The sequence below is a fragment of the Theobroma cacao genome, chromosome 8, assembly GCF_053813885.1.
Source record: "Theobroma cacao isolate CCN51 chromosome 8, ASM5381388v1, whole genome shotgun sequence".
Taxonomy (NCBI): domain Eukaryota; kingdom Viridiplantae; phylum Streptophyta; class Magnoliopsida; order Malvales; family Malvaceae; genus Theobroma; species Theobroma cacao.
In genome coordinates, this window is record NC_142646.1 from 3,447,309 (window position 1) to 3,555,177 (window position 107,869).

Sequence of the window (107,869 nt, forward strand, 5' to 3'; positions counted from 1 at the left end):
TATTTTATTATATAAAATATATAATTAATATTTTTAATTAATTTACAATTCGACATACATGATCTATATGTAAACAAAGAATGAAAAATCCAACCAACAAATTAACTAAATATAAGTTATAAGGAAAAAAATAAAACTAGACTAAATTTTATACCCATAAAGTGAGTTTATCGTCCTTAACATAGAAAATGTTTTGCGATGAAAGTAGTAATACGTAGATAATGTTGAAAATGATCACGTGGTGTCCTTAACAGATGTCATAGCTTTGTGATTTCGTCCTTCAAATCCCAATCGATGACTATAATGGATCCACCAGAAAGTGACGGCCCAATTTCTTAGCTCAACAAGGACCTTATGTAAAAATTGCAAAATATAAGAATCCAAAGAGAAAATACGGGGTCGTATTATTGAGAGATATAAAAGGGCAGCGTCATACATAAGATGAAGGTCGGTAAAGTCGTTTTGGAATATGGTGAAACAAGCACATTTAGCCCAAAACGGGGCAAATCTTGAAATTACTAAAAGTCCTGATATTAGTCTTCCTTTAACCTTCTCCTTTGCTTCCTTTTTTTTTTTTTTTTATTCCATTCGCTCTTTTTTTTTTCCTATTTTCTCTCTCTCATTTTTCTTTTTCATTTCTCACTAGCTCCATCGAAAGAAGCTGAAGAAAACCATTAGAACCCAGATCTTGTATCGTAAACCCTAGAAGAACGTCAGGCGTTTGATCTGATCAGGTATTTTTATCTTCCATAATCGGCGACTGCTTTATTTCTCTCGTCTTTAATCTCGTTTGCTTAAATGATCGAAAATCATCGGTGAGTTTATCTTCATCTTTTTCCTTTTCAAGATAGTTAATCTCTAATATCGTGTTCTTGAATGTTCGCCATTTTAAAGAATGTCCGTATGGCTTCCATTGGGTCATTTTTTTTATTTGATCTTCTTCGTGAAAATGTAATTACTAGGGTTGGTTTTAGTTAGTTAAATTGAATTAAGCTCTTGCTTTTTGTCGGCGTAGCGTTTTTCTGTTAAAGAAGAGGAAATTAGAACTGACGTGATAAAATGTGTTTAAAAAGAATAAATAAAAACGAAAGTTCTGGTGCGAATTATTTGTTTAAACTGAATTTATTACTGCTTAGTGTACTATACTGAAGCATTTGACCCTGGTTTAATGTGAACAGCTTGGTTGATCTTGGCGAAAAAGTGATGGTCTGGAATGGCCATCTGTTTCTTGATTGTTGGCTTATGAAACTGTAATTATTGTATAAATCTTAGTGGTAAGCATGAACATTGTGAAGGGTGTAGCCGACCTTATTCGTCGGACATCTAGTGGCCAAACTGGAGATTCACCAGGGGCACAAGGGGAGAGGTTGTCTCTTCCTACTCCAAGGATCTGCTTCAGGTACTGATGCTGGCTGGCTGTTATTGTTTTACAAATCTCCGGTTATAATATGGGTGTTCTAATGGAGTTTATAAGTCTGTAAAATTTGGAAATTTGAGCACTTTGGTTTAAACTTATTGTTGAAGAATTTCAGTAGTTGCTTATTTTGACAAGAGTCTAGCTGTTCCTAATTTGTGTTTGGAGATGTATATTTATCTGTTGGATGCACTTGATTTACCTTAAGTTGTTGGTCCTGAACCTTCATTTTGTTCAAGCTGAATCATTATTAGTTATTTTAGTTCTACATTCTTTTTGGTATTTTCTTCCAGTGAAGTAGATGATGAGGCAGTTTTGAGTACTCTGTGGGAGAGATATGAGAACACTGTTGATAAGGTATGCGCTGCCTGAAAAGTTCTCTAAATTCTTTTAAGTTATTATAGTTTCAGCATACCGTTAATAGAATTTTTTTCTCATTCATATCAATTCATGTATGGTGTGTTTTTCTTTTCCTAGATTTGATCCAAGAAAAAGAAACTGGTAACAACTTGGAAGGAGGTGATAATGACATATAATCTAGACTATAATTGGACTACCTTTTAAAGGAAGTGTGTTCATTCTGCTTAAGAAGTTAAAAGGTTTTGAGAAGAAACCTTTCTTGAATCTTTGAGCATTTTAGTTTGTTCACAATTGTGTAGTATTCTTGTAGCATGCTTAACTAGTCTCAAGGTATTCAATTTAAAACTTTAAAGGCTTTTAGATGCCACTGAACAATTAATTTCGGTAGGTTTTATACATATTTTCTCACTTTAGGCTATCTTTCATTAGTTTTGAGCAATTATTTTATCAATTTATTTCTTTTTTCTCCTGCTATTCAGCTCTTTCTAATTAAGCTTAGCTTTCTTAAAGTATTCTCCTATTCTAGAGTCTGTTTAGTCTTAGTTATAGATAGATACTTGCTGGCCAAAGCTTGGATTGGGGGTAGGGTAGGACATGGTCACAAAGCTGACCATTAACATTCCGTTAAATCACCTGACTTTGAAAATCAGAGTTTAGGCATCTATTTCAGTTTGAGATCTAGTCTGTGTTCAATGTAGTCCTGGCCTGTTGTTTGCATGGTATTTGTCATTAGATTGTAGCCTGCTGTGAGAATTTATGACTATAACTTTTTTGTTTTCCTATATTAATGGATGTTTTCCCCAATTTGCATGATTTTAGGTGGAAAAGAAAAAGTTGTTTCAGGTTTTCCTCAAGCAGTTTCTGACAGTATTCAAGAACTGGGAGCCTGTTAATGGTGGCCAGTTGCCAGAGGCTGCTTCAACAACTGTTCAAGCTGCAGAGTATTCAACAAGTGTTAATGATGTAGTTGTTGGCTGCTCTGCTGGGCATCCTGCTGAAGTCATTTTGACTTTGACTGAAGAGATCATGCAATTAACCACATTGGTCTCTGAGTGTAAGTTGATTTATATCCTCTGAGCAAGTTGCTTTCATCTGGGCAGACTATTTTGTTGATAGGTAGGTCTTATTTTTATGACGATATATTGGAAAAGAATGAGAAAAATTTGAAGACTATAAAATAAAGGGAAAACTAGAACTCCTGTGATTTGAAACCTTTGTCCTATATGCAAATGATAAAGATTTAATTAACTGATTACATTGAAAAAAAGTAAAATTTCAATTTGTAACTTAAACACTCGTTCGAACTAGTTCAATTGAAGTTTATTTATTTTTTCAATGTGATAATCGATTACAATATCATTCTTGGCAACTTTATTGGAATCCCTTGTAATTGCTAAAGTTCCTTTTTATGGTAGTATGTTGTAGGCTCATCTGGTAGTGGAAGTTAAAGTACTTCTCTTATAGTGATGAATAAATGGCAATTTCTATTAATTTAGGTTGTTTCTGGAATCGAGTTCGGATTCGCCTAATTGAAGAGCTTTTTGTTTGATTTCCAAGTCGTCCTATTATGTGTAATTTCAATAATTCTGATATGCTTTGCAGACTGTTATACTTTTGCTGAACTAATAATTTCATACTTATTCAAAGCAAGTCACATTATTATCATTATGTCCTTTAAGCATTTAGTGAATTATTTTGCAATATTAAATTAGCCACAGGGTATCTTTTCTACAATATAGGGCATTATTTCTGGAGATTATTATAGCTAGATATGGTATTATGCTGTCACTTAATTCTTCCCATTTTTTAAGAGTTTCTCTTCTTAAATATAGATTGATTGAATATTTAGTGTAAATATTTCTAAATTGTCATTGCATATGCTTTATTTTCTCCAGTAAATAATGGTGTGGGACGCACAGCAACCGACATTCCAGCAGCTTCCATAATCTTGATTATCACTTCTGAAGGATTACCTGTTTTGGATGCTTTAAAAATTGTTACTCGTTCGATGCATAATTGCAGAGTTTTTGGCTACTATGGTGGGATTCAGAAACTTACAGCATTAATGAAAGGTATGTTATATTGTTAATGGCCTCTATATTGTTATTTGAGATGCTTGCAGTTTTTGGTTGTGGTTGATTGATACCGAAATTTAGGGTTGCTTGTGGTTAGAAGTGTGTGCTTCCTATAGTATCCAAATTTGTGGTGATGTAGCTATTTGTAAAAATTGTTTTGAATCTTCAATGCAATTAGGTAAGGTTTCTTTTTCAATTAGGCATTACATTAAATCGGGATTCTTGAATATGATTAGTTGTGTGTTGATTTTTCCCATTAATTCTGATATAAAATTGTGATTTCGTCCATAGTTCTGATCTAGATTTATTGGAAGTCTGTGAATTTTATGGCTGAATTTCCAGTTCAATTTTTCATTTTTATTTTTTTTATTCCAGGGGCAGTTATCCAACTCAAAACAATGACTGGGGCACTTTCTGCTGATGAAAATTTTTCTAATTTGATGGCAGAGAAAACAGGGTTCTTGCAGCGAGTACTTGTATATGTGGTTTCAATCATATGTAGCTTTATTGATTTAAATTCAAATGTATATGAGAAAGCTCAATTGTACAGTAATACCAAAGATTTTTCTGTACTTGGTGCTTCATCTTCAATTGAATTTTCTAATAGTTTAAAGGGTCCTCTTTCTGAAACAAGGCTACATTGGCATCAAAAGGGAGTTGTCTCAGTAATGGAAGCTGGTGGCCTTAATTGGTTAGTAGGTAAGGTAGGCAATTTTGTTTGTCATCATACATAACTTGGTAATATATGAGAACCATTTGCTGCAATATTCTTCTGTTTTTTTTTTTTTTCATTTGATAAGTGAAGAGCTACAGAAAAGAATAGATACCAAGGGGCTGCAATATGGTTATTAATGATTATGCTGAATAGTGAAAAATTCTAACCTTATAAGTGGTCACTGAATTGGTTCACTTCTTTAATATGTGTCATTATACTTTGGATTGAGTCTCCTTATATCTTCCAGATTGATTTCTTTTGTGTGCTTTTTGATTTAATATGACTGCCTCGCCTCTCTTCTCTCTCTCACATTAGCTGTTATCTTGCTAGTGTTGTTTATTTCCCTCTGCTTTAAATCATTTTGTGCAGTAACTTGCTTATGATTAATTAGACACTCATTTTTTTGATTTGTTTGGTTGTAATCTTAATGTTTTTGTTAATCATTGGGACCTTTTGCAACATTTGGGGAGTATAAGACTTACTTTGGTTGGCATGTTTGACTATATTGTTGTCATTTCAATATATATATATTATTTGTAATTGAACATTTACCTAGGGACAGTGACTTGTGTACTTATATTTTACCTCTTCCTGACCTTGACTCCATCCCTATACCTCAAGCACTCCACTGTCTTAAACGGATGGCAGCATTTGCACACCCTGGGGGCTTGAAAGTACATCTAGGATTTGGTTACCACCAGACGTCATGAATGTAAACTTAACAGTATTTTCAGTTGCAATGTTTCTTAAATTGAAACTAACACAATATATTTGTGAATTTGTGTTTTTTTGCATTTGATTTTCTGTTCACGGAAGCTGTTTGTTTTTCAGAGTTGTTGCGTGTCATCAGAAGGTTGAGTATGAAAGAACAGTGGACAGATATGTCACTTCAGTGCTTGACATTAAGAACTCTTTGTTTTGCATTATCTGATAATCCACGTGGTCAAAATCATTTCAAAAGCATTGGGGGGCTTGAAGTTCTATTGGATGGACTTGCACTTCCATCAATTAATATGCTACTCTTAAAGAGTGCCTCACATGTTGATGGACAAAGGTACTTTTACTAACTTGTTTTGGATGTTCACTTATGTCTTGATATTTTATTGAGCATGCTAGTTCTCTACATTTGATTCTATTTGGTTTGGTTGTTGAAGAGAAAGAACTGGAACAATGCCCTTCTATACATTTGATCACCTTCTTTTAAGTTTTCATCAGCTTTATTTCCACCCCACCCTGTTTTTTGGGTCATTTGACTACATGACTAAGTTAAGTATATCATGTGATAATTTTTCTGGTTCAATTTCTTTCCTTTCCTGCCCCCCTCCCCTCCAAAGTTTAAAACTTGAATTTTAGTTAAATTCGTAACGAGTTTCATGGATAGATGCTATGTGCAGTTGTGTTCATATTGTATTGTATGATTGGTTTAGTTTCTAGAAGATTTTTACTCTCTGTTTAGCATCCAGCATATACATCTGTACACTTGCTAAATCCTGTAGATAGAGCCAAAGTAATGGCTAAGATATCCTGTCCCTAGCCATTGTTTGTTGATTATTGTCTTTGACTATATGATGGCTTTTTTTTCAAGTTGTTCAAGAACTTCTATGAAGAGAAAGAAAGAGCTCGGATTGGCTTAGTTGGCTTGTTTTATTAGTGCCTCCTTTGAGAAGCTCTCTACATCAGATATATGATCCCACACTACCCAAATGGGTTTAGGGTTGCTAAACATGGCTTGTATCTGGTGATAGTTAGTTGGGTAGGCTATCTGAAAATCTGCTAGGCTTATCTTTGAATCTTTTAGCTTTTTCTGGGAAGCTAATGCTCAGTGATCTTACAACATTTTCCTATTAGTTCTTTCCATTCTGAAGCCTTCGAATTTAATTTGTGTGTGTGAAGAACATTAATTGTCTATGCATCTTTTGAGAGGAACATTTATTCCTTCTTTATTTTTCTCTTTCTTGATCTTATGATCTGGTGGTTAACTTTTATGCAGAGAGCAGAGTACCTTGCTGAAAATTTTCCAGCTCCATGTCCTTTCTTTGGAAGTTCTTAGGGAGGCTGTGTATCCTATATGTCACTTCTCTTGTATACTGAATCTTGTGTATAGGTTCACTTTTTGCAATTTAATGATTTAATTGTTTTCTTTGGAAAATGAAATTTATGCCTTGTATGCTAAATGGAATTATATCACTCTCCTGTAGATAAAACTCAATCTGACACTAAGTCCGTTCCTGCCAGGATGCTGTACCGGTTAATGTTAGAGCTTAAGTTGCCAATCTGTCATCTGCCTTTGACACTGAGGACACTTTAGTGAGGATACTGTCTTAAATTTCAAACTGGTTTTGTTTAGTATAGTGATTGCCAACTCACCCTTTTCTTTTCTCCATTCCTCCTGTGTGTAATAAAGTGGATTTTATTTATCCAATGAAATCAGTGACAGTAGGGGTTTCTTTCTGAATTTATTGGCCCAAATATAATAATTTATATCATCAGGTATGTGTGAATACATATGAATGACCTTAACAAGTAATCAGCTTTGGCAATGTGAATAACCTACAGTTTCTATGTGAAAATGGAAGAGTTCATAAATTCGCAAATAGCTTTTGTTCACCTGCTTTCATGCTTCAAGAGTACAAGCAGCAGATGAAGAATTCAGTTCCACAGGATGGCAGTCAAACATCCATTGACAATAATGCTAAAAGTGGTTTGGCAGAGCCTTCTGCTCCTTTATCTGAGAAGGCTTCTTATCATCAACTTTGGAATGATTGTGTTGTCGAGTTGAGCAGAGTACTAAGCTCATTCCTTCTTGCTCCAGAAGATGTGAAATTTCTTCATGGCCAAGCAACCTCTGGTCGGATTCCCATGCCAATTTCTTCAGTTTATACCGAACTTTCAATTAAATGGGTCATGAGGGTTCTTCTTACAGTTTTCCCATGCATAAAGGCTTGTTCAAATCAAAATGAATTGCCAAACCATTTATGGTAAGGTTACTCTCTCCCTTCCTATTTCTATTGTAGTTATGGTGCCATTTAAGCAGACTCCTGCAAGCTATGATTCTGTTTTCCTTTAGCACATTGTTTTCTCCCCTCATTTTTAACCTTCCCCACCACTTTCCCCTGTTATTTTTCTTGTAGGGTGTTCATCAGTACCTTGCAGCATTGTGTTCTTAATGCTTTCAGGAAGGTTCTTGTTTCATCACCAGCATTGCTTGAAGTGTTTCGTAAAGAGGGAATTTGGGACCTTATCTTCTCTGAGAACTTTTTCTATTTTGGACAAGCTTCAGAAGAATTTTCTGAAGAGTTTAGTCCATACCATGAGGAGTCTCCAGAAAAGCTTGAAAAATGTTCTGCTTCTGGTAACAATTCCGTTCAACTAAAATTTAGTGGGGTTGAAATTATTCCAATAGAAGTGATTTCACTTGTGGAATTAGCAGCAACTTCTAATGGGAGTGTCCATAACTTGGTATGTTCTTGTTACATCCAAGATATTCTTTGTAAAACAGTTTAGTCGTCATTGTGCTTCATGCACGAATAAATAATTTCTTACCTAGTTAGCCTTGTGATAATAAATTGCTTTGAAAGGGGGGGATACCTAGATTTGAGGTTGAAATTGACAAAGGTGACTAGCAAGGGCAAGTCAGAGGTGTTGTGGGCTTTATTAGAAGTCAGGCACTGTGATGAAAATCTGTCTCTGAAAATATTCAGTACTACACTTGAACTATTCATCCAATGCTTGTGTAATCATATTTTAATGTGGAATTCATGTGGGTCCAATGTATACGCTAAAATGCTGAAATTGCAATGGTGGACATAGCCAGTACAACAATAGTGGTGGAAATTTGTTGACTTAAGAATTTCTCTATATCTGATTTTAGTGTTTTTAGCCATTTTGCATGCGTATGCTGTTAATTTCTTTTACCTATAATATCCAAGCACCATGCTGATTGAAAGATTTTAGTTTTGTGTTTCTTGTATTTCACATATTGGTAATTGCTTATTATAGAATTAATTCGGCAAAGTTTGGTGGTATGGAAAATACAATCCATAAGTTGTTGGAGAATATATAGCGTAGGCATTTAACATTCTTAATTATATGTTTTGGCATTATTATAAACATTTAAGTTGATGCCTTTCATATGGTTATGTATTTTGGTAGAGACATATGATAGTTTGTGATGTTTTTGTCTGGGTGCATGTTTAATATTTTTCCTTATATGTGCTTGTAAGTGTTATGCCTATGAATGTTCCAATTTGTTCTATGTTCCTAAAAGGATTTATTCTTGATTTGATTGTAATGGCTTGTATTTTTGTGCTTAGGAGTTTGCTTACATTTCACTTTCTCCCTTTGTTGTCACAGCCTGAATTGTCTGCTTTATTGGAAGCCCTTGAACAATCTGCTTGTAATCCTGAGATTGCTAGTGTTCTTGCAAAAAGTCTGCTTCGGATATTACAGCTTTCAGCCGAAAAAACTATTGCTTCCTTTAAGGCACTCAATGCAGTTTCCAGGGTTCTTAAAGTTGCTTGCATTCTAGCCCAAGAATCTAGAAGGTCAGGAAATTTGAGCCCTGTGATTGAGAATAATTCTTTGGAAGGGTTTCGACCTCATGGTTATCAGAGATTTGATTCAAGTGAGACATCCCAAAGTTGGATCAAATGCATGGAAACATGCATGGATCTCTTTATGGAATTTTTCTTGGTAGCAGATGATGCTAGAAGTTTGGTTTTGCATGATTCTACCTGCATTGATTGTTTGTTTGAATTGTTTTGGGAAGAAGGTTTGAGAAATCATGTCCTTAGATACATTTTTGACCTCATGAAGGTATGGCACTGTTATAAAGCTTTTTCTGGTCTTTTTTTACTAACTTGTTAAGCAATAAACCCATTCTTTTTCCATATTTTTAGATTGTATCACTATCTGAAGAAGATCGAAAAGCGATATTGTACTTGTGTTCAAAATATTTAGAAACCTTCACTCTTATAAAGGAGCGTGAAAAAAGCTTTGCTGAACTGTCTATTAATCTATTGGTTGGAATGATAGATTTGCTCCAGAGTGATCCAGTGGTATGTTCCCTGTACTGTTCAACTTCGCCATGCCTTTCTCTAAAGCTGTCTTTGGGAACTTGGCTATTGAGTTTTATATTAATGTCTTACACATCATGTTTCTTCAGCATTACCAGGCTTTATTTCGAGATGGAGAATGCTTTTTGCATGTTGTCTCTTTATTAAATGGCAATCTTGATGAGGCAAATGGAGAGAGGTTGGTTTTGATTGTTTTACAAACTCTTACCTGTCTGCTTGCAAGCAATGATGCCTCAAAGGTAATTTGCATTCCTTCTTTCATTTGTTTCCTTGTTTGTTAAGTCTTTCTGGAATGGTTGAATGCTTGATATATGTTTATCCTGTTGAGTGCAAACAAGTGGTCTTTCTTAGTGAAGGATTTGCTCCAGTACTAGTTTCTCTCTTTATTGCAGTTTTTAATGTGGCTGCCATCTGTTTGTCTACATCCTTATATGTGAGAACACTGAAAACCTTTCTAACTGGTCTGACTTTGCCTAAAATGTAGTTTTAAGTGTCATGCGTGTTTATTAAAGGAATGCAAAGTCCAATTTGTTTTACTGGGATCTTTTTGTCTTGTGTAATATTTCTGTGCAACCCTATGTGAAAGGCTGCTGCACTTAATGTGGAAAGTAAGTATGGATTGATGCATTTGGAATTCATGGCCTTTAGTAGTCTGCATAGCAGGGAATTTCTTGTTTGTACTTGAGATTAGAGTTGGCAAATGGGCTGGTTTGGGTTGGGGTCTTCTCGGGTTCAGAAAGTTCTGGGCTTTGGTCGTTTTGGGATCGGATTAGGTTCAGGCCATTTTAGATTTTATGCAAGATGTAGCCATTTCAAATGAGGTTCGGGTCATTTTCAGTTCCGATTATCATGGTTTTTGGCCATTTTTGGTTTGGGTCTTTGACTTGATGGTCAATTCGGGTTTAGGCAGGTTTGAGTTTGGGCTTTTTTGGTACATTTTCTTGTTTGGGTTGGTTTTGCCACCTCTACTTTAGATGATAAAGGGCTAGACAGTAAGCTCTAGAACTAGAACTAATATTTGTAGAATGTCAAAAGGAAAACACTTGGGACATCTAGAGCTGGCATTGAGTTTTAGTTCTGTATGTTTAAGATTTTTAGGTGTTTATTGGTTGCTCCTGTCATGCTTTTAAAGCACACCTGTCTAATTAGGCTGACATTATCCTTTTGCATTACAATATGAAGAATTATAATGGGGTCTTGGCAATTATTCGTTCATTGTTCTCATGTATTGTACCATTTTGTATTCATTAATTAATTTTACAGGTAGCATTTAGAGCTCTTGTTGGCAAGGGTTATCAGACATTGCAAAGTTTGCTGTTAGACTTCTGCCAATGGCATCCAAGTGAAGCACTTTTAAATGCACTTCTTGATATGCTTGTTGATGGAAAGTTTGAAATAAAAGGGAGCCCTCATATAAAGGTGATTTAATCTCCTGAAGTTTCTCTATGACCCACTGTCACACCCTTGCTGTCTGGTTACTTTAAATGATTTTATGATCTTTCGTCATTTTCCTCATTGCACTTAGTTTTGAAAAAATTGTTGTCTTTGGATTGGTGCCGCTGTCTGTCTTCTCATATATGCTTTTTTCTTTTTCTGTTTTGATTCAGAATGAAGATGTTATCATACTGTATTTGAGTGTTCTACAGAAGGTTAGTAATTCATTTTTCTTGGTTTGCTCTACTCTGTTTGATAGTACTAAATTTCCTCAGAATCTGTTTTAGCTGATTTGTACCGTACGAAATAGAAGTCATTTGAATTTGATGTCATTATTTGCTATTTTGTGATTGGCCAGAGCAGTGAGTCTTTGCGGCATTATGGTCTCAGTGTGTTTCAGCAGCTGCTTAGGGATTCCCTTTCCAATCGAGCTTCATGTGTTGCGGCAGGGATGCTTAATTTCCTTCTTGATTGGTTCGTCGAAGAAGATGATGACAGTGTCATTTTGAAAATTGCACAACTGATTCAGGTTATTGGTGGCCATAGCATATCTGGGAAGGATATTCGCAAGATCTTTGCTCTCCTCCGAAGTGAGAAAGTGGGGACTCAACAGCAGTACTGCTCATTATTATTGACCACTGTTTTGTCAATGCTAAATGAGAAGGGGCCAACTGCCTTCTTTGATCTCAACGGGAATGATTCTGTAAGTCTTTTTGGTGTCTTTGGGAGCATTTCTGAAGATAATTTCTTCTAGCTTAAAGACAGATTTTAATCTAATATCCTTCCACAAACATTGGAGCATGTTTCTTTTAATTATTGTGACTTATGACTATGATTTGTACCTGATATTCATATATCTATGTATTTTTTTGTAGGGAATCATAATTAAGACACCTGTGCAATGGCCTCTCAACAAGGGTTTTTCTTTTTCATGTTGGCTTAGGGTTGAGAACTTCCCGGGCGATGGAACAATGGGCCTTTTCAAATTTCTCACAGAAAATGGAAGAGGGTGCTTAGCAGCAGTAGCAAAAGACAAACTTATTTATGAGGTGAATATATGATGTGTTTGTCTCTAGGAAGTTTCTTCCAAAGCTTAATTCATATTCCAACTGAAAATGCATTGTGTGCGTATTTCCTAGTAAATAGAAAAGAATTCCCATGCCCGCTTACAGACACACACAAAGATAGTCGGCTTGCTTTCATTTTATGTCTTGGGCATTACTGCCAATTTCTTGCAATTATTGATATATTTCTCATGTCCTTCACAGTCTATCAATCTGAAACGACAGTATATCCGGATGCATGTTAATCTAGTCAGGAAGAAATGGCATTTTCTTTGTATTACTCATACCATTGGAAGAGCATTTTCTGGGGGTAGCCTATTGAGATGTTATCTTGATGGTGATCTTGTGTCTTCTGAAAGATGCAGGTATCATGCCACCTTTAATTATTCTCAGTTTGAGTTTTACTTTTTATCATTAAAAGCTTTTCATGTTTTGAGAGGAATATTTTTTCCAGCACTGATAAGTTTCCTCCTGACCCTCATTTTTTCATGCCTCAGATATGCAAAGGTCAATGAATTATTGACTAGTTGCTCCATTGGTACAAAGATCATCTTGTCTCAAAATGAAGAAGATGATACCCTGGGCTCCATCCAGGCTTCGTTTCCCTTTCTTGGTCAGATTGGTCCAGTTTATTTGTTTTGTGATGCCATTTCTTCTGAGCAAGTCAAGGCTGTACATTCTCTTGGACCAAGCTATATGTATTCTTTCCTTGATAAAGAAGCCCCTGCATTTGGGGATAACCCATTGCCTAGTGGAATTCTTGATGCAAAAGACGGTCTTGCATCCAAAATTGTATTTGGACTCAATGCACAGGTTCTTTTCCCCCCCCTTTCAGGGACACACACATACACATGCAGACAATTACACGCATGCATGTCTAAAAGGCAATTCTGTTTCTGTGTCTTGCTGAACCCTAGATGTTGATTCCTTTTTCAGGCAAGTGATGGCAAGAAATTGTTTAATGTCTCACCTGTTCTGGATCATGCATTGGATAAGAGTTTATTTGAAGCAACTATTATGGTTGGTACACAGTTATGCTCTAGACGCTTGCTCCAAGAGATAATTTACTGTGTTGGAGGTGTATCTGTGTTCTTCCCTCTTATCACTCAGTCTGATAGATATGAAAATGATGAAAGTGGAGTTTTGGAAAGTACACTGCTCCTGCCTGTTGCAAAAGAGCGTCTGACCGCTGAAGTTATTGAGCTTATTGCTTCTGTTTTAGATGATAATTTAGCAAATCTGCAACAAATGCATCTTCTTTCTGGATTTTCAATCCTGGGATTTTTATTGCAGTCACTTCAACCTCAGCATCTCAATAATGAAACACTCTCTGCATTGAAGCATTTGTTTCATGTTGTATCTTCCTGTGGTATGATTATGAAGCATATCAAGTTCTATTTATGTAGTAATTATTCATATTCATATACTCACTTGATTTTCTTTTTAATGTAGTTATTTTCGTGCACATTTATGAATATATCTCATTCATATTGATGTTTCTGTTTCTTCTTTAGGATTGGCAGAGCTGCTCATGGAAGAAGCCATGTCTGCCATTTTTCTTAATCCCCTTATCTGGCTGTACACAGTTTACAATGTGCAGCGTGAGCTGTACATGTTTCTCATTGAACAATTTGATAATGATCTGAGGTTGCTTAAAAGTTTGTGTCGGCTCCCACGTGTTATTGACATTATACGGCAGTGTTACTGGGATAATGTGAAATCTCGGTTTGCTATTGGCGGCAAGCCTCTTTTACATCCTCTTACTAAGCAAGTTATTGGAGAAAGACCTGGTAGAGACGAAATACATAAAATTCGTCTTCTTTTATTAAGTCTTGGTGAAATGAGCCTCAGGTATGTATTCACAAGTAAATAAGGGCATCTGATGTTGCCTAATGTACAGTATTTGATCTGCTGTTTCATTTTGATAGATATATATAGCACATTATTATTTTTTGTTGTTTTTCAGTTTTCTTAACAAAACTTTTGCATGTATGCAGGCAAAATATAGCACCAGCTGATGTAAAAGCTCTTATAGCCTTTTTTGAAACAAGCCAAGATATGACATGCATTGAGGATGTTTTACATATGGTTATACGTGCTGTTACTCAAAAATCATTGCTTGTTTCCTTCCTTGAACAAGTAAATCTGATAGGTGGCCGCCACATTTTTGTCAATCTGCTACAGAGGTATGCCTTCTGCATTAAGAGTTTAATGCACAAACTTTTTACAGACAATGGTACCTTCTCTGTTTCATTAAAGAATGGCTTCCAGCATTTTTTTTCCAAATCTGTTTTTTTGTTGTGTATTTCTTTAAATTACATTAATCTTCATATAATGTATTGCCTTTAACATTGTACTTTCACACTAAGTGTGAGTTTTATATCGACAGGTTTGACATGTTATGAATTATTTGCAGTTAAGAATGAAATTAAACCCTACTGTGTTTTTTAATCAAAAACATTAATGAACTGTTGCTATAATTTTATATATACTGACACTAGGATTAAAGGGATGGAGAAGTAAAGGTTGCTTTGCCAAGATTGGAGTCATTTAGCAACATGCTCTGCCAGTTTGTTGTTACTTGGATTTAGTATTGACATTTTACAGTGTAGTTGCCTTTTTCATTTGCCACATCGGCCATGGTTATGTTTTCCCCTTTTTATATATTTTAGTTTCTCTAATTTCTATCATTTGGTATATTTGTTACTGGACAGCATTGAAAAGATATTGAACAAACTAGTATTTTGAAAAGCAATGGAGGTGCATGTTTTCATCAATCAATTTAAATGGTGCTTGAATCGCTCCTTTGGTAGATTAAGGGCTTAGAAAACTAAGGCTTACTATAACACATAAATTTAGGACAAAAAGTGTTGCTGATGAAGAGTCTTCATCTGTATTGAACATGAATTGGGTACTGGATTTAAAATACAACCTAGGATTATCCTACTTTGGTATAAACAATGTGTCATGCCTTTAGCTTTTGTGGCCTATTGGCAACTCCCTCTCTGAGGGGAAGGGTCAAGATTTAAATTATAAGAGTGGTGGTTTTGGAGATTTGTGTGTGGGTTGGGGGGGGTGTTTGGGTGGAGCTGTGGTTTTCACTGGTTTTGTATTTCACTTTTACTAGTGATATGATTTTTCCCTGAAGTCAAATATTGCCATTGAATCCTTGGAAATAATCTTTGTCAAGAGACCATACTATTTTTCTCAAGCATCTGTGGACCGTTTTCCTCTTAATTTTGATTTTAAAACTGCATCTTTTTTTGTTCTTTTTTCTTTTTATTTTGCCACTGTGGTCTGACACAATATTGTCAACTAGAATTTTGTTAGAAAATTTTTTTAACCATTTTTTATTATTCCAAGTGTTGATTTAGAATAATATGCAGTTGCAGAAAATGTTCAAGTTTCTGAACCAAGTGCAAGCTTAAGTATTTTTTGCTTCAGTAGTTAGCTTATAGTTTTTTTATAAATTAATGCATTTAACTTCCTGTGAATGACTTTAATTACTTTGATTGGAATCTGCAAAAGTGATCTATTTAAGAGAGAAAGTTGTAATAGTCATCCTTCAATTTATTTTGTGTAGGGAATATGAGCCCATCAGATTGCTTGGCTTACAGTTTCTAGGAAGACTTTTGGTTGGTTTGCCATCAGAGAAAAAGGGGCCAAGATTTTTCAATCTTGCTGTTGGAAGATCAAAATCTCTTTCAGAAAACAGCAAGAAAATCAGCTCAAGGATGCAACCACTCTTCTCAGCTATATCTGACAGGTTGTTTAAATTTCCGCAGACGGATAATTTGTGCGCCACCTTGTTTGATGTTCTTCTAGGTGGTGCTAGCCCCAGACAGGTGATCAACCAAATCATGGATTGTTTTTGCTCATTTTTCTGTTAGTTTAGTATGTTTTAGCTGTTGTTTCTGTTACTCTTTTGATTGCCTGTGGTAGTGGTAATTCTCTGATATTTTTCCACCTGTATTGTTTCTTGAAAATGTTTGTTTACAGGTGTTACAGAAAAACAGCCTGGTTGACAAGCAGAGGGGCAGAGGAAATAATTCTCACTTTTTCCTTCCTCAGATCTTGGTTCTGATTTTCAGATTCCTATCTAGCTGCAAAGATGCATCTGCAAGAATGAAAATAATTAGTGATCTACTTCACCTTCTTGATTCAAATCCTCTGAATATAGAAGCTTTAATGGTACTGCATTCAGTTAATTATTGATATCATATTTATGCTGTGTATGCTTTTAAAAATGCTATCCAATTATCTAATTATTCAAAATTTTCAATTAGGAATATGGTTGGAATGCTTGGTTAACAGCTTCTGTGAAACTTGATGTGGTAAAAGACTATAGGCCTGATTCAAGATATCAAGGTGACTATGAAACAAATGAGCAAAATCTTGTGAGGAGGGTTTTTTGTATTGTTCTCTGTCACTATATACAATTTATAAAAGGTGGCTGGCAACAGTTAGAGGAGACAGTGAATTTTCTACTTCTGCAGTGTGGGCAAGTATGTCAAATTCCTTACCATGTTGCAAAAGTATCTATATATTTTAATTTGAGTTCTTTATGATGTTTTTTAGCCCATTAATGGATAATTACTTTAATTTCTTTTTCTTGATAGGGTGGCATATCATGTCAATACCTGCTTTGTGACATATATGACAACTTAATTCAAAGGCTGGTAGATTTATCTGCCGAGGAGAATATTTTTAGTTCACAGCCTTGTCGGGACAATACATTATACTTTCTGCGACTGGTTGATGAGATGCTTGTCTCTGAATTTGGCAACAAACTTCCGGTACCAACTTACTTGAGAATCTGACTGGATTATGTTTATTCTTGGTTTATCTGCAATTCTGTTATGGAAAAGTTTTTCATTGTATATTTCACTGCCTCAAAATCCCTAACATCCCCACCTTAAAGATGTGGAGGAAGAATATGTTAGGCTACGGCAAAGAGAAGGCACAGGTGGTTCTAAAGCTTTGTCATTAGATTCTCGCTATACATGTTTTGAAAGAACAAGTCAAATTCACTTGATTATCTTGCTCTTATTCTCTAGGCAATACTTCCAATTATAGGATAATCAAGAATGAATATGAGATAATGAAAAGGTCTCGTTTATCTCTTGCAATATCATGCAAGTACATTGTTATTTATGTTTCTGCTCTCATTGAACTTATAAAAATCACATGCCAATCAGAGGATTTGAAGTTTTTAGGCTGTTCCTGTGAACCTGAAGTAGTGGGTCTAGTTGGCAAAAACTAATTGAGAAAGTACATCTTTCATTCAGATTTGTTATTTGTTGGTTTTAGTAAAAATTGCAATAAGTTCTTTCATAAATTGATTGAACATGTATTTATTAGCATGTTTGAAATTTGTGCATTCAAATATTTGGAAATTTAGGAATACTTATAATAAAAAAAAACACTTTAGAATATACAAGTATGTTTTATGATTTGGCTTGTCGTTTTCTACTTATGTAGTTTTCTAGCCCCACTTAAGAATGATGTTAAATTCATGCAGTTTCCAGCAAATAGCTCCGAGTCGACTCTGTATTCTTTAGAGGTAGAAAGCCAGAAAGATTATACCACTGTGTTGCATGAGGTCTTGCAAGGAGAATTTGATGACAAAGTATCTGGGTACTATCTCTAAAACTGATATGTTCCTTATTATCTGTTTGTGGCTTAGTTGAGATGAATTTATGTGGGTTATTAAGATTTAATGATTTCTTCCATCTATGGTCAAATACTAAATCTATTTGTGCGGTCACTACATAGCGATTTGCTTTTATATTTGTATGTCATTGGCTGGTTTTTCATCTTTTAACTTATCATTTAAGCCGCTAAATCACTAGAAAAGTTAGAGATAATTGGCTATTCTACCCTTTTTTATTCTTTTCCCTTCTCTTCTTTTCATATATTCTCCTCGGAATGGGTTTTTTTTTTTCTTTTTATTTTCCTTCTCCTGCCAAAAGCAAGTAAAAGTAGATACTAGTTAGCAATCCGGCTCTTGTCTAGCTTTTGTGGTTCAGGGTGATAAACCTTTTCCATATTAATAAAAAAGTAGACATGAGTATCAATTTTCTGGTGATAAAGTTTACCTGCGTTTTCTGCACAATGATGTTATATGTGATCATTGCAACAGTATATATAAGCTTTTCACCATCACAAAACCTTTCACATTTTGCACCCTTACTCTAATCATCAAATTTACCTTTGCTATAGAATTTTCAATCCAGAGGAGTATCAATTGATATGATTAGGAGAATTAGAAGCAAGTGTTGGCTTTTATTCAATTTCAAGCAAGTATAGAATTCTCTTGTGATGATGTAGGGTGCCATCGGTTGGCATTCTGTTCTTTTGTGCAAATGGTATCTACAATATCTTTAAACAGAATTAGAAATATCAAGTTGGACCGAATTTCATAAAGTTGAATATTCATATTTAAGTGCAAAGTTTCATGACTTCATATGTACTCATTTCGGAAAATTAGTTGCTGCTAACCATTGATGTTGCACCATCAAAAATGGTGTTTTTATCATTGCACTATCATTTTTACTGTGAGCCTCATAATTGAATACAACATCATGTGGACATCTATGAAGACAGTGTTCTGCCACCATATAAGATGTCCAGTAGATAGAAACTTCATCTTTCTGTTTGATTCTTTTCTTTCTCAGAAATCCAAGGGCTTCCAGGCAGCCAATATCAAGTGAAGATGGCATAACTGATGATAAGTGGTGGAATTTATTTGACAATTTATGGATTGTTATTAGTGAGATGAATGGAAAGGGTCCAAGCAAGATGATGCCTAGAATTTCAGCTTCTGTTGGGCCTTCTTTTGGCCAAAGAGCACGTGGCTTGGTAGAATCTCTTAACATTCCTGCTGCAGAAATGGCTGCCGTTGTTGTATCTGGAGGCATTGGCAATGCATTGAGTGGAAAACCAAACAAAAATGTAGATAAAGCCATGGCTTTAAGGGGGGAAAGGTGCCCAAGAATTGTATTTCGACTTTTAATCCTATACCTCTGCAGATCTTCCCTTGAAAGAGCGTCGCGCTGTGTCCAACAATTCATCTCACTTTTGCCTTCCCTTTTGGCCACTGATGATGAGCAAAGCAAGAATAGACTGCAGCTTTTCATCTGGTATTATTTCTTTATCCAATGCCCAAGCTTCCAGATTTTGTGTGACATGTAATTAGTTATCCTGAGTTCTAATGGAGGATATTAATTAATAATTTTCATTGCCTTATACTAGTTCCATGAAGATTGACAATGAAATAACATGGTGATCAGGTCTTTGCTTGCTGTAAGATCCCAGTATGGAATGTTAGATGATGGTGCTCGTTTTCATGTAATAGCACACGTGATTTGCGAAACTGTAAATTCTGGAAAGTCAATGCTTGCTACTAGCATGGTTGGTAGGGATGACTCATTTGATTCAAGCAGCCACTTGAAAGAAACAGGCTCCATTCACAATCTAATTCAGAAGGATCAAGTGCTTTCTGCGGTATGTTCTGAACTTCAAATTCAGCATCTTTTGCCATTATCAACTTTTGTTGTTTTGCTGTTTTAATCAAATGAAACTTTCTTCCTATATTTATTTTCTCTACTTATATTTCAATGTTGGGCAGTCTCCTTGAGTTAGGAAGTTCCATGGATGTTTTGCTATATTCCAAGAGTGAGACCTGTTATTTTTGTTTTCCAATTTTGTGTTGTTTATATAGACTTTGCACGGCAACCATGGTTCCAAGTGATATTCTGATTTTTCAATTAGTATGATAGTCTATTAAGTCTCTCTTCGATGGAAGAAAGAAAATGAGATGATGTTTGTTGCTCTAATGTTTCTTTTTGTGAACTTTTTGGTTTTCTGACTTGAGAAAATTTCTTTCGAGATATCTCCAAGGCTGAACATGAAGTTTGAAGATATCATATGTGCATTTCATGTTTTATTAATGCTGTTATTGCCTAAAGGCAAGCAATATAATACTAACACTGAATGTTTTGGCATGTTTTATGAGATTTGTGTTAACTGACTTGACATACTCTTTTGTGCTCCTCTTCTCTTCCAAGTTAGGCACCATTCAATTCTGTAGTTTCTTGTTTCAGGTTTCTGATGAGTCTAAGTATGTAAAGATGTTAAAATCCGACCGTAGCAGACAGTTGCAGGAGCTTCATGCTAAGATGGATGAAAATTCCTCTTTAGAAATTAATAACCAGAAGGCATTTGAAGATGAGATACAAAGTAGCTTACACACTATTCTTGCTTCAGATGAGAGCAGAAGGGCCGCATTCCTGCTTGCCCATGAGGAGGAGCAGCAAATTGTTGCTGTATGTTAAAATTTCTTCTATTGTGGAACATGTTCTTTCTTTTGGTTGTTCTTAGCTTCTTTAATAGCTCACTTTCTTTGTTTCTGACCTCATTCTTCCATTATTTAAATAATGCTGAATCTTGTGCTCATATATATGTAAATAATACATTTTGCTTTGACAGGAAAAATGGATGCACATGTTTCGTACTTTGATCGATGAAAGGGGTCCATGGTCTGCTAATCCATTTCCGAATGGTGCTGTGACACATTGGAAACTTGACAAGACAGAAGATACATGGCGGCGTAGACCAAAATTAAGACGGAATTATCATTTTGATGAAAAGCTGTGTCATCCTCCTTCCACTTCCTCTGGAAATGAGGCTACACTTCCCAATAATGAGAGCAAATCTAGTTTTGTGGGGCACATTCCTGAGCAAATGAAGCAGTTTCTGCTCAAAGGTGTACGCAGGATAACAGACGAGGGGAGCTCAGAACCTGGTGAGAGTGGTGCTGAACCAAGTGGGCTGGTGGTTATCCCTGAGGATTCTTCAGATGGTCAAAGCTTGGAAGTAGTTAAAAGCAGCAATGATCAGATCAACATTGTACAAGACAGAAAGGAGTTATGTTCACCTTCTCCAGAAACGGAAACTAGTGAGGTACGTCTCATCTGTGGGATTAAGAACAGTCAAACTATGTTTCTTCTCATTGAAACATCTGGAGTTACTTCATTGTTAATTTGAGGTTTGATATTGCAGGTTCTTATGTCACTTCCATGTGTGCTTGTGACACCAAAAAGAAAATTGGCAGGTCAATTGGCAGTTATGAAAGATGTCTTGCATTTCTTTGGTGAATTTTTGGTTGAAGGTACTGTAGGGTCTTCAGTTTTCAAGAACTTAAATGCATCAAGCCAGTCTGAGTCAGCACAGGCTGATCAAAAGCCGAAGTCTTTTAAGTGGGCCATTCATCTTGATATAAATTCTGAGAAAGGGACTTCTCCTGAAAATATAGAGGCAGAAATTTTGCATAAAAAACAATTCAAAAATGTTAAGCGCCATCGGAGATGGAATATTAGCAAGGTAGGGAACCATCAGTTTTTTTATTTGAGCTGTATTGCTTATATCTCTTACACCAATCTGCTTTCTTCTTGTTTATTTTTGTTAGCAAGGTAGGGAACCATCAGTTTTTTTATTTGAGCTGTATTGCTTATATCTCTTACACCAATCTGCTTTCTTCTTGTTTATTTTTGCTGGCCATAGATTAAAGCTGTCCACTGGACTCGGTATTTGCTTAGATACACTGCAGTTGAGATTTTCTTCGGTGATTCAGTTGCTCCCATATTTATGAATTTTGCATCACAGAAGGATGCAAAGGAGATTGGAACCCTGATAGTTTCTACCAGAAATGAGCTGTTGTTTCCAAGAGGAAGTAGTAGGGACAAGAGTGGCACTATTTCATTTGTTGATAGACGTGTCGCACTGGAAATGGCAGAAACTGCTAGGGAGAGCTGGAGGAGAAGGGATATAACAAACTTTGAGTATCTGATGATTCTCAACACACTTGCAGGAAGATCTTATAATGATTTGACTCAGTATCCTGTCTTTCCTTGGATTTTGGCTGATTACTCATCGGAGGTTCTTGATTTTAACAAGTCATCAACTTTTCGGGATCTCTCCAAGCCTGTAGGAGCACTGGACTCGAAACGGTTTGAGGTCAGTTTATTTGTCTTTGTTTAATGAATTGCATACTTAATGCTGATTCCTCTACATCATCTTTTTCTTTTCTTTCCAAATATCTCAATATTATGCCTCATAATTCAGGTGTTTGAAGACAGGTATCGTAACTTTTGTGATCCCGATATACCCAGGTAATCTTCAATCCTAGTTTTAGGACATTTAGGGGTTCTGTTCTATAGAGTTTGCTTTAGTTAATTGTCTAATGGTGCCGCTGTGCTCCTACTTCCTATTGCAGTTTCTACTATGGGTCTCATTACTCAAGCATGGGGATTGTGCTATATTACCTCCTTCGATTAGAACCTTTCACGTCTCTTCACCGTAATTTACAGGTACCTTTTTCATGGCATCATGAATTTAGGTATCATATGATGCGTGGAATTTAAATGCTATCCACCTTGTCTGATAATGATATATGATATATGTGGTGATCTGACTGTTTTTTTGGTGCAATGAAGTTCAGCTGATAACCTGCTAATACAGTTTTTAAAGCACGAATTTTGGTGTGATCTTTGCAAAATGCGATTTTTTGAACTGGTACCAAGTAGCAAAAATATACTTTTATTTACTCTTCTATATGGAGGAAAGTTAAATACATCTGAAATTATCATTACTTGAAAAGTTTCCATTGCAGGTGAAACTTCATAATCTTGGGTTTTGCAAGAAATTCTATATGGTTATTGTTTTTATTGATAAATGTTATGAGTAGCATTTAGTTTTTCAAGGGCATGATGAATACTGGAGTTTTGTGTGAACTAGAGCTATTTATGAATTCTTTTATGAATGATTCTTTCAACAAAAGACAAAGGATTTAAAAATCACTGCAGTAGTCATACAAAGTCTGATAATTGTGTCTGGTCATAGGTATGAATGCATTAAATGTGGATGCAATCTAGACTTGAATTATATTCCTTTTTCATTCAATATTTTAGTCTAGAAGCTCCACTAAGGTGCCATTTTTCATCAGGGTGGTAAATTTGATCATGCGGATCGTCTTTTTCAAAGCATTGAAGGCACATATCGGAATTGCCTTTCTAATACAAGCGATGTGAAGGAGTTGATCCCTGAGTTTTATTACATGCCTGAGTTTCTTATAAATTCAAACTCTTATCATCTAGGGGTGAAGCAAGATGGTGAACCCATAAGTGATGTTTCTCTCCCTCCCTGGGCTAAGGTATGTGAATTCCCCCCAAGAATGTCGTGTTTCAGACATTATCTGGGGACAATTTGATTTCTCAATAGGTTGTTTCTGCTTCAAGAATGTTTTGGAGTTTATGGTTGTCCTCATATAGTGTGTATGATGATGGGAACCTCCTTAAGAAGCTACTGGATCAATCTGAGAAATTTCTGGTAGTCAGAAAGATAATTTATTAGTTTAAGAGGAATAAATATGATTTTTCTCTCCCTAGCAGTTTCTGTGGTTTAATATATTTCACATGCTTGTTTGTATAATAGTTTTTATCCTATCAAATTTGTTACACCCTCCATTCAAATCTGATTCTAACTGTGTAGATACATAATTTGTATTGTTCATACGGGGTCTGGTACGAGAAATTAAGGAAAAGTAACATTTATCAAGGTTCTAATGCAATTCTAGAAACTCAGTAATGAAGTGTGTTTCTATTTTTTGAGGGTCAAATAAAGGTATGGATGAGATGGTATATTTGATTTACTATTGTTGAAACCGCCCTCTCCTTCCAAAAAAAAAAAAAGATATATGAGATTACATATTAGGTACAATGTCACTGAATTGTGTTTGTGGTATTATACTTTTGCAAGAGTGAAAGCAGCAGGTAAGTGTATATACAGCACAAGCATCTCTTTTTCCCATTTGATGCTAACAATTTATTTTATTATTTTTCTAGATATTGTAATGGAGATGTGTAGCCTAACAATGACTATGAGTAACATGGGATAGTGGTGAAATCGTCAGATGAGAGGTGTTTTACAAAGACTAACAAAGATGCAGCTCATTTACTAACTGGACAGATAAAGATTGTTGGAAAATGAAGGGGAAAAAAAAGGCTTGTATTGTTTTAGATAGAATAGTGCAGAAGCAAATGAATGAAAATCCTTGGGGAAGATAGAATTTTTTTGGACTGCAACATAGTTTATAGTTTATTCTGTGACCCTACAGGGTTGAATGTCTATCACAACATGGTGTGCCAAAGAAGGGAAGGATTTTGGTGCAAAAAATATGCCTCATGTTATCCCAGTTCCATGAGGGGTAAACTTTCTAGGAGTTAAGCTCCTTAATCTGGATGGGACTTTGTGTGAACAAGACTTGCACTTTTAAGACTTCTTTCTTATCCACTTTTCCCCTTGAGTCCTTGACTTGCTAGCTAAAGTACCCTTGTCAATTTTAGTTGATATTGTATTTTACTTAAACATTTAGTTTAACCCTAAATAACACTTGTTTTTTTTTTTTGTAGGGTTCACCTGAATTGTTCATAAGTAAAAACAGAGAGGCCCTTGAAAGTGAGTATGTTAGCTCAAATCTGCATCACTGGATTGATTTGGTATTTGGTTACAAGCAGCGTGGGAAACCAGCAGTGGAGGTATTCTCTGGAAAGAACATCTTTCTACAACCAAATCTTGATTTTCTTTTTTATTTGTTTTTCCTTCAAACTGATCTCAGTTAAAATAAACTCGGTTGCAGGCTGCAAATATCTTCTATTATTTAACTTATGAAGGTGCTGTTGATCTGGACACTATGGATGATGAGCTGCAGAGATCTGCAATTGAAGATCAAATTGCAAATTTTGGCCAGACGCCAATCCAGATTTTCCGAAAAAGACACCCAAGAAGAGGGCCTCCAATCCCAATTGCTCATCCATTGTATTTTGCACCCGCTTCTATTAATTTGACATCTGTTGTTTCTTGTATGAGCTATCCCCCATCAGCTGTGTTGTATGTTGGATTACTGGACTTGAACATTGTCATCGTGAACCAGGGGCTTACTTTGTCTGTTAAGATGTGGTTAACAACCCAACTCCAATCTGGTGGAAATTTCACCTTTTCAGGTTCTCAGGTTAGTTCTTAATCATATTATTATTAGTTTTATAACTTAAATCACTAGGATGTAAATTACCTTTTTATGCTTCTTAGATGTAATTTTTTTAAGCTAGTTTAGAAAACTTTGCAGGATCCTTTCTTTGGAGTTGGTTCTGATATTCTTTCCCCTCGAAAAATTGGGAGTCCTCTGGCAGAAAGTGTTGAACTTGGAGCACAATGCTTTGCGACAATGCAAACACCATCTGAGAACTTTTTAATCTCATGTGGCAATTGGGAAAACAGCTTCCAAGTCATTTCTTTGAGTGATGGAAGAATGGTGCAGAGCATTCGGCAGCACAAAGATGTTGTCAGCTGTGTTGCAGGTATTTTTCTTTTAAAGGAATGCTGTAAATCTGCTGAAAAAGGAAATATGAAGCTGGATTTTATTTTGTTCAAAGCTCAGCTGGTATTCCTTTAGTCATTTCAGACCTTTTTCAAATCTTTTACTAGTGAACTCTTTAAAGTTCACCATGTTGCATTTGTGGAATTATCTGTTGTGTGAATAATTTATGTAAAGTTCTTTGAAATTATGATCTCAAGTTCCTAATGGTTTTTGTCATCTGCTTGAAGTTAGCATTTCTTTTCTCGCTGTCGATGTTTCTTCGTAGTAGTGGGTCACAATAGCAATATTGAGATATGAATAAATTCAAGTAGTGATAGGTAAGATGGTGCTGTTGTTCAAAGCTTCAGATCGTATTGATAAATAGAAGGAACGAAAGTGAAATATCCATGCAAATAAATTGTGAATTGCATCATTATGTTTGAGTCTAGATGAGGACGATCTGCATCTGCTAAATGTTATGTTATGAATTATCGGTTTGTGTAAGTGCTTCTTGGAGTGTTTGTTGTCTCATTGATGATTGATAACCTACTGCAGTTACAGCTGATGGAAGCATTCTTGCTACTGGAAGTTACGACACTACGGTCATGGTGTGGGAAGTTCTTCGCGTCAGAGTCCCTGAAAAGAGAGTTCGAAACTTGCAGACAGAAGTTCCCCGTAAAGACTGTATCATTGCTGAAACTCCCTTTCATATTCTGTGTGGTCATGATGATATAATTACATGCTTGTATGTTAGTGTGGAGCTTGACGTAGTTATTAGTGGGTCAAAAGATGGAACTTGTGTTTTCCATACCTTGCGAGATGGAAGATATGTAAGATCTTTACAACATCCATCCGGCAGCGCATTGTCAAAACTTGTTGCTTCTCGGCATGGATTGATTGTACTTTATGCTGATGGTGATCTCAGTTTACACCTCTATTCTATTAATGGAAAACATCTTGCCTCTTCCGAATCCAATGGGCGCCTTAACTGTGTTGAACTCAGTGGGTGTGGTGAGTTTTTGGTTTGTGCTGGTGATCAAGGACAGATTGTTGTTCGCTCTATGAACACACTTGAGGTTGTGAAAAGATATAATGGAGTAGGGAAGATAATAACATCCCTAACTGTGACTCCAGAAGAATGCTTCTTGGCCGGAACAAAAGATGGAAGTCTTCTCGTGTATTCTATAGAAAATCCTCAACTAGGCAAAGCTAGCCTTCCCCGGAATCCTAAAACCAAAGTGACTATAACTGGTTAAGCTATGATTCAGGATGGTAATGACCGTTTTGGACAACAAGCGCCTGATTGGTGACACTGATCTCAGGTATGCTGCTCACTAATATTTACTTTTAGCCATATCATTCTGCATATGTTCATTATAATGTAATGTTAATTCAGTGCAGAGCTTTCATTCTTTAGAAGGGTAATTAACTACATGCATGTAGTGAAGGTCATTCCCAGCATATAAGATCAAAGCTGCTTAATGTGGTTGCTGTGGCCTGTGTTGGTCTTGTAATGCTTGCCTCCACATTCTAGAGCTGTACGAAAGTTGTCTGTTGGTTTTTTATTTTTTTTGGCCTATATGATTAGATATTGGTTTAACTCCTAAATGTTTTACAGAATAAATATTTTAAATTTGCATATACCACCATATTGTTGGAAAGCGTACCTGATAGTAATCTATGTTCATATTATTACTGTATCATTATATGCATTCAAGATATGGCAGAAACAAATTCAAGTGATCATTACTGTATTCCATTCTCATCTTTTTTTCGTTTGTTTTCCTTTTTGTACAGAATGCGAATGAAAACTATAGTCATTCCTCCATTTGGCCTAAAGTGATATTGGAGCCATATTTCATCTATATGTTTAGCCCATGAAGATGAAGCATGCATGCTATTGAATCTTTCAACATCATCTGAGCATTGTATCCAACATAAATGATTCAGACCCTTCTGTAACATTATGGGATGGGCAGATCTTTCAGAATGCTGTTGAAGATGAGATGCTTCTTTTTAGCTATTCAATTTTCTTTTAGTTCATAACAAGGAGGTGAGACAGAAATCTGGATATTAACATATATATGTACAATAATCTCTTTCTAGGTTAGGTTAGGTTTCCATTCTTTTTGTATTACCAATAGCAGCATCTCAGACGGCTCATAGTTTTGTTTTTCAAAATAGCAAAATGTCAAGTCTTAACCATACATTGTACAGATGGGCTACCATGCCTGATTCTATAGTGAATGGAAATTATTATTCTTTCCAAGCATCATCCTTGGTCAGTAAAGATTAATAATTACTTGGTACAATACCGTACATTCTTGTAATTTCTTTATGATTTTATTCATAAAAGCCTTGAACCTCCTCACTTCCTGTTCTCCTCTAGTTGACGAACAAATTTATCGACGTAACCGTCGTTCCTGCCCTTGTCACCAAAGTAACTCTTTATTGCTTGTACTGTTTCTCTCAACGACTGGCCCGATTCCTCCACCACCGCCAACCTCACTGACTCCGCCACCTCATCACTTGTAAACGATCCATCTATCTCATTCCTTGGTATCTCTACGCCGACTTTTCTTTCGTGCAATAGCCTGGCATTTAGCCCTTGGTCATTCAACACCGGAAACATGATCAAAACCCGTCCCAACCCTAGTGCCTCTATAACCGAGTTCCAACCACAGTGAGTTAAGAATCCCCCGATGGACTCGTGACTCAGTATCTTCACTTGTGGAACCCACCCCAAGTGAACAAACCCGCGTCCCTTGACTCGCTCCTCAAGTCCATCTGGTAACATGTCCAACTCTGACTGAGATGACCCGGGCGACTTCTTTAACACCCAAAAGAAAGGTAAGCCTGACTTCTCCAACCCCATCGCCAAATCACTGAGTTCTTCTTTACTCAAATGAACCTCAGTCCCCAGCGCAACATATACTACTGAGTTTACTCTCTGTTTATCCAACCATTCTTTAACAACAACCCATTTTTCATCTTTCTGAATCTCATCTTCTTCCAGTATTGGCGGCAAAAAACCAACCGGTGTTACCGGTTTTTCAAAAAGCTGACGTAAAAGATTGAACCAGTCCGGTTCAAACTCATCAGAACTTCTGATAACAACAACATCACTCTCTTGAATCGTAACACCGAACCGGACCGTGTCAGGTGGTCCAAATGTATCCTCATCCGTTCTCTCGACGTATTTGGTAATTTCATGCAAACGGTAAGCCAGGTTGGATTCAAAAGGGACCCACTTGGGGACTTTTGTGAAGTCGTCAGCCGTTGATCTTGCACCATCTCCACCGTTAATCAACGCTGAAGGTGGACCGAGGAAGGATAAACATGCAGCTGTGAAGACAGCAAAGAAGGCGCGTGAGACACCTAGCTGCGCTGCTACTGACGGAAGCCAATGAGAAGCATAGTCATAAATGATCCAATCAGGTTTTGAGGATTCGAGGAAAGAAGTTAGAAGCGGTTGTAGCAGATCAAAGGCGTGCTTGAGTGGTTGCTGCTGGTTATGAGTAATGTCCATGGAGGATTCAGCTAGGGATGGTAAGTTGGGTACTTCAGGCAAAGGGAAGGATACGAGGGTAATTTTAGATGAGAGGTTTGATGGTATTTTGGGAAGTTTAGAGAGGTTTCTTGGGGTTGATACGAAGGAGATTCTGTGACCCCTTTGGGCTAAGAGCTTGGAAAGACGAAAGAAGGGAATGAAATGTCCCATTGCAAGCCATGGGAACATCACTATGTGCAGAACTTTGCTGTTCTCCATTGAAGACCATTACCGAAAGCTTGGCCAAGGTTTGAGCTTTGAACATCTTAACTAGCAATATATTAAAAAAGAAATAAAAACCTTGAATTTGCATCCAAAAGAAAAATTAAGTCCAGGCATAGGTGGGCTGTTCAAACATCAAAAGCTACGGAATCTTGGCATTACATATAGGGGTCTTTATGACGTTATCACAGATAATGCCATTGTAATTAGTAATAGATTAAAATGGCGGCTGCAAACTTCAACTAATAAGCTAAGATGTCAAGTTGGGGTTCGCTTCCTACTTAAATCTACTATTTTAAATTACAAGGAATAAAAAAAGACTAGTTCAAAAACCAATTCTTCTTGCTATAATCACTGAGTTGTAAGGTTGATATTGACATGTCAATTTCCTTCTTGGATCTGGTCGCTTATAAGCTTACCTTGCTAGGTCAGGCCCACAACGACCTTACAAATTGCTACATTTAAAATATTGATAAAAGAAGGTTGGGCTTGGATTTTAGGAAGGACCAAGCCCATTAAAAATCCACAGAAAAAAAAAAAATCAAAGTATGGGCCTAGGCCTGAATGAGGGCAATATAATCGTAAATAAATCAATATATGGGTGTTATTTTAATCTCACCCATTCCGTCCTGTCCTGAGCTGTCCCTCACTCTCTGGCCTCTCTCTCAGAAAAAACACACTCCTCGGCTCCAACACTTTCTTTCTTTTTCTCAGGCATAGATTCCATTCCCCTTTAAAACTCTCCCCAAGACCAAAAAAAACAAGAACTTTTTTTTTTTGGCACTCTTTTACTTGTCATTAATTAGTTAGGTTCTGCCCTCTCACTTTCTTTATTTTGTTTCTTTTCCCCTCTGTTTCACTGTAATGCTTCAAAATCCCCAATTTACTCAATGTACGGACAGTCTCAGCCCATGAACATCCCCGCCCAGATCGTGGGCTCCGGCGCCGACGTCGATGATGACGTCTCTGCCTCCGCCTCCGCCGATAACCACCACAGCGTAAGTTACGACGCTCACCCCCTCGAAGACGGCGTCGGAGTCGAGGACGTTGCCAACGATCCCATCTACGTCTCTGCCGCCGTTGCTTCCGCCTCTGACTTGGCCGCGGTTCAGCGAGTCGATGGCGCCAGCCAACTTACCCTCTCGTTTCGCGGCCAGGTCTATGTATTCGATGCTATTACTCCTGACAAGGTATCGTCTTTTTAAAAAAAAAAAAAAATTCTTCAATTAAGCCAATTAGGGTTTGTGGACATGTTTGATTTTTGAAGAACCAAAATTGATGGTTAAATTGGAGAGAGATATGACTTCGTATCCACTTATTTTAAGTTATCAAAGCAAAATGCAACTTCAATATCATACTTTTCATCTTTCTCGTTTCTATATTTTTTCCCATTGAAATGCACATTGTAAAGATTTTCATTTTGAATCGAATTTTTGCAGTTTCACGCGGTGTTATTGCTGCTGGGTGGATGTGAACTGGCTTCAGGTCCCCATGGTGTTGAAATGTCATCTCAGAACCAGAGGGTAATTTTCTTAATTTGTTGAATCGAGAGATTAAATTGGGTTTTTTTGTTTTTAGTTTATCTTCTTTTTTATCTGTCTAGGGTGTTTTGGACTTTCCAAGTCGATCTAATCAACCGCACAGGGCAGCATCTTTAGATAGGTTCCGTCAGAAGAGAAAAGAGCGGTGCTTTGATAAGAAAGTCAGATATAGTGTTCGCCAAGAAGTTGCTCTTAGGTGTGTATTTTCCTTCCTCGAAATGCAGTTAGTTTAGCTAGCTGCACTTGCTAAAATAACTAGAACAGTTGCTTTTATTGTTTTTGCAATTTGATGCTAACAACTTAGGTTGGAAACTAGTAGTAGTATAGTAACAATGGGCTTCAGTGGTTTGAGGAATTATTGAGCATTAGGATTTTGAGGAGGGTGTGGTTTAAAACTATGAGGGATATGTTGGCTCTACCAAATGGCCAAAGTGAATGATTTTTATCATAACATTTTGTAGTTATGCAAGCTATGTTGTTATTTTTCATATGCTAGTAGTGCACAGATCCTTGTATTTTAATCATTTTCTTTAGTTGCTTTTTTTAATTTATTGTTACTGCATACATCGTTAGCATTAGATTAGTTCACTGTTTTTCTGCATGCTATGTTAATCAACAATGCAAGGATCTTTATAAAGAGTGACACAACACATTCAGTGTTGGGAGACGATAAAAATAAATTATCATCAAATTTTTAAGGGTGATAAATAATCATCGTGTCATACTTGTATAGCCAGGATGGATAACCTTTATTAAGTTGTATTCACTGTTAAGGAATCTTGTTCATATGAAATATTGTATTCTACCCTAAAGTTTTTAGCAAAATTGGAGGGAGATTGTGGTAAAATAGTGCTTATAGATTTACGAATCAGGTGTTACAACGTAACAAGGAAATATACCTTAGAACATCAAACCGTCTAAGGATGTTTTTTCTCTAACTCTTTAGTATTCTTGAGTGTCATTATTAATGCATGGATGTTCTTCTTGCTTGTGACTGACCTCAGAATTGTCCATTTTGCACCTAAATTGTCAAACACAATCAACAAAATTTGATGAGCATAATATCTACAGGAAGTAGTAATCTGGTATGTCTATTCAAGTCCCTTATGTCTTAAAAACCGATTATAAGTTCATCCACTGCTTATTTAATGAGAGGAAGCCATTACGATAAAAAGAACTAGTTTGGAATTTAATGTTCAATTGGGCAATCTATATAAACTCATATTTGTAATTTCATGATCTAGAGTGAGGATGCTGTGTGATAAAGCAATTTCAATTTACTAAAAATTATTGGTGATCAGGGAAGTTTATTCTAAACTGGAAACAAAAGGTTTAAACTGTTATAGTCAAGCAAATTTAACTGACACTGTTTCTTTAAACTGTTTTCAGTTAGACATACTTCTTATGTGCAAGAAATTGATGAAGCTACAAATAAGGGTCTCACAAAAGGGAAAAGAAATTAAAGAATATAAGCAATGGATAAGATTAATATTTTCCTTGAAAGTTTAATTGTCTGGTCTCGGCGTAATAGGAGCATCACGTGGAGAAATGGGAAAGGATGCCTTTTTATCCTTTTAGGAAAGTTGACATCTCTAGCAAAGTTTAACTGATTGAGTAACTGTATAATTAAGAATATATATATATATATAATTGAGTCCATGGAAATTGAATTCGTATTTTTTATCTTAGGGTATTTAATTTAACTGAAAAGGAATCTAGAAAACTCAGAAGGCACTGTTATTGACAATTTTTTATTTGTTCTGTATTGGTAAATTCATGTTTCTGATTTCTATGAGTGCCTCAGGATGCAGCGTAATAAGGGCCAATTTACATCTTCCAAGAAGTCTGATGGAGCTTACAGCTGGGGTACTTCTCAGGATTCAGGACAGGATGATAACCTACCGGATACTTCGTGAGTTTTCTATCAGTTTCCTGAGTGTTATTCTCTGCAGTTTCTTTCCTTGAAAATCTGGCAAATGTGTTTTTTTCTTTTACCTTCACACATAGTGCACTAGATCTATCATTTCTCCCTTTTAAAGGGTATTCTATTTATTTATCTAATTTTTACAATTTTTTGGTAGAATATCAAATAAATTATATAATTGTAGTTATTATATAATGTCATTTTCACCCTTTTTCAGGTGTACACACTGTGGCATTAGCTCAAAGTCCACCCCAATGATGCGACGAGGTCCTTCTGGTCCAAGGTCTCTATGCAATGCTTGTGGACTTTTTTGGGCAAACAAGGTTGGTGCCTCTGCTTTGATTGATAGTTCACATTTCTTCTCTTGTCCATGTTTCTGATTTACAATTGAGAAAATTTGATGCCACATGATTCTGTTGGTACATTCGCCATCACTGTTCTCTTCAAACATTGGGTAGTTTTAGATGTACGAGTCACTTTTAACTACTCCTTAAAGATTTTTTTTTAATTGGGATTGATTGCAATTAATATTCCAATTAAAGGGTTTTAATGGCATCTCACTCTATAAAGTTATTGTCAAGGAATATAGGTTTAATATCCCAAATACTAAGCTCTATTCCCTGATTTCTACCTCATATAGTGTTGAACTTAAGATCCTGCATCCAGTGAGTCTTCTGCAACTTACCTTAATCGGTATACTCTTTAAGATACCTCCTGCATTTCATATTTGGTGTCTAATTTTCATATTTAGTTCATTTACTTGGGCTGTGTTTCCTAATTGATCTCAAGCCTTTGATAGGAATCAAGTGCCCCCACCCCCCCTTCCTTCTCTCTCTGTCTCTGCTATATGCACAAAAACACATTTTACACAATGATGGGGATGAGGAATGCAGTTCAATCCTTGACTGGGTAGCACATGATGGGGATGGGGAATGTGGTTCCTGTCTCTGCCCTGCGCATTATGCAATAATATAATAGATAATATAATCTCTTGTGTACGTACAGGATTGCACTAGGTTTTTACTTCTTCTAGACTTCTCTGCCTTCTCCTATTGCTGACACCGTTCTCTCTCTCAGCGACACACGCACACAGAAATTTCTCTATCAAGAAAGTATTTTGCTCTCATCGATTATTGGGGGATTGGGCAGGGATAAGAACTTTTGTCACTGTCTAAGGTGGGGGTGACAGTTTCTCTGATTCAGGGATGGAGGTTGGGAAGGTCTGCCAATGTGGTGGGGACAGGGAATGCATTTTGCTCCCACTAAACCCATTGTTTACCTCTCCAGTATTGATTCTTGCTTTTAAGCTTTATCCACTGTTTCTTTATGCACATTTACTTATAAATTTGCTTTGAGTTTTTGATGTTATCATTTCTTTCTCCTCTGCTGAGCATTCAGTGTGCTACTTCTTTTGAGTTTTTATGATTGAACTTCATGTAGGGTACTTTGAGGGATATTCCGAAGAAAACGCAGGATCATTCCCAGACTCCAGTTGAGCAGGTATAACTTGTTACTGGGCTTCTTGACCTCTGTTCTAATTTATCCCCTTATACTCCTGCAATATAAATGTGGGTTTGCATATTTTTTCTGATATAGGGTGAAAGTGAAGCAAATGACTCAGATTGTGGAAATGCTATCCCCACGCAAAGCAATGTAGTTTCTTTCTCAAATGGTGATGCCTCAGCTTTAATTGCCGAGCACTAAAACGTCTGTGCCAATATGGCCAATTGAGTCAGCTAGGTCTTTATTAGTAATTTCTTTTAAACTTGTCTTATATGTACAGATAATATAGTTGCTTTATCAATATACGAGGTTATATCTCCTCCTATTCCTTCAGTTAGTGGCTTTGCATGTGACTTATCTCTTTAAGACAAACTTACTTCGGATGTATCACATGAAGCTTCAAGCTCTCAGCTATCTACCTTGGGTAATTTTCATTGGCCATATGCTCTAATATATTATCCCCTCCCAAGAACTGTTGCTCTGGATGGACTATCTAAATCTCTTTTATATTTCAATCAAATGCCTATTAGTTAATGTAAAGGATGGATAATCAATTTATAAGATCAATTGGAGTTTATATTTTGTGCCTTGTTCTGTTCTATATCATTTTCCTGAAGGTGAACCTGGCAAGATTACCTTACGAGACTAAAGGGATAAAGGGGTGGATCACTGTTGGTTATTTTTATGATACTACATTTAGTTATCCACTTGAAGGCAACAAGGCCGACCGTCTGCCACGGCCAGCCAACCAGACAATCAACTATGGAATGTCTTGATGTGAAGACGTAGTAGTAGTTCTGCTGGTTTTATTCTGTCGTTTGATGTGATTATTCGTTGACCTCCAGCAGTGTATTGTCCTTGTCTTGACCTCCTTACTTGTTGCTTCTCCCATAGTTGACCTCTTGAGGTTTGGAAGTGCTGTCAGTTTGATTCGCAGTGTCTCCGGTACACGAGATTTCCTCATCCACTGTCACCCCCAAAAAAGGCGAACAAATTCCTTATCTAAAGCAGCAGATGCATTGGGTTTGGTAGGATGTCGAGATCTATACTGCCCAAAAGCTGGAAAGCTTTTTTACCAATTTAGAAACTAGACGTATCTTCTCAAATGAGGTCAAAACTAATCTGGCCAAATGGAGCTTACCAATAGTCTTTTTGTTTTTTTTGAAAGGCAAGCTTACAAATAGTGTTAACTCACTGTTTTTATTACGAACTTAATTTCCATAGGTGTCAGTTCACAACGCTAACGAATAAATGATGCCTTCACTTTTCATCCATTTACTTTTATCAAATTTCTGAATTTAAATATTTTTTTCTTTACTGTAAGATGTTAGAACATCTCATTTAACCATGTCATGTTTCCATAAGAAGAAAATAGTATCTCATCAGATTTGTCACGCATTGACTTATCGTAACTATTCTACTTATGGGTAATAAAAGTCACCGTTACCAAAACAGTAAAAAGAGTTGCTTGTGTAAACATTACACTTCAACTCGTGTTTCATGATATGACTATTAGAAGCAATAAAACTGCTTCTTATTTTGTAAGAGAAAAACGAATTAAAATAAAATAAAAACCTTTTTTTTTATATAAAAGTTAGGCCAACGATATTATTATTATCGATGTCCAAGTTGGTACGTCATCACATTATCGAAATAGTACCAAATTGAGTCCCCTCATTGCAAATAATCATGATACTTACTCACTGACTCTTACTTTTCCAAAAAAAAAAAAATCATAATTATATTCCCATTGGATTTTTTTATTCGTATTCCCAAATTGCCACCATCATTGGGGCCCACCTTCACAAAGTTTTTCCATCATTCATCACCACAAACCCATGTGATCCATCAACTCCGCTGGACCCCACTTTATCCCTACATATCCTAGCACCGGTACTCCCGCGTAACACCCAATCTCAATAGCCTTTTTCTTTTTTCTTTTATATATGGAAAATGGAAACAGTAGTTCCCGACGAGACGGTACATTCTGTTTCTATAAAAAATAAAAAATAAAAAGGATTTTTTTTTGAAAAAAAGAGAGAGAGAGAGAGAAGGAATTTCCAATTTGAGTCTCTCTAAGGAAACACGGTTCACGCCCCTGCAAATCTTTAGCTATATTTAGGGTACTTTTCAACCTTTCATTTTTTTTTTTTTTAATTTTTTTCTTTCATTTTTGTTCTTCCAAATTCGATGCTTCTTCTTATTCAAGCTGAGAAAAGCTCTGTCTAGGGTTAGGGTTTAGAAAATAAACAATTTAGACAAAAAAATAATAAAAGAAAATTTGTCTAACCAGTAACCGGACGGAAGCCATGGCTCGTCAATGAAACAGGTGATAATCCCTAGCTCAGGGCTTCGATTTTCGGTGCAGTTGGTACGGTGCGGCCTTTGGTTGTTCCTTTTGTGGTTTATATATGGCGGCTGCGAATCCACAGCCCCTACAGGCCCGTCTGTTTGAAGAGCACGCCCAAGGGACGATACAGATCGAGGACGACGATGGAGAGTACGAAGATGACGCCATGGACGACGTGGAGGACGCGAATGTCAACTCCGTGAATGTGGCGGAGCATGGAATAGGAGTGGTAGGCGGCGTTAGTGGTGGCGGTGGTGGAGGCGTTGTTATGGCGTCGAGAACTAGCGAGCTTACTCTCTCTTTTGAAGGAGAAGTTTACGTATTCCCTGCTGTTACTCCTGAAAAGGTTTATATTTGCTTTCAAACATAATGTCTCTTTATTATTACTTACATATTTGTTTGATTTTGGCAATAATATAAATGTATATATTTGCTATTCTATTTGTTTTGCAAAGTAAGTTCGAATTTCGGATTTACACCCCTCCCCCCCCCAACCTCTCCTTTTTTATTCTCATTTAAAGTAATTTTTTGACGTGAGAATGTTAGCTGGAGAAGCAATAAAGTGGCCCTTTTCCCCCTAAAAATGCTTGAATATGAAGTTTATTATGCGGACTGCAGAGGCTTAATTCATTTCTTAGGATCTGTTTGACGGATTTAATTAATGTATATTTTAGCAGTTAGTTAAAGTAACTTTATTGAACAGTTATAGACTGCGTTATGGAAACCAAAAAACTGTCTTTGCTGATCATCACTTATGATACTTTTGATTTTCAATCCAATTCCATGCCTTGCTGTCCTGCTCTAGGTAAGAGTTGTCTTTTGATATTTAGTTGGAAAGTGGGACTTCAATTAAATTCTCCACATCTGATTCGGTAATTATGTTTTTTCTTGTTTAATCTGTATTTTCATCTGTGAAGTTACTGATCTTTTACTATTTTACTATAGTTAGCCTTTAATGGATTTTGTGCATCAGAGTTTTAGCCACCTTTTTTCTTTTCGAGGAATTGTTTGTTTTTGCTGTCTACGTGCTTCTTTTCACTGTTCAAGCAATAAGTAATTTATTTTACTATAGTATTCTTTAAATGGATTTACTGGTTTAGAGTTTCTTCCATTTTTTTCTAAAGTACATGTGCTTGTTGGATTGCATGCTACAGGTGCAAGCTGTGCTGTTACTCCTTGGGGGTCGTGATATCCCCACTGGTGTTCCAACAATTGAAGTACCTTTTGATCAAAATAACAGGGTATTGCTGATGTTAAAATAATTATGAGTAATTATATTCAATTACTGTATTTTGTGTTTTTGTTTCATATATGATATTGGGCAGGGTGTAGGTGATCTTCCAAAGCGCTCAAATCTTTCAAGACGAATCGCATCCTTGGTTAGGTTCCGTGAGAAGAGGAAAGAGAGATGTTTTGACAAGAAAATTAGGTATACCGTACGGAAAGAGGTTGCACAGAGGTATGAATTTTTCGCACTTATTTTGTTTATATCTACCAGCATCATCTTGAAATTTAACATTTTTAACTTATGAAACTGGCAGGATTGAGGTTGTCCTTTGATATGGAAGTTAAAAATGGAAATGAGAGAAGAGCTATCAATTATTCAAAAATTTTGGGAGCAGTGTAAAGGCTATGGGAATTTACTATAGGTTGCCATTTGTGGGAAATGTGATTAATAGAGGGAACAGTTGGTCTTGTTTTAGTTTTAATGTAAAAAGCTTCCATGTATTCATGGTTCTCTCTCGTGAAAGAGGCAGGCATAAAGTAGGGCTGGGACTTTGATGTGCCTTGTTTAGGTGTTTATTTCAATTTTACAATTTAATGTACTGATTATTTTTTTATTAGAATAATAGAATAGTGAGTTGAAATGAGTCATTGAGAGGAGCCATATATATTAGTATTAAATGTATTACTACTCTTTTAACATATATTCCAGTGGTAGCAGTGCAGCTGATAATGGTGTTGTAATCTTCTTCTCTGTTTATCCTGGCAGGATGCATCGTAAAAATGGACAGTTTGCGTCTTTAAAGGAAAGTACTAGTACTTCAAGCTGGGATTCTTCACAAACTGGCGTTCAAGATGGTACACCTCATCCAGAAACTGTGTGAGTTCCAAGCTTGCACACTATTAAGTTATTTGGCAATGTTTATCATGAAGAACCTTTTAATGAATACTATCTTAAATGTGTTTTAGTGTCCGGAGATGTCAACATTGTGGTGTTAGTGAAAATAATACTCCAGCAATGCGTCGAGGTCCAGCTGGTCCGAGGACTTTATGTAACGCTTGTGGGCTTATGTGGGCAAATAAGGTTTGTTTAATTTAGTTTTGAATGATGCTTTCCTTAAGGATGTTTGATTCTAAGCATGATTTTGTTAGTTTTGTGGCCTATTATTTGTATTTGATAGTTGAAACAGCATGCTTTTCCCCATAGTTTTCTTGATTAAGCATCATCTTGTGTAGGTATGCCTCAGAATAGTCTTTGGAATGTTGCTAATGTTGGTAATAATTTTCAACTATCCTTTTGTTGTAGTGATTTATCATTTCCCATAACTGTTTTGTTGACTATACAGGGGACACTGAGAGATCTCAGTAAAGGAGGGAGGAATATTTCCATGGACCAAACTGAACCTGTAAGTGTCACAGGAGTATTTTCAACTTTACAAATATTTATTTTTATTACCTGCTACTTTGGTCAAGATTGGTTGAATGTATTATATAAATGGTATCCAGGAAACACCAATTGATGTCAAGCCTTCAATTATGGAAGGGGACTTCCCTGGTAACCAGGATGAACATGTACATAAAACTCTTCTCTATGTATTATGATCAAGCCTTTTGAGGTTGTCACTTGTTTCATTCATTCTAACATGATATGAAGTTTATGCAGGGAAATCCTTCGAAGGATGTCACTGATGGATCCAATAATGCTTCTATCAACCCCGATGAAGAAGTATGTTTTTGGATCCTAACTTATCGTGAATTCACATGTTTCTATTTTGAGATGAAAAAAATTGTATCATGTACTGCACGTCATGTGGACATAAAAGGGAATTATTTGAACAAAAAGTATGCTTTAAGAGAAAAGTCACCAGATTTTTCCTAATGAATCCATAATGTAGTGCCTGGAAACTCATTCTGGATAACATGTAAATGTGATTTTGAACTATTGATGGTCTTCATTCTTCTTCATTTATTAATCTATTTATTGTGGATACTTCACCATAATTATTGACTTGAATGCCAAATTCTTATCTGCCACCCCTTTTATCTGTTGGTGTTATCTATTGGATTCCCTTTTGTATATGATTGGGCCATCCCAGCTGGGTAGGATCTTTAGGGGGCATAGGTTCTGAGAAGAGACAATGTCCTAAATCTTATATTTTGTCTTTTAGGTGGATATTTATTTACATATTGAAGCAACTGACCAAGATTCAGCAGAACAATCCTCAGAATTGAAATAAATTATTGATCCAGTCTAATAGGTAATATATTCTCTTTCTTGGTAACTTGCGTTTTCACATGGTGCAGGATTTGCATGAAAGTGCAGAAGATCTTACAAACTCCTTATCTATGGGAATTGTCCATCCCTCTGCAGATGATGATGAGCAGGTACAACATTACAAATTATTTAGAGAATACTGTAGTATTTCTGTTTGGAGAACTAGTTCTCTTGAAATTAAAAAAGTTTGTTTTTATAATTCCTAGAGCACAATGGTCTTGCTTAGACATTGTTCTGCCTTCTTATAACTCTAATCAGTAATTGAATCATTTTGTTTTCTAGTCCAACTTCAAATAAAGTTTACTATTAATTGGTACACATATGATCACATTCACATCTTTTCAAATAATTCCACAATGAGGATTTTACAAATTTGATGTTTTTCAGACTGATAGAATATCTCATAATATATTTGTAATCTGCAGGAACCTCTGGTTGAGCTTGCTAATCCTTCAGATACAGAAATCAGCATTCCTTCTAATTTTGATTAGAAGGTTTCAATGGGCTTTGCTCCAATAAATTTAAGGGGATGTGGGTATTAGACACTTTACCCAGTTGGTTTCTCTCATGTCTTTGTGCTTCGTACAGGTCGACATTTATGATGTTTATATGGAGTCCAACATAGCAGATTGTGAGTTGCCATAATTAGGAAACCGGCTTGACATTGAATCCTAAGTACAGTTATTAGCTAGTGACTGGAAAACACATGCTGCTGCTTTCAGGCTGACTTTAGATACTCTGAAGGTTCTCATTGTTGATATAAGTGCTGAAATCTGTGTACAATTTGTTAGGAAAAAATGCCAGAATACTTTTACCCCGTTTATAAATATGTGATTTATTTCTTAGGACTTTAAAAGGATTAGTTTGTGCGATGCTTAGTTTTGCTTGGCAGAGGCTTTGTACTTGGTGATATCGTGACCTTAAGTAGGGATTCGATTAAGAAATGAAAAGGGCATCCCACAATGCTGTGATATACGTTGTGCCTACTTAGGTAGTTTCAGGACAGGTGATTTTTAGTTGCTGCCCAAATGATGGGATTGGAGATAATTTTTAAACCTGTTATTATCAAGGGAAAGTGGGAAATTAGGAGTTGAAAGAAGAGGCGATCGTCTAGTGAAGAAAATGATCTTTTATCTTCCCATTAAAACCATGTACAATGATTTCTGAAAAAGATATTACGGCCTAAAAATTCCTCTAGGTATCATGAAAGATGGAAATTCGAATAGGATGTCCTTATTCTATTAATGTGAGCTACTCACTAGTCTTCACCAGCGGACGATTTTGGAAACGAGTCAAGTTACCAAATTAGTATGGTCTAGCATGTAAGAGCAAAAAAACGTACCAAGCAGGACCAAAGCCAAATTGCTTGGGTGTGCATAGCTAGTGACAATTTTGAATAATGCAACAGATTGATCACCATTACATAAAGCAAACCTGGTTAATTATTACTAGATAAATGCTTGTGTACGATTTAGAAATATACATGTGGGATGTAAGTTATAATGAGCTGTTGCCATGCAAGTAGGCCGATTGGTTGGGAATACATAAAAAGGTAAAAGTGATAATGGATATCTACGGGTATTTTATCCAATTATATAAGATTCAAATATTTTATATTTAAATTTAAAACAAATTTGAATGATAATTTTACTACTCATTTCATTTCGAGTTTGGTAAGATACCACATCACCTTATAGATACTCAAAATCTGAATTTATTTATAAATAATTATGTATAAAATATACTATATGTTTATATATATATATATATATTAGTCTTTTTTCACTACTCTTAAAATGAGTATTTAAGAGGTTTTAATCTTTAACGAGTAATTTTAGGATATTTAGGTACAAGTTTGGGAAATATTTTTTAAATTTTATTCGAAGAGTACTTTGTAATTTTACAAAATCCAGATCTGGATTCAGGTTCAGTGCCTAAAAAATAACGGATAACCCTGGACAACGGGTGATTCAAATAGCATCTTTTCACCACAAAAAGGCACTGGCAAGACCAAATTTGACGAAACAGAATATTATATCTAATGCCTATGATTATTCACTGTTCAAATCGCGAGAAACCTTCACATTTATTTCTATTCCAATTTATATTATTTAAATGTATGTACAAAATTATAGGGTTCGATAGCTCGTATAACTATTTTTTCTACCCAAAACCTACAAAATTTACAGATCACAACTGCTTGAAGCACTTCTCTCTATCAGGCAGAATGAGCAGGTTACAGAGCAAACATGATCTAACCAGGATTTAAAGCTCAATCACCATAGAAGGTATCACCAACCAGTACATCCATAGTCAATAACCAAGCAGGCATACCTCATATTTTTCATAATTGATGTCCTGCAACCAGCTTTTACTTGAAGTCAGCAACATCTCGAGCCTGTCTTCATGCAAGGTTGCATTTTAGTTGAAATTCAGCTCCATTCATCCCCGTCCAGTAGCACTCTGTCAGTCGGGCATCTTGCATCTCACATACCGTTTGCTCCACTCTAGGCCTTCAAACAATCCCCTTCTGTTGATGAAAGATAGCTCTATTCATGAAAATCCTCATAGGGTGAGGATCCACTAGAAGAGTCAGTTTCGAATGGAGTGGTCTCCATTGGATCCATTGGAGATGATGGAAGTGATTCTCTCTGTTGAGAAGATGAACCTGAACCAGAACAAAGTCAGCCTAACCTTAATTTCCCAATGCCTGGTAGGGAAAACCTCAAGGATTACACCAGTGTTCGAACAAAACTAAAATGAGAAATACCTTGTGTCTTTCATTTCCACAAGAATATAAAGAAGGAAAACAATACAAACCTTTCTGTCCCCTTGATCGGAACTTCTTTGTGTGCCGCCTGATAAGTCTCTTAGCTTTTGTTATGGTCAGCTGCCTAGCAAATGGAGAGAATTCTGCATCACTTTCACTCCACTCCCCATGGAAATCATTCTCTGCTTCACCTCTCATAGTTCGTAACACAAATTGTTTGGCTTTGCGACGTTGAGTGTTGAAGAGGCCTCTAATGGAAGTGACAAATCCATCACCAGCTCCATCGCTTGGACGCTTAATAAACGTTATTGGATACGGATCAGATTTCCCAACCTGATCATTGTCACTGAGATTGAGGTCACTATCAGGAACACCAGCTCCACTTGGCTGTTGGCTATGTGCTTTGTCTTTGAATTTCTTACCCTACCAAATAACAAATAAATAGGACCGTAAGCAGATCCACATTCCAACCTTAATGGTTTAACAAATAAATTAAGCTTTCCCATACTTGCAAATACACTTGGGCCCCATTAGCACACCAGGGTGGTGTGATGGGGCACCCACCGCACTGAAGCCCCAGTTCCCCACCAGACCCCCACATCATCCCAGTGTGACAAACGAAACCTTAACATCTGCAAATTCTAATTACTAGCACTGACTGCCCTCCTTTCTAATGGCAGTTATTATCATAGTTCATTGTGAGATAAATCATTACGAAGAACATAGAGACCAGTGACCATAGAGTAAGAGAAGATTCAGATTAAGGGGATTTGAAGTTAGGTTAACCAGAGTGTAATCAAGATTCGTTACCTGCATTCCAGTTACAGACTTTAGGACTCCCCATATAATATGCTTCTTTACTCGAGAGAACAATCTCCTCCAAGTCCCGGTGAACTCAACACGGTGAAATGTATCCATCAGCAACTTGAGATCATTTACAACAAATCTGGCGCCTTCGTATGTAACTAGTAGCTCAACCTAATGAAGGAAACAAAAACATATGACGATAAAAACCAAATAATGGCAATAGAAAACAAGGGATAATCAATTAAAATTAACTGAACCAACCTGACTTATCTTGATATTGTGAAACTCCATCATTTTCCGAGGCCTAGATTTTTTCTCTTCATTGGATTTTCCGACCTTCTTCTCTTCATGAGATGACCGACCATACTTAATAGATTTTGTGTCTTTCATTTTATTTTTGGAGCATTCATCTTGTTGCTCCAAGGAAACTAGTGGCCCACTTTTTGTGGAAGAAATGCTGGAGGAGTGAACCTGTAGGACAAGTTCATTAGCCACAGATTCTGCAACAGTCTCTTCCCATGTTCTGTCAAAAGAAGACGTTCTTCGTAACTCAGGGCCAGAACCAGAAACAACATTTGCCTTTAGGTTTTGCAACTTTGATGCCTGCATGTGGGTTCCAAAAAGTGTTTACAAAAATTACAGCATAGAAATATAAAGATCCAAAACCTATATAGGAATCTAGTGACTTAAATATGTAGCCATGACAACTACAAGGTAGGGAAACATAAGGATGCTGACTTGGGCAGAATCAGCAGGAACAGGCTGACTGGTAACAGACGTAGTAGACACACTTGGTTTGGATGATATCTCAGACTCCTTTGTTGAGTGGCTGCCTGATGCAGAAGCATCATGGGTTGAGAAGCCCTTCTTTACACGTCTTGCACCAGCAGTTGTGGAGACCTTCCAAACTTCCTGCATCTCCAAACTTCCAAGCATAAGGACACTCACCAATTGCACTAAAAATTTGCATACCAATTCAAAGATATGAAGCCCAAAACTAACCTGTCGTCTTTGTGAATCTTGTTCTTCTTCTGGGAAAAAATACTCCCACATCATTCTGTACATTGTCTCCGTCAAATGAATCTTAAGTGGGTATATCTCTACCTACAGCAAAAAAGAATAGCTTGTGTCAACTTTAGTTAATAGTAGTTCATCAAAGCCACAAATGCTTCTAAGATTTAATAAGAAAATAAGACAAACTGCTTATTCGCAATACAAATTGCTTGCAGGTCTACACATGATAGAACAAAAGTACTATAACAACTGTATGTGTTCTGAGGAGTTATCCATATGTATCAGAAAAGCTCCCCCACAACTGACCCGGGCCACCCCTAAAGGCATGATGCCTTGATGCTCTTGCATTTGCTGCAATAGACAACTATGTACAAGACCCTAGCTGCTCAATTATCAAGCAGTCTCTCAAACTCAGTTCCAATACATGCTTAGGGAATCAAGGGCCAAAAGCATGATCACCAAGATCCCTCTCTCCCTTCTCTGTCTACCTGGCACCTTGTTTCTCTTCTCAGTCTTATATCTCGAAGATTGCTGACAGGATTTTATGCTTAAATATGTACGCTCGTGTTGATGCATCAATTCCAGATGTCAACTTATATCCTGCACGCCCTTATTTTGATCATATTCACAGTGCCAATATAGCTATTATCCCTCACACTGCTATCACAACCTTTTCACTCAGCTTTTAGTTCCATTCTTCCTTCCCTAATCTGTAAGACCAACTCCTTGGAGTAAAGGGAGTATATTAAAACAATATGAGATTTTGGAATACATATCTGTCCATAAGCATAATAGTTACCATATCTTCTCTACGGAGATCCTACGCATGTCAATGGTACATAGACATGTGGATGCAAATAAACTTTGTAATCAAAGTTCAAATGAGGAAGTGGATGCAACTAGAACAAATTTATGAACCAGGTCATTGTTAAAATAATTTACAATCAGTGAACTCACATGCGGGGCTAAGAGCTATATCAAAGCTAATAATGGTTTCATATGTTGTGTATTGCAGTCATTCTACATTCTAGAAACACACACACATCAACAATGACTTCGAAACTAGAAAAAAAACTGATTATTACCTGAAAAAGCTCCAGAGGAGAGTTTGCATCCTTTGGAGCTCCCTGCTTTGCATCCACACGTAGCATGACATTTCTGCAACCAGGAAAGTTGATATCATGATCTTCTAAAGAATTATTATAACACTTGCTGAGGTACTTAATCCAAAATCTTCACATACATTCATGGCTCCCCCACACAATCAAATGAAAAACCACAAGTTATTGACATCAAGTACCAACTTCTATAAAGCCAGTCTATAAATAAAAATTCTCTAAAAAATGACCGTGTTGACAAAACAATAAAGCAAGTTACTGACAGCAGAAAGGTATCATAAACATTGGGGGCAAAACCAGTGGACCTTAAGATAGAAGCAAATACAAGATGGGGTTCTATTGGCACAGGGAGAACCAAAATTAGGGATTTAAACATATGGGATTGTTGAGGTTTGGATGAGGGGTGCTGTCAATATAACTATAAAACCCAAAAAAAAGGAAAAAAATCATAAATATTCATAAAAGTAGTCACAACTAATTAAGCTAGAAAAACACCTAAAGGCATGACAAAGCAACAGAGACAAGGAAAAAGTGTGTACTTTCCCCATTCTGGAGGAGGATTCCACGCCGATAAAAGCATATCAGACTTGGCATTAAGCAGGCAGTTTCTCACAACAAAATACTTAGTTGTAAACTGAGCAACACCAACATCTTTGTAATCACGGTCAAAATCATAAATCTGCATGAATAACAGGAGAGTATAAACTGTAAGATAGCATCCTCAAAGCAAACATTACTTAAGTGTGATTCCTTTATGGAATTAACTTAAAACAAAGCAATGGAAAGAAAAATCAATATCAACCCTAAAGTAGTCAAAGGTGCAAGGCGCAGAATTAGCATACTCCCATGCTAGCAAGGAACTAATTTCCAAAATGTGTATCAATCAAAAACAAAAAATTTATATTTAATACGTTAAACAAACTTCAAATATATACCTTTGTTAGTATAAGTAAAAAAGTTGACTCCAACCATTTTCTAATGTATTCCAAATATAGGCACAATCCAAACTAACTAAAAGTCATTATCAAACTCAAGCTCTAAGTTTCCTTCACATCCATCCTCAACAAGATATAAATGGATGTTATTGTCCTATTCTTACTCCTGTAAAAGATACGTGTCTTATCTCACTGGTCAAACAAAATTACAGCTCACAGAAAGATTCAGAAAGAAGAGGGCAATTTAAAAATAGTGCCTTATGAGCAACTGTAATAGTTGAAATAAAATGAATTATATTTCTATTTGTTTTATTAATTCTTTCTCGATTTGCTTCATTAATATAAATGAATTTCTCAATAATTTTTTTTTTGTTGATTCAAGAAAAAAAGTTGTGTATTGGTTCTTGGAATATTAGTGACATATAGAAAATATATGTATTTTTCCATGAAAAATTTTATAAAAAGTTATAATTTACGGATTAATCAAATATTTCTTCCTTCTAATATTTGCCAAAAATTTGTTTGACGATTCTAATATTTTATCCTGATAACTTATTTTGTCAGAATTATTATTTGAGAAAGGGCACCTCACATGGAGTGGTGCGCGGAGATGTTCTTAATTTGTAATTGTTTTCTTTGGGAGAGAGGGGGTTCGCTTTGTGCCTTTACACCTAAGCACATGGCTTGACTACGACCGGCTGTTCGTTCAGGACAACAAATGTAATCAGAAATACAACCTCCATCAAGTGATAAAGAAAGGTATCAATTGATACTTCACTAGTATAAGCATAAAGCAAACTAACTTCTCATCATCTTCAGGAACTCACCATGTCATTGATCTCTGCCTCAGCAAATGATTTACCATCCACAAGCATGCTCCATACAACTTTGTTAATTTGCAAAGAAATTCGCATGGCATAGGATGGACTTTTGTTCTTTTCTTTCTCCATTAGCCGTAGCTGAGCAGCTTTCTGCAAAGCAACCCGTAAGGATACAGATGCCGCCTTCCTAGATTTTTTTGCATTGACAAGTTCTCTCTTCATTCCTTGCACCTATACAAATCAAGTTCATACAGCTTAAAATCTGTTGCGTACTAAAGTATAACAACCAATCATATTGTATCTTAAAAGACCAATACACAATTAGGCATATGTAATCTTAGAAGACCAATATACAAAAACAAAATTATGCACAGCCCAGACTGTAATGAACCCATTAATAACAGATGTAATAACAAGTGCAGATAAAAGGAGATACAGTCAAAAAACAAAACACAAGTTCTTGCAGCAATTAACAGCCACTCCAAAATACCTTATCAAGTTTCACTCTTATCCCAATAATCAGTGTCTGTAACTCAACAAACATCCTTTTAAGGTCCAAAGTGCATTTTTTAAGAAATGCCAGATCCACAGAATAATAGAAATCAGCATCACCTTTCCTAGCTTTGATGATTCTGAAAATGTAGGTGGAATATCTTGCAACATTCATGAAGTTATACTTACAAAATAATAGTCAATTAAAGGGTGATTTATTGACTTACATTGAATTTCAAGGAAATTATCCTACATTCATAATATAATAGATACCCACACTTTTGAGTGATGGGTATAACCAGCTGAGAAAACACCTTAGAAATTGGTTCTGATAGGAAAGGTGTCCCAAGAAGGAGCTGAGTATTCAGCCTTAACCAGTAAGAGTGTGCATCGTAGTTATATTACATATTACTAGAATTTCCTCTGTTATTCAGTGCATTCACTGCAGACAGAAATTTATGGGATCCACAGAAAACATAATTGCCAGGAACATGGACCGTGAGACATTTCCCAGACCAGATGAAGAGGGAATCAAGCATGCATAATCAATTCAGGTACTAAAGCATTGATCTATCAATACTTCAAATCCAGTTCTTTCAATCATTTTTTAAAATGGAGTTGATATATCGAACATAGGAAAATTCTGCTCTACACTTTTCTTATATAACTTGGCTTATAATAGAGGCCCCTTTCTTATATAACTTGGCTTATAATATAGGCCCCTTAACTATTTTAACATCTTAGCTTTGAGAAGAACAATCAAAGAGAACATAACTCTGCAAACACAGAAACAAGTAATATTTAGCGATTGTTGACAAAGTTCATTTTCATACCAATATAGATCTCCCACCATTTACCATCCACCAATCACCTTCCTTTTCCAGATGGTCTCCTGAAGTATCACAATGAAGAGACAACTTCTTAATGTCATTGAGTAGCAACTTCTGCTCCCGTTCTTTCTGTTCAAGGCTGATTTTTGCAAGTTCTACCTCTTCCACGCCATCAGGAACCACCTCATCTGCCTCCTCCCCTACATCTTCATCATCTTCGCCAGGACAAGAGAGACTACTTTTTCGAGGCCTGAATTACAGATTTAACTTGCATTAAATTTGGAAGAATATAACAGTACTAAATACAAAAATGTCTTTTAGTGCAGAGATCATGCAACTGTTTTAATAAATTAATAAAAATAAGAGACAATTGCATCCAAATGACAGATATGAAGTGGAAGAATAGGTTTCATTTCAAAAGATCACTATTATGACCATTAGCCAACAAGTGTAAAGCAACTTTGAGTGATATATTAATAGCAATACTAAACCAAAATGTATGTTTATTGCTTTTGAGATAGTTTGGAAAAGAGGCTCTGTAAGGTTAAGAAAACTCAGGTGCTGGCCATCCTTACACTCAGTTTCATATAGCTGGTCTACAATAAATCAAACTAAGCAGCAACACAAAGATTTAATTTATCATTTAAACAAAGAAAAATAAACAAAAGCGGGGAAAGGAAGTAGAGCAGAATTTGAACCAGCCTAATACTAGGTGAACAAATGCTTTATCCATACTTTCAAACAACAATATGGCAAGCTGCAGTCAAATAAGTTCTTCATGCCAAATCTAACATTTGGATTTGAATCCATCAAGGGTGTTCTGCACATTCCAAATCCACAGATTGGCCCCACCTTTAGAGGTGGCAAATACTGATTTTGTATACTTAGAAACGCTATTATAATAATATCCATTTGCTGAATCTTGTTATTTCAAAAGAAGAAAGGAGAAACAAAGATTTTTTTTTTTTTAAGTCTAGCATTTGCCAACAAATAGATCCAACCAGGCCAAAGTACATGCACATGCAACTTACAATAAATAACCGGACATGTTATAATTTCATTGAAGAGACACTGTTTTCAAAAAGAAAAAAGAAAGTTCAAAGAAACAAAAGGAAAACAACTGGGGCATGTTCTCACTTGGGAAGCCGAGCAAAGAGAAGATTGGTTAAGACATCCAGCATAACCTGAAACTGACGAGACGTCATGGTAGCTGTTATGTTGTGAGAGTTAAAGGTGAGATCCTTTAATGGCTTCACCTGCAACAGAGTGAAAAAAATTACATATGCAAATTTAAGTCTAGTGCTCAATAACTACCCAGCATTGAAATGATTTACCATGAAAGATAGCAACTTCAGACTATAGGTTGGTCTCTCAACAGTCTAGACTCTCTTTCCAAATTTCAACAAGTTGGACATGGCCCAACTCAGGATGTTCCTAGTATTATTCATTCTACACTGTGCATTAAACAAATTGCACTTTCCAATTATTTCTCCTCATTATCTTCATTTTTTTTAATTCACCGTTGTCCTTCTTTATAAAAGATTTATTTTTAATACTTTTTACTTGTAATCAATGTGTCACAATACTTAGACATAGACATCTTAGCCAAAACAGATACCTTGAAAATGTCACATTACCTTCAAGTCTGGGGTACCACCTTTATGCCTTGTGTATCGGAAGTACATATCACAAGGCAAAAACACTCTTTCAAGTAGAGCACCAGTTCGCTTGACCTTTGTAGAACTTCTACGAATTTTTGGAAGCCACTGTAGCCCAGCCCCAGGATCTACATCAGTTGGTGCAACATGAGCCTGGACATGCTCCAGCATCACAGAGAACTCCGTGCGTTTCAATGTCATGTCATGCCCACCTTCAGGGATATGAACATTTCCAGTACCAAGTGCTTGCTCAATCATTTCATAGCCAACATGAAGAACTGAATGAAATGATCGGGCTAAAACACGACCACTAACAGCAGCAAGAAGAAATCTCCCCTGATAGACATGAAAGAAGTAATTTTACTGAAAAAATGACCAACATAAGATGATGACTATCAACAAATCATTAAAAAGAGGAACACAAATTACCATACAGATCTCTAATGTACTGTAAGACCTCCCTAACATATAGCTAGTGAACTCAAGCAATGATTTCATAAATTTAAGAAATGCTGTGAATATTTGCAATGACAAATTATTCTTTTAGATATGTATTGTGAAGAACAAATATGCTTACAGATGCAAAAGTCACAACTCACATTGGCATCTTCAGAGTGAAGATTGAATTGAGGCTCAATGACATTCACCATAAAATGACGAGTCCCTTCCTCTTCAGAATCATTTAGTGCTACGATAAATAAACAAGTATCAACTGTAATCATTGGAAGTTAAAGAATCATGACAAGAAAATTATAACAAAAAATGTGTCTTTGATGGAGCTAACATCTGTGGCGCTTTGAATTCAGAAGTACAAAACTTCACCAGCGCTAAAATTTCAATGTAAGCTTGAGACATACCAACTGCAGAAGTAGACAAATTTTCCATCCCCACTGCATGTGATAGAGATGAATGAGATCCCGATGTCTCCACATGTTGAGAAGGGGAAGCCACACCATGATTGCTAGAGGGGGACTTAGAAGTATCCTCTTGAGGCATTTCAGGGTCACCATGTTTCTGATACTCCTCGAGTAACTTCCTCTGTGCATACTGCCGAGAAGGAGAAGGCTTTTGAGGTTCAAATGCTTTGGATATTCCACCAACAAACGACCACACAGCATCTCGATTCTCTATTGTCCACAACAGTTTAAGGCCGTAAACAAAAACACGCTGACAATTGTCAGCTATAACCACATTGTATCCATCGTCATCGCTTGGATCTGACCGTGCATGCTCATCACTTTCACTCCCATTTTCAAATTCAGATCTGACATATGTCATTTCGAGATTTTTTCTCCCAGCCTCTTGCCATGCAAATAACCTAGCAGGATCAGCCTTTGGGGCCTGCCTCCTGATTGTAAAATAATCAGATGACAACAAAAATCCTTCATCACGATGCTTCTCCGTACAACCACTCATGTAATTACTCTTTTCACTAGGAACTCGCTCTATGGATGCAGACTGAGAAGTTTTCCTTGTCATTTGAACTACTTTTGTGACACTATTGCAATCTTCTTTGTTCAAAAAAACCTTAGGCATATGAAGGTCAAGCCCCTGATACACAAGATCAAGAGGATCACGCTTGCATTCAAAAGTATATTTTTGCTTACCTCTACTGTAACAGATTTCATATTTAAGTTTTGTCATGCCAAATGCCAGTCCTTTTGCTGGATCATCATCATCTAATGTCTTATGCTTTATGCAAGTAGGTGTAGCATCTAAGCGGAGCATAAATTCTGTCATCACCCTATCTAATGACAGGTTTCCTGATCTAGGAATTCTTGGAATTCCAAAACGAGGCCAGCGAGAGAAGGAACGCAATTTGTGAGGAGGTATATAATTCATATTCCAAAACTTAACTATCCAAGCTAGATCATGCGCACCAACATTCACTGTAGGTGAAGCAATTGAAACATTCTCATCCTTAAAGTGTGCCCCGTTTACAGTTCCTTCCAGAACAGTGCATTCTGACACAGAGGCAGATGGGGATTGTTTCTCCAATGCAGGAAACAGGGGTTTAAGAGAAAAGTTCCATCGGAGGGAAAGAGAAGTGGATCTGAAAGGATCAAACACTTTCTCCCTAGGCTTCCCTTCTATAGGAAGTGCAAACAAATAATGATTCATGGGATTACCAGACTCGCATTCCCAATCCATTGTAACCTCAAGGCTGAAGACTGGAGCTTCAAGGAAAGCACCGGATACACTGGCAGGGAGTTTTAAGCTATGATTATTTACCAAACTCTCCAAACTGCTCAAGAAAATTTTAAAATCCTTTGCAGAAACATAAACACGACCATCTGATTGCTGAATCTCCATAGAACCAGAAACAATTTGAAGTTTGTCAAGCCTTTCATAAGGATCAGTAGTTGCAAGAATGTTCCATTTAGTTTCAGAAAAGAATAAGGTGATATTTCCATGGATGTAATTTCTCATGTCATCCCACCACGGTAAGCTCCGCTCCTTTTTTGGTGGCTGCGGAAGACCAGGACTCCTATTGCTTAAATTAGCCCTACGAAGTGCCACAGTGAAAGCATAGCTTATGTCAGCAAAAACTGGTTCATATCCCACCCCAAAGGACACTTCTGCTTTTTCAAAATGTATAGGCAAATCTGAGTATGTTTTCATTGGTGGAGTTGTACCACTGGCTGAACGAAGCATGCGGACCTTTCTCCATCTTCCAATGAAGACATCATTGGAAATTTGGGGCTGAAAACATGTTGCCTAATTTCAAAGAAAATAATTTAAATTAGAGTAAGATCAGCAAAACCACGCCCTCCCTTTTTCCAAAAAAAAAAACATATATAAAGAGAGAATTTCAAATATAATTATCTTTAGCATTTAGGAATGGGACCAAAAAAACAGGGGGAAGGGAGTGGTAGCTTAGGAGTTTACCTGCTGTGCTAGCACAACACGGCCTTCGCATCTACCAGAAATTGCAGAAAAAAGAGGAAGTGTGTAATTTCTTAACTGAACAGTTAGACTTCCTGTGTTTAAGAGAATATTGCTCCCATATAGACGGGAAAAAGGTATATTACTTTCACGACATACTGGATCAAGCTGCCTTAGAACCTCTATCATCCCGTCATCTCCACCATCAATCCTTGTCAAGGTCACATCTAAGTCTGTAGCTGAAACAGAAAGAAGAGAAGTTCTCGCAGTACTTGGCTTAAAACCAGCCTGAAATCCTTCTCTACAGGCACCTGAGCCTTCCGATGGTTTTAGTTTCTGACATGCCAAGTAATAGGATTGAAAAGACTGTTTGCATATCTCTTCTTGCATTTTTTCAATTGCTGAAGGGTCTTGCACATTGATCTCAACTCCATTATTCTGAATCTTTCTTTCACAAGCAGAGTCACTTATTTCAGCCGTTTTAGGACACTGATTGGCCAAAATAAAATCATTCAAAAATTTCAACCTAACAGCTAACTCAACGGCCTCATTCTTCATTAGATGATAGTGCTCATCAAGCCAACCCTGGATTGGTTCTTCTTCGATATCAGCAGTCAGCTTGCGTATGCAGAACTTCACACGCCCAAATTTGGTTGAACTAGGCTTTTTAGGTTTTGAGCTTTCTTTCTTCATGGGAAGAATTAGCTGAGTCTTAGCAGAAGTTATAAGCTTCAAAGCTCGCAACATCTCCTCAACAGCATCATCAATGGCACGCAACTGCAGCCTGAAAGGCATGCAAATATGAACATCAAGTGCTTGAACAACCCAATCCCACACAGTGCCCACTGGTACTGCTGCATCAGATGAGCTGGAAGCATTGGGAATACGGGAAATTTGCATTCGGCTGCTTTTGAATATCCGGGCTCCATTGAAACTAAGCATCAGTCCTTCAAGAAGTACTCCTATGCGGGCGTTCTCAGAGAAAATTGACTGAACCTGCACAAGTGCATCAACACCATCTCCAGCTTCAGCAGATATACTTAGCATCTCCACATCAACAGCAAATATAGATTCTTTTTTCTTTGTTTTATCAAGATGACCTGATTCCATCACAATGACTTCCTTCTTCTGCTCAGCATCTCTTACACCGGAGACATTGTCCATGAGCTCATTACCATGTCCCTTAACCTTCTGATTGTGAACCAGTGCTTTCAGTTGCAAAACCAGTTCAAACAAAGACAGATGCACATCAGGCTCCCATCTGATGGATATATCAGTAGCACTGAACAGAGAGCAAACAGCTATCTCCTTTAGGCCACCAGAGCGTCGTACAAATTTTGCATTCTGCATGTCAAATAATGCAACTTTTGTGTCTGGTTTATCTTCTTCAAGATGTTCCTGATAGATAGATCTGGCTCTTTCAAGTTCCACCTGGGTGGATTGTTTCTCCTTGTTCACACACAAGCTAAAGTGAAAGATGTCAAGCAAAAGAGAGTATTTCAATTTCTTGCACTGATCAGAGGCTGTGGACATTAGATTTGCATTACGTGGTGTACCATCAGCTGAAACACTAATGACAACTCGACCACCCTGAGACCCATAATTTACACGCTTGGGATCTGCCACAACTGTGTTATCCAAGCTAGTCTCACCACAAAAGCTAACTGAACAACGTTCAAGATTGAATTTTAAAAGCCGAGTACCCTTCCCTGATGGTTTTGATGAACGCCCTGTCCGGCTCTGTGTAGCTTTCTTTCCAGCAGATAGATTTTTCAAGAGTGCTTGAAAGGACATAGCTGCTATTATAAGTGATTCAACACGCTTAAAAGTTAAATAAATGCCCATTCCAGTCACATCAGTAGAAAGAACTAATTTACATCTAGGGCCATCATCTTCAGATGATTCCATGTCCTTTTTACCCCAATCTAGACTAACCTTTGCTATATGCAGTAAGGAACCTGAATTTGATTCCACACTGAAAAGGCTTTCTTTCAAACATTCTTGATATTCATCTGCCATATGCAAATTCAGCTCACCAAGTTCCATGTGTACTGTGGTTCCTGTACTTGAAATGTTGTTAGCAAACACATGTGATGACTGTGAGCAGCCCTGCATTTGGAAACCAAAGTCAAAATGGTGTCGTAGTCATTGCTTCAAACCAATTAAGGCATACAAAGTGGATAACAACAAAAAACAGTATTAATATAGAGTCCAAATAGAATATCATGACACTCAGGAAAGCAAATAAATGTGACTAGAGATGGAATTAAAATTTCCTATGCCCATATATATATAACATCTAAGCTCTGTAAAACCTTCATTAGCATACAAGCATCTTGGATAAATTCTTTAATTCTCCTTTTCAGTGGCCCATGAGCAATCTGTTTATATTAAGGTTTGTTAAAGGAGGATTCTTCTTTTACCAATATGATGATTTTAATTGGTGCTAATTTTAAGTGAACACTGTCACCGTGGTTCCCACCACCTGGTAGCAAATATATTGACTTCACAACACTACAACCCAGAACAACAGCACTTAACTAATGCAACCGAATTAATGCATTAGTTGAATAAGTCAAATATTTGGCATGATTATCTTGCACAAAAATATTTGTTGCTTAAGATCAACTGAAACTAAACTACAACTAGGAAGTGAAGAACTCCATTCTGCATATAAATCCTAAAATACCAACTATGTTCTGGCAGCTAAAGTTTATAGCCGATTATGTACCCTTCAGATATAAAATTCTGTGCTACATAACACAGCACGATCTGCAAGATTAAGGCTCATACGTTTCTTGGATACCCAATATAAAAAGGACAAAGCTTGTTGCTTACATGATACAGCGGCACACCACTGATACTATAAAGCACAATTGTCATCTCAGGGGCTGAGACAGTACATGTCCACATGAAGGCTTTGGATTCACTTGATTGCGGCTTCTCTATAGTAGAAGTTTCCTCTCGAAGAACCATTCCTTTCTTTTTGGAGGATTGCAACCCTAACCATGGCTTTAATATACTCATTATAATGTTGCACTGAGTCCCTCCAAGCTTAACATCAACTTCAGCTCTAACAAGTGAGATTGGCTGAAAAGCAACAGCATTAGAAAGAATAAGCTACTAAACCAACCCAATAAAATTATAAATGTGGCACCCACACTATGTTTAACAGGTCCATATGTCTCTAAAAATATACATCAACCAAACAAAAGCAAAATAACCTGGTACGAAAACTAGATAGAAATGAGATGGGAAAAAAAGCTTCCTTGTTCCCAAACAAAAGGGGGTGGTGGCAAGAGTCAGTCTTTGGACCAGGCAAGTAACATATATAAAAACCACAGAGAGAACAGGCAAAGTAAAGATAAAGATTAAAGAGCAAAGGGACCTCCTTCTCAATCAGATAGAAAGCCTACTAATTATCTCCATCATTTAACAAGGACCAAAAATTAAAGCAGTCAAGCCCGTTTAATATTTTAGCTACCCAAGTTGACAACAAGAATGAATAGAATAAGGAAACTAGAGAAGTTGGTGAAGGTAAACCTACTACCTAGTTTCCTTTTCCAATCACCAAGCTGATCTTCAAGAACAACTGTTTCGAAAACCGGCTAGTTCAACCAGCTGAATTGGGGAACCATCAGATAGAAAGCCTACTAATTATCTCCATCATTTAACAAGGACCAAAAATTAAAGCAGTCAAGGCCGTTTAATATTTTAGCTACCCAAGTTGACAACAAGAATGAATAGAATAAGGAAACCAGAGAAGTCGGTGAAGGTAAACCTACTACCTAGTTTCCTTTTCCAATCACCAAGCTGATCTTCAAGAACAACTGTTTCGAAAACCGGCTAGTTCAACCAGCTGAATTGGGGAACCATTCACCAACTGGGAAATTGATGCCCTACACCCATATTAGGCCTAAAATGATCAAAACTAGTCCCTATCTGGAAAAATAATAAGATTTTTTCTAAAAACAGTTGTCTTCCTGGGATATAAAATGGTTTTTATTTTATGAAGTGATTGCTTTTTGAAGGCAGGTTGAGTTGGGTCATATTCAGATTTATCTTTTCCCAGTGGGTACAGGGCAGATGCTAAAATTTGTAAAGACCACAGTCAGGTTGAATTGGACCAGGTTCAGGCGAAGATTCTGTATTTTCTATTTGGGTTCAAGTTACAAACTTGGGAACATACACCAAATCACCAACACAAGGCTCAGGCATGCAAACAGAAATGATTCAACCACCAACCCAAATTAAATCCCCCAAAAGAGCCTAAGGGGTATCAACTATTATTCCTTTCCTATCAAGCTACAATGCTAGTCATGTGACCCACATAAAATGCTGATGCCAATTCAGATCCAAGAATTTCTAATTTGACAACTAAAAATGATAGTTTCTCAAATTGAAACTCATCTGAGATCACTTGATAAAAGACAGTAAGCAAAGTAACAACGGAATAAGTGGAAATTTAATGGCAGCATTTGCAGTCAAAACATATTTTTACCTGTTGTACAACACAGACAAAGTTAAAGGTAGCAACTTGACAAAGACACCAACCTGCCATGATTGCAGAGGACTCACCTGTATTGGAATGTAGACAAAAGAGACAACATCAACTTTCATTATCTCCAATATAGAAGAGCCAGCTTCTCTAAGAAGCTGAAATAGAAAGGAAAAACCAAAGTCAATAACATGCCAAGCCGCAAGATATAGTTAATATTAAAACATAGAGAGATGCAACATCATTTTTTTTTTTTTGCTCAGCCTGCAACATCAATATTAATGGCTGTACATGTATCTCACTGAACTCCAACTGAACATCAAGGCGTGTACTCTCCCCCACATCTTCAGTTGATCGTGATTTGATGCTTTTCAATTGAATGCCCATGATGTTATTCTCAACAAAAAGATCATGTTCTCGATGCACAAACTTCACATCTAGTTTTGGTAAGTTGAAGCAAATCTGTCTCAAAAATCAAACAAATGAATGAATGAACAATATAAACCTTCCCACCAGTGCATTAGCACTCAAGGCAGTATACTGTCTTTTTCAAGCTTACACATCATGCATTCCCATTAAACACAACCAACCAATAGTTACTACATGATCAAATATAATGTAAAGCACGTTGAGGACCTAAGGTATGGACTTTTGGTGAGAAATCAAGTGCTGCATACTTGCTAAAATGACAGAAAAATGTAACAACTAACATTGATCAATGTAGTCAGCTTGCTAATTTGATGGCTCCATCATCTTTTCATGAACATCAGGATACTGACACACACTACTCATTTACGCTACTAAGCAGATGAGGAAATATGAAAAACAAAGATTGCCACGCAGAAAATGGCACCATGGAATGCAGTGGTGAAGAACAATGAACCTCACAACCTAATCTTCTTCACTTCTAGTAAGATATTATCATGAGTCTAGAATATGCAAATAACTTGAGCATTGTCCCTGAGCTATAGATTTTAATTCTCAGTTCTCACCATTCAACACAAGACAATATGGCTTCACAAAACAAACATGTATCCTCTTCTTTAGGGTGTAAAATCTCAATAATGACCCTCTCCATCGGAATTCTTTACTTAATTAGTTTCTTCCTTTCTTAGTTTCCTCATTACCTCAATTGAGTTGTCTGTCTGCTCTTAAGCTCACCAACAATATACCAAAACAGTTATTCCAAGCAGGTTGGAATTACATCTTTAATTGCTTGATATAGTAGAACATCACAAAAGCAATTTTCATGATAGCTAAGGAGGTACAACAATCATGAGCAAGCCCCAATAACAATGTTTTTGTGCTCTAATAATTAAGTATTTCTTGCAGATGCTTCTAATCTTTGTATACAATAATAACTTAATTAGAAAAAGGCTGCCAACCATAGAAGACGGGAAAACAATAGCAAGCTTATCTCCATCCATGAGTAAAATCACAAACCTTTTCTGGAAACACAGAAGTATACTTAGTCAATGCTAAAATTGCAGCTTGTTTTTTCTGAGGCTTTTTTTTTGTTACAGAATCAGCAGTTAGCCCTGTAACTCTATCAGTTTCAGAAAAAACATCTGACGATTTTTTATTCTTCGAGAGCAGCTCCTCATTGAGGTTCACAACGACCTCTCCACAGTTAATGTCCACATTTCGGACAACAACACCTGCTTCCCTGAATGCAAAAGAGAACATGTTAGCACATAAAGCAAAAGCGAAAACAAGAGTTACATGATTAAGGTGAGAATATTTGTATGAGACAAAAAGAAAGCCCAAGAGAATGATATGCAAGAGATAAAAACATTTACCATCATTAACCGACCAACAAATGCAAAAGATAACATGCTGGAATGATTTGGCCACTATAAAGGAAAGTTTCAAAAAGAAAAGAAATACCTATCATGGCCAAATTCACAAGAGAGAGAAAACTCTTCACAGCTAAAAGGAGCAGAAAATTTTTCCATAATGCCAGAGAGTGACCGAATAGCATGGACAGAAATGGGTAATATATGTAGCTTAACAAACAGATTAGGCTTGGATCCACCATCTTTAGATATATCTACTTTGAGTTCCTTCACCTCAACAGTTGCTTTAGGTGTCTGCATGGTTTCAAGAGACAATTAACTTGAAAAGTACAAAAACTTCAAAATGAAAAGGACAACAGAAAAGAAGATTAAAAAAAAAAAACAGAAGTATATACACTGAATCTACGCCAAAATAGGGCATTCAGAGATTGTTGAACCTTCACTAGATAATAAAACCTACATGACACTAGGTCTCTGAACAAGATCAGATTCTAACAGTACTTTTTGATCAAATGAGCTAACAACTATGTCTATCAGAATGGTACTCCAACCTAAACGAGGTTCTAAGCTGTGCATCGTGATATTCTGCAGCCTCACTGCAGGAACCAACAAAAAGCTATTACCAAATTTCTTATTTGATAACTTACAATCAGAACAAAGGTAGCAATCAAAATCCAATTTGCTGAACTTAAAAAATTATACATTGTCCATCATCACTCTCCCGAGCTCCCCATTTAACATTTATTCTAGAACAAAGACACACAGAGACACATCACAAAAGCATTAAAAAGTTATGTGCTGAAATGAATTATAAAAAAGGTGAATCATTGCTTATCAAAAAAAAAAAACAAAAGGTGAATCATTATTTAAAAGGAAGAAAGAAAAAGATCAAAGACCAGCTACCTTCAAAACCAAATCTGTAATAGAAACTGACAAAAATCTTGCAATGTTAGCCACAACCATCCACTTTCCCCTGCCTGAAGTGCGAGGTTTCCGGGATTTAGCTTTCTGTGAGCTTTTAGTTGAAGGCCTTAATACAATTTCTAGGTCACATATTAACACCTGCAGCTTTGGATCCTTGGAAATAATGCCAAACCCAAGTTTAACCAAGGACTGACGTAAACTGAGCTTAATTTCACCCACTAATATGGATTCAATAGCACCCTGAAAATTATCCAAGCAATTAAAATATGATGAACACCAGGAACAGGCACATAGGTTTACAAATAGTTGCAGGAACAAATAGCAGGAAATGATGATAAATTAATAAGTACAGAAACAAATTCCGATCATTTAAACCAGATACCCTTCAGGCTTTTCAAAGGACATTTTTAACTTACAGATGAATACACACACACATACATATATTCCAGTCAATGAAATTCTACTTAAAAGACATACTTAACTCTTGCCCGTGCCTCCTGAGCATCCATTTAGATCTATTCCGATGCAAACCACTCCCCACCCAAAATAAAATAAAAAGATTCTGAATGACCTCCACATATTAACACAATAATATTTACAGAGTTAAAAGGCACACCTTGCAAAGCCAAATACAGGACAAAGCAATGCATATAAGTTGACAGCACATAAATCAGCCCATCATTGCAATAAAATGCCAACTGGTATGCCCCATCATATAGGAGATCAGTACCAAGAACTCCACCCGCAAGACAAAACATCAGAGGAAACTTCAACTTACAAAAGTTGATTCTACTCCCTAAGTGAAATTACTAAATATTATCCTCTCAACCAAAATCTAGTCCCAGACCTACCTTATGCTTTGGTAGGGAAAAAAGTGACATGATAAAAACAAGAGGAAACTGGAAAGAAAAGAAAAGAACACTTTTCTGGAATTTACTATGAGACCAGTGTTTTCTATCCAATTCATAACTACCAATGTTTCCAATTCTAACTGAATTTCCAGACTGAAAACCAGAAAGAGAAGTTTTAGGATTCCATCTACTTAACCCTGCTTCCCCCTCTTTATATTGAAAGGAAAATAACATAATTTTGGTAAATAATTAAATCATAAAATAACGAAAAACCCAGATGTAAGTAGAATTACTTTTCATTTTCTCCCCTCTTTCTCCCATCCTACCAAGCAAGTGGAAGAATCATTTATCTTTCCATCCACTTTTCTCTCCTTCCCAATCACATTGAGGAAAAGACAAATTATTATTTCTTTCTGCCACTATTCCATTGCTCCTAGCTTTCAATCTTTTCACTTTTTCATTCTTGCCAACAAGATAGCTTAATAAGTAAATTGTATAATGCCAGAAAGAAAGAAAATTGTTCAACAGTTTAAGGACTCTCTTATTAGTAACTAACAGAGGGTTTAACTTGGTTTTATGAGCACCTAATTTAAAAAAACATTGAAAATTGAATCTACTGATTGAAATACAAGAAAACACCTTATTGAACTTCACCACAACATCTCTCAAGCATTTCCACCCACCAACACGGAATCCAACAGATGCTCCGACAATCCGGCTTAGAATCCAAGCCAGCAACCTGGAAGCAAATCTGAAAAGGAAAAAGAAAAAGTGTACAACAGAAATTTTAGCAATCATTCTTGCATCCTCACTTCAAAGTTCTAACAGAATACAAGCATTAATTAAGAAATTGAAGAAAAAATTGTAGACAACAACAAATGCGGTACATAAATATCTCATTGGAATCATTTTGCTCAAAAGAAGCAGAAATGAATCATAGTTGCCAGTAAAACATTCGTAGTAACTAAATTAACCATATCTGAAAGAGCCATATTTTCCAAAATTAGAAACAACGCGCCAAGAAGCACTAACAAATTGCAGCATTAAACTGATAAAAGGATTTCCCACTACAAAAACACGAAATTCAAATACAGAATAATAAAATCCAAATGCATAAGCAAAAAGCTGATCGAAATAAAATTTCAGATAAACTAAACAAAAAGAAGCATGTCGACATTTACAGTAATAAATTTAAATGCAATAACGGAAAAGTGGAGGGACTTACATGAAAACCATCCACAATGTGATGGAAATCATCAAGAATCCAAAGAGAAACTTGACAGGAGAAGCCGCCATTTTGTTTACTAGTGGCAAAACTGTAATTCTACTGAACCGTAGAAAATCCGATCAAATTATCCAATTCGAAAAAGAAGACGAAACAGCGGCAACAGTAACAGCCTCTGAACATAATAACATTATGTGGAAACAAGAAGAAAAGGAGAAAAAGATGAGACGAAACCCTAAAAAAATCGAGTTTCTGAAAAATGGAAAGCGATCGGAGAGTTTATGTGAATCAATGAGACCGAGTCTTCGAGGCGCAATCGGAGGAGAGAGTGTTGACATGAAAGAAGATCCGATCCGTGAGGTGCTCGGTGATCAAAAGGGACTGAGTATTCCCTGTTTTTGTTTCAGTTTTTATTTTTTAAATTTGATTTGTCGAGTAGTGTAGGGTGGGATCCGGTGGTGTAAGGGTGCATGACGAGGTGGCTGTTGGGGGTTTTCTTGAGGAGCGTGAATGAGATGTCCCTCTTAAACGACGAACGTGTCCTCGGGAGAAGCGTGAGGGAGAGTCAACGCCTCAACGGTGCGTTTTGTTAGGGTCGGCGTTCTGTTTTTGGTTGTGAGGAGCGATTGCGTGACCTCTAAGCCACATGGATTTGTTCCGCGGCTGAATCTGATTGGTCCAACAAGGTATTTAACATTTGTAATTATTTTAACTTTTATTTTTCCTACAAAAGGAAAAACAAAATATTTTTAAAAGCAAAAATGAGAAAAACAAATGGATATTTTCCTTCAAATTCAAAGCTATAAGTAATTTTGTAATTAATTTAATGATATATTTTTATCAATATTAAAGATATCATCAAACAGAATTGAGTTGGTATAACTTGAATTCAACTCAATTAAAAATCTTAAAATTCAAGTTTGATTAAATTTTATTTTTTAAGTTCAAATTAATTAAAAAAATAACCAAATTAATGAAGCTCGATTTTATTAAACTTGATTATTATTAATTTATATTAAATGAGCTTTTAACAAAAATAAATAAATAATCTAACTAAAATATTTTTATTGTCAAGAGGATAACCCACAATGAATAGACGAATTTATATAATATTTGAAAGTATGCATAAAAGTTAAAATATTTTTTCATTCATAAAAACTTCCGCAATAAACATAAAATACATATTATTCTTTAAAAGCTTTATGCAAATTGCTTATTTTACGGTGTTCATTACGTTGATGGTCCTCTACCAATTCTAAGGTAGAGCAAACTGCATTGTCCATTGGCGAGCAGTAGCCTCGAAGCTGGACCGGTTATTCTTGTACTCAGCACCAATCTTAGGCACGAGCGGATCATCTGGGTTTGGATCATTCATCAGCGAGCATATTGCTATAATCACAGCCCTTACTTCATATGCCGGAGTCCACTTATCTTTGAATTTAAGAATATCAAGACAAATGCTACCCTGTTCATTAATGTTGGGGTGATAAATCTTAGTTTTGAAGGTAACCTTGGGTGGTGCAAATGGGTAATTGCTTGGCAAGACAATGGATAAATTGAATAAACCCCCTTCGTAAGGAGTACCAGGTTGGCCAAAGATCGTGGCTTGCCACTCGTCAAGGTTGTTCCCAACTAGACCAACACTGCACATATTGTTTATCTCCTTATCCTTTTGAACATTTGCCCACTCCTTTTGTATCCGCTTAGTTCTCGCCGACATGGTTGCTTTGCTTGCTTGGGTATTGGAAAAAAAGAAGTATTTCTGTATCTGTTCACTTGCTAATTGTTTGACGAAAGAGGTGAAGAGTTTGGAGATATATATAGGAAAAGAAATGGTCATGGACGCAACCAGTTTTAAATGAGAATGTTATTACGACTTTGCATGAACATATTGATGGAGAATTTAGTACAGGTCATGCACAAATAACTTCACGCTCATGCCATTGAAGACAAAATCATATTCATGGCATGATCCTGGTAATATTGAAATCTAATCATGAATTATTGTAAAATCTTGTAACTAATCGCGAGATTAAAGTCAATTAACCACAAATTTGAGTAGTACTAGTTAAGGTAATTGAATTATTTGTAAATGGGCCGAATGGTCTTGAAGTCGGGGCTCTTTTGGTACAAAAAAGGCCTAAGGCCCAAATCAGATGTTTAAAGCAATTAATTAAAACCAAATACTAGTGATGGGCCGATAAGCTTTCACACTAGACCCAGTGTAAGTACCTTATTTTCGTAGAGACCCGAGTACCCTTCTCTCCTTTAACACCCAGCCCCAGCCAACTTACCCTCCTCTTTCGTATCCTCTGCCCTGGGAGTGGGTACCGGCGCGGAGCGTTCGTGCTTCGTAAATTACCGGTGAATATTGATTGATAAGCCATGGAAGAGACTAATAACACAAAAGGAAGTGAAAGATTAAAAAAGTAAGTAATGTTTGACCAATTTTTTCATTTAGCTTTGCCATCCGAATTATCGTGTATAATTTTGTTTATTTGTTTTTGTTTCAGAGAAGCTAATCAGTTGGCTGCAGTGTTGAAAGAAATGAAGGCAGGGTTAGATGTCGTGACTACCAAAGTACGAGCTTTAACCGCTAAGGTAGGAAGCTTGGGCAACTCGTCCGTCACAATTTCGTATTACTTTTTTTAGTTTTATTTTGTTTAAATCAGTATTCTCCTTTGATTTGGGTGATAGGTGAAAGCTAATAACTTGCCTACTGCGGATGGGATAAGTTATCTGGAAGCCAAGCATTTGTTGCTTCTAAACTATTGTCAATCACTTGTCTATTATTTACTTCGCAAGGCAAAGGGGTATTCAATTGAGGGACATCCCGTTGTTAGGAGCCTTGTTGAGATTAGGTTGTTTCTGGAAAAGGTTTGTAGGGTCTTTGTTTCTCCTTGTTATTTAGTAATTGACTGATTTCAAGTAGTGGTGAGGATAATTGTTTCTTTTTCTTTTTCTTTTTCTTTTTTTGGTTGTTAACAGATTAGGCCAATTGACAAAAAACTTCAATACCAAATTCAAAAGCTTACAAGGGTTAGTGGGAGTGCAACACAACAAGAATTGTCAAATGAGAAATCAGATGAACCTCAGAGGACTGAGGATCCATTGAATTATCGGCCGAACCCGGATATGCTTATTAGCAAGACAGATATGATGTCAGAGGTTAGTCTTGCTAAAAATTTCACCAACTATTTTCCTAAAATCGCGGTTTTGTTTTGTTTTTAAAGTCTGTGCATGTGCATTGTAGGATGGTGCTGGTGTTTATAAACCGCCCAAATTTGCCCCTGCAGCTGTGGAAGAGGATCATAAGATGTCAAGAGAGGAGAGAAATGCTTTAAGAAGAGAAAAGGAAGCTTTGCGGAAAGCTTCTCAGAGTGCATATATTAGGGAAATGATGGATGATTTAGAAGGAAGACCTGAAGAGGTCCGTTGGTAGACTGTTTTTGTATCATTACTTGGTTTCAAAGTTCACCTATGAATTCAGCTGATATTTTTTTTGCTAATTATTGCAGGTTAGAGAAATTATTGGAACTGAAAGTAGAGAACTCTCTAGATATATGGCAAAAATGGAAAGGCGTGCACAGCAAGAGGAAGAACTTTTCACACGTGCTCCAGTTGCAAGGAAGGACAAAAAGATAGAGAAACACTTAAAGAAGTCAAGAAATGGGTATGCATATTTTCTCCCAGTGTCTATCAGTTTGCAAAATTTGGTGAATTATCTTTCATGCTAAGCATCTAGTGGTTTATACAATTCCCTTGGTTTGACTGTTTATTCCTTGTTTGTATCAGGTTGCTTGGTCTGACGGACAGTTTCTATGATGAAATCAAAACTTTACCATTGGGGGATGTTGCTGGTGATCAACCAACAAGCTTTAGTAACAGTAACGGTGGAATGTGGAAGCTCAAAAAGCGCAAGGTATGTTGTTGAATGTTATGGTTTGTCATCTTTTCATTACCCTAAATTTCCTTAGCTGTTACCATGGCTAAATTGTATCCATCTGCATAGCACCCGAGATAGTTTTTTTTTTTTTTTTTTTGTGTGGTTATTCTTCAGTCTTATGTTGGGGTTTAAGCTACACATGTAATTTTATAGTTCTGATCACAATGATAGCATTTAGCTTATTGTCTATGAGATCTTATTATAGCCTAATGGCTGCTGTTTTGAGGGTTGGCATGAGGCACCTCCTATATGGAGCGAAGCAAGTGGGATAATCCTCATTGATCTCATTTTTAGATAGGACATGACATGTTAAGATTCAGAAACATATTTAGTTTACCAATCAAATTATATCACTATTGTTTTCTAAAACTTTTTGCCGTCTTGCATTTACCATTAACAAATCAAATATGGCCAAGACTTATATGACATAGAGGCTGACATCTTTTGTATGCTTGCAGAGGAAACATTAAATGGCAACAAACCATATGTACATGGGGAATGGAATTTGAAGTCAGCCAGGCAATTTTGTATTCAAGTTTTCTGTTGAGAGCATTTTCTAAATTTATGGTTTGTACGGTGCATCTTATTGAGTTGTTATTTTTTCTTATTCCAGTAGCTGTCAATCAGTTAGATCGAAACACAGGATAGGAATATGATTTTAATGTTCAGTACTAAAATCATCTGTTACTGCCCTTTGAACTTGTACTTTTCGCCCCTGGCGCCATCTTTTGTTTAGTGTACCTCTTATTTATTCAACATTAACATATGATGGAAAGGAAATTTTTGTTCTCTAGCTGATCAGTTTAATGAATCTTACCAAGAGAGAGTCAAGAGTGTATGAGGATTGGAAGCTGTAGAAGAGAGAATAATTGCAATGGTTAATAGAAAGAGGCTCTCGGTTTCAGGTAATACGATTATTTTAATCTAACTCATGCCAGCATCCTCAAGGAGAAAAGAATCATTATTGTACGCTAAAGTAATTATACAAACGATGCAAGGCCTCAAGGCCGTGGGATACCAAGGTGTATGAACGAGATCATACGTTACAATGACTTGGCACTTTCACTTTCCAGAAGACTGTCTGCCCCTCGATGGTGAAAAATGGTCGATAAGTTTATAACGTTTAACATGATGAAACATAGTATATACGATGGAACCAGTGTGACGTTGAGATCTCTGATGCCCTTCTTATTTAGTTGTAAGATCAAGCTCTTTTTGAGTCTTCCATCACAGGTTGGGCTATGTTGTATAGAACAAGACCTGACACAAGTATTAAGGTACCAAACAGGAAGAAGGGGCTTAAGCTTGCACCCTCGGGGAGATAAGGCAAAGGAAGGGAGAGAATGTAAATCGAAATAGGCACTGCAAAGTGAACCAGAAAAGGGATTCATTAGTAAAATGCATTTAAAATGGCATAAAATTGATTTGTTTACATGGTACAAAATACACGTTCAGCAAGGTACATGTTATGACTATGCATGCAAGCATGTAATAGTTCCATTAATGTGACATGTGAGAGAGAGAGGAGAGAGTTGACCTGACAATGTTACAGCGAGTGAAGAGACAACGGCTGAGGATATTTTCAATAGATTGAGCACCGATATGTTGAAAACCATGTTGGTAACTATGTAAAGTAGTGGCAGCAGTGGAGCACCCTCACAACCTGGAGTGCCAAATGCAACTTGTTATAACCAAATTTTATGGTGAATCTAAGTTACTAGAAGGAAATTGATTGACAAATGAAAGTGTTCGCAGCATGAATGCCCAAAACCTTGAACAGGGATATCAATCATTTTATAACATTAACGGGAGTTCCAATACAGAGCCACTGGCTAAAAATTCTTCCTATTTTTATGTGCATAGTTCAAAGAAACCTAGAGTCTAGCAATGAAGAGAACTACATCTTGAATGAAAAAAGTTTGCGGAAAAACATATTATTCAAGTCCTGAAATTTTATGGACCAATAGAGATGTTTATATCACTTCAACTTAAGTGAATTGCCTTAGCTATTGTCAAGTCCAATACTGGGGCACTTACAGTGAAAGCAGATAGGATGGAAATTGGTGAAATACTAGATTTTGATTCAATAACTAAGGCTGAAATACATAAAAGATGGAGCTAGATGGTAACTTTGTGGTGCGAAGGGCTAATTACTGCTCAAATTTACAATTTACATGCTGATCAAGCTGCTTATTCACAATCCAAATCCTATAGTGCCGAGTTCAGAAGGTTTTATATCTTACCAAAAAATCTACAGGAATAGGGTTTTAAAAAAAAAAGAAAAGCAATACATCCATCATTGCATTAACTAAAATGTAAGAACTTGCCTGATGTACCAGCTCCAGTTTTCAGAAAGCATGCAGCCCCACTTTTTAAATATGAAGGAAGTTCTGAAAATGGTATGCCTTTCAAATTTGACAGAAAAGGCAGCAAAAGAAGCACAAAGAGAGCCTACCAGTCCAAGGAAACATCAAAATTCAACATAAAACATGTTAAAATCCAGTATTAAGGTCCCATGGGCAACAAGCATAAATTAAAATTACAAAATGTTAAAGATACCTGATGAAGATTGCAACAGCTTAAAATATAAGATATCTGTTAGATTTGAGAACCATTTTTTAAGTAATGAACATCTATTATCACTAAACTTGATGCATAGAGCAGTTGAATCAGGCTCAGAATTGCTCTGGGTTTTTGAACTATCTAAGATCTACACTACATGAACTTTTTCCGGGTGGGAATACTTTTACCTTTCAATTTCCATTTTTAGTTTATAGAAGGGAAGAGCATGAATAGTGCTTGGTTATCTTTCATGGTAAGTTACTGTAAACATGGAAAAATTAATAGAAACATTAAAATCACCCTATCAAACTTAGATAAGGCAGAAAATAAATCCATTGTTGTCCCATTAGAGTGGCCCCATCAAAAAGATTTCTAAGATGGTATTTGAGCAAGATTGGTTCAATTATTTGAATAATTGAAGGACCATACAGCATGCATCTATAAGACTATAAAATAAACACAAGATTTTATAGCACTACATGAAACATACCTGAAATCCAGATCCAAAAGAATTGACAACAAATATATCAAGTGACTTCCCCTGCACATGAATTGATGGTAAAGTTTGAGCACAAATGAGAAAATAAACAAGCCAAGCTAATATGGAAAGCTAGTGACAGAAAGGGCATACCTTGAGTCGCTTTGCAGCATCAATAAAAACAAATTCCTGTTTGAAGACAGATAAAAATGTTGTTGACCGTTTGCTTATACAATTCCATTAGACATTATGAAAGATAGGAATTGCTTTAACCTTAATAATAGATGCACCAGCTTGAAAAGCTGCTGATGCTATCATCACTCCTGGCCACATAAGCTCAACTCCAGATAGCATCTGGTCAGTATCAGAACCACTACAATTACAAAAGATTCAAACTACCATCAGATCTTACCCTTATGCAAGTAGCCATAATAAATCATAAATGTCTATAAGGGGAACTCAAATCCTCAATATGACAAGAATAATAGTATTGATTCAGCTACATTTCTGGATAGTCTTGATGAAGCAGTGCCCTAACAGAATTGGGTTACTTTCCTAACCTTCAGCACTTTCACAGAAAGTGCTCTAATTTAAGAAGTGAACCTTTTCACTTGTGTTTGGCAGCCAAGTCAGATAATGGCTCCTACAAGTAACAAAGATTTACTTTTTTCCAAAATCAAAATCTTGAGGTTCACCTCAGGCATTTTGAGCTGCTGTGCTAAAGTGCAATAAAACCAATTATGCTGATTGGAAGATTTGTACAGTCATCTCCTTTTCAGTAGCTTAAGGTATTAGGGAAATTTTTGTGTCAACAATATCACAATAACAAAACAAGTGTCCATTAGTAGGTTAATTTCTGCTCAATAAAAATGTATGCACACTATTTCAAATAAAGAAAAAGAAATTAAAGAAATAAATATTATTTTTCAATCTTAAGCTAATCATGGCCAAATAGTTACTGGCAGTGCCTCTTACGGGCTTTATACTAGAAGCTCTTCTGTCACTTTGCATTGTGGCAACCTACATGAGATTGAAATACTTAAACAAACCCACAGCTAGGGTTCTTAGCAACAAAGTAGAAAAGATAACATACCTTGCAACAGCCACCACTACACCTATTGCTACAAGCAAGCAGCCAGCGATTTGGTAAATCAAATACCTCCTCCCCAATAGAATCATTGAAAACGCTAGCTGCCACACTAAAAAGGTCTACAAAATAATAAAATTGCAATTTCAATTCCTTTTTCCTAGAATAAATTATATTGTTAAACATCACATAAGTTAAATGTTTAATCTTAAATTCAATAAGGGAAATTCTTTTGCATAATCATTTACATTTCCAAACAAGTAGATTTATGGCAGGCATATTCTATCACGGGAAAAAAGGATGGGAAATAAAACCTGATTCAATATCGGAATGGCTGGTCCTGGAAGCATTGCTGTAGAAATTACAATATAAATAAACGGTAAATGAATAAATTAGCCAAAAGCAAAAGTCTTCAAAACAAAACATTATAGCGTTGCATTTTTTTGTATCTCAATTCATAAAAATGAATTCTTGAGCAACTCTTTTGCAATTAACATTTTAAATTCACAGATCTAAAATTCTAATCAACGGTTCAAAAAGTTTGCACCTGCGGAAGCCATTCCACTGGCGACTCCAAGAGCTTCTAGAACACCAATGGCTATGAATCGTGATTTAGGCAAACCTAACATTTCATTAGTCACAATCCCCGCCCGGTATCGGACAAACAGAATCGAAAAATAAATCACCACGTACCTACATTTTTCAAATTAATTTTAACTTTTTTTCTACTAGAAGAAATTAAAAATAAATTGAAGTAGAAAATAATAGGAAAAAGGTTTACCCGAAAGTGGTAAGTTGAGCTAAAAAGAAAGGGTATTCTTTCATGGGAACGAGTGCGAGCTTGTAGAGAACGCGATTAGCAACGGCTAATGCGACAGTCACCGCGGAGCTGATTGTGATTAGTTTGGCGTCGGATGCGGGGTTCGGCGTTTTGCTTGAGGCGCGAACTATGAGATTAGGGCGGATGATGGGGGAGTTATTGCGTGGAACTTTGGTGATACTATGGGTGAGATTGAGATTGAGATTCCGGGGGAATGGAGAACGGTTTTGAGGCAGTGACATTGAGATGAGATAGTGAAGCTTAGCTGAATTGGAGTTGAGGAGGGAGTAGGTTGGGCAATGAGAGGGAACGGAACGGAACGACGACGTGGCGGGGAACGACATTGTAAGGAAGAAAAGTTGACAGGAGAAGAGAAGAGAAGGGAGTAGCCAGTGAAGGATTTTGAAACTACTGGCTCTGTTTGGCTACGGGCGGAAACGATGGTCCGTTCATGAGTGTATTATTTTGGAGCAGAAGTGTTGTCGTACCAAACACGCAATTCAATTGTTTGCCATTTTCCTCTTTATAAAATGTCTTGTATAACATCTAGAGTTTATTTAGTATATATATACACAGACCAAAGAGAGGTTTTATTTTACAAAGCTTTAATTGTAAAATAAATAAATAGTAGTACCTTTTATAATTAAATATAATTAAATAATAATGATAGAAATATTAACTCAATAATAACTTAGGAATATCATAAGGAGGGTGAATTGAATTTAAAATGAATTTAACAAATTTAATTTTTAATGAAGGTAAATTTGAATATAAATTTTTTAAATTTATTTTCACCGTAAAAAATGTCAAAAGTAATTTGATACACAAATCGACAAGTAAGTTGTAAACAAACTTTCAAAAATTTTTTAAAATAAAATGTACAAATTTAAAGAGTAAAAAGTAAAAGGAAAATATACAAAAAATTTATAAAAGGTCAAATCTTCTTTATAAGTACATAGATTTTCTCTCTTTACTTAACAAGTTAAGGAATTTAATCTATTGTGATCAAATGCCTTTTTGATGGTTCAAAAATAACGTTTTCAACAATATTTCAAGATTAAGATTTAATTTTTATATATTTCAAAGATCGGCCACAATTTCTAAATTCTACCTTTTAATGTTTTTTTTCTCTTGCAAGACATAGCAAAGATACTTTTTACAAGGTGAAATTTGCTCGTAAGTACAATATTGAAAGAGGATAATTGGTATAAGGATACACACAAAGAATAGAAATGAAATTGCTTGTACAAAAGAAAAAAAAAATTATACAATTAATCAGTGTACTATCTAAGAAATGTAAATTTAATCTTTATATAATTTTTTTAAATTAAATCTTTATACCTTTTCAATTTATTAATTTTAGTCCAAACCTAACATCATTAAATTTTCAATATATGAAAGTGGTATTTTAACCAAGTTGATATAGCGTTGACTATTTGTACACCTTAATCTTAAATTAAATGAAATTAATACAATATTAAAAGAGAAAAAAAAAAAAAAGAGGACCATAAACACAACCAGGAAATCTGTAAAAGACAACTAGAGGCCCAACACAACAGAAAGAAAAAAAAATACCAGCATTGCAACTAATCACAACGATAGCCATGATTCCAAAATACTGAGTGCACAAGCATAATGGAAGAAATCCAAACAACCATAATATCACGAATAATCAAAACCCAGTAAACATCAGCCATGGAGAGGTTAGAATAATGCAATATTTTTCTTTACTTCTTTACCCAATCTCAAGTAAAGCTCAATCTTCTTTATTAAATAATAAAAAAGAAACATTAAATATTGGGTTTTGTCAATGAGATAGTCTTACAATATTAGAAAAGAGATTGAAACATCAAATTCTAGAATTTTATGAGATGAGTCAAATGACTCAATTCTAATTCGGTTGCTAGGGCATTTTTTTTTTTGTATTCTCTCATTGTTTTGTTAATTTCATTTAATTAGGATTAGAGTGTTTTAGGTTAAAATTTGAAGGTTTTGTCAATTAATATTCACATTAGTTTTTTTGTCATGTCAATAAGTGTCACGTTAATATATAATCAATATCATGTTAATTCAATTAAAATATCACCTTAACATATTTAATTATATAAATTTGATGGTATTAGTTTTAGTTGAAAAAATACAAAATTTTGATTTACATAAATTATTTTAAAAAATTAAATTCATATTTTTTTAAAATATAGAAATTGATTATATAATTTAATTAAAAAATGCATGTATGCGCCATGAACCGAAATTCTATTAAAATGATTTTGGGTTAAGCCGAATCTGACTCGAAAGCGATTATGGGCTTATGTTTTTGACCCATGAACAGGTCTAAATTACCAGCGGATCAATAACAGCTCAGTAAAGTAGAACATTCGAGAAGAAGGTGCGAGTCCTAGAAATTGGTCAGAAACGGGCCAGGAAAACGCAACTTATTGGGCAAGCAACAACACCACAGCAGCCTATATATGTGCTCCCTTCAAATTTTCGTAACCTCAATCCAGCGTACAATTTTATGCCTGCAAAACCATCTTCCTCTATTAGTGTTTAAGCTCTTCCTATTCAAATTCTTCTAATTACCACCTTCGAAACAATGCCTCGCCGAAATTCTGCAGGTGAGAACTCGACCCGAATATGACTCGGTCTTAGCCATAGTTTTTTTATTCCCGTTTAGTTTCTCCTCACGATGTTTTTTTTTTTAAGCGATCCATTAGTTTTGCGTTTTAGGAAAAAAAATTGGAAATTTTTATTGTATTATTATGATTTCTGCTATAATCTCCGTGCATATACATTTAAGAGTCCCTATTTTTTATGAATAATCGCTTCTTATTATTCCATCTCTTCGTTTAGGAGTTTTCTCTGACAAATTTATTTGATTAAGTAAGTATTGTCATGATATAAAAAATAAGAGATAGGTATTTTGTTTGGTTTAGGCTAAGTTCTGCTTTTAGCTTCATATTTTTGTTGTTTTTGTGTTCATTTGGAGGAAGGGGGATTCAAAATGTGCAGGGAGAGCCGTATGCTGGGGTGATTTGTACCCGTTGTTATGCATTAGCGGTTGTGAAATTTTGGTAATATTCTTTAAGAGAATCAATTTTTGCGGACATTGGACGCACATTGCATTTTTCATTTGATTTGTGACTTATTGTTTGCTTCATTCCTCCTTTTTCCAGTAGTTTTAGCACTATAATTGACACAAACGGTGATGTTAAGCAGAAATTTTAATTTTGCAGGAAGGTCAGCTCCACGCCCTGCTGCCTCTGCGCCATCGCGTAATCCTCCTCCGCAGCCTGGTAATTTTTATTTTATTGATCTAATATCTTTTCCATATAACGAGGACTGCACTCAATAAGTAACTTCATCCGTAATACTTATTTCTCTCACTAATTAATTATTTATTAAGGAAATTCAATAAGAACAGGAGTGAAGAGATGGCATATTAGTAGAGCATTGAATGTTCCATTTTAATTTTCTTAGAATTTGGTATTTCAGGTGAATTTTTTTGAAATATTGTTTTTATAGTGTTTTTTATGAAGTGATGTTTATTTTACTTTGGTTAAATAAATTGGTTATTGTTTGTTGCAGCTGCTTCTGCCCCTCCACCAGCACCTGGGCTTAGTGGAAGTGGATCTGTGGCAGGAGGAATTGGTGCTACTATTGCAGATGGTTAGTCAAAAGCTATTTTTTGTTAGTATTAGTAATTTTTTTATAGGCTATTGACATGCAATGGACTGTTTTTATTTTTCTTCTTTGTCTATGTGTAGGGTTGGCATGGGGTACTGGCATTGCCATAGCTCACAGGGCTGTTGATTCCATTTTTGGCCCCTGGGTCGTCAAACACGAGACTGTTGCTTCATCAGAACCAGCTGCTGCTGCTCCTGCACCCAACATGAACAGTCTTGCAAACTCTGATGCTTGTGACGGTCAATCCAAAGCTCTGAGTGATGTATGAATATTTTCATCCCTTGTGTTTTTCATCTAATAGTCCTTGGTTTCGAGTGATGATCCTGCATGTGGAGAGCAAAGTTGCTGGTTGTTGTGCATTTTAATTCTGCTCACCAGACTAATGCTTCTTGTTTTGTTTGCAGTGTCTGAGCAGCTATGGAAGTGATATCAGCAAATGCCAATTCTACATGGATATGCTGCAGGAATGCCGCAGGAGCTCTGGTGCTGCATTGGGTGCTGCTTGACGCTGAACATCTCTCTAGTCAACAAGTAGTTTGCATAGGGTGTCCTGTTATTGGTGCACGGCATGAATTTGCTGGTGGAACTTGGCACCATTTATTAGTAAATGTCTTACAGAACAACCAATTCCGGGAGACTTTCCATCCAAAAAGTTCACATCCTGGCTTATCTCATATTCTGCACTTTTCCTTGATGAAGCTTTATACCTTCTGTTTTCTTTTGGGTTTGTGCACTAATCTTACTGCGATGGTTTATGATTTTATGAGTTGTTAGCAAGGTTAGCTGAAACCTTTTTTTGATCACTACTCGTAATAACGAGCTTAAGCTAAAAATTGTATTAGTATTATACATGTACACCTTCAAAGGCCTTAGTTTAGTCAGTAATCATTATCATGGAGAATGCTTCCTTGTTCAACAAGCAAAGTCTCTAATTTAAAGAAAAAAAAATGGCGTATAATATTGGATAAAAGCGTTAATTCAAAGAAATAAGCAAGAACATGCTTTAATTAAAGTTTGCTGTACAACTTACGTCCTCTTTTTGTTAAGCATTTTTGGACATTTTAATCAGGTTGCGGTAACTAATTATCCAATTTTTATTTCCTTCTTTAAAAAGTTAAATACTGATTTATCTTCCCGTATTCGAAAGGAGGAGAGTACATCTTCTTACGGTGCACTTTCCCTTTCCTTAAGAAACGACCATAAAAATTAAAAATTACCACAGTGTTCGTCTTTGCGAGCAAACATGCTTTGGACAATGCTTCAACTAAAGTATTTGATATATCTGAATATCTGTCTGATACCATGCGACTCAAATGAGATCGCTTGAACTCAGCATCGCCGCAGCTAATTCGATTGACGATTGGTCTTCACTTCGGCGGGTAATACTTTTCCACTAAACCCGATACTATATTTTAATTTGGTTTGACCATAATCGACTACCAGTTTTCCCCAACTCTGTTCTCTCGTTAACCGAAAAACCCACTCCAAAAAATGTCAGTAAAAGGAAATTTCTTAGACTCTTCCCCTTCAAAATGCTGAAAAGGAGCGAAAGAGAACATCCAGAACAGAAGTTGAACAAATGGGTATTTGCAAAGTTTTTCTCGAGCTCTTAGCAAGTATCTTAACTGTGCTCTGTTGGTACGCAATTATTTTTTTCTTCTCTTTTTCTCTGTTTTCTCTTTATCAATTTTTTATTGTCTTTAAACTTTCTGTAATGCGATAAGATGCTAGATTTGATTACTTTTCTAATTTAAGCTTTCTTCAAAGCTTATTAAGTATTTGCCTCAGATTCTCTAACCGAGGCTTTATTAAATTTGTATCGATCTGCAGGCCTTCATACGCTTTAATTTATCCCTTGTGAGTAGCTATCGTCTTGATTTTTCTCATTACATCTTGATATCCTGAATGCGGGTTTGATTTCTATATCGAGTGGGATTTAGCGTCTGTGCAGATGATTTTTCTTCTTTTTTTTTTCCTGTTTAAATCGCAGATATGTTTCAATTCGGACGGTAGAGAATAATTCCTCCTTCAAAAATCAGCAATGTCTGACATACTGGGTTCTCTTTGCTTTGATAACAATGGTGGAGCTGACGCTTGGGAAGTTTTTGAATTGGTAATTTGGGCTTTTAGAGTTGCGATTGATAGTTTACATTGTTTAATCATGTTTTGGCTTGTTTTTTTAGTTCAACTTGGAAATTTATTAGCTTATTATATAATTTGATGGAACAAGTAATAGTTGAAACCTGCCACTAGCGTCTATGTTTGCATATGTTGGTCTTCGTGTTTGCTAGAATTTTCTCAGTGAATTTTGTGCTTGGGTTTTGTTTTTATCATGGCAGGTTTCCCTTTTGGCCCTGTGCAAAGGGTGTTGCCACCATATTGCTGGTCACACCTTACTTTGGTGGTGCTTCTTATGTCTTCAAGCATTTAATCAGACCTTATTTTAGTGAGAAAATATGGAACATCCTGTTCTTCCCGAAGAAGAAGGACATTGTATCCGAAGCACAGAATGGCATCCTTGATGATGCTGATACAAACAGACTCAAGAATGGGCCAAAATTGGAGGAACTAATTATCAATGGCGAGGTAGGTTTATACATTGATAATTTTAGGATAGATCATAAGCTCAACAAATCACAACACTGGGCATCTGCGAAGGGAAGTTCTATGAAAAAATGTGCTAATAAATTACTGAATTGGGAAAAGGATGCAAAGGAGTCTTTCCCAGTCCTTATCAACTTCCTTCTTTAATTCATAGGAGTTTCATAGTTTGTTTGTCAGTGACTTTTGCTTGATTTTGATTAAATCAGGTTGTCATGAGTTCATATGGAATTCCATTTACTTTCTGTGTTTCTCTATGCCAGGGAAATTTTGATCGCAGTTCTGACAATAAAGAGGTGAATTCTACTTGGTTAACCCATCCAAAGAGAGTTCAAAAGGAATGGAGCTGTGTACTTTGTCTGATAAGTGCTTCAAGTGAAAAATGTTTAAAGAAACACCTTCAAGGGAAGAAACACAAAACCAAGGAAGATGAGCTCAGAGCAGATGCACTGGCATTGAGGGCCACTTGTAAGTTATCTTCAGTGCCAAAGAAAGCTGGGAGGGTTGTTTTACTCAGAAACCTGAACTTTGAAAGCCTTCTAAATCCTGTCACCAGCTCAATTACATGGTGTAGATGGAAGAAGCCAGAGATAGGATGCATAAAATTAAACACAGATGGATCCGTAGTTCCAGAAAATGCAGGTTTTGGTGGTTTGCTTCGCGATTATAAGGGTGATCCATTATGTGCTTTTGTCTCTAAAGCTCCTCAAGATGATATTTTCTTGGTTGAACTATGGGCAATTTGGAGGGGTCTTGTTCTTGCTTCAGGTTTAGGTATTAAAGTAATATGGGTTGAATCTGATTCAATGAGCGTTGTGAGAACCATTAACCGAGAGCAGTTTCATGGTGCAAAGTGTAGTCGCTGTTTGAAGCAAATCTGGAAGCTTCTAACTATGTTTGACAATTATAGGGTTACTCATTCATGGCGGGAAACTAATAAAGCAGCTGATCATCTTTCAAGGATGGTTCTCAGGGAAAGTGATGCGGTCTTGTGGCCTGTTGACTTTCCTGATAGCCTTAACAACATTATCCAGGATGATGCAAGGGGCAAGATTTACTTTAGACGTTAACATCTGATATTGACTTTATAACCAAAAGAAGGGAAAAAATATGAAGATGATTGAGGCCGTTCAGCATTTGTGTAGGGTAGTAATTAGAACACGTGGTGTTGTATAAGATTTCTTAGATGGTTCGGGCATGCATTTGGAATATAGGATTTAAACTCCGGTGAGTTTTTAAACTCCAGGAAGACCTTTACCTTGTGAGATGACTGACTGCGTAGGTGCCTGTGGCAACTCGTGATCAGGAACTATGAAAACTTGCACATTTCAACCAGAGGCAGTAAGGCACCCATTTGAAGTCTGAAGTTCTTACTATCATGGAAATCACAGTCGGGCCCGAGTTCCTGGTCTTGTACGTTTCGTTAATTTGTCTTGTACATTCTCCTTGACCAATATGAACCCTTTCATATGTATATTGGTGGCTTCATGACATAATAACATACTTCTTTAGAAAAGTAAGCATTCTTTTGTTAAGGAAAGGTAGGTTTTTATTTATAAATTTAACATTCACATTATATATTCGTGACATTTAATCTCATTCAATTATGTAACATATTCGTTGTATTGTCTTATTGATTCAATTGTCCAATCTCTTTTACTCATAAAAGAGAGAGATTGTATCTTGATTTGGATCTATTTCGATTTTAATATTTTTCATAAAAGATTTCATGTTAATGAAAAATTGGATTGGTTTTGATATTATTTATCACGAGTTTACAGTTTTTCAGTTCACGTATTCAATCTAAAAAATATATATGTTAAGTGAAAGTAAGTTTTTATTTATAAATTTAAAATTTATTTATTTTTTATTAATATGAAATCCGTTACATTTGTATAAAATATTTTTTAAAAGATTTTGGTTTGAGTTTGAGTTTTGCTTTCTTGGGCTGGATCAAGTTGGAAGCAAGAGTTTAACCAAGAAAAATGGATATAGGATAGTCATTGTGGACCACCCATCGATCGGAGAATATGTCAGGAGCCAGCCCACAATATGACCCACCGGGAGCCTCAAGGCCTCAAGTGAAAGGGTAACGGTCTATAAAGTTAAAATTCAAATGCCGTTTAGCAAATTTAAATTTCGAAGCAATTAAGGCAATGATATCTCTTACAACTTATAGTAGTCAGCACAAGTCAAAAGCAGAGAAAAAGAAACAAAGCAAGATTCAAAAAACAGCTCCTCTGCGACACTGCGAGTTCCCTCTCCTTTTTCGCTCCGGTCTTCGTCATGGCGGAATCTCAATTCCCTAACTCTTATCTCGAACACTCCAAATTCCTAGGCCCAAATTCTTGGCCTTGCAGTTTCTCAAACTACGAAGAAAATCCCAAAAGTAACATGAATACTGAATACGAAAATGTACACGAAGATGAATTCGATTCGGCACTGTGCCTTTCGGGTTCAAGATTGATTAAATCTGGTTACATAAGCTCCCAAAACACAGGTTATTTTCTTTTTCTAATTTACATTCATTCTCCTTTTCGTCAATTCTTGTTTCTTTATGTACCTTAGTCCGAGTTTAATGTTCATTTATGTCTTCTGATTCTGTTTGGCTGCAATGAAGAAAATGTTAGTTCATAAGCGAAACCAAAATCTCTAGATCTTTAGAATTTTTTTTAATATCAATTTGCTAAAATTGTCAGTTAATTGCTGTAAAAAAGGAAGAAGATAAAACTTCAAAATTCTTTTTGTTTTGTTCTCGTTTTTATTTTTAAATTACTATTTAGTGAGGATTTTTGCATGTGGATAACGGTTGAATTCAAAAAAGATTTATAATTAATTTAAATGTAGAATTCACTGTTTTGTTTTGATCCAGACAATGCTGTAATGTTTTTAAATGCTGGAGGTGGGACTGTAAAGAAAGAAGGAACGTGCACAATCGATGTTTGTGGTGATAGCTTTTTCGAAGGAGGGGATGTCTTGAGAACCGGTGAAAGCATAAATGATGGCGGTGACATGCCATCGATTTATCAATCAGCACGTTTTGGAAACTTCACTTATCGCTTCAACGATTTTTCCCCGGGTGACTATTTGGTTGATCTTCATTTCGCAGAAATAGTAAACACCAACGGTCCTAAAGGAATGAGAGTTTTTGATGTTTTCATTCAAGGAGACAAGGCAAGTGAATTTGAATAAACTTTGATGCATAAAGTTGTTTGGTTCATTGATTTTGATGAAGTGCTGTTTTTTTGTGCCAAAAATGTCAGGTATTGTCTGAACTTGATATATACTCTATTGTTGGAGCAAACAAGCCGTTACAAGTGGTGGATATTAGAGTTTCAGTGGGAGAGGACAGGGTGATCGTTATAAAGTTTGAAAGAGTTTGTGGAAGCCCAATAGTTAATGGGATTTGCATAAAACGGGCAACAGAATTACCTGGTATCTTCCTTCCTTCTTGTTAGTTTGCTATATTTATGAATATTTCCCAGAGAGTCTTCCTGGTTGGCTTATTTTGTTATCTTCTGAAGTAGATAAAGCATCTCAAGTGAAATGCGATAATTTAGTATGCAACAATTGCGCTGCTGAAATGGAAATTTCATCACCTCAGGTTACACTAACACCTTTAGATTGAGACCTTGAAGTGTAAAAGATTTTCTCATAATCATTTATTTTATATTCATGTGGTTTGCAGAAGAAACATATGAGGATGAAATTTACAGCAAAGTATGAAAAGAAGATACAAGAGCTGAAGAATCTGTGCCAGCTGAAGACAGATGAATGCTATGAGGCTTGGATGTCATTAACAGCTACAAATGAGCAACTAGAGAAGGTCAGGATGCAACTTGACAACAAGTTCTTCCAAAATACGTATTTAGGTAAGGAGAGGTTTAGCTGAATGTCTTGACGTGGAAGGACAATTGAGGGACTGGAGATTGCTAATGGGATTAAAAAAGAACCTATGAAAATGTAAGAGCCATTCTTTTTGCTAGAAAACTGAAACTCTTCTAACCATGCCTAATGTTGATACAGATCAAACCTTGGAAAGACAAACTGCAAAACTGAAGGATGTTTCTACTAAATATAAATGTGATAAGAGATTTTGGATTGCTTCAATCAACGAGTTGGAGAGAAAAATAAAGGTAAACTATATTTTTTTGGTCCACAAATTGTATAAATCTTCTTGACATCTGCTCAAACATCAAAGGGGCTTTGCCATATCCACTGATCCATTGCAGACCATGAAGGAAGAGCATTCTCATCTCTCTAATAAGGCTCATGAGTGTGCTGATTCAATTCCACAATTAAACAAGATGATATTTGCAGTTCAAGCATTGGGTGAGTATGCATTATGAAGCAACTAATTTTTTTGTAAAAACCTCTATACGTAATAATTATCTGAACTGCAGTTGCACAGTGTGAAGATTTAAAATTGAAGTTCAATGAAGAGCAGGCAGTGAGGAGAAAGCTGCATAACCAGCTAGAGGAAGCAAAAGGCATGTTTTGATGTTTAAAACTTTTACATTCTACATTTCATATTTGAATTGTAGAGTGAACTGACCCAAGCTTGCTTTTATAATTATAATTTTCAGGAAACATTAGAGTGTTCTGTAGGTGCCGTCCATTAAGTAAGGGGGAGGCGTCAGCTGGGTATGCAACAGTTGTAGATTTTACTGCAGCTAAGGATGGAGATATAGGGATACTTACAGGCAGCTCCGCGAGGAAAAATTTCAAATTTGATCGAGTTTATACACCTAAGGATGATCAAGGTGTGGACCTCTAAATAGGCTCTTTAAATAACAAAACCAAAGAATTAAAGGCACTAACCTTTTCTGTCAAGCATACCTCACCCAAATTCACAGTATATTTAATAACATAAAGAACAGTGAATACTATAAATAGATTTTCTTTAGCTTAATTTCGTTTTAGTATTTTAGGAAATATATCCCAACAGATCAGATTATTTTTCCTCCTTTGGCTATCTCTCCAGCTGAAATGTCATTTATTGCTTTTTATTACCTGTTGGGAAATCTGTAAATTGCATACTTCAGTATCATTGATTTTCTGACTGTGTAGGTTTGTAGCAAAATAAAAAAAAAAAAAAAACTTAATCAAATTAATTTGTTAATCCCGTTAGTTTGACTGGGTTTTTGTCAAAGGCTGAAGGATCTTTGAAGATGCAATAACTCTTGGAATTGATTTCAGCTGAGAATAAGGAAAAACGAAAATGTATTTTAACTCAAATTATTTTCTGCTGGTACAGTTGATGTGTTTGCAGATGCTTCCCCTATGGTAACGTCAGTGTTAGATGGCTACAATGTTTGTATATTTGCATATGGGCAGACAGGGACAGGGAAGACTTTTACCATGGAAGGTACAGAGCAAAATCGAGGAGTGAACTATAGGACATTAGAGCAGTTGTTTGAAATTGTTGACGAGCGGAAAGAAACTTATACATACGGTATATTTGTTAGTGTGCTTGAAGTCTACAATGAGCAAATTAGAGACTTGCTTGCAACTGCACCAACATCGAAAAAGTAAATTCAAAATCTTATTCATACAATGCAATTAGTTTCAGCTCGGTGTATTTTTGTCCTAAGTGTAAGCATTACTATTGATTGGATCTGCTCTATGTTTTAGGCTGGAGATAAGGCAGGCTTCAGAGGGGTTCCATCATGTGCCTGGGATAGTGGAAGCCAAAGTTGAAAATATTAAGGAGGTTTGGAATGTACTGCAGGCTGGAAACGGTGCAAGAGCTGTAGGGTCAAACAATGTGAATGAGCATAGTAGCCGATCTCATTGGTTAGTATCGCCAAGAACCTTTTTGTTATGATTAGCTCTGGTTTTTGCTCAAGGGAGAAAGCAAATTAGTGGTCTTTGCTATAGTATGCTATGGTCTCTGTTATAACCATTTTCATATTTGCTTTAATTACAAATGTTGTTCCTGTTCTCTCAATCTGTATAAAATGATAAAAGGAAAGACTTTGAATGTTATAGAAGACAATGTTGGCTTCATATGTCTATTGTTTTTGCAGCATGCTCTGCATATTGGTAAGAGCAAAGAATTTGATCAGTGGTGAATGCACCAAGAGCAAGCTATGGCTTGTGGATTTGGCCGGTAGTGAAAGGCTAGCAAAAACTGATGTGCAAGGAGAACGGCTCAAGGAAGCCCAAAACATCAACAGATCACTTTCCGCTTTAGGAGATGTGATTTCTGCTTTGGCAACCAAAAGCATCCACATCCCATATAGGTTTGCCATTCATCTCATTGTATTCCAGATGTCTATTGCTGTTTTCGAGTATTCAGATATTTATCTAGTGGGTTTTGCAGGAATTCCAAGCTCACACATCTACTCCAAGATTCCTTAGGTAGGCAGTCATATGTTGATGGGTCTTATTTGAATATCCTATTAGTCAACTGTGAAAATGTTCAAGTTTAGACTCCTCAAAAAATCAAGGTTATTTGCTCTTGTATGTATGAGCACATTTACAACAGTGCTCAGAGTTCACAAGTGAATGCTTTTATATGGAATATGGCGCACTTACAATGATGAAAAGTTATTAATTTTGTTATCATATGAAGGGAACAAAAGCATTAAATATCTTCCATTTTTAAAATCCTGTATTCATCTGCTGTAGGGGGTGACTCTAAAACCTTGATGTTTGTACAAATCAGCCCTTCAGAGCAGGACTTAGGTGAGACCCTAAGTTCTTTAAATTTTGCAAGTCGGGTTCGAGGGGTTGAGTTGGGTCCGGTAAAGAAGCAGGTTGACACTGCTGAGCTTCAAAAGTTGAAACAAATGGTAAGCTCATTGATGGTATATTTAAATTACAGATTCAAACACAAAACAAGCATGTTGAAGTGGATTTCTCTCTATACTTGAACCTGAATGTGTGGTGTACCTTTTTTCCCTGATATTCCTCATGAACTATTGAAGCTTGATAAAGCAAAGCAAGAATTGAGATTAAAAGACGAAGCTCTAAGAAAGTCAGAAGAGAACTATCACAACTTAGAGGGTAAAGCCAAAGGTAGGGATCAGCTTTGCAAAATCCAAGAAGAAAAGCTCAATGAGCTTGAGGACCAACTTGCATCCAAGACAGAGTTATGTAGACAACTAGAGAGGCAGTTGTTGCAACTTTCAGAAAGAATGATGGAGAAGGAAGAAATTTGCTCCAATTTTCAGCTGAAGGTTGATGTCAATTGAATAATCTAGGTTTTGCATCCTTTTAGTTTTTTTGTTCTAAGTAACCATATGCAACATTTGACTTGTATTTCCACCACAGGTTGAGGTGGCTGAGAACAAACTGAAAGAGCGTGAGCAGACAGTGTCCTTGACTCTACAGCGCAAGGTTTTCTGCTTTCGATGAAACTGTGACATTTTAACTTTATTGAGAAATTGTTAAATTTGATATATACTTAAGCATATGGCCACCTTGGCAAGAATATTAATTTATCAGTGTCACCAAGGGATGATGCATTGGGGAAAATAAAAAAGAGTGTCCAAAAGATTGCTATACATATAAAGTTAAGAGGCTCAAAGTTGCATTTTTAAATGGATTGTTTGTATTACTCTTCACAGGTCAAGGAGCTTGAGGGCATATTGAAAGAGAGAACACGGGAGTTTGAGCTTCATTCAGGGATGCTACAGCAAAAGGTGATTGTAACCAATGAAAATTTTGACTTACCAGCATCATTTTCTTTTATACATTGTTTTTTTCTTCAACAATTATTGGTAATTGTTGTTACTGATCCCATTAGATAGATACATGCCATCAACCCCACTCTATACCATACCATTGTGCCAACTTCTGACTCTTTCCTCATAAAATTTTGTAATGGTCAGTCTGATCTGAAAGGAAAATGGTAAAACACATACAGCGAAGAGTGGTTGGTGGAAACCAATTTGGTAATTCATTGATAAAGCAAATAGCCATAAAACCATTTTTTTTTTCTTTTATTGGCATTCCTGAAAGAATACTCTCTGGCACTGGACATGATATAAAAAATAGAAATCATTTCTCTCTTTCTGTTGATGCAGGTTAAAGAACTTGAAAACAAGCTGAAAATGGAGGGAGAAAGTGGAGGATCTCTATTGCATCAACAAAAGGTTCTTCCTGTCTTTGATGTTACAAGGAATTGAAGTTTAGGACGCTACGGTGAAATACTGATCCCTTTCTGCGTAATTACAGGTTAATGAACTCGAACAAAAGTTAAGACAACACCAGGAAGAGCCTATGCGGCCAGTACATTCTGCAGAGAAGTTACTAGGCACACCTATCGCAACACCAAGAACAGAAACCATATCTGGCATGGATCCTCCAAGTCTAAGGAGCTTAAACTGTAATAGCAGAACGACGAATATGGGGTCTGACTTATTGAAAGGTACTGATTCCCTTCGAGAGTTGAGGAGAAAAAAGCAGGTACAGAGCAAAGGGACCGAGAACAATCTTTTACTATCATCTTCTCTGCTTGACAAGAAGACGTTATCAGCTGAGTCAAATAAGACGAGGCAAATTGACACATCTCGAGCATTAGCTAGGATTACAAGGAGTACAAAGTCAGTCAATACTGTTGGAAAAGCCTTGTCCAGCTACAAAATCAACCGAGATCAGGTTACAGGACTTAGAGAGAGCAGCAGCAAGTTGAAGATGTGGTTAAGATGATAGGGGAGTGGATGTGATGTTTATATTGTGTTAGCCTTCGTTCTCTCCCTCCCAAGGATCTTATCTTACACTAATGTATAATCAAGTACTAAGTTTACCTCATTGTTACCATTTTTTGTTTAAATTAAAGTTTGGCCCAAAACAAAAAAATTCATGCCAAGTTTTCCTCAATTTTCTTGAAGGCATAACAGTAAAAGTGAGTAAACATAAGTATACAATCTACATATCTTTGTTAAAATATTCATCGAATTACATTAACCCATTACTATTTTTGGCTATGTTCTAGTGAATTTTTATTAAAATAGTCGAGATATAAAATGTGTTAATTAATGCTAATTTTTAATTATAATAACATTGTTGCAAACTATAAAATAGCTATTAAACTACATTTTTATGGTAAATTAATGCTAATTCTTAATTATAATGATTGTTACAAATAATAATTTTCCATTATCCTGCATTTTTTAATTTAACCATTAACTTGTTTGATCATTTTTTCTTTTATCCCAATATATATGAAGATCCAAAGTGAGATATTTTGTGATGTTACTGTGAACAAATCCAAAGATCTTTTGCTATTTCAAATATAATGGAAAGAATGAACAGACGTGAGCTTTGAGGGATAGTGTAAAGTCTAAGCTAATTAAACTGGTTAACTTTATGAATAAAATCGAAAAATAAGAAAAAAGGGGCCGGAAATACCAGTAACAAATTCACTTGATACAATTTAATATGTAAAATGGCCAAATTTCATGTACGACATGCTGGAAAGAGAAGAGGGTATCCAGTCAACAATGTTGCGATATCATTAGTGAGCCTCTCTCCTTTTATCTTTTTAATAAAGGAAAGGGAAGGGAAAATCTGAAAAGAGAGTAGTAGGAGAAAAAGGAAAAATGAACAAAAACGATGGCAAATTTAAAACTGCCAGAGGCATTCCAATAGCCAATATGTGACTGTACAGTATATAAACATGTATCAATTCAACGTCAGCCCAGCACTTATACCCCCATAATAAGATCCCGGTGCATATATTTCTTTATCTACATGATGACTCTGATTACTACTTCAAATCTTAACCGAATCCAAACCCTTCGTTGGCTTCATGAATTGCAAGCAGCAATCTTTCTTCTAGATGTTCCTTAGAAGGATACTCCGGTAAATCCAATTGATTGAAACTGCATTAATCACAAAGAAATGTTCCTTACTAATGAAGAAAGGTCTAAAGCAGCACAAGGCAAATTTGCAAGTAAAGGACAGATGACTGATAGATTACCAGGTATGCGCAGAAGGCAAGTGATCAGGGCTGCCATATGCTTTGTGTATCTGAAACTTCTGTGAACCTGAAATTCCTTGAAGTGCGGTAAATCCTTCCAAAGGTACCTGTGAAATTACAAAGTGAAAATGTAGAGCTTTAACAAAGAGTAACAAGTTCACAATTTCACACTAAACTAAATCTTAATTCAAGCATTCAATAATTAACCTTTGGGTTGATCTACAGTTAACAGCTTGAAATGTCAAAATACAAGTTGTATTATCTACAATATCAGGCGTTGAAATACCTTTGAGGTGCCTGTCACAAACTGTAGAAGTCGAGCCTTATCCTCCTTGCTGAACCCTTGAACAACCTCCCAAAACCACTGTATAACAGGGGATGCTGCACTATACCCAGAATACTCTGTATTTGCCCTCATGTCATCCACTAGGAAACAGTTATCACAGATTGGGTCATTTTCAGATAAGGTGGCAACAAAAGCATTCTTTCATGTAAATAACATTATATAAATCAGTTTACTAGACTTACAATCGATATCTGGAAGACCACTTATTAGTAACTCCAGCTCCTTATCATTAAAAATAGATATTAATTCTCTAGGAATTAATTCATTGAATCCTTCCAAAAACGCATTTATTTGAGGACGAATAGCAGTTGTCAAACGATGTTCAGCAACTAAATCAACATATTGGTGTTTATTCTCCTCAGTAACTTTAATATTCCGACCACCAGGAATCAGCTCATAGTCAGTCACCTGCATCATAATTTGTAGAACATAGTTTATAACCAAAAAAAGTGTCACCACCAAGGGCTTCATGAAAGCATCAACGAAAATCAGTACCTGTGTCCTTTCATACAGTATCAGCTTCTCCTCATCAGCATCAATGCTAAAAGTAAGGTCTAGGACGTCACTAATATCATTCTGAAAACAGAAACAAGGAAAGAAGTCAAAAGAAGGTGTGCAAAACAACAATCTCTCTAATGAACAATGAAAGATAATTCCCAGCAAACAGACAAACTCTCCCTCTCCCTCTAAGAGAAAAAGAGGAACAGATGTGGAAAATTGAAATTTGACAGACCTCAAGCATCCACTTTAGGTTTTTGAAGTAATCAGGATCAATTGCTTCAATGTCATGGTAAGTAACTTTGACCCCTAAGATATGCTTGTAGAAAGATCGAGTAAAGTGGACATCCAAGAGTTGCCCATCAAAAAGTGCTTTGCCAACCTGGAAATATTTAATTAGGAAGTGAACAAAAAGGTAGAAAAAAAAAGTGTGCTAATCCAATAGGAGCAACTAGAGAAGGTACTCACAACTCGCCCAACAAATTTGAAGTACGAAAGATGTTCCGTTTGGTAGACTGAGTTGGGGTTAGGCTGGAATGTTGACTCATTGCCCACCGTAGTGAAAAGCAATGCTCCTTTGTCAAATATAACCCTGGACAATAGCTGATACCATTCCCTTGTAAGCCCACCAGCATCAATACCTTCCTCTCCTTGGAAGTGAACAGTTAACCTCCCCTTCAAATCTTGAGTTGACCGCATCCGTAGTTGATTATAAGAATCCTCAAGTATGTAAGCTCTTCTAACCGATATTCTTAGAGGACTGTGATGATGATCATGTTGATGCTTTATTTTGGACCTGAAGTGGGCACGTTTATTATCAAAATCAACAAAGCGGGGAACTTTCAACATAAGTGAAAATGACTTCTCAAGCAGTCCAGGATTTTGGCGGATGAAAGCATTTAACAACTTCCTATGCTTCTCTGAGAACTTCACAAAGGCAACATGTTTTTCATCAAATTTTGAGACAGGACCAGCAGTTTTCTGCTGGCCAGTAGATGTGCTGGCATCTTCAACATCAGAAAGTGCAGCCATGCCAAAATCATGACCAGAACCTGGTTGTGCAGGATGTAACTTCTCACACATCACAAAGAAAGATTCTATATATGGTAAGATGTTTTGAGTGCCTGCAGGAAGGGGTGGTGTTACACCAGATTGTCTTGATATGGAAGTCTTGGATGGAGCTAATAAATCTGGTGCAGAATCTGAAAAGCTCTCTATTTTGCTTATGCAAGTGCTCAACTCTATCCACAAAGGTTCTAAAGCTGCATTGATGTCCCACACCTGAGAAAGAGCTGAAGAACGCTCCATATCAGGAAGAAGCTGTAGATCCTTTTCTTTCTCGGTTAATGAAGCAACAAGAGAACTTAGTGCCTGTAAGACCCTTAAAATTGCAGCTCCATCAGAAGATGTTGTGCTGAGTAGTGCTTTCACTGCTTCACCAAACATTCGTAACTCATCCATGGCAGATTTAATCAAATTTTGTACAGCATCAGCTAGCTCAGAAATAAACAGATGACAATGGCTTGGAGCAATAGCCACTAGCTTTTTCATTACCTCTGCCACCAGACCATATGCATTATCTGACAAACTGGGTGTGAAACAGAACATTAGACCGAGCAAATGGAAAGAAGGCACAAAAGCTTGTTTAAATTTGATGACAGAGAGTTAATGATTATTTTGATAGGAGGTGCAAATCTAGTCACCTCTTTCTTTCTTTCTTTTTTTTCTTTTGGAGGGTTGCAAAGCCTAAGTTACAGAAAATGAAAACGTGGACCTTTCTTCAATCAAAAGCATAAGAGATAAATGGTAAAAATGCAGACTTCTGATGGAATAGACAGCATTAAACAATACATTGTTTAGACATATAACTTACCCTTCCCGTGCAAGCAATGAGCATAAAAGTCGGAGCTCTGCTCGAGGGAGATTGGTCAGTACAGTCTGCGCATCACATTCATTACTTACACCAGACGTTGAGGGTGTGGATGAATCAGCAACCTCAGGAGCATCATGTTTCTCAGCAGTAATGTCAGCATCTGACATTGAAATTTGCAAAGCAGGTATTTGTTCAGTGGAAGATGCCCTTGATTTCTCAGATGAACGGGGCTTCCTTTCCACATGGTCAATGATGACATCCAACAGGTTAAGCAGCTGAAGCAACAATAAAAAATAAGCATATAACAGACACAAAGATGTAAAAATGCATAACATATTTAGAATAGGGTCATCACCTGCTCAAGATGTGCTATACTTCTCAAGTACAGGGGTTGATTGAGAAGGCTCAAAAGCAAGGCAATGGAAATATATCCTTCCCGCTGCTCCTCAGTCATCAAAGCTTTTCCACGTGACTGATCAATATTCCTTAGCTCTTGTTGGGTAGGAAGAGGCAATCTAAACTGAAGTAAAATCTTAGCAACATATGGATGATTTCGAGCCAAGTAAGTGAGAGTTTCAAGAACTCGTCTAGACACCAAAGGAGGAACTCCTGCAAAAAAAAGGATAAGGTAAAAGAAACCACTTAGAACCTGAATACTATGAGTCTAATCAAGAACCAAACCATACAACTCCTCCAGATATTAAACTCATGAATAATAAATGGAAAGTAAAAGATCCACCTATACAGAGAGAAATCTTTTCCCAGAAAGAATAAAAGAAGCTGAGAGAAATATGAAAATGTTCTTATAACAAGCTACATTGAATCACTAGGGGCTATGAACTCGTGTATCTTATCTTACCATCAAAATGTTGAGGACGAGAATACATAACATTATTCTGGCAACCATAGAGCCTGTATGGTGGTTCAATTGCATTTGAATAACTGCCAGGTTTTCTGGCATCAAGCATCAGCATGTCCATCAAGATTTTAACTAGAGCTGTTCTGGTTTCATTATGAGCACATAAATTCAAGAGAAGCTTCTGCAATGAACCTTTATACAGTGGCTGCAGGATTAAAAAGGTTAATGCATAGATCAAAATCAAGGAGGAATATCAAAAGGGAAAATTAACCAACGGAGAGAGCACCTGAACAATCCGAAGTAACCGAACCATTGCTTGAAGAGCTTCTGTGCCAACTAAAGGGGCTCCTTCAGCTTCAATTATCTTAGCAGAAACAGATCTACGTGACACAATACTTCCCCCCATCCTGTCCAGGCTGGATCCAATACCTTCACTTCTCCTAGAAGATTCACCTCTGCGATTCCTTGGATACATACCAAACAAGGCACGATTATGATAGCGATGTGCAAATCTCTCACGCAACATGTTTGCCTCCGCAACAAGGGCAGGCGTGAGATTAGCAAGAATAGCATCAGATGACGTTAAGAGAACCTGAGGATAAAAATAACAAAAGGGATAATGTTTAGATACATTCAACTTACAGTTTAAAATTTATCCAGACTATACTGAATATCATACCTCTTCTCGCAAATCTGAAGGAAATGTTGCAATTATTGACACCGTGTCCATTTCAACTGGTTGACCTTCGAGTTCCTGAGATTGATGAAGCCTTTGTGCTTGCTGTTGTGCAAGGACTTCTGCTCGGATATCTGGGGGAAGGGCTGCAAGAAACTCTGGATCGATATCACCAGAATTCTGTTGTTCAGCACTTGAAGGCTGCGCCACTTGGCCCTGCTGAGCCGAAAGAACTTCAGCACGCAACTCCTCAGGGAGAGCATCCAAAAATGCAGGATCAATTGATCCAGAAGCAGCATCACTGTTTATCTGCTGCTCTGCAGCTGTACTATCTTGATCTGCTTCTCGACTAGAATTCTCTGAAACCTCAGTAACACTATGAAGAGGTGCATCCCTCCCACCAGCAGCTGTAGAATTCCCAAAAGACACATTTGTTCTTCTCACACGAGCAGCCTGTGGATCAGGAGTTCGGTCTGAAGAACCTTGCCTTTCTCCTCCATCATCATGGCCATCTGCACTTCCAATCTCAACATCAAGGCTTCGGAGGCTTTCCCCTAAAGTAGCCCCACTACCACTACTTTCTTGGCTCACTGCTTCAACATCGCGAACAGCTGCATCATTCTGCTCAAATTGCATTTCAACAGATTGTGAATGTATACTGGTTGCATCAGTTCCTTGTAGAGAATCGTTTACTGCAGGTCTCACATCAGCATTGACAGACGTATCAACTGCTGCAGATGGAGGCGCATTAGCATTTTCATTATTTACATTGTTTTCTACAAGATTCTCAGGCCTTGCACCAGCCCCTGATTCCTGTAATTGACTACCTTCACCATGGGTCTGAGGTTCCACTGTTGATGTATTGTGATCAGAAGATTTCACAGAGACTGGTCGCCTCAATTGTGAAACAAGCAACTCTTCAAGCCCTTGCGGTACAGTAGCTGCACTTGACCCACTGCTTTGCTGGCTCTCATCAACCCACAAGTTCAAACGATGGCTGTGACGCCCATTCCTCAAAGACCGGAAAATAGTATCCAACCGTGATGAGGTGCTGTCCGAGTTTCTGTCTGAAAGAATCATATCATGTGCATTTTCTGGAAAGGAGCAAAATAGAAAGAAAAGTGGAGGGTTGTTAAAATTATAGATGCAGATTAATACAGATTAAGCTGTAAATTACAACAAAATCCAAGAAAATTATTATTAGAATACAGGAAAAAACCTGACTGTCTTTGAGAGGCTGAGCGTAGTGATGAAGGGCCCAATAAAAGAGGATGCCTTGAGGGGGCTGAATTCTCACCACTGCGCCCCAAAAGACTGTAAATGGATGTAGTACGCCCTTGACGTCTAGAACCAAAAACTTCAACTGGCATTACATGAAGAGTTTCATTGGCAAAACTGTGATCTCTGCCAAAAACTTCAATATGGTCAAACACATCCATTCCATTGATACCCTCCTCCAACCTTAGAATAACTCCACCCTCATCATCCCCATCATCCTCATCATCTTCTTCTAATACTTCATCATCAAACTCATCATCATCAATCTCATGATCATCTTGATCTGTGTCAGGATGAGACAGGTGATGTACATCATCTTCCTCCAAATCATTATGGTCCTCATCATCTTCATCTTCATCTTCATCCACTTCATCCCCATCATCCCCAGACATCTCCTCGTCCTCATCATCATCAAGGTTTTCTTGCTCATGGGGCTGGATTTCAAAATGAATCCCCACAGTTTCTACACCGTTTTCAAGACCCCTTGCATCCTCAGAGGTTTCTTGCATATAATCATCCTCAGTAGCAGGAGCAAAACCTCCATCAAGATCCTGGTCATGTTCCATATCATCGGTAACAGCTTCAGACCCACCATAGTTTTGGACGGTATTGAAAGACTCAACACCATCAGCTGCAACTGCGTCATGATTGGACTGAGATGCCACTTCCATGGACTGTGATGCATCAACAATATTATCTGCTCTCCCAGACTGATTATGATCAGTAGGTTTGACTGAATTCTCACCTTTGATAGCAGAAGAATCAGCAGAATGGACATGCTCCTTGGTTACAAGTTCCAAAGCTTTGATGAGCCCTGTGACGACTTTAGGTGACTCAGCATGATCCAAATCCAACACTTCAAGGGTGCGTGTTAATGATGCAACCAAACCAACATCTATAAAAGTGGCAGAAGCTTCTGCTGAGATGCATGAACCAGTTGGTGTACGAGCAACTAGTATATCATTTAGCATATCAACAAAAGTCTGCATATCACTGCTTGGAGGTTTGAAACCATCAGAGGAATCAACAAAGTCATTGAAAACACAATTAATCTCTGTAAAGACTCTCTTCCTTGCCTCCACAGAACGCACACAAGATGCAACTAGAAATTGACTAGCCCTCGTTGCTAGTTTATGCCTCCAGTCACCATCAATTTTCCTTTCCTTCTTTGAATTCCGGGAATATGGAATAAACCTGTGAAGAATGTGATGAAATATTCCACCAATGGATAAACCAGTTGAGCCCCTTTGATGAGGGACCCTGCAGCTACTTAATTCACCATCTCTCCGGAGGAGGACATGAACGGATGAAGCGTACATTAACAGAATCTCTGTCAAAAGTTTTAAGATGAATACTATCTTTGCAAGTGATGCAGAGGCATCCAGAACAGAAACTTCATTCTCCTCAGACACAGTTGCAATGGCTTTTCCTTTACCCTTGACAGCAGCAACATCAATTTCCATATCAGTTGATGATGGTGCATCAACAGGCACCTCTGTTCTAACATCATCTGTCAAGGGAGGTACAAAAGCACTAACTGAATCCAAAAGAAGCTCAATCACATTTACAAAGCTTTGAGGAGATTTTCTATGCATTTTAACTGACTTGGAATTTGGATCATTAAATTTTCCATGCCCATTCCCAGGACCTGCCAAGTTCATATTGCACAAATTACCCTTCCCATCATTTTGTTGTGTTTTATCTTTGTCTGATGCTTTCTCCTTGTCCTTTTCCTTCTCCTTACATTTATCTTTGTCACGGTCTTTAATCAAAACAATGTAAGGTCTGTCACCAACCATCTCAACTTGGCAGACAGACTTAACAGCCAGCATAAATATTACTGGATCGCGAGAAATCACAGAACTAAGGTTGACAAGGAAATTACGTGGACTGACCCTTCCATTTGAATGCCTGTTGGCCATAGCCACAAGACTGTGCTTTATCTCAGCTTCCATTGCCTGCTGCAAGGTTTGAGGATCTTCAAGGACATGACGGATAATGGTAGCAGCAATATTGTCAAACCCAGGAAAGAGACTACTTGTTGGCAACGAAAGAAGAGAACTTACACCCCCACCATCAAGAAAACAAACAGCAACTGAATGGGTTCTAGTCAGAGTAGAACATAGCTGCAGAACAGCATGCATTGTCTCAGATGGAAACTGGTTCCTTATACAGCTACAAGCAATCTCAATTAGTCTGTTCTGCTCATGAATATCCATATGTCTTGGTGATTCAATTGACGAATGCAACTTATTTTTCTTCTCCTCATCAATACTGACAGATGTCTGCTGGCTACTAAGATTTTCCCCTTTCAACTGCTCAACAATATCAGAATTCAATTTTTGATCCACCTGAAGCAGCCTATCAAGAGCAAGGAAAGCAGTTGTTACCCATTTTGGAACTTGGCGTTTTGCCTTGTCAACTGAACTGGAGTCCCACTCTGAAAGTAAATCAGTCACAAGTTTTACCAGTCCAGTTTTTGAGGCAATTTCCCGTGCCCCCATATCCTCGTGAAGAATTAAAGCAAGAACATGGAAAAAAGCAGAGAGCAGTGAATTGTTTCTGCTATCAGAAGCAGAACTAGAATCTCTCACTTGGTCAAGAATGAAGGAAATGACACTGGACCTATATTGACCATCATTTTGGGAGCATATCAATACAAGAAGGTCCCTAACTGGGAATGCTAGAGGTTCTTTCATCTGAAGCAGCTTTGTACATGTTGACAACAACTCCTCAACAGGAGGAAGTTGGACCATCTCTTCTTCAAGTTGCTGGCTACTGTCATTTGCAACATCTACATTTGTGTCAGATTCAGAGTTCCCAAGGGACATGGCAAGTGCACGAGCAAGTTCATCATCCTCCTGGGTTTCCTCTGGATGGGAAAATAACCACTCCATTGCCAACTCCACACTATTAGATCCAACTTGCCTCAAAGCTTCTTCTGCCCTAGACCTGGAAAATCCCATCTCTACAATTGTTGCTATAGTTGTTTCATTTGGAGGAGGCCCAGCAATACGAGCACTATTGCTGCTGGTAACATTTTTCACTTCAACACCAGAGTAAATGTGCCTAATGATAGATATAACTGTAGTGATAAAATCATAACTGCAGTCAGTAAACTGTGGGTGAATCCAAACTGGAAGCACTGCCTTAAGCACCATGGATTGAAGCACCTTCACAAAAGTTTCAGCATCCCTAGGAAAAGGGACATCTCCACTCGCAAGTGGTTGAACAAGCAGGTGTTTGGTGAATGGAGATAAGATGAAAGAAGACGTCACCAGATGATCCATAAGTTTACCATAGCTAGCTAATGGACCATAAATCCATGCATGATCTCCATCTTCTTTTTCATCCTGCTTTACATTACCATCATCTGTATCCATTGGAGATGCTGGGGCCCTATTAACCGCAAATAGTAATTGACTGGTAGCTTCAAAAGTTGTCAATACTGATTGAACAACTCCACGTCCATATAAGCAATTTAGCATAATTGAATTGCAGGAATCAGGCCTATCCAGAAGAACGCTATCAATGAAATCAATAACCTTACCAAAGTAGCGACACTTTGTCGATATGGATGCTTCTGAGCCTGAAGAATTCACATGACCTCCAAAGTTCATATGATCCAATGCAGTAGAGGCAAAACTAGAAGCAACAGATTTTGATGCAGGGGATGCATTAACAGTATCATCCCGACGACGAGAAGGAAGTAACATCACTTTTCCCAACTCTTGAAACAAATGGGTTATGTGGAAGGAAAGTGACCTCACCATATCACAGCAAGAGGTGTGATATGACCTCTGCTTGTCATATTCCTTCTTATTGACAGATCCAGAGGCATCTGATGAAGTAGAATGATTGGCTCCAAACCGCATGTTTGAACCATCAGTACCTAATCTCTGTTGAAAGCCAGTAGCACGGCCAAGGTCACGATAAAGGTTTATTAGGTCAAAGAACTGGGATTCAATACTCCATCCTGGTGTCCTTCTCCTTAATAATGGATCAAGAAACTGCCTAAAGGAGTTCAACCTTTGCTCTTCAGTATCACTTGCACTAGATTCCCGTTGTTGTGACTCAGCAGAACTAGCACTAGCACCATCATCCTCCATTTCAAGCTTGGCATCTTCAAGGAGAGCAATCTGCCATAAAATTTCACGATGGACAAGACCAATGTCTTCCAGAACATCTTTGCTGCCATTACCAAGTTCTGTAAGCAAAGCACTAATCCAACGATTATCTTTAGAAGCAGCAAGAAATAGAAGGAATTCGACAAGAAAAAGGGGAGAAAAGACTCCATCATCAGGCATCATCCTAGGATCCAGTAAAAAGGAGGCTGAAGCTGCACCAAATCCAGTCAAAGCTTTCTTCAAATGTTCCCTAAGAGATGAACAGAAGGCACGTGCAAGAGGAGCAGAATGATGCTGAGTAAACCCTTTGAAAACCATGGTGCTATGTAAAGCAATAGACATCCCCTCAGATGACTGTACGATAATGGGCCTTAAAAGAAGTTTCAGTAAAGCCTCAATTCCTGATTTCTCCACAAATAGGCGACATGTTTCAGAATTCTCTGTTGTTCTATGAAGCAAAACCATCAGATGCAAAATGCACAATTGAAGAAACTGCTCATCACTGATTCCTTCAGTTACAGAATCCACTGCACCAACCAGACAACAATGCCCTTCATTTCCTTTGTCTTCAGAATCAGTTTCCATTGCAGTGCTCCCAATAACTTTTTCTACAGATGACCCAGAAAAGCTACTGCTGTCCCCAAAGGAAGCTATTTTATTTACAATTTCAATGATTATATCAACACCACTGCTTCTCAAAGAAGATACGTGGCGCAAAAGCTCTTCAACTGCATTGGCCAAAGGAACAATTGCTTCATTCATTGCCAGCACATACTTCTTGCTGGTAAAGATGTCAACAAGGAATCGCAATGCCGAAGTTTCTTTCACTGCCTCCAAGCCTTTGGCATTAAGACAAATGGCACCAAGGCCATTTGGAACACATGTTATAGCCTTTGAAGATGGAAGTACTCCAGATAACACTGAAGATAAAAAGGCATCTGGAAGACCTAGCTCAAGAAGTGCCGGAAGACAAGTTGGATCTTTATGGATAATTTCACTCATAACAGTCACAGCTGAGCAGTAAATATCACCTCCAAATTTATCTGCATTCCCATATATGAGTGATAAAGTACCAGGCAGAGAACTGTCTTGAGGACTCTGCGGCCTAGTTGAGTTTGCTGGGGCATATGTAGCAGAACCTAGAGCCTTCAAAAGCACCTTGATAAGCCTCTTTTGGGAGTACAACTGGTCATCATTGTATCTTGAGCATTCACCAATAATCATTGAATTATCATTTCCCCCAGACGTACCAATAACTCTTTGCACTTCTATCTGTAGCCTCTGAGCCAAAAGCTCTACTCCACCCAGTTCTCTAAGCAACGACACAGCTGAACTACTGTAATCCATGAGCTTTTGTAGAGCTTTTACAGCCAAATAGACAAGATGCATATGATTTGGGTCAGAATCCTCCAAAAGAGGTAAAAAGGTTGGAACCATTCCTGACCCTCTAATATTACTCCCAGATGCAGAGGATGACACAATATGAAGCAGATAGAACTGAAGAAGAGCCTCAATAAAAGCAAGAGATGATGGATCACTGGAGCTTTTCAGTGACAGAACTGCCTTCTGGAGCACATTCAGGAGAATCATTCGATTTCCTACAGTAAAACTAATACTTGACCCACTCAAAATTCGAGCCCGGTCATGAGATGCTGAGTATGCAGCTAACTGTGCTCCCAACGCAAGCATCGCAAGAGTTCTAATAGTTCCAGGAATAGTTTCTTCTGACCGCACAATCCTTATTAATTCATTTGTATACTCTGGTTCATTTGCGAAAAATGATGTCAGCTCATCATTAGCATCATTAGACTGAACAAGCACAATAAATGCAAGAAGGCAAATCCTGCTGTACAGCCTGCATATCCTGGGCGACCGAAAGGCATGCGCATATCTAATTCTTGTTAGCAATGAAAACCGGAGCTCAGTAGGCACATTGTACTGCTCAATACATTGCTTCATTATTAACAGATCATCCTCCTTTTGCAAATGTAGATCTGGCATGTGTATGACTCTCGAAGTGGAACTCACATTGCCACTGCTTTCTTCAGTGCCTTGAGTATTGAGCCCATGCAATTCAAAATAAAGGCTAGAACCAATCCGGTGTTGAGACTTGTCACCATCATGTTCTAAGTCAGATGGAAACAAACTAAGGCCTTCCTCCTGTGTTCTCTCATTTGCCAAAACACATGAATACAGACCCAATCCCTCCTCCTTGCTCCCCCATCCCTGAGCAAGAGACAGCAGATAGCTGTTCACTGAGCCACATCCAATCAACTTTCCACTCCCATGGACCTTCGATGGGTTTATTTTAACAAGTGCAGAAAGAGTCTCCAGTGTAGCTATAAGAATTTCAGGATCAGTGGATGAAAGTAGGAGCTTGAAATGCTGAAAGGAGAATAACAGAGTTATATCAGATAAACAATGTTGGAGAAGCCCATAAATAACAAGTTAGTAGGACCTAAACAAGTTTGCAAGTCACTGTAGTTAAAAAAATAATTTCTGACTCCATCTCAACATACCTCCAACCCATCAAATGAACTCTTGTTGTGGCAATTCTCTGATATTGTTTGCATTACTCGTAATATTTGAAGAACTGCATGCTTTGGAAATGGACTATCATCTTCCAGAATTTTATCTGATAGGAGAAGGTCATTCCTACAAGACAAGTACGTCTTGAAATATGTATCAAAATGAAGAAACAGTGGCCTCCAATGATGAAAATTCCCCTGAATTAAAAGTAACAAGTGAGTCAAGAACCACAAAAGGGGGTAACCAAGCAGAATAATTAGTATGAAATCACCTTACTGTACTCCCATCGAAAGCCTGAAAGAGGTATTGCTATATCCTGTAACGGACTCTGGATCACTTTATCAATAAATGATTTAATTTGAGGAGGCTGCAAGTGACAGCAAAATATTGGATTTATTTTTCAGAAAAAGATTTAAAAAAAAATAAACATAGCTTCTTCTAATCCATCAGGCAAGCTCACGCAACCAGTATATATTCCATTCAAGCAAGCTCATGACAAACAGTATGTAAATTGACATATACATGTGTTCCCAGAAGCATGTACATGACTGTACGTGCATGTTTGATATTTAATCCCTAAAGGACAATGGAAGTCAAACCAAATATGTGTCATAAAAAATAAACAATGTAGTGAAAGATAATCTAAAAATACCTAAATTTAAAGCATAAAACTAAGGACAAATTTGAAGCTCAATAAATATGAAGGTCAAAACAGTGGGACTATGTAATGCCATGGGAACTCAAAACATCACCCCTTATTTGTTGCATAAAATGCTTGCTAAGTCTAGGCTAACCGGTGGATTATAATTATTCATACCACTTTGTTAAAAGTGACATTTTGGTTTCCTTCTAGTGAAATGCACATGGCAATGCTTCTCTAATAATAATTAAGAGAAGAATCCAAAAATCTCACATTTAAAATGATTAAAAAATATATAAATCTTCTAATACTTTCACAATGTAGTAAGAGAAAATAGATACTCTCAAGCAGATAAGAAGCACTTTGTCAAAGGTCTAAAAGTCATACAGATAGTGATATAATAATAGCTATTATATCTTTGAAATAATTTACATAAATATATCTTAAAGTCAAATTTTTATTGACAGTTAGGATAGCGGATATATAGATAGATTATATATAATTATAATTCATTATCAGACCAAAAAGATTACAGAAGAACAAAGACATCCAACTACAAGCACCAGCACTAAACCACACAACAAAAAAAATTCTAAAAGTATATGGTTGCAAAAGAACTAGCATTGAGCAATCTAAACTGTCTAAAAACTTTAGATTTAAATGGAAGAAAAAGAACTGTCCTCCCTAAACTCAAACAAATGCCATATATGTTTCACCATATGAAACAATTACATCCATATATTGAGAAAAACAATTCTTAGAAAGTATGCGGTCTACATTAAAGCCTAGAACCATGCAGAAAATTTCAGTCCTAGTGGAATAAACCATGAAATGCACAATTTACTAGCATAACTTCTTATCTAAAACAAAAAAAAAGACAATGTGACAGAAATCATCACATCCTGAGAAGAGAGTCCATGACAAACTACATGCTTCAATTTTCTAGTTTAGCATTAAAATAAAAACAGTAATCTTTAAAACCTCCCGGTTCTTACTTAATATGAATCATTTTCCTGATTAAATGTGCATTATCCTGTCAGCCCAACATTGTGAAAGATTATAAGTGACACCAAACTATCGCCCTGATTGTTAGAGAAAACAATTGCAAAGCAAGGTACTGAATGCTTATTTCAAATTAGGGTCTTAAGTAGATAGAATGTAACAAGCGTCCAAACAATATAAGGTCTTCGGTTTAAGCCACTACACTTTTTTGTCAAGAAAATGCACATAACGTAACAAATTTGTGACCACAACAAATACTACAAGCTAACCATCAATTAGGTCTTAAAGCATTAATCTCTCTCAGTAGTATCAGCCAAACAGTCCATATACCAGCAACCCAAAAATAACAGAGAAAACGTAAAGAAACAAAGGCAACATTGGATACAAATTACTTCGACGAAAGAGTAAATATGAACCCTTATGGGTCACCAAACAATACAAGATTCCGATAAACCCTAATCAGAAATCATTTTAACGGAAAATTTAAAAAAATAATATATATTAAAAAAAAAACTTACGGGCTCAGAGTCGACTTTGATAGAAGGACCGGTGGAAGTTTCGCCAGACAAAAGCTGGCGAAGCCTAGAAGGCAAAGTCGATCTTATGCTCGCCATCTCACCTCTACTTCTCTACTTCCAACTACTACAAAGACACACCCAAAAAGATTAAAAAATCAAAGAGATAAAGAACAAAATAATACCCTAAAAAACGGAAATCAGAGATTTTAAAAATCGAAAAAAAAAAACCCCCAAACAGATCGGATATTAGATAAAAAAAATATAGAGATACTGAAAGTCTGAAAGAAAGAAAGAAAGAAAGAGAGAGGACCTGAGAAAAGAGAGAGAGAAGAGCGACGGATGCTTGCACATCCAAAGTATGGAGCATGAAAATAGAAGGGAAGAGATTCGAGAGAGATTATTCAAGAGAAGAAAAGCGAGAGAAAACCCCAAAAGCAAATAGAAAGAAAAGAGAGAAAATAGAGAGGGGAGGGGAGGGGAGGGGGGGGGGGGCTTGCTCAAGTGCTTGTTTGGTTTGGTTTTTTCTATAATAGAGTTTTGTGTGGGATGTTTTATGTTTATATGGTGTTGAAGAAGAAAATCAAGGGATCAAAAGGGGGAAATTTTAGGGTCTCTTAGATAGGAGTGAAATAAAAAGGACGGAAAAATAGTAAAAGAAGGACTATGTTAGTGACGGTGTGAGAGAGAGAGCTGACACACACAGTGCTTTGACGATGCACAGCTACAGGGGCCACATTGAAACACGGTTTTGCATTTCGCTGGCCCTTCTAGTTTACTCTTTTCCCCCTTTTTCCCTAGCTTCCTCTTTTTCTTTTTCTTTCTACTCCCTTCTTCTTTTTTTTCTTTATTTTTTTATCTTATAAAAAAAAATTGAATGAAAGTTTTTTTCAACGATATCGGTTTACTATAGCTGATAAAACTTCTTTATATTTTTCTTATTCTTTCTAAATGTAAATGTAAAAATTACAAAAGACGGTGAAACAAAGGCCATTCACCTTGAATTTTCAATTTATAATAATATTATATTTTGCTTTAAATTCATTAACTTAATAAAATGTTTTTAATTTTTTAATTTTTTCAACTAACGAAATCATGAAAAATTTTGTCGTAATTAATTGGTAATTTTTTTATTCAAAAAATAAAAATTTTAAACTCAAAATTTTAAACAAAAATATATATTTATCATCGAATCAAATACCTATATTTGTTAATAAAGTAAATTTATAAATCTTGGAACCCTAAAACATCAAAATTTAAGATCTTAATTATGGTAGACTCAAAATCTTAACGTCTTTTAAGAAATTTGTTTATTAATTTTTATGGTCATAGTTATGAAAGTGCAAAAGTTGTCGGCTTGGCAAGATTTGCAATTTTGCCTTTCTTTTTACTTCAAGCCAGAATCTTGACTAAAACTAAAAAAAAAGAAAATAAAAGCACTATTGGTAAAACCAAATTTTGGTTCGGAATAGAAGATTCTGACATTTGAATATTGGTAGTGTACAGATTTTGAATCCTCAACCAATCTTTCTAGAAATCTTTAACCAATCCTATCTAAAAATGATTATTTAGTGAATATTCTTCACTATCACAATATTTATTTTATAGAAATTAAGAGTATGAACCAAGAATTAGTGAACACACACTGTTCATGTTTACCTTTAGTTCATGGTAGAATAACAGGAGAAGAAAAATAAAAGATAAAACAAGCACTTGAAAATTTTAAACATTTTATTTATATTTTTCTGCTTTCCTTCTTTTGGATTTTTTTTATTAATATTATATTTAAAAAGCCTTTATGTACCTTAAAGCTATTAGTGAACACTGAGGACCGACTTTCTGGCTTTTTCATGGCCCAAATTGTACCAAAAGATTTACAATAGCTTTTATTTTTATTCATAAATCACAATTCACAAGCAATGGTAATTGACTTTAGAGATAATTTATATTATTTAAGGAATATTAATAAATTTATACTTTTGTCACAAATTATTTTACATAATTTTTCAAAAAAGTAGTAAAATGAGATTTAGATTAATAACAGTTAATTAACTATTACTTATAAAAATTTATTTAATTAAAAACAAAAATAAAAAAATTTAATTAAATATAATAAAAATTTTATTTTAAAATTTTAAATAATATAAATTTTTAAAAATATTTTATTAAAAATTTTCTAATCTTATCAATCCACATTGGATGTTGGTTATCTTTTAAATGAATCCATTTTAACCATATTTTTTTTCATTTTAACCATATCAAAATCCACAATTAAAAGTTGCAAAGTCACAAAATCCCAAGCAATTAAAGACAAAGGCCCAACATTTAACAACTTTTCGTATAAATATAATCAAAGACTTCAGAACACTCAGAAAGTCACGGCTCAGAACCAATAGATTCAAAGCCAAAGTCCAAGGAAATTGACCCATAATCACAAACACTATTTCCAAAGTCAACAAAACCAAAAATATATATATATATATAATAAAATAGCAACTTATACAATAACTATAGAAAATACATAGTAAGTACTACTTTTTAGTATTTATGAAATTATCCCGTGATAGAAAAATTTAAACTAAATTCAACAATGGGCATGGTCTAAAGCTCACCTAACCAAAGTAACTTTAATCAATGGATTCTGGCTGTAACTTTCTTGCTTTAGTATCGGCGTGGGTTTCTCGGTATTTTAGCTTGGATTAGTCAATCTTGGAAAATGTCGCAGCCTGGGGCAACTCATCCTAAAATCGGAACGAAGTTTCCCAAACTTTTTAAGTGTCGGTATTGAAAACTTTTTCCCAAACTTTTCTTGTTTTCTCTTTTGCGAACAAATTACGGGCTAATTTAATTGAAGATTGAAGTAATTTGTACTAATTCTTTTGAATACTTGAACAAAGCGAACAAGCCCAATTTATTTCACTTTATAATTTGTTGCGTGACAAAACCAATTAATATGGACTTAATTTCAGCTCAAAGTTAGAATTTCAGCTAAAATTCCCATTGTACCATGTTTGATATCGCGTTTGCTTGATCCCGTTTCATCGTACGGCAGGGCTATGATGCTTTTATTATACGGCACAAACAATTCTAACAATATAGGATTCTCTTTAGTTGCCTTTCTTCTTTCCTTCTTTGATGTGACAGAGGGTGTGCGTGTTTTAATTATTCCATATATCATTCATTAAAAATAAATGTAAATATTATATTCATGTTGAATTCCAATCAAAATACAATTTAAGTTTACAAAATAAAACAACATATTTAATTATAAATATTTGATTGTCGAATCGAGTTTATATCTAAACAGAATTTAAATTATTCAACATATATAATTAATTAACGTAAAAGAAAAAAATTGTATCTGTGAATATAAGATATGTTTTAATTATCTTATATATGTTAGATTTTCTCAATTATGGACTTATATTATTTTTTATAAAATAGGCTAAGCTTATTTGGTTTTGATTCATGAATATAATATCTTGTGATTGGATCTATTTATTCATGCATGTAATTAATAACGATACATGAAAATAATGAATATGGATTTAATGTATAAGCCTATTTAAGAGGCCTATATCTTATGATGGGTGGGATTAGGGATTCATTATATAAAGAACAGTTAATCCTCTTTCCTGTCCAAGCAAAAACATAAATTTTTCATCTATTAAAAAGTTACAAAAAAGAAAAGGAAATGAAGATCTTAGTCCATTGAAGACTAACAGTTAATCTAATCAATATTGTTTCCGTTATTAAATCATGGATCAGAAATCAAATATATTTTGTGTTTAAAATTTTTATTATGACAGATCATAGATTAGTATAACTTTATTTATACATAAAGTTTTTTAACAAAATATACATTTATTTATCTATGTTTTTTTTTATATATATTTGAGAACAAATCGAGAGGGAAAATGAGAATTTTATTTTTATTTTTAAAATTAGAGATTTGAATTTTAAATTTGACCTTTTTAAAATGGAGAAACCATCATTAAACTAAATTTGATTTTTTTTGTACTTATATGAATAATTAAATTTATTGACTTGTAATTTTATCAAGCAAGTTACCTCTTTTTTTTTGGTTCGGATCATACAAGTTACCTTAATTTGTCCAGTCCCTGACGCTATGTTTACATCAAATTCAATGATAGGATTCATAGGAACTACAAACGCAATATCAAACAGGATCATAGCCCTTGTCCATTATATTTGTTCAATATTGATATATATTTTTTTCTCAACGTTTTGATTTTTAAAAAGATAAAATATCCATAAAAGATAAGTACAATTTCTTAAGGAAAAAAAAAAAAAAAGAAAGAAGGCATGACATTGGCTTTTGCATTGGATCAGAAACCTCCTAAATGGACAAAGTTTGATGTCCAATCTCAAAAAATGCCAAACTGACTTAACCATACAAAGTGCCATTGGCCAAGGACACTCACCATAGACTCGGCACATTGGCCATTGCATGCGCCACAGATGCCGTCCAGGCGAGCCAATGAGAGCTGCCAGTCGTACAAAAATATTCCAATATTGGCATACAGTGTAACTTATATAAATTAATATTTAATAAATAAATAAATTTAATTAAGTATTATTTTTAATCTATTCATACTCAAAATTAATACAGTAAATTAATAATTTGTTAAATTTATAAAATAATACATTTTAAAAAAACCATATAAGTTTAATTTGATATATAAATTAATAATTTTTTATTCATTAAAATTATTTATATATATAGTTCAATTAAAAAGTTTTTGTAAAATATGATTCCAATATTACTTTTTTATCTTAAAATTGATTTATTTTAGACTTTATTTTTAACTTTCTTAATGTATTAAAAAGCTATGATGTAGTGTTTTTATATTGTAAGAGAAAATTATGCATAATAAATAAATGTATATTAAATTCAATGTTTGCAAAAAGAAAAATAAAGAATCTTTTGATAAATTAATTTTTTATTAATTAGTGTATAAATTAATAAATTATTAATTTATCGATTAAATAATATATTGATTAATTTATAAATTTTTATGGATCAAGGGTATTAATTTAGAAATGTTTAACTGTAATATTCAAAATAATATGTACATTATTTTTAAAAATTTAAATAAGTTTTTATATTTTATTACGATCAATCAGGTTTTTATACCTTTATTTTGAACCAAATAAGTTTTTATATTTTTATTTTTAATCAAATAAGTCTTTATAATTAATGATTGATTTAGTCAAAATGTCATTTATTATTTTATATCACATGATATTGATTTGAAATGTTAATATGTCATAATTTATATGATGTGACATGTTGATATGTTATAATTGATAATAACATGACATGATAATATGACCATGTGGTATTTTCACTTTACACATGAATGTTATGTGGATATAATATGACAAGTAATATTTTAATTAATGGTAATTGATGAACTATTAGTCATAAGGTTTTATTTGATCTAAATAAAAATATAAGACTTAATTAAACACAGTAAAAAAATCAAAACTTATTTAAATTTTTTAAAATAGTTAGAAATTTTTTTAAGCATTATGTCTTATCTTTTTTTTGTTCAGATGTTAATAAATTTGAGAGGAAAAATAAAAATAACACAATAGGCTTTGTTTGGTACCAAGACATGTTCC

The 107,869-nt window shown here is 36.1% G+C and overlaps 11 protein-coding genes and 1 pseudogene across 23 annotated transcripts; 7 read left to right on the top strand and 5 right to left on the bottom strand.

The window, feature by feature from the left end:
- The first annotated feature begins 566 nt into the window (after positions 1 to 566).
- Positions 567 to 27,823, top strand: LOC18591822 (binding protein). Of its 2 annotated transcripts, XM_007018191.3 has the most exons (41): positions 567 to 734; positions 1,179 to 1,399; positions 1,708 to 1,771; positions 2,594 to 2,828; positions 3,670 to 3,846; positions 4,225 to 4,548; positions 5,396 to 5,618; positions 6,555 to 6,623; positions 7,096 to 7,542; positions 7,696 to 8,023; positions 8,918 to 9,379; positions 9,463 to 9,621; positions 9,729 to 9,878; positions 10,903 to 11,058; positions 11,247 to 11,288; positions 11,432 to 11,776; positions 11,949 to 12,122; positions 12,342 to 12,502; positions 12,635 to 12,950; positions 13,074 to 13,506; positions 13,652 to 13,988; positions 14,135 to 14,323; positions 15,721 to 15,982; positions 16,137 to 16,328; positions 16,424 to 16,642; positions 16,757 to 16,933; positions 17,659 to 17,774; positions 18,815 to 19,279; positions 19,430 to 19,643; positions 20,243 to 20,464; positions 20,628 to 21,101; positions 21,201 to 21,521; positions 21,702 to 22,154; positions 22,263 to 22,309; positions 22,414 to 22,507; positions 23,143 to 23,349; positions 24,608 to 24,733; positions 24,835 to 25,206; positions 25,321 to 25,552; positions 26,107 to 26,873; positions 27,349 to 27,823. In XM_007018191.3, exons 2-40 carry the CDS (start codon positions 1,281 to 1,283, stop codon positions 26,805 to 26,807), a joined length of 9,804 nt encoding a protein of 3,267 aa, XP_007018253.3. In that variant the 5' UTR covers positions 567 to 734; positions 1,179 to 1,280; the 3' UTR covers positions 26,808 to 26,873; positions 27,349 to 27,823. The 2 variants fall into 2 exon arrangements, with proteins under 2 accessions (XP_007018253.3, XP_088665096.1); XM_088808970.1 differs by lacking the exons at positions 567 to 734; positions 1,179 to 1,399; positions 1,708 to 1,771 and having other exon boundaries at positions 2,791 to 2,890.
- Positions 27,787 to 29,437, bottom strand: LOC18591824 (UDP-Glycosyltransferase superfamily protein). The gene has a single exon (XM_007018196.3). The coding sequence runs from the start codon at positions 29,318 to 29,320 to the stop codon at positions 27,920 to 27,922; it is 1,401 nt and encodes a 466-aa protein (XP_007018258.2). The 5' UTR covers positions 29,321 to 29,437; the 3' UTR covers positions 27,787 to 27,919.
- Positions 29,438 to 29,940: 503 nt separating this feature from the next.
- On the top strand, positions 29,941 to 34,742 carry ZIM (GATA-type zinc finger protein with TIFY domain-containing protein). Its single transcript, XM_007018197.3, has 7 exons — positions 29,941 to 30,513; positions 30,763 to 30,846; positions 30,927 to 31,060; positions 32,669 to 32,776; positions 33,006 to 33,111; positions 34,229 to 34,288; positions 34,385 to 34,742. The coding sequence occupies exons 1-7, from the start codon at positions 30,214 to 30,216 to the stop codon at positions 34,490 to 34,492; spliced, it is 900 nt and encodes a 299-aa protein (XP_007018259.2). The 5' UTR covers positions 29,941 to 30,213; the 3' UTR covers positions 34,493 to 34,742.
- Positions 34,743 to 36,235: 1,493 nt separating this feature from the next.
- On the top strand, positions 36,236 to 41,113 carry LOC18591826 (GATA transcription factor 28-like). 7 transcript variants are annotated; one of them, XM_018125699.2, is made up of 12 exons: positions 36,241 to 36,414; positions 36,585 to 36,987; positions 37,796 to 37,882; positions 37,967 to 38,100; positions 38,635 to 38,745; positions 38,835 to 38,949; positions 39,102 to 39,140; positions 39,212 to 39,271; positions 39,372 to 39,437; positions 39,520 to 39,591; positions 40,170 to 40,250; positions 40,566 to 41,113. In XM_018125699.2, the coding sequence occupies exons 2-12, from the start codon at positions 36,703 to 36,705 to the stop codon at positions 40,629 to 40,631; spliced, it is 1,116 nt and encodes a 371-aa protein (XP_017981188.1). In that variant the 5' UTR covers positions 36,241 to 36,414; positions 36,585 to 36,702; the 3' UTR covers positions 40,632 to 41,113. The 7 variants fall into 7 exon arrangements, with proteins under 7 accessions (XP_088665097.1, XP_088665098.1, XP_017981188.1 ...); XM_018125698.2 differs by having other exon boundaries at positions 36,241 to 36,987; XM_018125700.2 differs by having other exon boundaries at positions 36,245 to 36,987; positions 39,529 to 39,591.
- A 1,092-nt stretch (positions 41,114 to 42,205) lies between these two features.
- Positions 42,206 to 62,986, bottom strand: SAB (HYPERSENSITIVE TO PI STARVATION 4). 3 transcript variants are annotated; one of them, XM_088809159.1, is made up of 23 exons: positions 62,766 to 62,986; positions 62,180 to 62,291; positions 60,669 to 60,929; positions 59,857 to 60,059; positions 59,413 to 59,635; positions 58,261 to 58,431; positions 58,050 to 58,127; positions 56,310 to 56,561; positions 53,475 to 55,580; positions 51,443 to 53,303; positions 51,185 to 51,273; positions 50,565 to 50,921; positions 50,065 to 50,183; positions 48,931 to 49,177; positions 47,612 to 47,836; positions 46,389 to 46,528; positions 45,817 to 45,889; positions 44,720 to 44,821; positions 44,456 to 44,629; positions 43,979 to 44,320; positions 43,721 to 43,888; positions 42,961 to 43,333; positions 42,206 to 42,808 (listed from the first exon to the last, which is right to left on the bottom strand). In XM_088809159.1, the coding sequence occupies exons 1-23, from the start codon at positions 62,834 to 62,836 to the stop codon at positions 42,690 to 42,692; spliced, it is 7,866 nt and encodes a 2,621-aa protein (XP_088665285.1). In that variant the 5' UTR covers positions 62,837 to 62,986; the 3' UTR covers positions 42,206 to 42,689. The 3 variants fall into 3 exon arrangements, with proteins under 3 accessions (XP_088665285.1, XP_088665284.1, XP_088665286.1); XM_088809158.1 differs by having other exon boundaries at positions 44,456 to 44,821; XM_088809160.1 differs by lacking the exons at positions 58,050 to 58,127; positions 59,413 to 59,635; positions 59,857 to 60,059; ... (1 more) ...; positions 62,180 to 62,291; positions 62,766 to 62,986 and adding an exon at positions 57,973 to 58,049 and having other exon boundaries at positions 44,456 to 44,821; positions 58,261 to 58,355.
- A 1,034-nt stretch (positions 62,987 to 64,020) lies between these two features.
- LOC18591828 (ubiquitin-conjugating enzyme E2 11 pseudogene) lies at positions 64,021 to 64,485 on the bottom strand (annotated as a pseudogene).
- A 535-nt stretch (positions 64,486 to 65,020) lies between these two features.
- On the top strand, positions 65,021 to 67,504 carry LOC18591829 (Sas10/Utp3/C1D family). Its single transcript, XM_007018211.3, has 8 exons — positions 65,021 to 65,194; positions 65,279 to 65,366; positions 65,463 to 65,642; positions 65,754 to 65,933; positions 66,019 to 66,195; positions 66,284 to 66,438; positions 66,561 to 66,687; positions 67,170 to 67,504. Exons 1-8 carry the CDS (start codon positions 65,151 to 65,153, stop codon positions 67,179 to 67,181), a joined length of 963 nt encoding a protein of 320 aa, XP_007018273.1. The 5' UTR covers positions 65,021 to 65,150; the 3' UTR covers positions 67,182 to 67,504.
- A 106-nt stretch (positions 67,505 to 67,610) lies between these two features.
- On the bottom strand, positions 67,611 to 72,178 carry CLT2 (CRT (chloroquine-resistance transporter)-like transporter 2). Its single transcript, XM_007018213.3, has 10 exons — positions 71,620 to 72,178; positions 71,386 to 71,531; positions 71,153 to 71,190; positions 70,845 to 70,960; positions 70,025 to 70,124; positions 69,905 to 69,940; positions 69,764 to 69,814; positions 69,039 to 69,162; positions 68,249 to 68,374; positions 67,611 to 68,073 (listed from the first exon to the last, which is right to left on the bottom strand). Exons 1-10 carry the CDS (start codon positions 72,000 to 72,002, stop codon positions 67,916 to 67,918), a joined length of 1,278 nt encoding a protein of 425 aa, XP_007018275.1. The 5' UTR covers positions 72,003 to 72,178; the 3' UTR covers positions 67,611 to 67,915.
- Positions 72,179 to 74,044: 1,866 nt separating this feature from the next.
- Positions 74,045 to 76,063, top strand: LOC18591831 (uncharacterized). Its single transcript, XM_007018214.3, has 5 exons — positions 74,045 to 74,276; positions 74,895 to 74,954; positions 75,247 to 75,327; positions 75,426 to 75,607; positions 75,750 to 76,063. Exons 1-5 carry the CDS (start codon positions 74,255 to 74,257, stop codon positions 75,849 to 75,851), a joined length of 447 nt encoding a protein of 148 aa, XP_007018276.2. The 5' UTR covers positions 74,045 to 74,254; the 3' UTR covers positions 75,852 to 76,063.
- A 492-nt stretch (positions 76,064 to 76,555) lies between these two features.
- Positions 76,556 to 79,462, top strand: LOC18591832 (uncharacterized). 2 transcript variants are annotated; one of them, XM_007018215.3, is made up of 5 exons: positions 76,556 to 76,983; positions 77,176 to 77,202; positions 77,336 to 77,458; positions 77,685 to 77,931; positions 78,210 to 79,462. In XM_007018215.3, exons 1-5 carry the CDS (start codon positions 76,925 to 76,927, stop codon positions 79,014 to 79,016), a joined length of 1,263 nt encoding a protein of 420 aa, XP_007018277.3. In that variant the 5' UTR covers positions 76,556 to 76,924; the 3' UTR covers positions 79,017 to 79,462. The 2 variants fall into 2 exon arrangements, with proteins under 2 accessions (XP_007018277.3, XP_007018279.3); XM_007018217.3 differs by lacking the exon at positions 77,176 to 77,202.
- Positions 79,463 to 80,092: 630 nt separating this feature from the next.
- On the top strand, positions 80,093 to 86,775 carry LOC18591833 (kinesin-like protein KIN-14R). Of its 2 annotated transcripts, none has more exons than XM_018125300.2 (19): positions 80,093 to 80,446; positions 80,819 to 81,120; positions 81,210 to 81,381; positions 81,471 to 81,550; positions 81,635 to 81,818; positions 81,973 to 82,082; positions 82,179 to 82,278; positions 82,350 to 82,436; positions 82,533 to 82,709; positions 83,204 to 83,477; positions 83,581 to 83,742; positions 83,976 to 84,191; positions 84,272 to 84,309; positions 84,580 to 84,743; positions 84,879 to 85,130; positions 85,225 to 85,290; positions 85,521 to 85,595; positions 85,980 to 86,048; positions 86,131 to 86,775. In XM_018125300.2, the coding sequence occupies exons 1-19, from the start codon at positions 80,233 to 80,235 to the stop codon at positions 86,602 to 86,604; spliced, it is 3,216 nt and encodes a 1,071-aa protein (XP_017980789.1). In that variant the 5' UTR covers positions 80,093 to 80,232; the 3' UTR covers positions 86,605 to 86,775. The 2 variants fall into 2 exon arrangements, with proteins under 2 accessions (XP_017980789.1, XP_007018280.2); XM_007018218.3 differs by having other exon boundaries at positions 81,474 to 81,550.
- A 736-nt stretch (positions 86,776 to 87,511) lies between these two features.
- LOC18591834 (E3 ubiquitin-protein ligase UPL1-like) lies at positions 87,512 to 102,686 on the bottom strand. 2 transcript variants are annotated; one of them, XM_007018219.3, is made up of 17 exons: positions 102,534 to 102,686; positions 102,224 to 102,347; positions 100,335 to 100,430; positions 100,054 to 100,260; positions 93,349 to 99,919; positions 92,133 to 93,223; positions 91,740 to 92,045; positions 91,454 to 91,658; positions 90,950 to 91,203; positions 90,595 to 90,869; positions 89,190 to 90,309; positions 88,957 to 89,103; positions 88,719 to 88,799; positions 88,406 to 88,631; positions 88,164 to 88,303; positions 87,878 to 87,984; positions 87,512 to 87,779 (listed from the first exon to the last, which is right to left on the bottom strand). In XM_007018219.3, exons 2-17 carry the CDS (start codon positions 102,317 to 102,319, stop codon positions 87,677 to 87,679), a joined length of 11,025 nt encoding a protein of 3,674 aa, XP_007018281.3. In that variant the 5' UTR covers positions 102,320 to 102,347; positions 102,534 to 102,686; the 3' UTR covers positions 87,512 to 87,676. The 2 variants fall into 2 exon arrangements, with proteins under 2 accessions (XP_007018281.3, XP_088665274.1); XM_088809148.1 differs by having other exon boundaries at positions 102,224 to 102,344; positions 102,534 to 102,673.
- Between the last annotated feature and the right edge of the window lie 5,183 nt (positions 102,687 to 107,869).

Bases quoted from the DNA above. Each gene is read 5' to 3' on its own strand.
- LOC18591822 (XM_007018191.3), top strand. From the start codon at position 1,281: ATGAACATTGTGAAGGGTGTAGCCGACCTTATTCGTCGGACATCTAGT. The intron at 5,619-6,554 runs GTACTTTTACTA...ACTTTTATGCAG, and splicing joins TCACATGTTGATGGACAAAG to AGAGCAGAGTACCTTGCTGA. The intron at 11,289-11,431 runs GTTAGTAATTCA...GTGATTGGCCAG, and splicing joins ATTTGAGTGTTCTACAGAAG to AGCAGTGAGTCTTTGCGGCA.
- LOC18591824 (XM_007018196.3), bottom strand. From the start codon at position 29,320: ATGGAGAACAGCAAAGTTCTGCACATAGTGATGTTCCCATGGCTTGCA.
- ZIM (XM_007018197.3), top strand. From the start codon at position 30,214: ATGTACGGACAGTCTCAGCCCATGAACATCCCCGCCCAGATCGTGGGC. The intron at 31,061-32,668 runs GTGTGTATTTTC...TGAGTGCCTCAG, and splicing joins CGCCAAGAAGTTGCTCTTAG to GATGCAGCGTAATAAGGGCC. The intron at 33,112-34,228 runs GTTGGTGCCTCT...AACTTCATGTAG, and splicing joins GACTTTTTTGGGCAAACAAG to GGTACTTTGAGGGATATTCC.
- LOC18591826 (XM_018125698.2), top strand. From the start codon at position 36,703: ATGGCGGCTGCGAATCCACAGCCCCTACAGGCCCGTCTGTTTGAAGAG. The intron at 37,883-37,966 runs GTATTGCTGATG...GATATTGGGCAG, and splicing joins CTTTTGATCAAAATAACAGG to GGTGTAGGTGATCTTCCAAA. The intron at 39,592-40,169 runs GTATGTTTTTGG...CACATGGTGCAG, and splicing joins CTATCAACCCCGATGAAGAA to GATTTGCATGAAAGTGCAGA.
- SAB (XM_088809158.1), bottom strand. From the start codon at position 62,836: ATGGCGGCTTCTCCTGTCAAGTTTCTCTTTGGATTCTTGATGATTTCC. The intron at 50,922-51,184 runs GTGAGTTGTGAC...CATGTCTATCAG, and splicing joins TTCACTCTGAAGATGCCAAT to GGGAGATTTCTTCTTGCTGC. The intron at 44,822-45,816 runs GTAATAATCAGT...TTTTTGCTGTAG, and splicing joins CTCCTCTGGAGCTTTTTCAG to GTAGAGATATACCCACTTAA.
- LOC18591829 (XM_007018211.3), top strand. From the start codon at position 65,151: ATGGAAGAGACTAATAACACAAAAGGAAGTGAAAGATTAAAAAA. The intron at 65,934-66,018 runs GTTAGTCTTGCT...TGTGCATTGTAG, and splicing joins AGACAGATATGATGTCAGAG to GATGGTGCTGGTGTTTATAA. The intron at 66,196-66,283 runs GTCCGTTGGTAG...TAATTATTGCAG, and splicing joins TAGAAGGAAGACCTGAAGAG to GTTAGAGAAATTATTGGAAC.
- CLT2 (XM_007018213.3), bottom strand. From the start codon at position 72,002: ATGTCGTTCCCCGCCACGTCGTCGTTCCGTTCCGTTCCCTCTCATTGC. The intron at 71,532-71,619 runs GTAAACCTTTTT...TGAAAAATGTAG, and splicing joins GCTCAACTTACCACTTTCGG to GTACGTGGTGATTTATTTTT. The intron at 68,074-68,248 runs GTCAACTCTCTC...TTCACTTTGCAG, and splicing joins ACTCGCTGTAACATTGTCAG to TGCCTATTTCGATTTACATT.
- LOC18591831 (XM_007018214.3), top strand. From the start codon at position 74,255: ATGCCTCGCCGAAATTCTGCAG. The intron at 75,328-75,425 runs GTTAGTCAAAAG...GTCTATGTGTAG, and splicing joins TGGTGCTACTATTGCAGATG to GGTTGGCATGGGGTACTGGC. The intron at 75,608-75,749 runs GTATGAATATTT...TTTTGTTTGCAG, and splicing joins AATCCAAAGCTCTGAGTGAT to TGTCTGAGCAGCTATGGAAG.
- LOC18591832 (XM_007018215.3), top strand. From the start codon at position 76,925: ATGGGTATTTGCAAAGTTTTTCTCGAGCTCTTAGCAAGTATCTTAACT. The intron at 76,984-77,175 runs GTACGCAATTAT...ATCGATCTGCAG, and splicing joins ATCTTAACTGTGCTCTGTTG to GCCTTCATACGCTTTAATTT. The intron at 77,459-77,684 runs GTAATTTGGGCT...TTATCATGGCAG, and splicing joins CTTGGGAAGTTTTTGAATTG to GTTTCCCTTTTGGCCCTGTG.
- LOC18591833 (XM_018125300.2), top strand. From the start codon at position 80,233: ATGGCGGAATCTCAATTCCCTAACTCTTATCTCGAACACTCCAAATTC. The intron at 81,551-81,634 runs GTTACACTAACA...TGTGGTTTGCAG, and splicing joins TGGAAATTTCATCACCTCAG to AAGAAACATATGAGGATGAA. The intron at 85,291-85,520 runs GTTTTCTGCTTT...TACTCTTCACAG, and splicing joins CCTTGACTCTACAGCGCAAG to GTCAAGGAGCTTGAGGGCAT.
- LOC18591834 (XM_007018219.3), bottom strand. From the start codon at position 102,319: ATGGCGAGCATAAGATCGACTTTGCCTTCTAGGCTTCGCCAGCTTTTG. The intron at 99,920-100,053 runs GTATGTTGAGAT...TTCTCCTTTCAG, and splicing joins GTTCATTTGATGGGTTGGAG to CATTTCAAGCTCCTACTTTC. The intron at 88,304-88,405 runs GTAAGTCTAGTA...ACTGTTTCCTAG, and splicing joins TGGTCTTCCAGATATCGATT to TGGATGACATGAGGGCAAAT.